A 143,801-nucleotide genomic window follows, 5' to 3' on the forward strand; every position below is an offset into this window, starting at 1 on the left:
TTAGAAACGGGCATAGATGGGTGAAATGAAGAGTTAGTTTATAACATATGCCAACTGGAAATAAGATTAATTGTTCTTCCCCACCCCCTCACTGCCTTGCCGAGTGGTCACAGGTATATACAAAAAAAGGTAATTATTTTCAGTTTACTTCTAGGGCGACCTCATTGTTGTGGGGAAATATGTTTCAAGGTATTTTCCTCTTGTTTTCAAATTACCGTGTCTGATTTTGCCAAAAGGAAAAATAAATTCAGTAAAACCAAATATTTCCCATTCTGTTGCACTGGGGGTGGGGGTGGGGTTGCTGGGGGTATAATGATATCCTGCCCTCCTGAGAGTGAGTAAATAGTAAACACGTCAACAGGAGGTTCCAGAACCAAGTAACAGGGTGCAGGCGAGGGGGACAGTCAGAGCAGGCTTCCTGGTGGAAGTGAGGTTGCAGTTTACTGAGACCTGAAATATGAACAAACATTTGCTCAGATGAAGAGGGCTGGGGTAAGAAAGACTGTCCCAGGCAGAGAGAGCAGCAAACCAATCCCTGCGGGAATGAACTGTAACTGGGCTGATGCAACCACAGGGCTTCGAGCTGTTACGGAAATGACAGGCCAGCCAAGAAACAAGCACCACTCAGAGGGCTGAAGCACTCAGATGTATTACGCCAGCGGGCTCAGAGGGGCTTCTGCTCCGGAGCTCTGAGCACCTCCAAGACGTGTGCATGGGGTTTTATAGGGTTTTATACTGCATGGGGCTATTAGCCAATAAGGCTCGAACAACAAAAAGCAAGGAATCAGTACACTGGAGCTTACCTATTAGGAACAGATCACGTTACTGACACGTGTTGAGCTTGGATTTATGAGTTAGCTTGTTAGCCCAGTAAACCGACACTAAACTTGAGATTTATGAGTTAGCCCAGCAGAACTTAGATCAGTAAACCGACACTTGTTACACTTAGATTTATGAGTTATCTTGTTAGCCCAGCCCGGCTTTTCCTTCTCAGAGCTAGTGACACGTTACATCACCTCTGTGCCCGTCGTGGGTTCTTAGGCACCTCCTGCTTCTTTCTCTTCCTAGGGTTTTCCCAGGTGAATGTCTTCTCTCTCTTAAAGTTCCTTTTGCCCTGTTGGTCTCCTTCCCCTTCATCCTTGCCCTTCTCTTTTTGGGCTCTGAGGAGTGCCCCAGGGCCCCTCCTGCTCCCAGCCTGTCACAACTCTGCAGGGTCGCAAAGTCGCTCGTCCGCAAGTTGGAGGTGAGTCCACTTGCCCTGCCCTGCCCCTTCCTGGACCTACCACAGGGCAGCTGCCTGCATCATGTGTCAGGAAGCGAGCTGAGTGTTGCTGCCCTCGATAATTGACCCACGTGTACTTAGCTGCCTGTTTTCCTTCAGTTGGCCAGCAGATGGCAGGCTTGTCCTTACAATGCAGGGACAGCCCCGCTGATTTCAGATCCAGATCCACAAAGAATCCACCAAGGAAATTGTTGACCCCTGAGTCAGAGGGAAAGAACTAGAGCCCATTTCCACTGGGTCTTCAGGGCCCCATCGCACCTTCCTTCACAGCAGCCTCTCTTCCTGGCTTGGTTCTCAGCCGCCGTGGCTGCACATGGGAGTCATCCAAAGTGTTTAAAAAATACTGATTGATGTCCATTCCTCAGTGTTTTGATTTGCGGTGGAGACTGAGCAACTGGAATTTTTAAAGCTGTAAATGCACAGCAAAACTTGAGAACCATTGTCTCCAAGCAGCAATAAAGCAGAACTGTTTGAAAAATTGTGTGTGTGTGTGTATGTATGTGTGTGTGTATATATATATATATATGTGTATATGTGTGTATATGTGTATATATATATATATATATACACACACACAGTATTGGTAATAGTTTATTCCTTAAGCTGACAGATGAGTATATGAGTTTGTTTTCTTTAAATAATTCTTTATATATTTGGGGGCATCTGAAATAGTTTGTGACAAAATTCAAAAGATTGATATTTGATATTTCAAAAATAATTCAAAAATAATTGTAATGAGACGACATAGAATGTTGCTCCGCCTCCTCATGCTTACTTAATGGTTTGCTACTGTTCGTATTTTCAGTTACATCCCTGTGGGGATGGGGAAGCATCTTCAGCGTCCAGGGGTTCTGAGGGCCCTCCTCTGTCCTCAGGACCTAGCCTCCCTCCTGTCAAGTGGAGAGGACAAGCTTCCACACAAGCTATGTGATGCGGTGCACAGTGACAGCAGGTGAGTGTACACATCAAAGGAGGAGGTAGTCCCACTGGACCTGGCCCTTTCTGGCCCTCAGTCTCCAGCTCTGGTCACTCCATTTTAAGAGAAACACTGCTAAATAGAGGCTCTTCAAAGGACAACCACTAAGGGGCCTGAGCCCTGTTGTAAGAAGGACCAGGAAGGAAGAGGGAAGGGCTCAGAGTCTGTCTTCACTTTCCTAAAGGGCTTCTTCTAGAAGTAGCTCCAGAGGGCAGCCCCAGGCCCAAGGGCATGGATGTTCTGTCATTGGAAATGGCCCCTAGGGAGTGGCAGGGAGCTCCCCCTGGCTGGAAGCCTTTTCTGATATTGACAGCTCTCCCTTGTGTAGGGCGAGGGGCACTGCTGATGCCCCCAGGCACAGAGAGTGTTCCCACAAGACTCAGTGCTGGCAGGGATTCTGTGTGCGAGGGGAAATCAGGTTGGATAACTTCTAGGGGGTTTCTGACTATGGGACGCAGCTGTGAACATCATAATGCCTATGGGAGGGGGTTCTTAAACTTGAATGAGCATCAGAATGGACTGGAGGGCTAAAACACAGCTTGCTTTCTGTCCCTGCCCCCATGCTTTCTCATTCAGAAGGTCTGGGGTGTGGCTTACAAATTTGTCTATTTTTGGTAGGGGAGGGTATAGCTCAGTGGTAGAGTGCATGCATACCCCAGTACCTCCATTAAAAAGATAAATAAATTTAAAAAATTAATTACCACCCCCTCCCAAAAATAGAATTTGCCTATCTATTAAGTTCCCAGATAGTACTGATGTTGCTGATTCTGGGGCCACACCAATCCAGGGATCAGCAAGAATACTCTGTTCTGAATGCTCTAGACTGGAAAGGTTCACACCCTCATTCTAATCGGTTCCCCAGAGCTTCTGTGCATCTATGACTTCTTCCTGTCCAGACCTCTGGTGCACCTCACCGGGCCATGCAGACTCTCTTTTCTCCATCACATTGATTCAGAACTCAGCACTTCCCCTTATTCCCTTTGTGCACATAGACGACATCAATGACCATGAAGTTTGGGCCAAAAGGGGGGAGCGTCTATCCCAGACTCCTGCACGCCACGTGCCAGTCCCCTCTGAGTTCTCTCTGTCTCCAGGTCCCAGTCCCCAACGTGGGCTACACAGTTCTTGCTGTTAATGCCTTTTCCTGCCAAGTAAGTCATCAGGGTCTCCTAGTTTACCTCAAGAGACAGGTCAAGGCAGTTCTTGAAACAAAACCCAGCTTCTTCCCTATGACAGGTGCCAACTGTTAAGATAGTAACATTTTACCCCACTATCCTCAGTGTCCTAATCTGTCCAACTCTATGGAATCCAACTATGTCAGAGTCAGAAGCAACTTCAGAGATGGCCAGTCCAGATGTTCTTAGCCTGTGGTCCTTGGACTCCTTGGCTAGATTCAGGGGAGCCGTGAATTTGGATAGGAAAAAATGATGTTTTTATGTTCACTAACTGAAATTCAGCACTTCCATTGGTCATGAATGAGGCAACAAACTTTAATAGTACCAGTGTCACCTGTGACTTCGTCCTCACCAGAAATCACTGATATTCTCAAATTTCGTTTCAATTGTTTCAGATGTCTCAAAATAGCATTGATGTGCGTCACTGCTTTGAAATCATGGTGGTTATTCGACCTGCTGCTAGATCAGGTTATTTAATGCATCCATATAGAAGCATGTATATGACAATATCCAATTTTGAATTTTTCCATGTAGTTGATAACCAGGTTTCAGTATAATTGGCTTTCTTTGCGCTCTTATACACTTTATGTGTTAGAAACACTGTTCCGAGACACTAGATTGCCAAAGAGATCTATGGCACAAAAAGAGTTAGAACCCTCATCCAGTTCAGCACTTGATTTTACGGAAGGAAACTGAGTCCTAGACAGGGGAGGTTTCCTGCCCACAGCTACACCACTGGCTTTTAACAGGCTGGCTTGGGACTCGAATCTAAAACAAGGAGGAAAAGGAGTGAGCAAGAGGGACAGGAGAGAGCAGCCAGGGCTGGGGAGAGAGGCTTCTCCCAGTACCATGGTTGGGCATCGTCTGCTCAGAGCAGGGGTGACCCCCTGACGCAGGCTTTACCCTTCCCCAGTTCCTGCCACCATCGCAGCAACTCTGAGCAGGATCAGGGCAGAGCCATTTCTCATTACAGCAAAGAGGGGGAGAATTTTCTGACTTCATAATGATTTTCCCCGGACAATCCTTGGTTCCCGAATGCTTTGTTGTCTGTGCTGTCCTCTGCAACAATTAACAGAGCCGGAAGTTTCTGTTGCAGTGTGGGGGTCTCAGTCCCACTCGGCACCCACCCCTCCCCACCCCTTCTCCCCACACCCAACAACATATGTCAGGATTCTGGGTTTGCATCTGATTCATGACTCAGAGCTCACAGATCACTTCCACAAAGGTCATGTCACATGGGACACATGCCGTAAGATTGTGTACCATTGCTAGAGATGGCTAAGAAGAAGGAAGGAGGAAGATGTCTTCCACAATCTTCATGACCCAACCTTTTGAAGAAAAAATGTAGTTGTTCACAAAAAGCATAGTTTCCCTGTCCTGAGAAGTGAGGGTCACCTTTTCCACTGGAGGGGTGACTTTGTACACGCGGGCTCAGTTCTCTAAAGATGCGCCCAGGTCTGTAAGGCGTGGAGCTGAGCTAGAACACGTGTTTTCTGCCCAAGAGCACGTTCTGTGCCTTCCTAGAGGCTTGCTGGCTAATCGCTGTATGCATAATTTCTGGTTCACTAATTTATGTATCTTCCCCTTCCTGTTTTAAGAGCCCATTCAAATTCCAAATTACTCTCCCAAATCATCTGACATCAACTTTTTGTATGTTCTTCCCCCAAATGTCTCTCCTTAGTTCACAGGCAAACCAACAAAAATGAAAAACCCAAACCCTTCCTTTAGCAGGTACTTTGTGTCTTCCACCGGACAGAGTCCACCAGCAGCCCAGAAGGTGCAGTTCTTATTTCCTGTGAGATCTGGCTAATTAAAAAATGATCATTCACAAATAATGGCTACCATTTATTGAGTGTTTACTATGTTTAAGACACTAGGTTAAGCACTTCCCTTATCTTATCCCCAACTGATTTACAATGTTTTGAAGTGAGTGTTCTCATTTTGTAGCTGGAGAAGTTGAAATTTAGAGACTCTGAGTTCACATGTGATTCCAGAGTTCCTATTCTTAACCACCATATGCCATTTAATTCTGTGCAACTTCACATCCTAAGTTCTGTGTTCTTCCTGGGATATTGGCGCCATGTCTCTCTGTTTGTCTGTCTCTGTGTCTCTGTGTCTCTCTCTGTCTCTGTCTCTTTCTCCCTCTGTTTTTTCTCCCCCAACTTCTTCCTTTCTTCCTCTCTTTTCCTTCCTTCCTTCCTCTCTTTTCCTTTCTTTCTTTCTTTTCTTTTCTTTCTTTCTTTCTTTCTTTCTTTCTTTCTTTCTTTCTTTCTTTCTTTCTTTCTTTCTTTCTTTCTCTCTTTCTTTCTCTCTTTCTCTCTTTCTCTCTTTCTCTCTTTCTCTCTTTCTCTCTCTTTCTTTCTTTCTTTCTTTCTTTCTTTCTTTCTTTCTTTCTTTCTTTCTTTCTTTCTTTCTTTCTTTCTTTCCTTCCTTCCTTCCTTCCTTCCTTCCTTCCTTCCTTCCTTCCTTCCTTCCTCTCTGAAATACACACATATTTTTAAAAAATTTTTTAAACTATTTTTTTGAGATTGATTGAACTCATGTCTTTTATGCTTTATTGGTGAAGGGCAGGAAGAGGGAGGATTTCAGGCAGAAACTGACTTTGCAATAAAAGCCCCGCAGAATCTCAGAGCTGGGAAATCGTCTAAGAGGAGTGGTCCTTGTTGGGGGACACTTGGCAGGGCTGGTGACACTGGCTGGTAAGAAGAATTTACCAAAGGCATGGGAAATTTTAACAACAAATGAAAGTTTAATAGTTACGCTGCTTACAGGCAACAGCGGGCCACACCGAAAAGAGGTGCCTGGGTGTCCTGGGATCAACGTACAGGTTTTTTCTTTGGGGAAGGAGCTGTGAACACAAAGGATGGGGGACAGCCTTCCGACTGGCTACAAGTGAGGTTATATATGGGAGGATAGTGGATCTACAACTCCAGTAAGCTGGAGACATGGACTGACACAAGCAAGGCCGTGGAATTTGTGACTCTGATAAGAAGGAGACAGGGGCTGAGACAAGCTGGCCTGAGCTGCGGTGAGGCAGGTCATTTCCCAGGGCTGTAGCTGTACTGAGGCAAACGCACATTGGGACTTTGTCTTCCGAAGAGCAGACGGACGCCTAAGGGCTGGAAGTCTGGGGCCGCAGGGCCTCGGCAGGCGCCAGTTGGCACCGCAGTCCCGAGACCCAGCACTGAGCACAGCGTCACAGACCCCTGATAGCGGCTTGTACATCTCTTTACAATGACGTGTAGCTTGTGCATGTTTATAGCTGTACTTACCTATCTAGACACACGAAAAAGAGAATTTTTATAAAGATGAGGACAAGTTTAGAAAGGATTTCTAATATTTTTATTCTCCTCCTGTAATCCAATGGACTTCCCCCTCCTCCATCCCTGGGGGTGTGACCGCCCTGCGCTGGCTTGGCTCAGCGGTGCCCTGACCTTCCGTGAGTGTGTGCTGCCCGGATGGGAGCTTGTCTGTTGTTCCCTTGAAGACTGCCTCGGGCAGAGGCTGCACAGCCCTTCCCCATCAGTCCACACCACACTCTGTTGCCCGATAGGCCCAACGGTCTTCCTGATGCAGGACCCACACCGTGCCTTGGTGGAAATCCACCTCTGTCAGAACTTCCACGAACATGGAGGAAAACTGCCCAGCATTCTCCTTCCATAAACCCGTCACCATTTGAATCTGTTTGGAAATTGTGAAAGTCAGCCTGTGCTGGGTTTTTCCGAGATGTCCTGGGGTGGTTGGGAAGATCAAGTGATAAAAGGAGGAAGAATTTTGTGATACACAAAGGATCCTACAAATGTCAAGGATATTATTAGCTGTGATTTGCATTTATGAAGGAAGGAATGGAGGCAAATAAAACGGCCCCTTAGACTCGCAGAAAGAAAGACTCTGCTGGCCCAGCCCACCCCCGAGGACAGGGAAGCTTCCTCGAAGGAAGGTATTCCTACACGGCAGCTGTCTACAGACCGCCCCCACCCCCTTCCCCACCTCCCTTTTGGGCTGGAAGAGTGAGGGCAGCCTCCTCTGTGAATTACATCCAGGAGGAGCCAGGAACAGCCAGCAGGGGGAGGAATTGACCAGCAGAAGAGGAGGAAGTCTTGGCAAGCTTGAAATACTACAGTGAAATTTGTCATAAAATCCATGTAAATCAGGAGGAGAAGGTGTTCTAAAGTGTGTAAGGAGTTCATAAAAATGAATCCGGATTTGCTATTTCTGAGTTCAGCGATGCTCCTCCCTCCCAGCCATTCACTGGCCGCTGTGGAATCCTTCAGCTGCCTCTGAGCTTGGCCCACGCTCTGAGCAAGACACGGAGGCCAGGCGCCTACAGGGACTCAAGACAACGGAAAAGACCCATGTTCCAGTGTTTGAAGTGAAATAAACAGGAAACTTTGATATGTAAAAGTTAGCTGTTTGCGTCGGTTTCATTTAATTCAAGGGGGGAAGAAAAGCTCAAATTGACTTTTACTTTTGATTCAGTGAATGGGGAATAAATGGATAAGATTTTCTCTGTTTTGAAAATTGGATGTTCCTCCATCCCCTGACCTCAGAGTTGCCTCACCTTTGCAGGAATGTAGAGGGGGACATGCGAGCTGTCTGGGAGGCAGGTCCCTGGGCTGGTCTGAGCCTTGCCTGGAGCCAGTCGTGGAAAGCCCTCTGACCCTCAGCCTTGTCTGTAAAATGGGGGTTAGGGGGGAGTTTCCCCTCTTACATGAGGCAGTGATGTGACAGGTTGGGGAGGGGGTGGCTGTGCAAAGCACATGATGTGAGCTGTCACTGATGGAGGGGGACCATGCCCAGGCCCAACTGGGAGGGGGCAGTGCCCTTTAATGGGGGCAGAGGGAATGTTGGTCCGCCAGGGTTCCCTCTGCAGGCACGGTGGGAGCGGCAGTTGAATGGGGCAGTTGGAGAGGCGGGCTCCAGGCAGGAGGGACAGGGCAGTGAATCTGGGTCCCTGGAGAGAAGGAGACCCAAGCAACCACAGGCAACCCTCTCTGAGCCCCATGACTTCTGGCCCCTCCTCCTCTCCCTCCTGCCCTAAGGACGAGAGCATTTCCTGCGCAGGTAAACTCCTCTCTGTAGCGATCATTCCCTGGTTTGTCCCAGGACAGGCTGTGATGGGCAACACCACATCAAGTGTGGCTGCCCGTGAGGGAGGAAGCAGAGACCTGGGGCCCCAGAGCCCAGGGGAGGCTGGGCATGGCCATTTTGGGAGCCCCCTGCTCCATGTTGTTAAAAACTGTAATGTCAAGACAGGATTTCCAAATCTGATATACAAAAGCCTACGTAAATGAATGAATGCCCTGTCAGACACACACACACACAGAGTACTGTTCACGATTTAATCACACAATTAATTTTTTTAAAGAGCTTGAATTCATGGTGCACTCCTGTGTGGTACACACAGGTGTAAAATGGGAGTTCTCATCTTTCTTCAATCTCGTCGGAGAATCCCTGTAACTGAGCAGGCGCCCTCTCTTGGAGACTCCATCACAGATCACTGTTTGGGGCCCCCTCCCCTTTCTGCACCCCAGGTCACGTGTGCTCTCACCTGCACCTGCTTACTTCTGCCCTCTCTCCCCTCCCTTCTCCCTCTCCCACACCAGCTCTATATCACTCATGGGACCATCGCCCTGGTCTGGCTGCCCACCGGGGTGTGGGGACAGCTGGACTGGACAGACAGGAGAGGTGAGGGGCAGGGGCTGAGAAATGCTTCCCATAGCTTCTCCTCCAAGCAGAGGCCAGACAGAGCCTGGAGGAAGGGGCCGTGGGAGGGCGGGGGAGGGCATGAGTCCTGCAGATATTGGGTGGCCTTAAATTAAGAATGGGTTTGTTAAGAGAGGAACAGTGGCCATAATCTCTTATCCTAGAAGGATTTCATGCTTAGGAGTGCAACTGCATTTGGTTGATGCAGGGGAGTCCTAGGGACGGATTTCCATTGTGGGCACCAAGGGAAATGGAGAATCTGATTCTCAAACAAGATATGGTTAATAGGTACTTTTCTGGGTTAGAGAAGCAGGCATGGATCAGAGTTGAGTGAAGTGGGTAGATATGGAAAATGTTTCTTCTTGAAATGCCCTCAAGGTAGCTTTCGTCCTCCCTTTTTGGAGACAGAAAAGATAGAGAAAAATGAAACTACCGTAAGGAAAACAGCAGTGCAGGTGTGATGATAAACACTAAGTCACCCAGAGCCCAGAGTCAGGGAGACAGTAAGGAGTGGTGGGGATTGTGGCAAACGAAACCACGCTGTGCCCTGCCAAAGAAGCCTTGACGCACTCTGTGTGAGCTGATTGTAGCTCGTGGGCCTACAGAGCTCCTGATTTTTGACAAAAGCCAGAGGATTTTTTTTCTTTTAACGTGATTATCTTCTAATTTTTAAATGTTTTCCACAAATTCAAAAAATTAAAAAAAAAAACAAACTGAGCAGGCCAAATACAATGGACCTGCAAGGTATGTATAGTCCATGATCTATCAGTTCGTATCCTCTGCTCTAAAATGAGAGCTTCCCGCTTCTGCCTTTTCTGGTCTATTGAGGTCAGGTGAGGACCACCCTGCCCGCCAGCAGAGGGATGAGTCAGAGGCTTGCTTCCACCTCCTGCCAACCCTCAGCTGCTCTCAGTGGAACCAGGCAGGCCAGGAGCAGAGTCAGGACTCTGACCTGTCAGGTCCTCACATTTTTCCAGCTCTCATCAGCGGTCCCCCACCTCCAGCCCGTGACTGCCAGCAACCAGATTTCTCGCTCCAGGCAGCTCCTCACTCCTGGCAGAGGATGGCATGACAGACGGGATAGAGATGTTAGCCAAAGCAGACTTCCTGATTTAAAAATTCTCGTTCTCCCCCTCGGGGGCTGCCAAATTTAGCAAAGTACCATTCCAGCTGCAGCGTTTCCAAGTGGTCTTAGGTAATCAAAATTCTGCGTTCCCTGTGGCGTGCCCCAGGAAATCACCCTTCTGCACTCTGATTACCCGAACCTGGCCAGGGAGGCCTGGTGTCCTGTGCTTGGCATTTTGGAGTCCATACCCCTTAAGACAAGCTGATGACAGCTCGCCACCAGGACTCTTTGCCATTAGAGGAGTGAGGAAAATTCTAGAAGTCATAGGAGGATTCTCTAGGGACGGGAGGCCTGTCCTCTCAGAAGGAGGCAGCACTGGGGACGTTTAGCCTGAACAAGAGAGGCATCGCAAACAGGTGGCTGGGGATGAGCAGAGGGACATGGCAGTTGTCTGCACGTGAAGAGAGCATGCATGCTGTCTGCCTGGCCCCGGATACCAGAGCGACTGTGGCCAGCACATGGCTCTCAGTTTCACAGTAGAACAATTCATCCCCTTTAGGGCTGTTTCTTTTTAAAAAAAAGTTTTAACTTTTTATTTTGAAATGATTTCAAGCCTCTGGAAAAGGAACCAGAATGACACTCAGAAATCCTAACTACCCTTCATTCTGATTTATAAATTGGCATTTTTTGCCACGCTTGCTTTAACATTCTCTCTCTAAGCAAACTTATTTTTCTGGCAAATCTGGGAGTGAATGGCAGACATTTTCCTCCATTACCTCTAAATACTGCAGTGTGTATCTCCTAAAGATAAGTATGTTCTCTTATATAATCATAATAATCAAAATTATAAAGGCTCAAATTGTACAAGGATCAAAATCAGGAAATTTTACTTTGATACAATGCTCTTCCATAACCTACAGTCCACATTCAGATTTCCTCACTCATCCCAGTAACACCCTTATTTTACCCCTCGCCCAGGATTCAATGCAGGCTGTATATTGCTTTCAGCTGTCAGTCTCTTTAGTTGCCTTTAACCTAGAATGTCTCTTTGCCTTTCTGTGTCTTTCATGATGCTAACATTTTTGAAAAGCACAGCTAGTGGTTTTGTAGGATGTTCCTCTGGCTTTGTCTGATATTTCCTCGTGACACGGTTCAGGTTGTCCATTGGCTGCAGAAATACTGCATGAGGGCTGTCTTGACGAGAAGGACTGGGGTCTGTGGCCAAACTTGTTGAACCACAGTCTGTTTGGCCAGAAGGAAATTCTCACCCAAGACACTGAGTTTGCCACTTCTGGTGTCTTCTTGGATTCTCTGGTTCTGTCTCCCCAAAATAGTTTCGGTTGAGTTTCAGAATCGTAGTGAGCTCTTTCATAATAGTCTTTCCAATAATCTGCCCTCCCCGCTCTGCTTTACTCAGACTAATCTCCTGTGCAGCCCTCAGGGCACTGCAGGCAGGGAAGTGGCCCCGAGGCTGCGGAAGCCGAGGGCAGCTGTATGGGGATCAGAGCGTGGCTGTCGGCCCATGCTGTGGCAGTACCAGGGAGGATGGGGACAGGCTCTGCGTCCAAGGCTGTGCTTGCGTCTAGGTTTCCCTCCTCCTGCCTCTCTGGCCAGAGCTGGATTGCATATATTCAGGGAGCTAACGACCCATCCAAGGGTGAGAGGCCAATTTCTTTAATTTTCTCGGTCCAAGCATCCCTGCAGCGGCTATCGGCCCACCACTGCCCTCTTGCAGCAAATCCCAAGAAGTCAGGAGGGCATGGTGCTTTGGGGAGAGGAAGCCGCGAAGGGCATTCTGGTAAACGGACATTGGAGGTCTTGTGGGGAAGGCTCTCTGGGGCTCTTTTGCCCAGGGTTGGGCCTGTGTGGGGGCCAGCAGGCTGCTGTCTACATCAGCAGGAGCAGATCTAAAGCCCTTCACCACCTTTCCCATGCTTGTGGCTCTTGACTCTCCTGCCCAAGCCTCATGCGCATGGTTCCCTTAAGAGCCTCACTATGCAGGTATCACCACACCCAGCCTCAGCTGAGCATCCCCCCTGGGCTTTCAAATTCTCCTCCTCTCCTCTTCCAACCATATAGCTCTGACCTCACTTCTCATAACAAGTCCTCCCTAACCCCATCCTCTTCCCAGACCGCCCTGATCTGTCCCTCCTTAGAACTTGGGTAGCCCAGGAGATCTGCAGTACGCTGACACGCTGAGCACACACAGCCCGGGCCCAGGGTTTACATTCTCAAATACATGATTCCATGTCATAATGGCCGGGGGCGATCCCCGGGTAACTTCCAGATTCCATTCCTCCACCCGCCAGAGGTAACCATCATCTTGAAATTGGCCTATATCTTTCCAATTCATTTTTTAAAAATAAACTTTACTTTTAAAAAGTTTTAGATTTACAGGAAAGGTGTGGAAAGAGTACAGAGGGGTTCCTCTGTTATTAACATATCAGTGTGGTGTAGGTGTCACAATTAATGAGTAAATTATGATACGTCATTATTACCTAACATCCGTATTTTATCCAGCTTTCCTTAGTTTTCACCTAATGTCCCTTTTTCTGTTGCAGGTTCCCATCCGAGATACCACATTACATTTAGTCGTCAAAGTCTCCTAGGGCTTCTCTTGGCTGTGACACTTTCTCAGACTTTCCTTGTTTTTGTTTGTATTGTTTGTTTGCTGAGGGGGAGGTAATTAGGTTTCTTCATTGATTTCCGCTTGGAGCAGTTACCGGGGATTGAACCCGGGACCTCTCGGATGCTGAGCATGCACTCTGCCACTTGAGCTATACACTTCCCCCTTGACTTTCCTTGTTTTTGATGACCTTGACAGTTTTGGGGAGGACTGGTCAAGTGGTTTGTAGAATGTAGCTCCGCTGGGATTTGTCTGATGTTTTTCTCATGATCAGACTGGGGTTAATGAGTTTTGGGGAGGGAGGACCACAGAGGTGAAGTGCCCATCTCATCCCATCACCTCAAGGGTACATCCTATCAACAAGACTCACTGCTGATGCTGACCTTGGTCCCCTGGCCGAGGTAACGTCCGTCAGGCCTCTCCACTGTAGTTGTTCCTTTCCCCGCTTCCATCTTGTGCTGTGCTCCTGGAAGCACTGTGTTCTGGCTGATGGTGTTATTTCCCACAGGGCTACGTGTCAGTTTGATGCTGTGATGTACATATATTGGGATCAAATTAAGTAACTGGCTGGTGGATGCTGAAAACTAGGTTTCTCACTTTCGGGGTGGGAGTTTACAGATAAGCAAGGGGAGGAGGCCAGAATTATGATAATCACAGCAGTGGATTACAGTTGGAGAATCAGTGGGAACTCATGCTTAGTTCAAAATAGATTCAGATGCCTCCATAAAGAAAAACATGTAGGTATGTCTCTGTATACTAGCTGCTCTGTCAGCTGAGAGGGCTGGAAGCCACAACATCCCCATAACAGAACACACCCAGTGTCCAGAGCTTGGTTTCTAATATCATTCCCCAATCAAAAGAATCAGGGCTACTTGGAGAAATGAGACGTTACTACAAATATATTGATCGACAAATGAATATATTACTGTTTTGCAAGATGTGAACTTTATACATATGGTTATCAGAGTGAATACAATTTCCTACAACTTTTTTTTGTCTCAATTTACAATGTTCACATAGGTTGATGTGTGGATTTAATTCGTTCTTTTTAACTGTTGAATAGTAATATGCTGTATTCAGATTATACAATTGGTCCATTTTCCTATTGATGGATGTTTAAGATGTTGCAAACAGAGCTGCTACACATATTCCTGTGGAGGGGGCTGAATGATATTTTGTGCATGAGAGTCTATCCTCTGTGGATTGGTTGCTTGAGTTTTTCTATATGGTATTTTTATTGAAGTATAGTCAGTTTACAATGTGTCAATTTCTGGTTACAGTGTAATTTTTCAGTTATACATGTACATACATGTGTATATTTCTTTTCATATTCTTCTTCATTATAGGTTACCACAAGATACTGAATACAGTTCTCTGTGCTACACAGAAGAAACTTGTACTATAACTCAATAAACAAATGTTAAAAAGAAAATGAGATGATAAAAAGCATGACCCATGAATGAAATGTTAGTAAGTAGGAATTAACGTTAAAGTTTTGTGCTGTCAAGAGGATGGAGATAAAGCCATAGTTTGAACTAAAAAAAAAAAAAGAAGAAGAAGAAACTTGTTGTTTATCTATTTTATATACAGTGTTAGTATCTGCAAATCTCGAACTCCCAATTTATCCCTTCCGACCTCGTTTCCCCAACTCTGGTAAAGATAAGTTTGTTTTCCATGTCTGTGAGTCTGTTTCTGTTTTGTAAATAAGTCTTTTTTTTTTTAGATTCCACATAGGAGTGATATTATATGGTATTTTTTCTTTCTCTTTCTGGCTTACTTCACTTAGTATGACAATCTCCAGGTCCATCCATGTTGCTGCAAATGGCATTATTTTATTCTGAGTAGTATTCCATTGTATAAATAAACCACAACTTCTTTATCCTGTCATCTGTTGATGGACATTTAGGTTGTTTCCATGTCTTGGCTGTTGTAAATAGTGCTGCTATGAACATTGGGGTTTGTGTATCTTTTCGAATAGAGTTCCCTCCCAACATACACCCAGGAGTGGGATTGCTGGATTGTATGGTAAGTCTATTTTCAGTCTTTTGAGGAATCTCCTTACTGTGCTTGAGTTTTTCTAGATCTAGATCTAGAACTTCAGCGTTGCCATGAGTGAGTATGAGAGAGGAGAGGCTAGGAGATGTAGGGGAGAGTTTGTGAGGACAATGAGAGGAAGCATGCAAAATTAGGGGGTGTGTGTGACTCTGTGTGTGACTCCTTGAACAGGTGGAATTTGTTCAGAGCGTGTATATACCTTAGGGAGAGAATGACTGACCATGGCAGTAAGATAATCTTCAACTTAATCACAGAACAGCAAATTGTTTATAAAGTAGTTGTCTAAATTACACTTCTGGCAACAGGGTTTAAATCTACTGTGCTCCATGTATATGCCAAGACTTACAATTTCCAGGCTTTTTAATATTGCCAATCTGAAGAATGAGAAATAGCTCTTTTTGTGATCGTGGTTTTAATTCACACGTCCTTGATACTCAAAGGTTGAGCATGTTTGTGAGTTCATTTGGCTCATCTGTGAATTATATCTTTTGTCCACTTTTCTAATTGATTGTCTATACTTTTGTTATTGGTGTATTGAACATTCTTTGTAAATTTTGTATACTAATTCTTTATAGTTAAATGACTCACATTTATACCAGCATGTTGCTTCTCTTCTTAATGTAAAAAATTTTTTTTTGAGTTTCCACAACTTATTGATAAGTGAGAAAAGTAAGATGCATGTGATATCATCCAATTTTATAAGAAGTGATAAGTCAAAATACGCATGAAAAAAAATTCAAAACAAGATAAGCAAAGAAATTAAAGTATCCGATATCTAACAGCTTCTAACCACCTCCAGTCCCTCCACTGTGGCATGGAGCTCTCCATGTCTTCCCTTGGTTCTTTTTCAGGGGAAGGTAATTAGGTTTATTTCTTTACTTATTTATTGGAGGTACTGGGGCTTGAACCCAGGACCTCTTGCATGCTAAGTACACGCTCTGCCACTAAGCTATACCCTCCCCCTTCCCTTGGTTTCGATAATGGCCTCCTGACTGATGTCACATTCCTTCCCTCCTCTCCCGGGCCCTCACCTTACTCCAAGTCTGATCTTTTATTTTTTCTTTATTTTTAATGACATTTATCGTTTTCTTTCTAACTTTACATGCACTACATATTCATTGACGACGACTAGAAATGCACCAAAATGAAGTAAAAAATATCAATCACCCATAATCCCCACCAGTCTGATGCATTTCCTCCCAGTGTTTACATTTTTTTTTAATTGAAGCACAATTGACCTTCAGAGATAAAGAGGAATATTGCCAAGGACAGTGTCAGAGGGCATGCTCTGCCTTTGTGCATATGCAGTTGACCCTTGAACAAAGCAGGGGTTAGTGGCACTGACCTCCCCCCACAGTCTAAATTCACATCCAGTTGTCCCTTGGTGTCTAAGGGGGATTTGTTCCATGACTTGTGAGATGGTTCTGCATCAGTGGATTCAACCAACCCTGGATCATGTAGAATTTTAGTATTGAAAAAAATCTCTGTATAAGTGGACCCACACAGTTCAAACTGGTGTTGTTCAAGGGCAAACTGTATATACACCATATCTTCTTTCTCCATTCATCCATAGACAGACACTTCGGTTGTTTCCATATTTTGGTTATTGTAAATAAAGCTGCCTCGAACATGAGGGTGCAGATATTTCTTTGAAATTCTGATTTCACTTCCCTTGGATATATACCCAGAAGCAGGATTGCTGAATTATATCGTAGTTCTATTTTTAATTTATTGAGGAAACTCCATATTGTTTCTATAGTAGCTGTACCAATTTACATTCCACTAACAGTGTACAAGGGTTCTCTTTTCTCAATATCCTTGCCAACACTTGTTATGTCTTGTCTTTTTGATGATAGCCATTCTCACAGGTGTGAGGTGATATGAATTCCCCTGATGATTAGCAATATTAGCACCTTTTCATGTACCTTTTAGCCGTTTGTGTATCTTCTTTGGAAAAATATCTATTCAGGTCCTCTGCTCATTTTTTAATTGGATTGTTTTTTATTTCTATTGAGTTGTATGAGTTCCTTATATATTTTGCCTATTAACCACTTATCAAATACACGATTTTCAAATATTTTCTCCTATTCCTCAGGTTACCTTTTAATTTTATTGATTGTTTATTTTGCTGTGCAGAAGATTTTTAGTTTGATGTAGTTCCACTTAATTATTTTCACTTCTTATTTGCTTTTTGATGTCATGTTTAAAAAATAGGTGCTAAGATCAATGTTGAGGAGTTTTTCCTTATGTTTTCTTCTAGGAGTTTTACGGTTTCCGTTCTTAGGATTTAAGTCTTTAATCCATTTTGAGTTAATTTTGTGAGTGGTATAAGATAGGAGTCCAATTTTATTCTTCTGCATGTGATTATCCAGTTCTTCCAACACCATTTTTGAAGAGACTATCCTTTCCCCATTGAGTATTCTTGACTCCTTTGTCAAATATTAGTTGACTGTGTAAGTGAGGATTTATATCTTGGTTCTCAATTATGTTTTTGGTCTATGTTTTAATTACTATAGCTTTGTAGTATACTTTGAAATCAGGAAGTGCCTCCAGTTTTGTTCCTCTTTCTCAGAATTGCTCTGTCTATTCAGGGTCTTTTGTGGTTTCATATAAATTTTAGGATTTTTTTCTATTTCTGTGAAAAATTCCACTGGAATTCTGAAAGGGATTGCACTGAATCTATAGACGGCTTTGGGTAGTAAGGACATTTTTAACAATATTAATTTTTCTGATTAATGAACACAGGATATCTTTTCATTTGTTTGCATCTTCTTAAGTTTCTTTCCTCCAAGACTTATAGTTTTCAGTGTACAGAACTTTTACCTCCTTTGTTAAATTTTTCATAAGTATTTTTATTGTTTTTGATGCTATCGTGAATGGATTGTTTTCTTTCTTTTTCAAATATCTTGTTTTAGTGTATAGAAACACAGCTGATTTCTATATGTTGATTTTTTATTTTACAGCATTACTAAATTCATTGATTAGTGCTAATAGTTCTTTTGGCAGAGCCTTCAGGATTTTCTATATATAAGGTCATATCATCTACAGAGACAATTTTACTTATTCCTTTCTAATTTGGGTGCCTTTATTTCCTTTTCTTGCCTAATTGCTATGGCTAAGACTTCCAGTACCATGTTGAACAAAAGTGGTGAGAGTGAGCATCCTTGTCTTCCTGATGTTAGATGAGACTCTTTCAATCTTTCATCACTGAGTGTGAATTTTACGTGTGGGTTTGTCATGTATGGCCTTTATTATGTTGAGGTATATTCCTTCTATACTTAATTTGTTGAGCTTATTTATTTTTTTAACATGAATGGGTGTTGTATTTGGTTAAATTTTTTTGCTACATCTATCAAGATGATCGTATGACTTTATTTTTCATTCTGTTAATGTGATGTATTAATTTATTGATTTGTGTATGTCAAACCATCCTTGCATCCCAGGGATAAATCCTTCTTGATCATGGCATATGATCCTTTTAATGTGCTGTTGAATTCAGCTTGCTAGTATTTTCTTGATATTATTTGCACCTATATTTATTAAGGATCCTGATCTGTAGTTTTCTTTTCTTGAAGCATCTTTGTCTGGCTTTGATATCAGGGTAATGCTGGCCTCATAAAATGAGTTTGGGAGGTGTTCCTCCTCTTTAATTTTTTGGAAGGGTCTGAGAAAAACTGTCACTAACTCTCCTTTAAATATTTGGTAGAATTCACTAAGGAAACCATCTGGTTTGGGGATTTTCTTTCTTGAGAAACTTTTGATTACTGATTTAATCTCCTTACTCATAATTGGTTTCTTCAGATTTCCTATTTCTTTATGATTCAGTCCTAGTAAGTTGTATGTTTCTCTGAATTTATCCATTTCTTCTTTGTTATCCAATTTTTTGGTGTACAGTTGTTCCCAGTAGACTGTTATGATCCTTTGTATTTCTGCAGTGTCAGTTGTAATGCCTACCCTTTCTTTTCTCATTTTATTTATTGGAGTATTCTTTCTTGTTTTCTTAGATTAAATAAAGATTTGTCAACTTTGTTTATCTTTTAAAAAAACAGCTCTTACTTTCATTGTCCCTTTCTATCATTTTTCAATATTGTATTTCATTTATTTCTGGTCTGATATTTGTTAGTCCTTTCCTTCTGCTAACTTTATTAGGCTTAGTTTGTTTTTCTTTCTTTCTTTCTTTCTTTCTTTCTTTTTTTTTTTTTTTTTTTTAGTTATTTGATGTGTGAAGTTAGGTTGTTTATTTGAGCTCTTTTTTTTCCCCTAATATAGGCACTTATCACTATAAACTTTTATCTTGGAACTATTTTTGCTGCATCCCATAGGTTTTGGTATGTTTTGTTTCCATTTTTATTTCTTTAAAGATTTTTTAAAATTTCTCTTTAGATTTCTTCCTTGACCCATTGGTTGTTCAGAAGTGTGTTGTTTAATTTCCACATATTTGTGATTTTTTCATCTTTCCTCTTGCTATTTATTTCCAGTTTCATTCCATTGTGGTCAGAGATACTTGAGATGATGTTAATCTTAAATTTGTTAAGACTTGTTTTGTGGCCTATCATGATACATCCTGGGGAATGTTCCATGTGCATTTGAGGAGAATGTGTATTCTACTGCTGTTAGATGCAATGTTCTGTATATGTTTGTTAGGTCCATTTGGCCTAAAGTAGGACAAATATTTCCTTATTGATGTTTTTGTCTGTATGATCTATCTCATGTTGAAAGTAGGGTAATGAAGTCCTCTACTAGTGTATTATCTTTTTCTTCATATCTGTTAGTATTTGCTTAATATATTTTGGTGCTCCAATATTGGGAATATAATCATTATATCTTCTTGAAAAATTGACACCTTTATTGTTATGTAATAACCTTTATCTCCTCTTATAGTTTTGACTTAAGTCTGTTTTCTCTGATATAACAACCCATGCTCTTTTGGTTTCCATTTGCATGGAATATCTTTACATTCCTGCACTTTGAGCCTATATATGTTCACAAGGGTGAAATGAATCTCTTGTAAGTGGCATATAATTGAGTCTTATTTTCAAATCCATCCAGCCACTCTATGCTTTTTGATTGGAGAATTTAATCCATTTACATCTAGGCTAGTTATTGATACAAAAGGACTTACTAATGCCATCTTACTGTCTTCTGACTGTTTTGTAGTTCCTTTATTCCTTTCTTCCTCTCTCGCTGCCTTCTTTCGTGAATTGATTTTCTGTAGTTGTATGCTTTGATTTCCTTCTCTTTATCTTTTGTGAATCTACTGTAGTTTTTGCTCTGTGGTTACCATAAGTTTACATAAAACATCTTATAATAGTCTGCTTTATGCTGATAACAACCTAACTTTTTACATACAAAACCATACCATTTTACTCCTTCCTTTTGTATTTTGATATAATAATTTACCTCCTTTATATTGTGTATTCATTAACAAATTATTTTAGCTATAGTTATTTTTAGTAATCTTGTCCTTTGCCTTTATACTAGAATTGAATGGTTAACATACTATCATATTATAGAATTAGCATATTCTGAATTTGACTATATACTTACCTTTAACAGTACTTTGTGTATTTTCATATGTTTTCAGATTACTAATTAGTATCTTTTACTTTCAGCCTGAAGAACTGCTTTTAGCATTTGTAAGGCAGGTCTAGTGGTGATAAAGTTCCTCAGCTTTTGTCAGGAAACTCTTTATCTCTCCTGCATTTCTGATTAGTATCTTTGCCAGATAGTGTATTCTTGGTTGGCAGTTTTTCCTTAATACTTTGAATATATCATCCCACTCTCCCCTGGCCTGTAAGATTTCTGCTGATAAATCTGCTCTTAGTCTAACAGGGATGCCCTCATAAATATCTAGCTTCTTTTCTCTTGTTGTTTTTAAGATTCTCTCTTTATTTGATTTTTGACAGTTTTATTCAAATATATTTTGGAGAGGCTCTCTTTAAGTTCCATTTGTTTGGTGACCTATGAACTTCATAAATTGGGATATCCAAATCTCTACTCAGATTTGGGAATTCCTCAGTCATTATTTCTTTAAATAAGTTTTCTACCCCATTCTCTCTCTCTTCTCCTTCTGGAACTCCAGTAATTTCAAAATTGTTTCTTTTGATGGTATTCCATAGATTACATAAGCTTTCTTCACTCCTTTTCATTCTTTTTCCTTTGTTCTCCTCTGTCTGGATAATTTCAAAGTTTTTGTTTTCCAACTCACAAATTCTTTCTCCTGTTGATACTCTCTATTACATCTTTCATTTCATTTGTTGTGTTCTTTAGATCCAGCATGTTTGTTTGGGCCTATTTAATGATTTCTGTCTCTTTGTTGAACTTCTCATTTTGTTTATGTATTGTTTTTCCTGATTTAATTGACTCTTCTTCCTGTTTTTTCTTGTAGCTCATTGAGTTTCCTCAAAACAGCTATTTTGAATTCTTTATCTTTTATCTTTACCTTTTGCAGATCTCTATGTCTTTGGAAATGGTTACTGGAAAATTACTGTTGTCTTCAGTGGTTTCATGGTGTCATGTTTCCTTGATTTCTCATATTCTTTGAAGTTTTGTGTTGCTATCTTCACATTTGAAGTAGGAGTCACCTCCTCCAGTCTTTACTAACTGCCATTGGGAGAGAAATATCTTCTGTCAGCCTTGCTAGGGGTTCTGAGGTTTTCTCAGATCTTCTATGGATTCACCTGCAAAATTGTTATTGTTGGACAGGAGGTAGGTAGGCAAAAATGAGGGATGCATTAGCCATGAAGTTGATGTCACTACTACATATATTCTTGAGTAAGTCTCTTCCCTTCTCTGGGCCTCTCTTCTGTACAATGAGGAGTTTGTAAAAGGTTACATCTGAGGATACTTCCAACCCTGCCATGCCATAGGTTTATTGGCCATTAAAACCTCAATGGGAATTGGTTTATTTTTTGTTTCTAGCTGTAAAAAAATCCAGAGAGAAACCATAGGATGGGAACTCATGTAATTATAATAGTGAGACTTCTCATTGCAAGTGACAGAAACCAACCCAGGATAGTTTAGTTTAAAAAGGAGAATTTATTTACAGGATATAGCAAGCAGAATGTCTTGGAACCCTAGGGCATAAAGCTATGTCTCAGGGAAGAACTGGAACTAGAATAGAAAATCTTTAGGAATTGTTCTCTATTTTTTGGGTTTAGTTTGAATGTAATGGTTGGTTTGTGGACTAGACAGGCACTTCAAAGAGTGTCCTCTCCACCTGGATTATTGGTTTCCCTTTGGGGCAGTGGTCACAGAAGTGGGTGTGGGTTTGTTCAGATGTGTATGGTCCTGAGAGGTGGCCTCATTGAAGTCCTCTGATCCTTGGGTGTGAAGATAGGGGAATGTGGATACACAAACTCCTGGGTATCTGAAAGGATCAAGGAGGAAAAGGGGATATATATGTGTGACAAACTTCATGCTGGGTCACACTAAGACAGATAATTGACCTTCTTGAGGTTCTTTTGCTAGGGCTAGGACTCGGATGTGGCCACGGGCTAGCTCCTGATAGAAAACCTGCAATAGGCTTTTCTGCTCCCAGTAAACCCAAAATGGGAAAGAAAAGGAACAGAATGTCCTTGCTAGTAAGAAAGGCTCATGGTGGAGTTGACAGATGCATAGGGCTTCTGGCCATACTCCCCTATAAATGTGGAAGGTAATTGGTGAAACCAGGTCTGAGTGGTTGGAGAAAGGGAGCTGGGTGAAGTAGGGGCTGCTTGATCCCATTCCAGAGTATCCTCATCTTTCTGCTGCAGAGTGAAGGTCCTTAAGCCAAGAGCCCAGGGTTCTAAACTGCCATCAAGATGGTGGGCGATGTCCCCTACCTTATCTCAGATCTGGATCGGCGAGGCCAGCGGAGATCCTTTGTAGAGAGATATGACCCCAGCCTGAAGACCATGATCCCAGTGAGACCCTATGCAAGGTAAACCATGAAAAGGATTGGAGGGAAGGAGGTAAATTCTTCTATCATGGCTGACTTCAAACTACCAGTGTGATGTCACTGAATGCAAAGTCAGGAAGAGATGCACAATAACAGAGTCTTACTCTATGTGGTATTTCTACCACATAGACTTACAGAATCTACAGATCATAGAAATTAGTAAAATCTAACAAAATAATCTAGCAAGCTATGAGTTTTGAGTGTTTAATGCTTTTATGTTTAACATAATTTATTTACATGTAATTTAATTTTTAATATTGGCTGTGTTCAAGAACTGACCTACAGAATTCCTAAAAATCTAACAGTCAGTTTTCTCAAGCTGGTAGGAGCTGGCCCAGCACACCACTGCTCATGGGACTGATGGATGTGAGTCACGGTCTGGAGGTGGCTGTGGTTGTTGCTGTATTCAAGAATTCCAGTCAGAGACTCGAGGCCATGACCCCAGCATCCTAGGACACTGAGCATCTCATTTGTCTCAGGTTGGCAACCAACCCCGTGGATGATGCAGGGCTGCTCTCCTTTGCCACATTCTCCTGGCTCACGCCAGTGATGGTGAGAGGCTACAAGCACACGCTGACTGTGGACAGCCTGCCCCCATTGTCACCGTATGACTCATCTGACGTCAACGCCAAAAGGTACCAGTGTTTGTATGGGTCATGTCTAGAGAGGAGCCTGCCTTGGGAAGGGTCCTGCGATCCCTTTCGTGTGCTTCCATTTCCCTGTGCGAAAATGGATGCCCCCGGGTCCTGGTGGCTCTTCTCAGTGGTTTATATCTCAGATGTGGGCTGGGCTGAACTTCCTGGCCCAATGTCTGTGGAGGTGAGGATTGGGGAGAGTTGGTGGGGAGAAAGAGCTGCTTGAGGGCTATGACTGGCGGCTTCAGGACCATTCTGGGCAGGGCTTTGTTTGTAGGAGCACTCCATCAGGACAGGAGTGGCCAGGATCTTACTCTGCTCTGTGCTGGTTGGACCCCACGGGGGCTGCTGCATGCAGTTCCAAGCATTGTGTTTTGTGTCACTTTAAACATCGTCCTTGGGCTTTCATATTAACAAGATGTTTAGGTTGAACTGAATGACAACTGCCGATATTTGACAATTTTGACTTGCAAAAACATAAATTTCATTGGTTCAACCTAATTCATATTCATGATAAAAAGGGAAAAGTGACAGAAGTGGAAGCAGTGGAAATATCCCTACCCTACTGCATCTCGACGCCCCAGAGATCAGCACTGTGACATGTCGGTGTGCATCCGGCCAGAATTTCCTCTTCTCTGATTAAACCCTCTGCTACCATCTTCTGCACATCAATGCTTCTTCCTCCTCCTCCCTACTGACAGGTCATGTTTTTTTCTCTGAAGAAAAAAATAAAGCATACTATTGATTACCATTTTGCTATTTTCAGCTAAGAGTTTACAAAGATTTTTCCCACAGCACAAACCCAGCAACTTCATTCTTTCTAACAGCTGCATTGAACTTTGAGGTTCTTGTCCTCAACAACAGGGAAGTGCTCCAAGCCCCTCTCTGTTTGTTCCTTCTGGAGCTCTCCTTCTCTTTGGCCTCATAAGCTTTAAGGGCTGGAAGTGCTAATCATGGCCTTGCAATTGCTTCTGCAATTGTGCGTCCCTTCATCTATGCCCTGCAGAAATCTCAGGCAGTGGGGTTTTCCAAAATCTACAGTCTGGAGACAGTTTCCAGGGAGCACAGGGAGCTCAGGGCTGGACCAGTTCTTGTGGAGCGCTGAGTTTTCCTTCTACCTCTGTCTGTTTTTAATGTTTCCTCCATCTACCCCACATCATCTTAGATCCCTGTTCCTTTCACACTACGTTCTTCTCCCAGGTGATCGTATCCACTCCGAAGGCTTACACACCAAACACACACTGACAACCTTAATAACAGGCTACCTTCAGCCCATGCCTCTGAGTTCATACACCAAACATCCAACTGGACAGCTGAACTGGGATGAGTCACAAGCATCTTATATCTAAAGCTGCACTTGATCCTCAGCCCACAGGGTGACGTTTCCTCTTCCTCTTCTCCCATCTCTGCAAACTCCATTCCCACAGTTGGCCAAGCCAGAAAACTCGGATCCCTAATCCCCCTTCTCCTTTTCTCCCACAGCTAATTCATTAGTAAGCCCTGTGGTCTCCCCCTGTCCACCTTTCCTTAAACCCAGTGTCAAGTCACTGACACTTCCCACCTGGATGGTGACCATCTCCTGCTGTGTCCTCCTTGCTTTGTCTTGCTCCCCACCCCCAGAATCCACTGCTCTCATAGCAGCCAGATGTCCTTTTAGATGTATACAATGATCTTGCTACATCGGCTGAAAAACCTGCAGTGGCTTCCTTTGCACTCGGAATGAAATCTCAACTCCTTCCCAAGGACTGTGAGGTCCCATGGGGTCTGACCCTGCCTCGCCTTCTGGTGTCAGGCCAGCCCCTCTCTTGGGTTACCACATTCTTGTCGCACTGGCCTCCTTTCAGACCTCTGAAATTGACAAACTCCTCCCTGCCTTGGGGAAGATTTTTCTCTTGGTTCTTCTGTTGCCTCCATCTTTTTATCACAACTGGTATTCTGGGCAGGAGGAGGAGGAAATGAGGGCCTGGAACGTGCCTGGTGCCAGATACCAGCTGGTGCTGTGTCCAGGCTTTGCCTGCTGCTTCTCCCATGTCCCATCCACCCTGCAGAAGAAGAAGCGAGAACCCATGCTGTTCATCTGAAGCCACCACTCCTAGGCATGGGGGCTGTGCTAAGCATTCTTGCAAAGGTTTGTCCATCAGAGTAGATTCAAATAGCACGTAGAAATGTTAAGTCCCTTTCCTTCTTCCTGTTCTTCCATCACAGACTTCAAATCCTTTGGGATGAAGAGGTAGAAAAGGTGGGTCCTGAGAAAGCCTCTCTGGGCCGTGTGGTCTGGAAATTCCAGAGGACGCGTGTTTTGATGGATATCGTGGCCAACATCCTCTGCATTATCATGGCGGCCATAGGGCCGGTGAGTGGGGCGGCCCTTCCTCTGCCTTGTCTCCTGGGTCCCCAGACTGGCAAAGAATGTCATTAGTTACTTTCTCTACGAGCTGGTGGGTTTAGTACATTGTCATTATCCTTGAGTTCCTTCGGGGCGAATTTTCATAAAGCTAATCTTTGCCAAGCACAGCGGCAGCCCCTGAAATTAATTAAAAAGTTTGCCTCATAAAGTCAGCTTGCTGACATTATCCGAGACCACCTACACCAACCTCAGCCCCCAGTGGCCCTCTCCTCTCTCTCCATGACGCTGTTTTACAGACGGTTCTCATTCACCAAATCCTCCAGCAGACTGAGAGCATCTCCAGGAAGGTCTGGGTTGGCGTCGGCCTGTGCATGGCCCTTTTCACCACTGAGTTTACCAAAGTCCTCTTTTGGGCCCTTGCCTGGGCCATCAATTATCGCACGGCGATCCGGTTGAAGGTGGCTGTCTCCACCCTGGTTTTCGAAAACCTGGTGTCCTTCAAGACGCTGACGCACGTGTCTGTTGGTGAGGTAAGCTGGGCCAGAAGGAGCCCAATTTTAGAAAACTAAGCCCCAGGTTTCCTGAATATGCATGAGATGTGCTTCCTGAATGGAGCACCTGCCTCCCTTTTGTCTGTCAATGTCCTGCCCATCACGCCCCACCTCACTGCTAAAGGAGGTGGCGGGAGACTCAAAGCACCAGCAGAATTCAGAGAAAGGAGGGCTCCACTTAAGCTGGAGCAGTACGGAGCACACGCGGGCATTTAAGATTGATTGACTAATGGGTCTGATCACTCCAATTGTGTAGTGTTTGGGATGCCAAGGTCATAATAAAGACCACGCCATTTGGACTTCAGAGCTGACATTTTCTTAAGCCCTTAACCTTTAGCAGTAAATTCTTCACCCTTTACATGAGAACACTTCCCTGGCCAAGGGAACCCTAGGTGGTGTGAGATAAGGAAGAAGGCTTGCTTCTTTCTCACAGCTGGTCCTCCAGTTTGTTCAAAGCATCTGTATCAATTACGGTTAGGTTCAGTTGCACGCAGCAGAAAACCCCAAATAACAGTGGGTTAAACCAGATGCAGTTATTTCACTCTATAAAAAGAGTCTGGAAGAGGGAGATCCAGGGCTGAAGTGCGTGTTGCCGAAAGATCGGCCCCGTCCCTGATGAGCCATATAACTCAGAGACCGGGTCTTGGAGCTTAGAAGAAAAGAGGCAGCTTTATTACTTTGCCAGGCAAAGGGGACTCATAGCAGGCTAGTGCCTTCAAAACTGGGAACTCACCTTGGGATTGGGGTGGGGTGGTTATGCAGCCATAGCCCAAACAATAAAGCTTCAGTAACAATCAACAGGATCATTTTCTCATCAGAAGACTTAGAATGGCATCACGATCCCTCCAGGCCACCAATTGTGTAGAGGCTAGCGGTTAGATCTCTTTATCTTGTAAGCACTCAAGGCGTGGTCTTGTCAGTAATTCAGACTATTTTGTAAGGTTACAGTCCTGTGACCTCCTTGGAGAACTGACTCAGAGACCGAGCATGATTATTACTTTCAATTACTGGAATAAAGTAGAAACAGTTAGATCAATAGCTTTAGTTTTAGCATTAGGCTTGGAGCTGTAAGTAGCAACTGGTGGGTCAGGTTTGTTGACCGTTCTAAAGGCAAGCATAAGAATAAGCAATCTGTTAGCCTAAATGTGGCCATTTTATTATTCCTCCTACATGAGGACTTCCAGAACTTTCTCTCTTTCTTCATCACTACCCTAGCACACGCTCCCATAATGGTTCAGGATGGAGGCTGGGGGTCTAGTGTTCCCACCCATGTTTCAGATAGCTGGGAGGAGGAAGGAGAGAAGAACAAAAAAAAGGGCTATGTCTTCCTCATTGAGTGGGTTCCCTTTAAGAATTCATCCCCAAAGTTCCAGTCAACACCTTGGCTTCTATCTCATTGCCCTTCACGTAGTCACGTGGCCACAGTCCTTCCACAAAGGAGGCTGGGAAATGTGGTCTTTTTTAGCTGGGCACACAGCTGCCCTGATTAAGCAGAGTTGAGCTAATAAGGAGAAAGGAGAGAGAGATACAGGGTGAGCTGCTGTCAACCTCGCCAGCATGGTCCTAAGGTGGTAATATTGCTCTTTAAGCCTTCCCTCATCTGGATTCTCAGTTCTAAAAGACCGGCCTCTCCAAAGTCATCCCAGAATGAGGCCCCGCAAAACTCACCATGTTGGTTCTTAGATGACCCCTGTGAATGAAAAATACCGCTAGCCACGTCAGTAGACAAAAAATGCTGAAGGCATCAAGTCATCAGCTGCTGCCGCCAGCCCCCAGTGAGGACAAGCCTGCAGCCCAGCCCAGCTTCTGCAGCCACTCACAATGGTGCCCTCTGACGGGACTCAGAACAAGAAAGGACAGGATACTGGCCCTAGATAGTAGGTGCTTGTCAAAGGAATGAATTCAATGAGCCCAATTATTTGCTCCCTCCTACACACAGAAGAGTGCTAAATTCTTTAACTAGAGATGTCTGGTTATCTTCAGTTAACAAGTAATCTTTTAATGTTCCAACTACTTGGTCTTTGTTGTAAAGCTCCTATATATCCCAGCTCCTCCCCTACCTCTTGGGAGCAGTTTCTCAGAGTGATCTGAGAGGCTGTCATCCCGGCTCGAGTCCTCCCACCAAATAAGACATAACTCTCAACTTTCAGGCTGTGCATTTATTTCACTTGACACCCCCGTCCCCCTTGAAGGCAGTTTTTCTCTTCCTTCCTCAGACCCCTCAGCCACTCTGAAAGCCTTCAGTTGAGGAAATGCTTGGGTGGCCCTTCCAAAGCCTGAACCCATGTGCTTTCTTTCCAGGTGCTCAATGTGCTATCAAGTGACAGTTATTCCTTGTTTGAAGCTGCCTTGTTCTGTCCCCTGCCAGCCACCATCCCTATCCTAATGGCAGTCTGCGCCGTCTATGCCTTCTTCATCCTGGGGCCCACAGCTCTCATCGGGATAGCCGTGTATGTGATATTCATCCCCATCCAGGTAATGGCCTGCCTTTGCAATTGACGCCTGTGTGTCACACACGCTCTCACCAAAGCGGACAGAAGGCTTCGTTCCCGGGGCTAGCCCGGAAGCCTTTGTGCTCACAGACTTGCTTTCTTTGTTGGCCCAGCATAGATTCTTTTTAAAAAACTTGAATTGGAATGCCCTGGGGGAGGGGGGCCATGCTTCTTCAATTTGTCAAAGTCCCCAGCACTTCCTTGCCTCCTGGTGATACATGCATTTGTATCACCTGCCCAGTCCCCAGGGGGTGTCCCCCAGAGCACCCTGGCCATGACTCAGGGGAAAGATTTGGCTGAGAATCTCGGGCCAACTCCCTTTAGAACTTTTCCTGGCACTTGTACACCAATCCCTGGATTTTTAGGCCAAATGCAACTCAGCAGTTCTCTCTGAACAGTGTTTGTACCTTGATTTCAGATGTTTATGGCTAAGCTCAATTCAGCTTTCCGAAGATCAGCAATTTTGGTGACAGACAAGCGAGTTCAGACAATGAATGAGTTTCTGACCTGCATCAAACTGATTAAAATGTACGCCTGGGAGAAATCTTTTACCAACACCATTCGAGGTAGGCTGAGCAGGTGCTTAAAGAACCACTTACCTCGTAGAATGTGCTTTCTAAGCGGTTCTTAAGGTTCCTGGGACCAGGCATTCTAGAAGTGGGCTGAAGGGACCCCAGAACTGGTCTGCAGGATTTTCAAAGGATTACAGAGATTTTATAATAGACCCAGACATCTCCTCTGGTGAACCCAGCAGGTGAGTGACATATGATTTCGCCTTACTGAAGCTGATGAATGCTTGTACTGTCCAGTTACCATCACAAAAATAACCCACTGAAGCATTATGAGCAGGAAAAGAGCCGTCTCAAGCTATTTCCTTGACTAGGCAGATGTCTGTGTGGACACGCGCATACGCTCACACTCACACATAAATCCCCTTCTGGCCTGCAGCAGCCTCGTCATGATGGGATGTCCCACTGACTTGACATGCTTTGGGCAGATACGAGAATGCGTATATAGCTGTTTTTTTCTTTTTTTAAAGATGATATTAAAGCTATTTCAATCAAATAAAATGCAAATCTAATTGCAGGAGCATTTACATAATTGCTGACATAGACTCAGGTGGTTGGCCGGTTAATGATCTGAACCACTGTTACAACTCACTCTCTGGATCTACAATTACACTTTCAGACCAGCATGTAATTGGGTCCGAAGCTGTGCACCCACGTTGGAGGAAATGGCTTTAGAGCTTCTCCTTCTGAGCTTGCCAAAGGAAGTGGCCTAGGTTGGGACACTGGCAGCCCTCTTCGGAGACCCAGAAATACTTCCTCACGGAGTGAAGTCACCTCAGTACAATTGATTTGATGGGATTACATTTGATTCTATTTGACTTAATTCAATTTAACTCAACTCAGTTGAATTCAAGCCAGTTTAATTCAATAAGTGTGTACCGAGTTCCTACTATGCGCAAGAGATGCAGGAAAAACAGATGTGGGGCGTGAGGAGGGCCGTGTCTCAGGCTTCGTTTGAGCCCCTGGGACAGGTCCCACCAAGTGTGGGTCCTTGGCTTCGCACAGGAAAGAATTCAAGAGTGAGCCACAGTTGAGTAAAGGTAGATTTATTTAGAGAGATACATCAAAAGGCAAGAGAAAGGGCATGAAGTGAGGGGGCTGGGTGCTCAGATTAGAGTAAAAGTAGGTACACACTCCACAGACAAAGTGTGGGACTTCTCTGAAGAAGTGGGAGAGAGAGAGGTGTTGCCAGTTTTTATGGGCTTGGGGGCTTCATATGCTAATAAGTGGAAGGACCAGTCTAACTAGCCTGGGGAAGGGGCTGGGATTCCCAGGAAGTTGGCCATTTCCCACTTTGACCTCTTGTGGCTAGCCTTGGGACTGCCATGGGCATGTTATTTACCATGTTAATATATTACAATGGGCATATAAGGAAGCTCAAGCTCTGCTAAAGTCAAATCTTGAGACTCAAGGTCTACTGGGGGTTGAATCTTCCACCATTTTGATGTTGATTGCTTTATCATTCCTTGAATGGCTGTGCCCTGCCCACTTCCTTTCTCACAAGGAAATGGGAACCACACAAAATAATGAGTAAAAGGGTCCCAATTTTTAAAAGTAAGGGACGCTGAGTTAACTAAGCTCAAAAATAGCTATAAGTTTGTTGGCACTCCTTCTAAAATACATCTGAAATCTGTCTGCTTCCCTTCATTCCACCGCCACCCAGTCCAAACCAGTATTGTCTCCCTGCTGGACCATGGCGAGAACTTCTGCATGCAACCCATGCTTTCCCACTTCCCCCTAAAATCCACCATGCACTCAGCAGCCAGAATGACTTTTTAAAAACGTCCATCAGATCCTTTCCCTCCCCCTGGCTTCTTGTCACACTTACATTATTCAAATTTAGGACTTGTGAATGAAATCCAGATTCCTCCCTATGGCCTCTTAGATCTACGCAGTGTGACCCCTGCTGTCCTTGCCGACCCCGTCACCTCCTGTCCTCACCCCTGAGCCCTACAGACCTGCTTTTTGAACAGCATCCATGCTCATTCACGCCCTGGGATCTGTGCACTGGCTGGTCCCTCTGGCCGGAATGTCTTCTGCTAGATGCTCATGGTGACTTTGTCTTCACTTCAGGTCTCCTAAAGCCAATGTCACTGACTCAGGAGGCCTTCTTGACCACAGTCCCAGGCAGGTCCACGCCCCACTCCTAATCACTTCACCCTATTCATTTCTGTCCTATCACCCAGCACAACTTGTAATGATCTTATTTACTGGTTTGTCCATTTCTTTATTGTCTAGCTCCCCTACTGGACGAGCTGAGGCCCTGTTTATACTTGTATTCCCCGGCCCCAAGCAGAGCACCTGAAGTACACTAGGCATCAGATTAAGATGGAGTGAGTGAGTGAACACATGAACTAATTATAGGATAAAGTGGAGAAACTGCCACAGGAGAAACTGAGAGGCACTCCTCAGGGGTGAGAAATCAGGAACAGCCTCCTGGCAGAGGTGGCATTTTAGACAGGCCCTGGAGGATAGCAGGGACGTGGACCCAGAGCTGGGGAAGCCCCCAAGGGGCAGGAGCCAAGGCCTAGAGGTGAAGATGCGGGCTGTGCTGGGGGAGTAGGGGGTGACCAATGTTCTCGAGGGGAAGGGCATCTGGAGAGCAAGCTCTGGATCCCAGTAGAACCGGGTTCTAATTCTGCCTCAACCACCTAAGAGGCAAGTCACTTAACCCGGTAAGACCTTCCTCCGCTGTCAAAAGGGCATAGTGATAGCTTCTCCCTTGTCATGCAGTGGTGAGAGCAGTCTGATGAGAGAGTGCAGTTCTCAGCGGGACACCTGGGCGAAGTCAGCACTCAGTGAGAATGGCTATGGTGCTGTTTTGCTAATGTGGCAGGGTTTTTGTGGAGGAGGTTGGAATTGCCATTGAGCACTTTAAACACCAGGGGAGGGAAGCCTGAATTTTATTTGTGAACGGTGCAGAGTCAGGGGCCTCATATGGACTTACGGGTTTTTGTCTCTGTTCCTGAGATGCAGGACAGGGGCCTCAATCTGGCAGCATTCAGGCTGCCATATGTGTTTTGTTTGACCCCTACAGTACTTTAACTTTTCCAATTAGTTCCCAATGTTTAAAAGTAGGGAGATGGCTCACAAAATTCCAGATCTCAGACTTGAGAACCGTTGAGGCCCTAGGACATCCTCACTCTGGTCTTGCTCTCTGCCCCGTCCCTTCATTTACATGACTTGTTTGACCCCTGTGGGCATCTGAGAGTATGACTCTGGACACAGAGAATCAGATCAGAAGGCACCTTGGAAACCACCCAGCCACGGCAGTTGATGTGCCCTGAGCCCCCAGTACATGCTGACATACTGCTTGGGGCTGTCTGTGCGTCCTCTCATTTAAACTTCACAACAGGGGCCCTTAGCACTCATTTGAAGGAGGATCTGGCAGGAGTAATATGTTTCTTGTGTTTTTAATTGAAGTTCAGTTGATTTACAATATTGTGTTAGTTTCAGATGTATAGCAAAGTGATTCATATATATATTCTTTTCAGATTCTTTTCCATTATAGTTTATTATGAGATATTGAACATAGTTCCCTGTGTTATATAGTAAATCTTTGTTGCTTATCTACTTTTCTAATCAATATTTTTTTTAATTGAAGTGTAGTTGATATACAATGGTAGTTTCAGGTACAGCAAAGTGATTCAGTTATACATATATATACTTTTTTTCCAAATTCTTTTCCATTAAATGTTATTATAAGAAATTGAATATAGTTCCCTGTGCTATACAGTAAGTCCTTGTTGTTTATCTATTTTATTACTATATATAATATAATAGTGTGTATTTGTAATCCCAAACTCCTAATTTGTCCTTCCCTCGCCTTCCCCTTTGTTAAGCATAAGTTTGTTTTCTATGTTCATGGGTCTGTTTCTGTTTTGTGTATAGATTAATTTGTACTATTTTTTAGATTCCATATATAAGTGATATAATATTTGTCTTTCTCTGTCTGACTTACTTCACTTAGTAATCTCTAGGTCCAGCCATGTTGCTGCAAATATTTCATTCTTTTTTATGGCTGAGTAATATTCCATTGAAAATACTTTTTTTTTTTTTTTAATGTTGGTACTTGCCATGCAAAATAAGACCAATGTGGGCTGTTTCTATTTCATAGGTATAAGGAAGAGGGAAAGGAAATTACTGGAAAAAGCTGGATTTGTCCAAAGTGGAAACTCAGCGCTGGCCCCCATTGCATCCACCATAGCCATTGTGCTGACATTCACCTGCCACATCCTCCTAAGACGCAAGCTAACCGCTCCAGTGGTAAGCACCTCTCCAGCACTCGCCTGCCCTGCACCCAGCTCTGGCCGTACCAGGTGGGAAGCTCCTCCCCTCCTCTGCCCAGCACTGGCCTCAGAACACCTGTGCACAGTAGGCCGGGCAATGCCTGAGTTCCACCCCAACTTTTAGAACCAGTACTTGGGATTACAGGGAGCCAAGGAGAGCTTGGCACCACTTCCTATCCCATCTACAGCAGGGCCGGGGTGGTAGTGAACGTTGGAACACAATTTAAATTTGGAAAACCAAACTGATATCAAAGGAGCTCTTGGCTATTTTATTCATGTTTATTCATATAGAGGAGAGCCTGTGGACATTCTCTGGGTGGGAGGAGTTGTCAGCACTGGAAGGCAGTGTGGTGCCTGGATCAGAGTCCCCCTTGTTTAAGTCCTGACTCCACTACTGGCTAGTGATGACTTATGGCAAATTCAGTGAACCTCTCTTGCCTAGGTTTTATTATCTGTAAATGGGGTGATGACAGTCCCTGTGGTTGTGGGGACTGAAGGTCTTTTACACAAAGTACATGGGACAGTGCCTGGTACACAGTAAGTGCTGCGTAAGTGTTTGCTGTTTTCATTAGCCTGATGCTCACCCAGGCCAGGCATATTGGGGCTGAAAGACTCAGAGGGAGACTTGGGAGGAACATGAGGTGCTCAGGTTTTTTACAGAAACCTGAGTTAGAGGGGGAATGGCCCCTGACTGAAATAAAGCAAACAGCTCGGATATTAAGCCAGTGTCTGAGGGTAAGTGGTTGGAGGAAAGACAACAAAGGCAAGAAAAAAATGAGACAGAGAGAGGATGAAACAAACAAGGGGAGAAGTATGCTCACAGGAGAGGAATTACACCAAATATCAGGGACCTGGAGGGGAGTGGGGAGAAGTTTGAGAAGGCAGGATGTTCTTCTGGGGCATCCTTTGTGGGGCTGTCAATCCTGTTACTGCCCCGTGTTTCTTTGCGAGGTACTATTATTTTCTTAGTTTCTTCATACACAGTTTACTCTCTCACACTCTAGGGGCTTCAACCAAGCCACAAACCCAAAGCCAGAATGGATGGTAATGATCGAGGCACTGAAACCTGAACAGATGCTCCCCAATTTCCATGACTGCCGTCCATGATCCCAAACCCAAAACAAAAATTTTTCCCCAGAACACACCAAGCAAGTTAATTTGAAACCAAACTGAATGCACATGGTTAATATTTTCTAAAATGATGATTTAGAAGAAATCTAGACCAAGAACAAATTCCCTGACTGCAAGGCTTGTGTTTCATTAGCCTCAGCATCACTTGCGGTCTCCTCTTCTGCCAGAGCCACGTCAGTAGGAGGTCAGCCCTGAGGCACTGTCCCTTCAGGCAGCCCCAGGTGTTCTGCCAACCAAGGCCTGGGTTTCCTGAGCCAGGATAGTGCTTTGGGGGCTGGAGGAGCTGAGGTCTCTTTGGGAATCTGTTTAGGACCAGAGTGATGAAAGGAGCATCCTTCATCACCCTCTTAATGAACTAACTTGGATTAGTTGAAGCCTGGGGCCCTGTCCATGGGGCCCATTCAACAGCAGGAAGGGTCACTCTGGATTTGTCGATGGAAATTGTGTTATTAATTTCTTACATAGGTAATTAGGGAGAGGCCGCTAATTAAAAGTTGGACAGATAAGAAGATAAAATTTGAGAGACGAGATCATCCCCCCCGGGGTATCCACAGAATGAGGAAACTTGTCTTCATTGAGGCTACATGATATTAGCCACCCATCAGGCCTGGCTCAGTGGGGCAGGCCCTAGGGAACGTGTGGGGGTGGGGTGTGATTTTTTGGAAATGGCAGTGGGACAAAGGCTCTCAAATCAGTCCCTTGTGTGTGTGTGGAGGCAGGGCATGGAGGCCAGACCCTGGGGGCAGGAGAACCAGCAGCCAGCCTGGGCCAGGCATGTCCTTCCTGGGAGCTTCCATCTGTAACCCTGGGCTGTGTGTGTTGTGGAGAAGGATACTCTGTCTCTGAAGGATCAGATGCCTCTGAAACAATGGAGGGAAAAGGATGATTTAGGGTAATCTACACAGGGTTTTGAGCAAATGATCTCAACCAAATAAGGATGTGGTATGGATGGAGATTTCCAAATGCACTCAATTTGAGGCCTTCTTCGGACCTTATCCCCTCTTGATTGACAGAACAGGGGGCTAAATTTCCTACCATTTTGGTGAAAGTCCAAAGGCAAAATAGATTAAGATGTTGATATCTTTAATTTGCCAACCCATGATTTCTGAGCCATGAAATGAGAAAATTGTTCCTCAGAGAATCCCAACTGTGCTACTGTTTCTCATCTCAGCAAGTTTAATCCCCATGGATTTAATGGTTCAAAGTTAAGACAACATCCCATCCTAAACTCTATACCTTTCTTTTGTTCTTCAGGCATTTAGTGTGATTGCCATGTTTAATGTAATGAAGTTTTCGATTGCAATCCTGCCTTTCTCGGTCAAAGCAGCGGCCGAAGCCAATGTTTCTCTAATGAGGATGAAGGTATAACTAACACTGGGTGAGTAGGGAAGAGAGATCTCCTTTTGGGGTGGGAAAATTCTCAGATAAGGGGAGGCTGTGCCAACCTATTGGAGGTCTGGGTCACTGGTTTGGTGAATGTTGGGAGCAGGCCCTCTGTTCAGTGTTGCTTACATAAAGCAGGATACAGGCAGAGTGTTATTAGGTGGTCTGCTCTATTAGTAAAAATGAGATGGAGTCTCCACTTGGGAAGAGGATGTTCCTGATTCTCAACTGTTTCTCCAATCTTAAGTTGGTCCAGGAGTGGGGTTTGGTTTGGTCTGCACGGAGCCATCCCCCCTTTGCTTACCTAGTTTATCCCAGGATGGGTGTGGTGATAGAAGGGATGGGTGTGGTGATAGAAGTGATGAGGAATATGGTGGGGGCGCCACGTTTATACACTCATTTAGTCACTTTATTCATTTATTCATTCATCAAAGATTTATTGTATGAGTCCCAAACAGGATCATCTGGAGGACTGCACCAAGGCACAATGTAATTAAAATGGCAAAAATTAAAGACAAAGAGAGAATATCAAAAACAACAAGTTACATACGAGGGAACTCCCATAAGGCTATCAGCTGACTTTTCAGCAGAAACTCCTCAGGCTAAAGGGAGTGGCACAATATATTTAGAGTGATGAAAGGGAAAAATCTATAAGCAGGAATACTCTATACAGCAAGTCTCTAATTCAGACTTGATGGAGAGATAAAAAGTTTTACAAGGGGAGAGGGTATAGCTCAAGTGGTAGAGCACATGCTTAGCATGCATGAAGTCCTGGGTTCATGCATTACCTAATTACCTCCCCTGCTTAAAAAATTTTTTTAAAAAGTTTTATAGACAAACAAAAGCTAAAACCATCAAACCAGCTTAACAAAAAAGGTTAAAGGTACTTCTCTAAGTGAAAAAGAAAAGGCCACAACTAGAAACATGAAAATTACAAAAGGAAAAAAACTCATTGGCAAGGGCAAATATACAGTAAAGGGTAAAGGTAGTAAATCAACCATGTACAAAGTTAGTAGGAAGATTAAAAAAGACAAAAGTGGTAAAATCATCTATATCCACAATAAACAGTTAAAGGATACACAGAACAAATAGATGCAAGATGTATTTTCAAGAATCATGAAGGGAGGAGAGTAAAACTGCAGGGTTGTTAAGATGCATTTGAAATTAAGACATCAGCAACTTAAAATAATCACATATAAATATATAGATTGCTATATATAAACCTCATGGTAACCACAAACCAAACATCTGTAATAGATACATACACAAAGTGAAAGGAGTCCATACATAACACTAAAGAGAGTCATCAAATCACAAAGGAAGAGAGTAAAAGAAGAAAGGAACAAAAAAGAATTGCAAAACCAATCCCCAAACAATTTACAAAATGGCAATAAGTACATAACTACTCATAGTTACTTTAAATGTAAATGGACTAAATGCTCCAACCAAAAGACATTGGAGCAAATAAATGAATACAAAAACAAGACCCACATATATGCAGCCTACAAGAGACTCACTTCAGATCTAAAGACACACACAGACTAAAAGTGAGGTCATGGAAAAAGCCATCCTATGCAAATGAAAATCAAAAAAAGGGTGGGGTAGCAATACTTATATCAGACAAAATAGACTTTAAAACAAAACTGTTATAAGAGACAAAGGGCATTACAGAGTGATCAAGGTATCAATCGAAGAAGATATAACAACCATAAATACATATACACCCAACATAGAAGCATTTAAATACATAAAGCAAATATTAACAGGTTTAAAGGGAGAAATTGTCAGTAACACAATAACAGTAGGGGATGTTAACATCCCACTTACATCAATGGACCGACCACCCAGACAGAAAGTGAATAAGGAAACACAGGCCTTAAATGTCACATTAAACCAGATGATTTTATGTATGTATGTGTGTGTGTGTGTGTGTGTATAAACATATAATGTTCCATCCAAAAGCAGCAGAATATACCTTCTTTCCAAGTGTGTGTGGAACAATCTCCATGATAGATCACATAGTGGGCTACAAAACAAACCTCAATAAATTTTTAAAAATTGAAATCATATCATCTTTTTTGACCACAAGGGTATGAGATTAGAAATCAACTACAAGATAAAAACTGTAAAAAACTCAAACACATGGAGGCTGAACAGTATGCTACTGAGTAACAATGGATCACTGAAGAAATCAAAGAAGAAATTTAAAAATACCTGGAGATAAGTGAGAATGAAAACACAGTGATCCAAAATGTATGGCGCACAGCAAAAGTAAAAGCAGTTTGAAGAGGGAAGTTTATAGTGATACAAGCTTGCCCCAGGAAACAAACAAACAAACAAACAAATTGCAAACAAACAACCTAACTTGACACCTGAAAGAACTAGAAAAAGAAGAACAGACAAAACCCAAAGTTAATAGGAGGAAAAAAATCATAAAGATCAGAGCAGAAGTAAATGAAATAGAGACTAAGAAAGAAAACAATAGAAAAGGTCAATGAAACTAAGAGCCGATGTTTGGAAAGGTAAACAAAATTAATAAGCCTTTAGCCAGATTCCTCAAGAAAAAAAAAGAGAGAATCAATAATCAGAAATGAAAAAGGAGAAGTTACAACTGACACCACAGCACATGAGGGTAAAATGTAGCCGGGACCTGCATTCTCCGATGCGGGTGACCCAGATGGATCCTGTGGTTAAGGAGGCACCTGCCCTAGACAGTATAAGCAAGTACACTATTTTTGCTACAGCTTCTCCTGGGGGAGTATCTTCGGGATATCTTTCCTAGACGTCTCGGTAAATTTGCCGAGAGTTTGATTTGGGGTCACTGGAGGATTCTTGCAAATGGACGATGTCTGCCCAATTAATTTTGTTTCTTTAATCTTAGAAAATTCTCATTGCTAAAAGCCCCCCATCTTACCTCACCCAACCAGAAGACCCAGATACTGTCTTGCTTTTAGCAAATGCCACCTTGACATGGGAGCAAGAAGTCAGCAGGAAAAGTGATCTAAACAAAGTGCAGAATCAGAAAAAGAATTTTCTCCAGAAACAAAGGCCAGAAGCATACAGTTTGAGTCCATCAGCCCAGGGAGTCACTGACCCAGAGGAGCAACATGGCAGCCCCAGATCGGTTCTGCACAATATAAGCTTTGTGGTGAGAAAGGTGGGTACGTGTCCTGAAGGTGTGGCCTCCATCCTTCCTCCTTGTGTCCCCTGGCCACAGCTTTCTCAAGGCTGAATGTTACTCAGTTTGAGCAGGAGGTGGTGGTGGGTTGTCTCTCACCAGGCTGCTTTTCTCTCCAAATCGTAAAACCCTGTGCATGAGCAATGGAGACCTGTCTTCAAGCTGAGAGAATGTGGTTGTCTCAGGGGTTGTACTCGTGCTGATCTTCAAATTCCAGGGGAGCTGAGAGCCAGGTGTGGTGCTGCACGGACAATCCGTTTCAGGTGGCTAAACCCAAACTGGGTAGCATTCATACATCTTCTCAGATTGGTTCTTAGTTTCACATCAGAGTCCTGTGATGGATTATAATAGCTGACAACGATGAACACTTTCCATTTTCCAGGCCCCTAATTAATTCATCTAACCACCCCGATAACTGTATGGGGGCATACTATAGTTATCCCACCTTATGCTTGAGGAAACTGGAGGTTAAATAACTCACCCAAGTCGCACAGCTCGCAAGTGGCAGAAGAGGGTTTCACACCCAGGGCGCCCGGCCCCAGACTCTGTGCTCCTAACTGCCATGCGACATTGCTCTTATAAACAGCAAAATAGGAGCAACAAGCAGCCCAGCAAAGGAAGCCAGCCGAGTCTGCTGGATGCTCCCCTCCCCTCGGGATCGGGGATCAGAGGACAGAGTCTTAGAGAAGCCCTGCCTTTGGGGAACGTTTGACCCTCTCTTGCACGTGGTTTTCTTGCCCTGGGAACTCGGCAGCAGCTTTCCGGGGGTGGCGGTGTTGATTTTGTTGCAGAGGGTTCAGCATTCATCTTGTGCCTAATATTTTAATCTCCCATCTTGTTGACTCACCCTTTCCCCATGCGAGTGAGCACTACAGGAGGAGAGGTGCTTGTGTGTTAATGTGATGCTAAGCTCAAGAGCTGGTGTAGAGCGATGCCTCTTGTAGCTAACAAGGCTGTCTGCACATATTCACTGGAAATGACATTCAGTCGGCTGAGTGCAGTTGAGCTCGGCTCTCGGTTCAGCCCCACTGCATGCAGCCAGCTTGCTTTCTCAACACTTTCCCCTGCCTGTGAGAAACAGCACCCGGGTTACTGCAACCATGCCTTCAGAGATGCTTCAGAGGGGCCTCAGTGAATGACTCTTGTGTTGTAAAGAAGCTGCCTGTTAGCCCTGCAATTGCCTTCCGCCTTTTCAGTACATTGGTGACTCCTGATTTATCATTAAGGACATGATCAATGTTCTGTAAAATAAGGTGAAGACATTGGGGACAGCATAGTGTCATGGGGATTAAGGCTCTGCCTCTGGAGCCTGGGGGACCTGGGTTCTGGTCCCAGCCACCCACTAGCTGCGTGACCTTGACAGTATTGTTTAACTTCTTGAATCTTGTTTCTTCACCTGCTCCATGGATACTTTAATAATAGTGCCCATTTCACAAGGTGGGTGTGAGGACTGAAAGAGACATCACACACAAATGCTAAGCCGTCGATAAGTCCCCGTGGAGGTGAGCTATTGTTGTGGCCTTTCCCTCTAACAGTCATGTCCAGCTTAAGTGCTGCCCTTAAATGTCCTGAATTCAAGGCATCCATGTTTTTCCAAATTGAGTACATGATTCCATTAGACTACAGCTTCCTTGAAGTCAGGGCACATATCCCTCTGGTTCACAGTTGTGGCTTTACATTAAGCCCAGAACCAGGCACAGAGTAGGTTCCCAGTAATGTTTTTGGAATGAGCAAATGAACAATGAGAAACTCAGAGGGGCAGGCCTTGTGGATTTCCGGCTGAAGACAAGGATGAATCTGGAAGGCTCAGATCCGGCCACAAGTAGTAGACAGGACGCAACAAAGTCCAAAGCCTTTCCCTGTATGGAGATAGGCTTGTTCTCCAAACACAAAAACTGTGTGTTCCCAACAAGTCGGATGAAGGAAATCTTCCACACACATTCAGACCCCAGAATGGAACATGTGCAGGAGGTTTCACTCAGCGAGGCTCAAGCTGAAGGGACTCTCTAACAACAATTTCCCCACATTTCACGGCATGTTTCCGAGAGCCAGTTTTAAGTTAAAGGCAGTTTGCGTTGTAAAACCAAGTTTGGGCTGTGGCCTTTCCCTATATGGAGACGGGCTTGTTCCCGAACACAGAAACTCTATGCTCCCAGCAAGGCAGATGAGGCTGAGTCCATCCCTGTGGGTTCTTTGTCCCAAAGTCTCCATAATGCCCCTTTCCTTGTGGTCCTTTAGGTGGAGTTAAAATGGGTCAGCTTCACTTTCCCGCAGCTCCAGTGACAGTAAGGCAGGGACTGTGTCTGCCTTGATCACTGCTTTATCCCCAGGGCCCAGTGTGGCACCTGGTGTTCAGTAATGACTTATCCCAGGGACAGGCTGCAACCCTCATATGCTGGTGGTGGCAGGCAGGTGATGGGCCCTTCCGGCCTAGCTCATGGTGGGAAAGGAGCCATATTTGGCCCCATGCTGGGCATCTTTGCTCTAAGGGATCACTGGGAGCAGATCTTAATGAGAATGTTCTTAGATGTTCCAACAGCAGCATTGCAATATCTGCTTGAACACAAGAGTGGGCAGGTGGCCACCTCACAGTCAGCATGGACTGCTGGTCTGCTTGCAGTGGCTCCCCTACACGGCTCACTCCCTTGCCTCCTCCAGGGCTTACTTGAACATAACCTGTAGCAGATCTTGTTGGTGACCCATCCGTGTGTCCTGACCATCTTCCAACTGCCACATGAGCATCTATGTGCCCAAGGGTCCTTCCCCACTGTCCTCAAAGGGCTAAGATGTCAACAGCTGAGGGAACCACTCTCCAACACTGACTGTTGGCTATTTACCCCAACTCCTTTAGCCACTGGGAGGATAAAGGCACACTCAGTTTCCCAGATCCCTTGAATTTCCCAGGAGGGTCGAGCTTGCTTTGCCTCCTGCGGGAGCTGAGCTAACAGCACACCCGTGACGGGCTGCCTTCCCTGCCCTGTACCATCCCCCTCTCCCCATCCAGCATCTCCTGCACCTCCCAAACAGCTCTTCTCACTCAGTTCCTTGCTTCGGAGCCTCTTGCGGGAGAACTCAAGCTAAGGCATCCACTCTTCCAGTGAGACTCTTCATCCCCATCTCCTCTCTGCTTTATTTCCTGGCGTGCATCTGACATACTTTGTATTTTACTCACTTATCTTGTTTACTGTCTCCCCAAGTGAAACATAAGCCCCATGAGGACAGATCCAGTCTTGTGTCTGCCGTGCTCCTTGCTGGGTCGTGCTGTGGTTGGTGTTGAGAACAGCACCTGGCACAGAGCAGGCTCTAACGATGATTCGTTAGAATGTTAGAATGTCATTCACTCGTTAGAATGAACGAATACACCTGCCGCTGTAGAATAATCCGTGAACCCAACGTGGCGGAGCAGCATAGCTACTCAGTCATTTCAGACCGAGCTGCTATGGCGGAAGGATGCTTTTAAAGTGACTTTTAAAAAGCACCCTGCCTCTGTTCTTCGAGGCTGTCATTATCCTCATTGTCCCTCTGGGTCGTGTGGCCTTTAACTTCCATTAGATTTGCTTTCCTGGAGTCCGGGCACAGACAGGACAAGCCTCATGTTCAGGGCCTGTGTGTCCCAGACCAGCTCAAGGCAGCTTCACGCCAGTGCTCAGACATGATTCCTAGAAGCCCTCCAGATGCTCCGCTGTGCTGCACAGGGGAAGGCACTTAATTAAGACTTGGGCTCCTGCATCCACCCGGGCTGTGTTTCGGGGCTGGGATCCGGTCCCTGCCTGGCTGGGCCAGCACAGTGTGGGGGCGACCCTCTAAGAACCGGGAGAACGACAGTGTCTTTTTTCTGTTTCCCTGGTAGGGGAAGGTCTTGGGAATCTGCGGGAATGTTGGCAGTGGGAAGAGCTCCCTCATTGCCGCTCTCCTAGGACAGGTAAGCTGTGAAGATGGAACCCGAACATGACAATGGAGTGGCTCCCTGCCTGCCGTGTCTGGGGCCCTGGGCTCAGCCGCACTGGACGCTGTGCACACAGTTCACAGTGATTTCCAGGTCAGTACGCTTGGCAGCTCCAGGCCCCTGGGCAGGCGGGGCTGGGCCTTTCACGCACCTCGGGTTTGCCTGCTGATGATGTGAGTTAAGTGGCGACAGCTCCCTTGCCCGGAGCTCCATCCTGGTCAAAGGAAAAGACGGGTCATTAAGTCCATGGCTTTCCCATGACATGCTTGGGCTGTGCTGATTAGAAGAGCCAGCCAGGCACCTTGATGGAGAAGGACCCAGGAGCCTGCAACTCGCAGTGACTTTAGATCCATCTCCTCATCCCCAGCGTCTGCCCACAGCAGCTGCTCAGGCAAGGCTTCCTCGAAGGAGGAGGGGCTGACTGAATGCATGAACCACAGCACACCTTGCAGTAGGAAGAGGGGAGACCTTGGGGTTCTCGTCCCTTGTCTGCTGCTTCTAGCCGCGTGCCCCCAGGAAAGTGGCCAAGCCGTTCACTGCATCCTCAGTAAATGAATTGTTCCCAGTTCACACGTCTTCTCATCCCAAATGAGTGAGAAATATTCTGGGAAAAAAACATTAAGTCCTCCTTCTCCCCACTCTATGTTCCCAAAGAGAGGGTTGGGCACCTGGGATCGCCTTTGCCTGCAGTAGAGAGAGGGGGATGCCAGGCTGAGAAGAGCCCCACCAGACCCAGGTGACTTCTGGCCTCAGTTGACTCATTTGTAGAAGGGGTGACAACTCCTTCTTTGTTTGAAGGCGGAGGTGGGGGCTGAGTCAGGTGAGCTGCTGGGATCCCTCATGCTCTAGGGGTGCCTCTGTGACAACCCTAGAGGCAGCAGGTGTGTTACAGGTGACCCAGCCCAATTCTCCACTCAATAACGTGAATCTGCTCCACCGCATCCTGTAAGAGATGAGCCAACGTCTGCTCAGATACCTCCAGTGATGGGAACTCATTATCTCATACCGGTTCCCTCTTTGGAGAGTTTTGACGTATATGGGAGCAAAATTTGTCTCTGTTTAACTTCTCCCCTTTGGCCTGCTCCTTTGGAACGTGCCCCAGCGAAAATAGAATTCATTTCCTATGTCAGGTGGTGGGATCGGGCCCCTCACGTGGTCACTGGGGAGGCAGGGTGGCAGGATGGGTAGGTGAGTGGGCTGTGGACTGCCTGGGCTCACCACCCGTCTCTGCCTCCTGCTCACTGTTTAACCTTGGACAAGTAACTTAACCTCTCTGAGCCCTGGCTTGCTCATCTGTAAAGTGGGGCTAAGGATGCTCGTGCTGAGGAATAAATGAGATAACGTATATAATGGTGGTTATAGGACAATTCCCAGCACCGGCCACAGTGACCAACATTTTATGTGCGCTTAACCCAGTGCCTGACGCAGACCCGTTCATTTTAGCCGTCATCATTAGTATTACCGTTATTGTTAGGACTGTTCTCCCTTCTCCGAGTCTAATGCTCTCTGTCCCTTGGACCATTCCTGAAAAGAAATGGAGTCACATCTCTTGGCCACCGTGGCTATCCTCCTTCCCTGTCCCCAGCACACTGCCACTGCCTGATGAGCAGTCTCCCTGAGAACCACGGCCAGCCTCACACCGCCCCCTCCCATTAGCTACACACACAGCATCACTGCTAGTGTCTCCTGTTATCTGTTGAGGCTCACCGCGAAGGCCATCTGAAATGAACCTGTGTACTCCCGGTCACAGACTGGCGCCCGTGCATGTCTCCTAATCATATTCCTTGATGTTCTGAAAGTTCAGAAGTTCTGCAAGAAAGGAAATTTTCCACTCCTCTTGAAAAGTTAGAAACTCTGGCTGCATCAGGCCTGCATCCCTGCCTGGCACCAACTGTGCAATGAAGTCAAGGTTGCTTCTTTAGGATGGGGCACGCTGGGGCCACCATCCCTGGGAAGGTGGAGGTGCCCCCTCCCGGGGGCCCAGCTGCAGAAGGCGGGGTCCAGCCACTGCACCTGGAGGCCTGGAGGGAAGGGAAGCTTTGTGACAGGTCCCCTCAGTGGACATCTTGTTCTAGCTGCACAAAGGCGTGTGGGCCAGTAGCAGCCCTGCAGACTGGGCCCTCTGGCAAGCAGGGCTCACCGTGGCCCCTTCTGTAATGTTCCTGCCCCACCTCTCACAGATATCTGACTTTGAGACCCCCAGGCTGCACAGCTGGTCTTTGCAGTAGGTGGACAAGACATCTCATCACCCTCTCACACCTTCACAATTAGTGCTCTTGGAATAAGTGGGTGGCAAGTGTGCAGTGGGCCCTCAAGGAGAAGCTGGTGGCGGTCTGGCTCCTGAAAGTTCTCTGGTGTCATTGCTTCAGATGCAGTTACAACAAGGGATTGTGGCCGTCAGCGGGACTCTGGCCTATGTTTCCCAGCAAGCTTGGATCTTTCATGGAAATGTGCGAGAAAACATATTATTTGGAGAAAAGTATGATCACCAAAGGTAATATTAACTTTGAAAGCGTGAGGCACTTTAGTATTTGGTACACTCTGCTACAGAGGCTGATGCCATTGGTCATGATAGCTCAGTGGGTTTCGTTAATGAGTCCTGAGGAAACATTCATCAGATCCAAACGGGTGTTGGTTTTCCCTGATCCAAGAGTTCAGGAGAGGTGCCTCCTGCAGACCTGCAATCACACTTGAAGAAATGAGTGGAATCGGCATTCAACCCGAGTGCAGAGCTGCGTATGTTGTGAGCTTCTCTGTTATGGGGCATATGTTGTCTGAAAAGATGAATCAGGCAATTTTACTTTAGACCAAGTAACCAGAACTTTTGCTTGAAATCGTGAGCAGCAGGTATGCAATTAATCAGCCCTGAAAATTATTCATTGACGTCAGAGCTATCAGGATGTATCACTGCTGATGTCCCCAACATTATCTCATGGAATATAAACAAAGTTTGTTCTAATTTTTAAATACATTTGGATTGGTATCTCTATGTCTAGGCTGTAACAGCTTCCCATGGTTCTTTGCTGAGTTTGGTGTGCTGCCATGTAGGTTTTCTCATTAGAATCTTGTAACCACCCATTTAGGGAGATCTTGGCCTCATGTTCCCATTTTACAGATGAAGAGGCTGAGGCCTAGAGGAGAGTCGACCTGCCCAAGGTCAAAGCTATTAAATGACTCCAGGTCAGCATCACTTGTTCCCTCAGGAACTACCTGACAGCTGAGTAACCCTGAAGACCCCCACCAAGTGCCACGATGCTAAAGCAAAGACCAATGAGTTGGTTTTACAAATCTGGCTGTCAGCTCTGGGCTTTCACATCTTATTGTCTGAGCCCACAGACTCTGTCCTTACTGGCTGGCATCAGACAGTGCATGGATTCCCAGCAGGCCTTTTACTCCCCCTCCTCGTCCCCGGCCACGACATCCTGTCCTCAGGAGGCTCAGGCAGGGAGTCCCTGGCACCAGCTGAACTACTCTGTTCAGCATCTCCTGGCTTGCCTTTGCCTGGGCCTCCTCCCAGCCCTGCCTGGAACGGCTTCTCTTTCTGCAGAAGCAGACTAGAGGGAGGACATCAGAGAGCAAATATTTACCAAATAGCTGCAATACACAGGACTCTGCAGGACCACGGGGGACCCCAGGGTGGCTCGGATAGATCTTTGCCTTTGAGATGCTCAAGTCTGGAAGGGGTTGTAAGAGATGCACAGAAATGACCATGGGCCAAGGAGGAATGTGCCCAGGGTAAGAGGCTGTGCTAGAATGTCAGAGGCAGCAGAGATCACGAGAGGGAGTCGGGGTGGTGCTTGAACTGGGTCTTGAAGTATGGACTCATCACCCTTCATATGTGGCATCTTGAGCAGAGGTGCCACTCCTAGGGTGGACACTGTGGCTCTTAAGGACACAGGAGGGTGGGAAGGAAGTTTAAGATGGGGTGGAGGGCAAAGGGATGAAGACGTGCTGAGCATAGTGAAAGACTGGCAAAGGTAATAACATTAATTGTAACTACCGCTGATGGAGAATTCGCATGCACCCAACCTTGTGCTCATGGCTTTGTGTATGTGTTCCCACTTCCTTCTCACAACCCAATGAGAGCGATCAGCTTCATTGTATAGAGTGGAGAGTGAGGATCAGGGAGGTACAGTTCCTTGTCCAAGGTTACCCAGCTGGATTCAAACCCAGGTTGTTCTGATTCCAAAGCTGTTGGCCTTCACCACCAGGCACACCGACCCTAAAGCCCATACAGGGGCACGATGCTCAGGGCATCTGCTGCCAGGACCTGGAGTGCCACCTGCAGGGCAGCTCCCCGTGATCCATCTGCTCACCCTCTTGCTGGTGCCCTCTTGGGAAGGTGTGTCTTGCAAAGCCTGAGGGGTGAGCCCGGCCCATTGTCATGCATCAAGGAGACAGGATCCCAGTGATGGCAATGATGGTGACCAGATCAGTTACTCTATCAGTCAGTCAACTATCAACCTGGTGAAGGCAGGCAGCCCGTCAAGGAAGATGGAAACCTGGGCCCCCAAGGCTGCTTGGCTGTGGCACAAGTTCAAACTGCTACCAGGTGCCCCAGGGAGTACAGAGCAGAAGCCAGTTCCCGAGGCGGCGGTGTGGGGAACCGCGATGACCTGTTTGTAGCGGAGGCTGTCTGAGTGGGATCGAGGTGCAGGGAAAACCAAGGAGGAGGGTGTGGGAGCCTCTCCTGTTCATCTCCCAGTTCCTACCCACTATTTATTGACTTCCTGGCTCCCTTGGTGTCAGAAGTCCCCAAGGAGTGGCACTGGGGTCATGGCCAGTGCATCAGGGGACCCCCAGCTCTGCTGTCCTTTGCAGGACCCAGCAGCATAGCTGCTGAGAGTTGGTTGGGGCTTTGTCCGTCAGACTCCCCACAAACTGGCCTCCAGAGCTACACAGTGGGTGACGCTGAGGGGCAATACCGGGAGGCCGGGAGGTCCAAGGAGCTGAGATCCTGTTCCCGCTTGGTGTCTCCGCCCCTTAGGCGGCATGCACAGTGCCTTAGTGTCCTCAGCTGTCCCAGGGGAGAGAACCCTGTCCTCTCCAGCCTGATGGGAGGGACCAGAGGACAGAGGAGCACCCTGGAGCACATGCCAGAGTCACCATTCACAAGCACCAGCCCTCACCTGGTCCCTCCACCCACACACGTCTTCTCGTCTATTCATGGTGTGGCGTCTTCCAGGAAGCCTCCCCCAGTGACCCCGGCCCTCAGTGGTGACTTCCTGCTCTGACCCCTATGAGCAGTGGTAGCAGTTGGTGCCCCAGTTTTCCCTTCAGGGCTTTCATCTTTCTTGAATGGTGGGCAGCCTGTGAAGGGAGGGGCTGTCCGAGTCAACTCTGCATTAGGTGGGCAGAGGTCAAGGGGAAGCTGCCCTTGGACATCAAAGACGAAGCAATCAGCCACCTCCCTGCCTGCCCATGACACCAGAGAGCCTTTTGGACCACCCAGGGCCGCATGGTTGTGGGGTCTTTCTTGCCGTGCTGACTTCTAGCTTTGTGCCCACAGGTATCAGCACACAGTTCGTGTCTGTGCCCTCCAGGAGGACCTGAGGAGCCTCCCTTATGGAGACCTGACTGAGGTGAGCGGAGCCAGGAGCTCAGCCCCACTGCCTTGGATGGCAGCCCCACCGCCAGGTCCAACAGGCTGAAGCTCGGCAGGTCCCCGCTCCATCCACATCCAGGTGCCCCGGAGGACAGAAATTTCCCAGGAAATGTGGGAGAAGTCAGGCTCTACCACTCTGAATTCTCTACGTGGGTCCTTTCTTGGGTGGACATCACAATGGATGGGGCACTAATTCTACTTGTGTTGGGTTCAGCCTGGTGACTCCTGGGGTCACTCCCAATTTGCCTGTCATCTCGGAGAAGGTTTCTGGTGAGACCTGCTTCCTCACCTCGCTGGCCGGCTCTGTCTTCCCAAGACAGAGGTCAGGGGTGCAGCACTGTGGCTGGAGGCTCAGGAGCCCCTCTTGCCTCACTGGCTCTGCCTGCCCAGCAGTGTATGAGTCATCTGCAAACATTGCCCCTGGAGTGTTCTTTTAAAGAGCTGGCTGGGTCCTGGGCTGAGCTGGCCAGCTCAGGTGGCCCAGGGGAGTCACCAGGCCACCTTCTGTAGCTGCAGTCCAGGGCACCCTCTACAGTCTTCCCACCCTGCCCAGGACCCAGAGGAGCCCAGACAGCACAGGCCAGTTCAGAGCACTGTTGTTCTTTGCTGGTGCCTCAATGTGTCTGTGTCAAGGGAATGGCCACCACAGCCACGGCAGCCCTGGTCACCCTGCCAGGGTTTGCTTTCCCCACCCCTACCCACCTGCCGAGGTGTGCACTCACCCTCCAGGCTCTAGACCTCTGCTCTTGCCAGTTACCACACTTCAGGTTCCAACTGTAAATCCACCCCCTTGAGGAAGACCTTCCTGAGTCCCACAGTCCTCAGTAATGTGCCCCAAAGTACTTGGTTTATGCTTCTCCATTGGCACTTGTTAAATTCTGCCTTGTGCCATTACTAGCTGTATATCTAACCACACACGCTCTGCTCAAACGTGAGCTCCCAGTAGTCAGGGATCTTTCTTGTCCAGCTTCGTGTGTCCTGCCCAGCGCTCAGCCCAACACCTGGCAGAACACAACGGAGGCTCACTCTGGGCTCAGCTGGATAGACTCACTTGAAGGAGGCAACCTAGGCTTTTCATCCTGTCAATAAATGCTTACTGAGCACCTGCTCTGGGCCAGGTGTGGTGACATGGCTTAGGGATGTGACGATGAACAAGGTAGATATGTCTCTCATCTTCATGGAGCTTAGAGTTGCCTAGTGGGGGTGGGGAGTGGGTCCACAGGTCAATAAATAGAGAGCTCCCATGCCCATCTGCTCCCAGCCACCTCTCCCTCCTGTTCCCTGTCCTCTCGCCCAGTGCTTTCTGCTCAACAATGCCCTTTGGTGTTACTGGTCAAGACGGAGCCCCTCCCTATGGGACTGCACTGGGATGGGGCTGTTGTGAGCCAGGTACCCCTCACTCAGCATTGGAAGGAGCTTTTCCCTAGTTGCCACCGCCCACCAAGCTTCCTGCAGAGGTGGAATCTTCCACTTTCCAGGGTACCTGGTGCGGCCAGGGGCGTCCAGCAAGGGGTGGAGGAGCTGGGATGTGGTAAAGAGCGGTCTTCAGAAGAATCTTGAGAAGCTTCAGGAAGTCCCTGTTCCCCAAGGGCTGCGGGGTGGGGGATGGGGCCTGGTGATGGACAGTAGCCCTGCCCCTTTCTGCAGATTGGGGAGCGGGGCCTCAACCTGTCTGGGGGGCAGAGGCAGAGGATCAGCCTGGCCCGCGCCGTCTACTCGAACCATGAGATCTACCTGCTGGATGACCCCTTGTCGGCCGTGGACGCCCACGTGGGGAAGCACGTCTTTGAGGAGTGCATTAAGAAGGCGCTCAGGGGGAAGACCATCGTCCTGGTGACCCACCAGCTGCAGGTGACTGGGACCAGCAGGACCCATGAGGTCGTTGGTGTGGCAACTGATGCTCACAGAGTCTTCTGTCTAAACCTGCTGTCCTCACCTGGACCAGGTCAGAGAAGGAGGAGGGTGTGCAGGAGACACAGTGATTGTCCCCCGCCACCCTGGCTTGCACGTAGCCCTGACTGCTCCTCTGTGTGCACAGCCCCCACTGTCCTACCTTTGGGCTCAGTGGGGCCAAGATGTTTCCTCCATCAGAGTGTAAATTCTCCAGAAGCAACTGACCCCTACTTGTAGGGTGGACACGGGGCACATCCTCCAGCTCTGGACCACTGATGGCCATGAGATGGGAAATCAGGTAGAAACATTCAACCCTTCCAACAGCAAGTGCTGGGCAGGTCTGAGACCAGGGGTGCCTGAGTGGGGGATGGCTGGGGATGACAGACCCTTTGATGAGGGGCCCAGATGCCCCTGGCATCACTCCCCAGGGAGAAGGGGCTGGAGGCCAGGACTTTGGGGCTAAGGCAAGAAGCTTCTCCCTGCTGAGAGCCAATCTCTCGGGCTTCGGAACACGAATCCTGCCCTGGAAAGGGACTGACTGAGCTTGCCCTGAATGAGCTTGAGAATTTGGCAGGGTGAGGACAGTTCTCACTGCATCAGTCTCACATAAAGGGTGCTGAATGCCTGGTCGGAATCCAAGTCTCTGATCCATCTTGAGATAAGCCAGGGTACCCCCATCCTATACAGTGAGTCCCAGAGGTGTGCATGTGTGTGTGAACATGCATGTGCACCTCCCGCCGGAGGAGACAGCCCACAGGGCTCACCTGTAATGAGAAGTCAGATAGAGCAGAGAGAGCAGAAGTCCTGTCTTCCCGCCTCTCCTGCCACCTGTGGGGAAAATGTTAAACAAGGGGTAAGAAGCAGGTCTCATGGTCTTGCAAAGGGTAAGTCAGTCTCGGGGAGGCAGGGAAGCCGGCAGCAAATGAAGTTGCCATGGCTACAGGATGCTCTAGCTAGCATTGTTAGGATCCTCTGTCAGTGCCAGAAGGACCAGCTTAAAGAGGGAAAAGTTTCATCATGACTCAGGAAAATCAGGCTTTCCCATCGCTGTGGCTCTGTCCTTAGCCTCTGTCCCTCTTAGCTGAGGGCTTGAGTTCTCAGAATAAGCTCCAAGCATCTGGATTTCACATGCGGGGATTGCTTGGGTTTCCTCTGAGTGGGCACCATCACCTTGAGAAAGCATCAGATGGGCTGGTGCAGACAAGGGCTCCTGGTTCCTCAGCCGGTCAGGGGCCAGGGTGGAGGAGGAGGTTGGATTTCTTCTGGGCCCCCACGAGGTGACAGGGAACGGGCTCTCACCCAGCCAGGCCGCTAAATGTGATGGCCACAGCTCTGCATCACCTGGGGTCCAGTCCCTGGAGACCACGTGCAGGGGGGAGGCCTGTCCTCCTGGAGTCCTGTAGATGCAGAGGGAGACTCCTGGCACCTGACGGATGTGGGTCAGAGCTGTTCCATGCAGGAGTCCTCAAGGGGGAAAATGTGGTCTTGGCCCTGGTCCAACCTTTGAACCCTGCTCACCAGCAGTGTGACCTCAGGCAAGAACCCAGGAGGCCTCAGTCTCCTCAAAGACTACTTTTCACCAAGGTCATTTTATCTTACTTTTAGCATGTTGAAAAATGCAGGCAGCCACCAGATGGCGCTAGAATCTTAGTCCGGTTGTCCACTGTTGAGGAGGAGGGGCTCAGAGCCCCAGACCTGGAGCCCCTGGGCTTTTCCAGAGCATTTTTCTGGCTGCTTGTACTCCAGGGCCCACAGGCCATCTGAATGCTTCCCAGCGCTTGGGCTGGACGGCTGCTCTTCTATTACTGGAGGAAACAAATGCAATGAGGCTGGTAGCCGGCTGCTGAAATCCAATCCAGGGTCAGATTTTGTGAGTTTGCAGAACGAAGCTTCTCAGATCACACCTAGTCTCACTGGAGAGAACCGGGGCCTCCTCGGGAGCTTCTGGGGCTGGAATGCGAGCCCCCACACCCATGCCTCAGTTTCCCCAACTGGGAAATGGGCCGATGATAATGCTGCCTCCTTTCTTGACTGGCTTGTGGGAGATTGAGAAATAGGAGATGAGATCAGGCTTTAAAAGTTAGAAGATGCTGGGCAGAGGTGAGAGACGATTTTCAGGAAAAAGGCTCTCAGAAAGTGTCTCAACTGCACATAAAAGCCAGGCTGCTCCTGCATCGGCTGTTCAGGAAAGTGGACAGGAAACTGGGCAGCTTGGTCCAAAGGAGGCAGAAAGGCTGGAGCTGTCCAAAGCCAAGCAAGACTGCTAACATTTGGCTTTTGGGGCACCACCCTCTCCCTACCCAACACCCTACCAGATGCACAATGACCAAATGTAGCTACTTCTTTCCGGCTTTTAATCAAGAGCGTCAAAGGTAGATTTGACCTTGGGTGGACCCCAAAGCACAGGGGAAGACCTCTCAACTGTATTGCAAGGGTCAAGGCTGTCTAGGCTGAACTGTCTTAAATCTCAGAACAGCTTGTCCACCTCTAGGAAGGGCTTCCTGCCCTTAGATGGGCTGATCCTGTGGGGAGAGCTCAGTCTCATTCCAAAATGAAAGGAGATTCTTCTTAACAGCTCTTTGATCACAGGCGTGATATGGAAATGAAGGGAATTCAAATCAGAAAAACAGAAGTGCTTTGGGCAGAACGCAGGGTGCTATGGTTAAATGCAGCGATATTTTTATCATACAGACAAAGCTGGTGTGAACTCTTCAGGCCAGGTGGGGTGGCCCGGTGGCCGGGGAGCGTACCACGGGCTGGGTCTCCTGGGCTAGATGAGGATGACGAGGTGGGCTGGTAACGTCGTAACAGAGGGAGGCCGTCCCTGAGATCATACATCCCCTCTCTGCCAAATCTCAGCTGCGGCGACTTGGTCAATTTCATCCTCCAAACCTCTGTGACCCGATTTCTCCGCGAGGCAGCGCGTGCAGGGAGCAATAGCAGAGGAAGAGTCAGTGTGGTTCATAGTGGCAACCAAAGACCCCTTTGGTACTCATGAGACCTGTGGGCACTTCTCAGCTGGGGGCCGTGTGGCCTCCTGGCGGGCACTGGGCAATGTCTGGGGACACTTTTGCTTGTCACAACCTGGTGGGTGGAAGTGAGGGAGGCTGCTAAATATCCCACAGTGCACAGGTCAGCCCCCCACCGCCTCCCAACAAAGAATCATCTGGCCCTCAATGTCAACTGAAAACCCCTGGTCTAGATGAGCCTGGGACGCCACTGGATGGGAGGCTGGCATGGTGCTTCTCCCTCTTACCAGGGCAGAAGTTCATGGTGGATGGTTTTACTCTCTCTGCAGTTTTTGGAGTCTTGTGATGAAGTCATCTTGTTGGAAGACGGAGGGATTTGTGAAAAGGGAACCCACAAAGAGTTAATGGAGGAGAGAGGACGCTATGCAAAACTGATTCACAGCCTGCGAGGGTTGCAATTCAGGGTAACTCTTCCTACCTGGGTGCAGGACACTGGGAGACTTCCCCCATGATTTCTGGCCTGAAGTTCAGTCACCTGGCTTTCAGAAGAAATTTCATTTTGTCTCCAGGATCCTGAGCACATTTACAATGCAGCCATGGTGGAAGCCCTCAAGGAGAGCCCTGCCGAGAGAGAGGAAGATGCTGGTACAATCAGAGTTCGAATCACACCTCTCTTATTACCCATGGCTCACGTGTGGACACAGATCTCTCTTTATTTCTCACTCTAGTTGTGGCGCCAGGAGATGAGGAAAAGGAAGGAAAAGAACCTGAAACGGAATCAGAATTCGTAGACACAGAAGGTATTTACCGTTCATGCCTTCAATTACATACTTTTAAATATGTATTGAGCACCTACTTTTAGGGATAAAGAAGGGTAGGCATAGTTGTGTGTCCTTTCGGGCAGCTAGCATTATCTGGTTTCCTGTAATGTGAGCTTTGGGGTTCAACTCCCTGAGTCCAAATTCTGTTTCAACCACCAGTTTTATGACTTCAAAGCAAGATATTTGGCCACTCTGAACCTTATATTCTTAATCCATAAAATGGGGAAATAATAGTACCAATCTCATAGGTTCTTGCAATGATTTCGTGAGAAACTGTACATACAATGAATAGCACAATGCTTGACATACAGCAACCCTCGGTAGTCATCACTGTCATCATTAGTTGCAAAGATCAAGGCAATGCACAGAGATTAATCAGAGGCAAAAGCACACAGAAGAGATGTTCCCCACTCTTTCTGGGGGAGCACTGAGAAAGAATTGAGCAGTCGTGGGATAAGGTGGGATAAGGTCATTCATTCCTTCCACAAGTAAGGACTCAGCATTCTACTATGTGCCAGGCACGAAGCTGGGCTGGGGAGACTGGGGAGAGAAAGAAAATATGCCCCGTCCTCAGGATTTTTTCATCTGGTGGGGTCCATAGGCAAGTGGCTAATCATGGGAAACTAATAAGGCTAATGGGGAGCTGGGGTGGGAGTAACAAGGCAGGGAGGGCTTCACTGAGGAGGTGACCTTTGGACTGATCCTTTAAGTATATGTAAGGGTTTGCCAGAGACACTGTGGTGGAAAGATGGGGAAAGGAGAGGATATTGGGCCTGGAGCAAAGAGGATAGATGTGAGAGATGAGCCTAGCAAGGGTCAGACTAGTCAAGCTGCCTCTTCTCTGTATACACTGTTGCCTTCTGTCCCTTCATTCATTCAACATTTGTCGAGAGCCTACTGGGTGCACTGCCCCGCACTGGGCACTGAGAGGGCAGGGCTCAAAATGCACCTTCCTCCAAGTCCCCATAGCAAGGTCCCTCAGTCATGTGTAGCTGCAAAAACACCTTAGTATATTTCAACAACTTTAAGATGCCATCCATTTTAAGATCAGCATTATTTCATGTACTGCTTAGAAAGAATAGCCTCTGCCAATCAGACAATATGGCGTACTACCGAATGGGGCGCATCCTGATTTCAGAGATGTTAAAATGTGGAAAAAAAAAAAGTGAGTCTTCCCATAGATGAAAGTTGGCACCATTAACGGTGCTTGTGACAAACGCATTTGGAAAGACAACATATTTTTATTGCTCTGGAGGTAGCCAAGGCTGGAGTGGGGAACCCAGCCGTCTCTTCCATGCTTTCTCAGGAAAGCTCCAGGCTGCCCAGAATTTGGGGTCCTGTGGAGAGAGTAAATCCTACTTGTCTGGAGAGAAGAGGGAACCTGGGAAATTAAATGCTTTGAGAGCTGTAGGAAAGGGAGGGTTGAAGGTGGCACTGCCCACAGGCCTGGCACCAGGGCACTTTCTAAAGTGGCTCAAGGGTGAACAGAGCATCAGCAGCACAACTGGCTGGGCTGGGCCCCAAGGTGGCCTGACAGTTCCTGTTGTGCCCCAGGGTGCCACTCTGCCCGCCTGAGGAGTCCTGTCGTGCTGCAGCCTGAGGGAGACACAATGAGTGACAGTCAGGCTGAACGTTTGCAAAGAAGCGCGTAGGTTCCCAGGCAGAGGGGCTAATGGCAGCTCTCTTCACCGAGGCACCTTTAAGATCTGACAGCTTTCTCTGCCGGGGCAGGGTGCAGAGAGCCCGTGCACAGGGGTGCCTCTTTGTCTGGCTCTATTTATCTCTGTTTACAAGAGCCAGATATAACCACAGCATGCTTCTCCAGGGAGGGGAGGGAAGAGATGTGCATTTGATCCTGGCTGCTGGGAGCTCCTAGCCAACATCGCAGCACCTCCGAATGTGTTTCAATGAGAACTTGATGGCCATTGCCCCTTCCCCTTTGGAAAGTGGAGAGGACGGGGGACAGCCTTGTGGAGGGAATCAGGAGTCCACGCAGCAGCTGACTTGGGAGGATGCCCTGGGTTTCTTCTCACGGTGTGAGATCCCTAGTAGACACCTTCTGGCTGGCCCCAGACTAGATGCTGTGGGTGCCCTTAGCACGTCTGCCCACATAGCCCAACTCCCAGCTTCCACACCTGTGTCTCTGGTAGCTGCCAGCCCTGGGTCAAGCTGGAAGTGGTGGGGAATTAACCACCCCGCCGCCCCGGGTGGAGCCCTCACCCAGTGGCCAATGGGAGTTGGTGCAGAAATGTCCCAGATCCCACTGCGTGTGAGAAAAACCTCTGATGTGTAGTCCTGCCCTGGCTGGAGATTTCTCTGTGCTGGGTTAGTCTCCTGTCGCCCAGTAGGGGGCGCTGCCTTGGTGAGCCACCTTTACTGTTAGTTCTGGCATAAACTTCATGTGTTCACACCCACCTCTTAGGATCTGCTTTTGGAGAACTAGACCAAGACAACTCCTGTCTCCCCAGGGATGAACACCTAGTAGGGCTTAATAAATATTTCTCAAAAGACTGAATGCCACCTGCCCCACAGGGCTGTAATGAGGACCAAAATAAATAAATAAATAAAATGAGCAAAAGTGTGTTGGGAATTTGAAAACATAGGGCGAGTGCAAGGAAGGATGGTAACTGCCCTGAGTGGGGGCAGGGGGTGTGCTGGAGGGGCTCCCGCCCCACCAGAGCTGCCTCAGGACTTCTGTTTGTCTCCACAGCTCCTCTGCACCAGCTCATCCAGACGGAGTCCCCCCGGGAAGGGACTGTGACCTGGAAAACGTATCACACGTACATTAAGGCTTCTGGAGGTTCGGTATAAAACAACGAGTTTCTTGATTTAATTTATGTTAAAAAATTCTTTTTTAAACAGTTGGGTTCACGTTTTATGGTTTCTGTAACAATTTCTCTGCGAGGGTCCTTTCTTACAGCTTTTATTTTTTTTCCCCCTAAAAATCGAAAGTCTGATAATACAGCCTTTTAAATGGAATCATCCTTTATCTCCATTAAAGCTGCCAGACTCTTATTTATTGAAACTGAGCGAGCAGCAGCACGACCCAGCTCTGGTTCTGGTGAGACCTCGCACTCTAACCTCTGAGCACACAGCCGTCAGCTCGTTCCCCACCTTCAACGCAAGAGTCCCGTCTCCCCGTGTGAAGCATACCTTGTAGTTTCATTTCCTGTCTCTCCCCAGCAAGGCTGGGTTTTTAGTTGCTTTTAAAGAACACCGAGTCACTTCTATTAAGTGCGTAACAGTGGTTCTTCTAATAGGTTGACAATTTGGACCCATTTCCCAAGCATGTGGAACAGACGTCCCTGTTAGGGGTTCAGGGATCCAACACCCAGATTTGTCGTGTCAGCCTCGAAGGTGGTTCCCAGGGGTGGGGGTCCTTTTCCTGCAGGCTTTGAGTTTCCCATCAGGGTTAGAGCCTGAGGAAGGAGAGCCCACTGCAGCCCCCTCGCCTCTGTAACCCCTGGACCTCTCCATCCTCTGCAGGGTACCTCCTCTCTCTCTTCGTGGTGTCCCTTTTCCTCCTGATGATTGGCAGCTCCGCTTTCAGCAACTGGTGGCTGGGGCTCTGGCTGGACCAGGGCTCACAGGTGAGTTCCCCTTTGGCACTGGGAAATGTTGAGTCAGTCGCTGACGGAGAGTCTGAACACGCCCGACACCCCATGATGAGCCTCCCACAGCCCCCTTCCACAAGGCTGAGGTCAGCTGCTTACACTACACAGCTCAACTCCTGAAATCTCCTTTGATTTTGCAAGACAAGCAGGGCATGGGAATTTTTATGTGCCACCTTCAGATTTTAAAGAGTTGGCTAAACAGATTGTGCCAGGCAATCCGAGCGTGTCTGGAGTCACGCAAGTGCAGGATAGGGTCAGTTTTGCAGCCTCTCTCTCTGAGGAGGAGCTGGGGAGGGAGAGGGCCAGGGAAGCCCAACACAGATTTCTGTCTTCTTGCCTCTGAAACTGGTATCTTGTCACAGACACTGTGTGGTGTCAGGGGGTTCCACCCATCTCTGCTCCCCAGAGTCCCTCTGCAGGAACAGGATATGCAAAAGTCAGACTCAGTCCCTGGATGTGCTGCAGGGCCCTTCGGGGTCTTCTCTGCCTCCTAAGCTCTCATCTAGGCCAGGGCCGTCCTGAGAAGGACTGATAAGTCTTCTCTTGCACAAGCTTGCTGGAAGCTCTCCCAGCTTTTGGCCCATGGTTTCAAAGCTTTCCTGGAGCCCCGGGAAATGCTGTGGGGTTGCCTGCCCGTCCTCCAGGATTACATTTTGGCACAGTTCTGTTGCTATGACAACCAAAGCAAGGAGGCCCTGGGAAGACACAGGCGGGGGAGAGGCAGCTATAGCCCTCCTGGAGTTTGGCACACTTTCCCGAGGCCAGTCCCAAGGGGGGAGTCCAATAGGTGGTCTGCTCTGTGCAGAGAGAGAGCCATCTCTGGAAGGTCCCCCCCCCCCAGACCTGTGTTTGCTCATGAAGAGCCCTTTCCTTGGAGAGGCCAAGGTTTGAGCCAGAGGGGGGCCTCCCCCTACATATGGTGCTTCCCCAGAAGGCCCGTGCCTGGGGCGGCAGCAATGACAGCTGACCCATGCGCTTGCCCCACCCCCAGACACTGGGGGCGCAGCCCACAGCACAGCGATACTTCCTCTTCAAGCTGGTCCTTTGGTCGATTAGCTCCCCAGGGATGCTTTTGCTTTTAGGAATGTTCATCCATCAGCCGCTGCCTCTGGTTTACATTTCCGCTATTGCTGTAATCAGCAAAATGGCATTTAGACAGAAGATGCTTGTTTGCTCCCCAAAGGCAATCTTGACTTTTAGCACACAGCTCAGGGAAACATGAAACTGCCAATGAAAACTCCCAGAGCCCTTGGTTCCCCAGGCTCCCTCCTCCCTGCAGGGGCTCCAGGCCTCTGCAAGGGGGCCCTGGGGCTGAGCCATTGTGCAGAAGAGCCCCCAAGTCTCCCCAAAGGCCCGGTGGCTTCTGCCAGCAGGTCCCTGATTCCCTGGCCTGTCTGGGCCGCCTGAGGGCTGCTCAGCCCACCTTTGGAATCCAGACTTTGTCGCTTCTGTGATGTTCCTGGCCCAGCATCACCTCTGGGCTCCCCAGCGGCTGCTCCACACAGGCCTGGCTTGTCTGCTTTGCTTCCCCCACTGACTGTGCAGAGCCTTGTGAGCTAGGGGCCCCTCGGGGCCACAGCTGCCCAGCAGGAGGACCCAGGCACAGCTCAGAAGCCCTCACAGAGACGTGATTTGGTTTTACCACCCAACTCACTCTTAACAATTATGCACCTGTTTTTAGTTTCTTCTCCCCGGAAAGACTCTCTGGAAAGTTTCCATTCTTTGGACAGTTGATCAATTCTTGGTTCTTCTTGTTTTCCTCCCAAAATGAAGTGTGGGCCTCAGGGCAACACAGGAACGTGCGAGGTCGGCGCGGTGCCGGTGGACACCGGGCCGCGGGGGCACCAGTGGGTGTACATGGGGAGCATGGTGTCCGTGCTGCTGTTTGGTGTCACCAAAGGCTTCGCCTTCACCAAGACCACGCTGACGGCATCCTCCTCACTGCAAGACCGAGTGTTTGACAAGGTACAGTCTCCCCCACCCCTACCCGCACTCTGGGGGCTGCCGCACTCTGGGGGCTGCCTGTTCATCAGTCAGTGGGGGTTACTGAGCACCTGAGATGCCTCAGACCCTGAGCTGGGCTAGCGGACAGACAGTGCTCATGGAGCTCACAGTCGAGTCTGGGAAAAGTCTTTCAGTAGCTAATTATCAACTATGAAGGCAAACTTCTGGGAGCTGTGGGGGTGTCACGGGCCCAGGCAGAGCTGGGAGTGAAGGTGAGGGTGGACAGGAAGGTCTCCCCGAGGACACTGCCCTGGAGCAGGCGTGTGCAGCCCCAGAGGGCTTCTCCTGCTCCAGAGAGCCCTGAGCACCTCAGGCCCCCTCTTCATTCTGCTGCTGCGTGCACACAGGTGCAGCCCACAAAGACACAGTGGAACTTGGCTTTTTATTGCCCTGGGGCACAAAATCTCTCCATCCTCCACGGAGGCTGAATCCCTCCCGCAGTCACTGGCATTCACAGAGGCCATGAGAGACGAGAGCATCCTCACTTCCCAGGGTCGCCCGGCACAAGTTGTTGGGCTCAGGATCCCAGCCCCACAGAGCGCTGCCTGCGGTCACTCAACACGCACTCAACCCTGATTCTCTGCTGTCGCCCGCAGGTCCTGGAGAGCCCGATGAGCTTCTTTGACAGGACTCCCACCGGCAGGCTAATGAACCGCTTTTCCAAGGACATGGACGAGCTAGACGTGAGGCTGCCGTTTCACGCCGAGAACTTTCTGCAGCAGTTTTTCATGGTGCTGTTTATTCTCGTGATATTGGCTGCTGTGTTTCCTGCTGTCCTTTTAGTCCTGGCCGGCCTTGCTGTAGGCTTCTTCATTCTTTTACGGTAGGTCCATGCACTATTTAAAAAGGAGCCCATGAAACCTATGCATATTTGGTTTTCCCTGCACAGTGACCGGGTCGTATCAGGTGGTACTGAGTGCTATGCTAAGTGGCAGACATCTGGCATTTCAGTCTCAACACAATGCTGAGTGGTGGCTAGGATTGGGAGATCCACTGGTCCCAGGCTGGGACACTTGCAACCACAGTTGCTGTCTGGCTGCTGTCACGTTCTTAACCATGGGGCTCCATCATTCCCGCTGCAGGAGGAGAGAGGAGGCCAGTGTCAGTCTCTCTGACCTTTGGGAAATAGCCCCATCTGACCACTGATGCACTGAAAAGCCTCGGGCTGCATGGCACCAGGCAGTCCCCATGCCTGCTCCTCATGGGGAGAAGCAGAAGGGCAGCGTCGGTTCCAGGTTTCCAGGGAACCCGGCTCCTCCCTGTGCCTGGGTGGGCTGGGGTTCTCAGCAGGCAGCTGGGTGGACGACCTGGGTGATGTCAGAGAAATGCTGCAAGCTACAGTTTACTCGTCTCTAAAATGGAGATCATAGAAATATAGACTTCACATGTACCGGGGGAGTTCTTGTTAGGACCAGTGAGGCTAGGCGACTGTAAGTGTCTTGTAAATGAACAATGGGACACAGTGTTATACAAGCTTTGAGCTTCCATAAAGCTCAGCAAAATGTTTATCATGCTCCCAGATGTTTCCAGCCCTGGTCTGGACACTGAGAGTCTTGAAGGAGGACCCCCATATTGCAAGGATTCAGCCAACAAATCCTGGACCCACCTCCACCTGTAAACCGGGTTGTTTTCACCCACTCAGAGCCGAGTTTTAGAAATATTGCTTTGGCCATAGTGTGGAGGGTGGATAGAGCCACAGAAAGATCAGGATGGAACTACAGGACAGGAGAATCTTAAAATGTAGAGTCTGAGTGAGAGATGAGAAATAGGCATAGCAGTCAGGGCAGCAAAGAGAGGTGGCTTTGGGAGCCATTTCCGAGATGGTCCACTGGGGCTGGGGGGTGGGAGAGGCCAAGGATGAGTCCAAGACTGGGAGTGATGCGAAGACAGATGCGAGTGATCCAGGAGGAGGTGCAGTTGGGGTAATCAAGATGACAGGTTTGGTTTTGGTTGTTTCCAGTTTGTGGATCAAGTCTGTGGCTGATGCCAGCAGACAGTGGGACTGGTGGGCATAGGGACCCATGGGCAGAGAGGCAGACTCCACATCCTTGGCTGAGGTTGGAGTCACCTTGGGAACACGCATGTGTGCCCTGGGAGCTGGGGGGCTGGGCTGTCACTCCAGGCTCCCATTTTCCCTTCGGTTGGACGCGTAAACATGGTTGGCTTATATTTAGGGCCAGCACTGTGGAGAGTCACTTCTCACGTGGCGAGGCACTCATGCCATGAGAAGCACTCAGAACTGAGACCACAGGGAGGAATGGCTCATACGAGACCCCATATCCAGAGGAGAGTGGTGCGCCAACCCCTCCTCCCTAGTGAGATGAGTTAGATGGCACCGTCCACCTTAGATTTTGTCTTGAGTGTGTCATTGGATCTGCATGTGCCGAGGGGAGCCCTGGGAGACCCCCCTTTGGGGCCCTCCTGGTCGCTCTTGGTTTCCCTGCAGCATTTTCCACCGAGGAGTCCAAGAGCTCAAGAAGGTGGAGAACATCAGCCGGTCGCCCTGGTTCTCCCACGTCACCTCCACCATGCAGGGCCTGGGAACCATCCATGCCTATGACAAGAGGGAAGACTGCGTCGACAAGTGAGTCCTGGGTGGGGCCTGCCCCGGGGCTTCCACTCCCTGCTGGCCCCCAGCGGGAGGTGCCGACTGAGGAGGGGAGTCTGGGCCTCCGATGGACTGTGGAAGGAGAGCTGGCAGAACCGAGGTGGAGCCCCCTTAGACACGAGGCCTTTCTCCTCAGTGTCTGCGGCTCCCAAAGGTTCCAGCTCATCCAATGACAACCTCACAATGGGGTTTTATTCATTTTGTTTTTTCGCTCTAAAAGTAAAATGTATTCAATTCAGGAAAATAGGAAAAAAAAAAAGTCACCCACAGGACCCCAACCCAAATCCTGTTAAGGTTTTCATATGTTTGCCTTCCAGTCATTTCTTTTTTTTTTCTATTTCTGAAATACTTATAATCATTTTTGTCTTGTTTTATTTTTAAATAGCATTTTCACATTATTATATATTCCTTGTAAGGATAATTTTTAAAGGCCACATTACATCTCACTTCGTGGGTGGACCAGTTTTCTTCTCTTTAAAATGTGGGGACTAGATAAATACATTTCTCTGGCATCTTCCAGCTCCAAACTTCTGAAATACCACATAATCACATACAATCACTGTGTATCAATCACAGGAGGCTCACAGTGGTAACAAACAGCTCCAGATTTTAGGGACTTAACACAATACACGTTTATTCTTCCTCAAGTCCCAACTGAATGAGGACCCACGGGGCAGGGGTAGAGGGTTCTGTGCCACACTCAGGTACACGGCCTTTCTCCATCTGGAGCTTCTCCATCCTGGCTTCTCCAGGATCCACTGGTCTAATTGGGAGATAAATGGAACGATGTGGGTGGAGGACCTCAACCCTAGTGAAGTGACTCATCATTTCTGCACACTCATTGGCCAGATTTTGGTCATGTGGGCTCACCTAACTGCAAAGGAGCCTGGGAAATGTAGTCCAGCTGTGTCCAGAGGAGGAAAGGAAAATGGATTGTGGTGAATCTAAAGCAGTCTCTGCCACATTGATGTTCTTTTTCCACCCCCATTCTTTCCTTCCTTAAAAACCTAATACACACTTCAAAGTGCATCTCTCTCTCTCTCTCTCTCCCCGGCCCCTGCCACCCAGTCTCAGTGTGGACCAGGCATCCCAGCCTGTCTTCAGCTAGTCCTGCTACTGGTTTAACCCGAACGGCATCTGTCAAGAGTCCTGCATCGCACGTGACCCCCCAGGGTCCTGGTCAGGAGTCATTCATCGACTCACAACAGGCAGAACTGAGTCAAGCCTTGTCTTCCCGCAGATTCTCCCCCAAGGTTTCCATGAGGATCTTATAGGAGAGCTGAGCCTTACATGACTGATGAGCTCTACCCTCTTTTAACACTTTTTTTTCCTGTCATGAACTTTCTGGAGGGCTTGGGCTTCTGACATATATTGCTTTTGCAACCAAAAATACTACAGGACTCAAAAAAAAAAAAGGTTGGAGGTCAAATTCCAATGTGATCCCAGCCAGTGACTCTGTTTCTGCACAACCTCACCAACCGCACAGATAAGACCGCAGATGACTTCTAAGTCGCTTAAGCTGTCAGTTGAATTTGTAGGCTTTAGAGGTACATGATAGTGACACCACGGTATCTGGAAGAGTATTTTAACTAAGCTCTGGGGAAACTAAGTTAGAGTGGAAACAGAAAGGAAGAGGGTGCTGCAGGGCCCACCAGGGTGTCCAGAGGTGCTTCCAGACAGAATCTTTTGAGTTTTAGAAGAGTTGGAGCAGCAGTGGCCGAGGGCGAGCCAGGGGAGGAATCTCAACTCCTTAAGGGTTTAAACATCAAAAGGTTTTCATTATTTTCTAATAATTTCTACCAGTTGATCTGAGGAAGCCCCTTTCCCAGCAGGTTAGAGGAACCTTCTGTGGCAACTGTGTTTGATATCTCTTCTGGTCAATGGTTAGCTGAGTTCAGTTAAAATTTCAATCTTGAATGTATCTAAGCCATAGCCTCGCCGCCCCCATCCCCTCAAGACTTGGAGAGCTCATGCTAGGCTGTGTGTATGTATTGTAGGGGCAGGATCACTGTTGGGAAGCCCCTGGTCTGTTCTCTTAAACACCCTCTCCCTTTTCTCTGAGCTTGGGAGCCTGGTTCTCAGAGGCTGGTGCAGGGGGATGGAGGTGGGAAAGGACACACCCTCAGTGACCAGTCTGTCTGGGGTCACTCTCCTCTCTGCTGTTCATTTCTGCCAATCCAGCTCTTCGTGTGTGGCAGGGGAGAGCCCCCAACAGGATCCAAATCCCTAGCAGCTCTGCCAGGCCCTCCCAAAGGACAAGCTGTGCCTGGGTCGTGCAGTGAGCTCTGTCTGGCAGCCTCATACTGCGTTGCCGTGATGTGGAGCCTCTTACCTCACACCGATCAGTGTCACATCAAGACCGCAGCCCCACACGCCAAATTCCATGTGCGCCCCCAACTCTAGGAACTGTAGTAATGGGCAGGACCCACCTTCCATCCATCTGGGGAATGAGGGACTCCAGGGATGGGTCTTGCCCTCATCCCTTGGTGGTGTCATCTCTGTCACTCTGCCCTGTGCTCCGTCTCCTCTTTGGCTTGGTGGACACGTAGCAGGGATACAAGATGCCAGCTTCCTCTTCTTGAAGAGACCTACAGCTTTAAAAGCAATTGCCTTGATTCTTCTTTCTCTGAATTGGGGAGGAGAACCAATCCAGCACCCTCCCTTCCTTCCTCTATCAGCACAAACATTGATTCTCCTTAAAGGCAATCTCCTCCACCCCCTACTCTCTTTATAGATCAAAGGAGCCAACGGTCATTTCCACAGGACCTTTGGGGGGTGGCTGACTCCAAGGCAAGGATCCTTTGAAGGTAGAGTGTGAGGTACTTAGCCTTGTTTGTCCTCAGCTGTGGGTTCCAGTTGCCAGTTTCTGGGAAAGACAGAAAGAGCCCACTCAGCACCATACTCGACTGCCATGTGGGATTTTGCAAAATACATGCAAATCGGAGATGCCTATGGTGGCCGATGTTGAAGATTATGGATACATGCTCATCTTTGTAAGGCAATCCTATGTAGGAGTGCACTGGCCCTTGATTAAAAGCTCCCCTTGCCCTATTTCTCCAGTAGTCCTGAGTCTATGGAAGCTGATCTCCTATTTTGTTGATTTATTCATTTTAGGTTTAAGATGCTAAATGACAAAAACTGCAGCCACCTCCTGTACTTCAACTGTGCTCTCAGGTGGTTTGCTCTAAGAATGGATGTCCTCATGAACATCGTCACTTTCATTGTGGCCTTGTTGGTGACCCTGAGTTTTTCCTCAATCAGTGCTTCATCCAAAGGCTTGTCATTGTCTTACATCATCCAGGTAACACCTAGTGCAAGGTTGGGCTGGGCCTGGAGGCTCTGGCATAGAGTGTATCCAGGAGGGTGGACAGAACAAAAAACCCAACTCAAATGGGTTTACACAAGAAAGAGAGCTTAGTGGCTCATATCACTAAAAGGTCTGGGGGCTGTGTGGGCTTCAGGCACAATTGGATCATGGCCCCTCTTTGTCCTCCTCCTGTGATGACTTCCTTCATAATTGTACAGTGGTAACTGGCAGCCTCTGGGGGCTATAGCAGGAAGAAAGCATTTCCTGCCCCAGCCACTGAACAAAAGCCCTGTGCTTTACTCTTGCTGGATTAATTTAGGCATCCCAGAACTAACTGGTGGCTTGATGTGATTGGGATGATTGGCTTAAGCTGAAAGATGGAGCCACACCCATCGCACCCCAAAGTCACACAGAGAGAGCAAAAGGAATGCTGGAGAGGCAGCCACAGTGTCCATGGTGAATAATTACTGACTTTTCTTCTTTGTGGCTTGGGTGTTTTTCTTTCAAAAAATAACAAAAATAGGGAAATAATAATAGGGAAATACATGACATTTTAGTCACAGTTATAAATCCGTTACATACATTAACTCATTTATCCGCCACAACAACCCTATGAGGTAGGGATACCATAATCTCCATTCTACAGGTGAGGAGACTGAGGCCCAGAAAGACATGCCAGGACCACACACCTGCATGTGTGAGCATCAGGATTTGAACCACGTCATCTGGGTCTGATACCCACCTAAGACTGCCTCTGCTTCTTGATACAGGCGTCACGTTTCTCTTTGGAAGCTTTTCCAATGCAGTCTTTATCCTCAGGGCTCTGACACCCCAGGACAGTGTTTCTGAGTGTGGGTCTGTTTCCATTAGTTCTGTTCAAGGCTGGGAACAGAATAATCTCTCTTCAAGTTGGAAACATTTTTCCTTTCCCTCCACGGTTCCTTTTTCTCGTCTTGATAATTTCCTAGTCTCCTTTCCCTTTGTTTTCTTTTTCTGTGACTCCTATGGGTTGAATATTGGACTTCCTGCATCAATCTTCTATGTTTCCTTCCTTTCATCTCAAGGTTTCTATATTTTATCTTTATTCTGGGAGTTTTCCTTCACTTGGTCGTTCAGCCGCTATTTTGAATTTAAAGTTTGTCAGTCACATATTCTTACACTTAATTTCCACAAATTATTCCTTAGTCTCTGAGTTTTTAAAAGGCTCATTTTTAGATAGATGCAACATATTTTAAAATGTCTCTGAGAACATTAATTAGAGGTTCATGCCCCGCCACTTTCTTAAACTCTCCTCTCTTCTTTGACTGATATCTGTTTTTTTCCAGGCTCTTTGTTTGCTTATTTATCTGTTTGTTTATCTGGTTCTTGCTCTTTTCACACCATTGGTTTTGTTCATATGTCTCTTGGTCCATTTGTATTTAAGGCTGAGGATCTAGATTGGGTTTTCAGGGTTTCCTCTGCCTTTGTCTATGTCCTGCCAGGTGTCTCCTGATGGGGGAGGTCTTATAACTATGAGTTGGGGAGGGGATTGGACTTTTCCACAAGCTGGCTTCACTTCAGGAGAGAGCCAGGGAGCTGGCCTTCAGGCACCCAAGTGCTAGGTTTAAAGGGATTTTATCTAGGATACTATCCTGGGAGCCCTATTTGTGTGTGTGTGTGTGTGTGTGTGTGTGTGTGTGTGTGTGTGTGTGTGTGTGTGTTGGCTAGGGAGAGTGTCCAGCTACCTCTGGTTGGGAGAAAGGAGGGGAGCAGAGGATATGGGTCCAACAGGAGGAGACGGCTAAAGATGGCCTATCAGTTGATCTCTCTGTGGCCCCTTCTCACCCCGGAACCTCTCTGAGTCCTGTGTGGCAGAAGGCTCTGGAAGCCCCCACAGCACACTCTCCCTCCATTCTACTGAAAGAGACTTCCATCCTCTTTCCATCTTCCAGAATGTGTAACCCTCTCATTCAATGCTATCTCTCCCCCAGCCCCTTGCTGTCTCTTCCCAAGGCTATTCCTTTTTGAAATCTCTCTACTGGCATTTTAATGGTATTTTGGAAAGGAGGAGGAAAAAAAATATATGACTAGGACCATATCTTAACTGAGAGAAATGAGTTTTCCTTGGATAGGCAGTTTCCCTCATTGATGGATGGTTTTATTTGCTGTCGCCTAGTCACATATATGATGTTAAATAGATCCCCTTGGGCCCCTATACTTAGTCCCAGTGAAACAGCTTTCCTCAACTGAGGTCATGCCCTTGGGGGATGTCACCAGCCTTCTGTGAGACTGTTTTCGAACATTCCTGTAAGGCTGGGAAGCTGGCACACACTGAGGTCTAGGGGATGCTTCTCCTCCAGCTGGTTTTGGGGCTTTCTTGAGCGTTAACCCCCTTTGGAGAACACAGAATCCAAGTGACAGAGCTTCCCTTGAGAACAGAGGTGACCCCCTAGGTCGAGGAGAAATTTGTCTGAAGTCCCACAGAGCAGAAAGTGAGCACAAAGTAACATCACATAACATCACGGAGGAGAATGAGCACTTCTGGGGTCAGCAGTGTGCTGACGAGGGAATTCTAAGCCGCTGGAGCTGATACCCTTGAACTTAATAAAACACGCACATGCCCTTCTCAAGGGCAGGGGTTCATTCATTCATTCACCAGATGTCCACTGAGCACCTCCCAGAGCCAGAATCTCGCTAGCTGCTGCGGGTTCAGCAGTGAACAAGACAGACAGGTCCCTGCCCTCACGGAACTTACACTCTAGTGGGATAGTGAGGGATAGACAGTGGGATGGAAGAAAGAAGTGCACAAGTAAACAAATAAGAAGACTTCAGAAATCACTGAAGTGTGATGAAGATAATGAGGCAGGGTAACTGACTGTCAGCGGGGAAGCCACATTAGACCTGATAGTCAGGGGAGGCCTCTGCTGGGAGGTGACTTCCAAGGTGATACCTGAATGATAAAGAACGAGCCAGGGAAGGAGGGGCCAAGGGAGGCTGGGGCAGGCAGGAGCTTGGTACTGGCGGGGGACTCAAGCTCCTGTGGCCTGAGCAGAGTGGTGGAGAGTAAGCTCTGAGGACTTGGCAGGGCTCTGTCAGCCGTGGGCAGGGGTGTAGCCTGTATCCTAAGAAAGGCTTTCTCACCTGCAGTGCTGTGGACACTTGGGCAGGATCATCCTTTTGGGGAGGGGCTGTTCTGTGTGTTCTGGGAGGTTAGCAGCCTCCCTGATCTCTAACCAGGAGTCGCCAGTAAAACTTCCTGCCTCCAAGGTCATGACAAATTAGACATTGCCCAGTGTCCCCGGGGGGCATAATCACGCCAGCCGTGAGCCACTGCTCAAAGAGAAATGTGTGTGAAGCTGGAGGGCAGTAAGGAAGGCCTGCTGAAGGGGGCTCTCGGAGGGTCTGCACCCACACGGTTCTCCACCTTGTCCACCTGCTCTGCCCAGCCTGCCTCCTTCCTGTTAAGGCCACTTGCTGCTACCCAGAGCTTTCTGAACCTGAGTTTGCCTGGCAGACTTCTTATCATAAATGCTTTGACACACACAGTTTTCCTGAACCACTGACCCCCCTGCCCCACAAGGCAGGTAACTCCCCAGCCCAGCCACAGCCTTGCTTTCACAACATCCTGGGTAATTGACATTCTTATCATTCCTTGAAACTGTCTGTGTCTCGTCCTGCTGGCCCACTCGTAGGTAAGCCCCTTGAGTGTGGGGTCTTGGGTATCACATTTACCCTGGGAAACCAGCCCCTGAACCGTGCCAGCTCACAGTCACTGCTCAGCTAGTGAGGAAGACCTGGTCCGGCCTCTAGCCCACTAGCCCGGCTTGTGTCAAGGCAGGTGCTGTTGGTGCCCACCCTCCTCCCCCAGGGCAGGCCAGTTGGCCCCTCACAGCTGTGGGCAGATGCTCAGTTCCAGCCCGAGGTGGGCGGCAGGCGCGGGGAGTCCTCTCAGCAGGACCACCCCAGCGGTGATGCCTGCAGGGAGTTAGTGGCGATGGAGTCCAGCATCCTCGGGACAACTCAGGTGTGCTCCATGCGGATACTCAGGGCCCCCGACAGGGTCGAGCTTTGGTTGCCCGCAGTGAAGCCTCTCCGGACACCCCTTCTCTTCTGTGCCTCACTTCTCCCAGCCCCTCCTGGGACTTTTTGGGTCCTCCTGGAGTAGGTTCCCAGGGCTGCTGTAATAAATGGTCATAAACGACTGGCTTAAAACCAGAGAAATGTATTCTCTTGCAGTTCTGGGGTCCCGAAGTCTAGAATCAAGGTGTCGGTAGGGCCATGTTCCCTCTGGAGGGCCAAGGGGAGAATCTGTTCCTTGTCTCTCCAGCTTCTGGTGGCTGTGGGCTTTCTGGGGCGTTCCTGGGCTTGGAGCTGCATCCCTCGGACCTCTGTCCCCACCTTCATGTCTCCTCCTCCTCTTCTCTGTGTCTCCTCCTCCTCTGTCTCTTACAGGGGTACTTGTTGGATTTAGGGCCCACCCAGGTAATCCAGGTTGGTCTCAAGATCCTTAACTGCACCCGCAAAGATCCCTTTTCCAGTGAAGTAACATTCACAGGTCCCAGGGATTTGGCCATTCAACCTGCCCTAATACACTGCTTGCATCCCAACCTCAGAATTGGCCGCTGGGGGAGCCTGGCCTCAGGTGGGCAACCTCCACAAGCCCCAGTCTAAGCCTGGATTTTCTTATGTCCCAAGCGAGCAGATGGACTGGATGGTTTTTTCCGTCCTGACGATCTGCGGTGATGATGATTGGATTTAACTGCTTCCGGGCTGCAGGTGGGGTAAAGCGGGGAGGGCATAGAGGGGCGGGACCCCTCCAGGTGGCTGCAAAGGACGAACACCATGCAGTTCTGGGGCCCCAGGAGAATTCCTGCTCCACAGCGGCGCCCCACCTCTCCAGCCAGGAAGCCAGTGCTGTGGCGGATAACTCTCACCATCTGGAGTGCCAGGCAAAATATAATTACCATTTGTTTCCAAATACAAAGGAAGTGTTTAAAGGCAGAAACACCCCAAAAGGAGTGTCTTTACATCCGGGCGCTTGGCTGGGAATGCAGGCCTCCTTTCTGTGTGGTCCCGAGTGAGCGGGAAGGGGACTTCACAGGGGCCCCTGGAGGCGGGAAGGGCTCTAACCGCGGCGCTTGCCCCCCTGCGCAGCTGAGCGGACTGCTCCAGGTGTGCGTGCGCACCGGCGCCGAGACCCAGGCCAAGTTCACCTCCGTGGAGCTGCTCCGGCAGTACATTTCGGTAAGAAATCAGTGCCTGCGAAAGGAGGAACCAGCTAACCCTGGCAGAACTTACGCCAGCGTTTTATTTTTTTACACGTGAAAGGGATCTTTTTTTAAAAAACAAAACAAAACAAAACAAAACTGAAATTGGACCATAATCTCTTTTCTTAAAACCCGTATTTACAATACAGTCTGAAGTCCTTGATGTTGAGGGAGGGGTTCCGTTTTAGCAGAATTTCCTCAAGGGTAACTTCTGGACACAGAAAAGAGAATTCAGTGGCTTACTTTAGTTTCTCGAAAGTAATATTTGATGGACTAAAATTGCGAATTGAAAAAATAAAAAAGCCTATTTCTTTTTTAAAAGCTTTATTTTCAACCTATAGATCCTGCTGTTCTTTGAAGAGAAGTTGAGTCAATTCACTCTTAAGGGCCTTTGAATAGTATCTGGCCCCATTTACAAACTTCATTAAACACTTTAAAAGGTTTTAAACTGCATTTTAAAATTTAATGCATTCCATTTCCTTTTTAAGTACCTTGATCATCTGAGTTAACAAACTTTCCTGAGGTTATATAAATCTAATAAATTAAACTTCTATATGTGAGCATTAAGTTCTCGTAACAATACCAGTGCTGTATACAAACAGGAAGTTTTTAACTTAAAATCACATTTAAATAAGTTATCCAATTATACACTTTAAATTAGAAGCACAAGCCTGAATGTTATTAACTTTATGAATACTTAAAACACCAAATATGCAGATTCCATAAACTAAAAATATTACTGTTATAATTTTGCTTCTCTTAAATACTGTTATCATTAATTCTAAATCTTCTAGGGGTTAAAAATACTATCTAGGAATACAGTTATTTTCTCAACTAATCGTGGTTGACTATTGACCAGAGATTTGGGCTGGTCAGCCTCCCTAATGGGGAACACGGCAGCGCTATTTCCCCTTGTTAACAGGGACTTTATAATTCAGAGGAGGAGTTAGTCCCGAAATGCAGTCAAGTTGCTCTACTCCTTAATTAGACTTTGCATTTCCTGGGCTCTTTGGAAACTTAATTCCTTTTCCATGTAACTCTGAATTTGACATCCTGCACTATTGTCATCTCCCTACTTCTAACACCATAGCAACTCTTGTAGATGATGAAATTGTATCTAATTGAATTCTGCAAATCTCAAATCTTGGTCTGGATTTGTCACACAGCTTCAAGGTCACATGACTGATGCTTGTCCAGGCTCACAAGGCCCAGTATGAGGTACTCCTTATAGTTATCTGTCCCACTACTCACTATGCCAGAGCCACATGAATTTCTTTCTATTCCTCAAAGTCTCTAAGCTTATTCTGGCCTCAGGGCCTTTGCACTAGCTGTCTGTTCTGCCTGGAACAAATCTTCTTGTCGCTGGCATCTTTGCAGCATTCCAGGTCACAGCTTGAATGGCACATCCTTATAGATGCCTTCCTCAACCCTTCAGTTATTTTTACTCCCTCTGCCCCTTCCACCACACATGTTCCATATTCCATTACAATACTGTTTTTACTGTCCTCATTTCTCATTTCTTCTCCTGTTTATTATCTGACTTCCCCACTGCGATGTGAACTTCTTGAGTGCAGTGTCCTTGTTGGTCTAGTTCACTGCCAAGAATGCGAGTACCTAGAACTATGAATAAATGAATGAATGAATTACATGAATGGAACAGCAAATGGCTATTAGCCTGCCATTTGTTATTCTGTTTTTCAGACCTGTGTTCCTGAATGCACTCTCCCTCTCAAAGTGGGGACCTGTCCCCACGACTGGCCCAGCCATGGGGAGATAACGTTCAAAGACTATCAGATGCGATACAGAGACAATACCCCTCTTGTTCTCGACGGGCTGAACTTGAACATCCAAAGTGGGCAGACGGTTGGGATTGTCGGCAGAACGGGTTCTGGTGAGGACGAGCTCTGACTGTTTCTTTCAGGTTGTTTTCTTTGTATTTCCACTGGGTGTGCTAGCTAAACCACAACAGAGGGTGATGTGTAAGTGTGGCAGATTGGCTGTTTTCCCCCTGAAATCTCTTTACTGTAATTTTTTGAATTGATTAAATGAGACTCACTCTGGTGAAACGAGGCCCAGAGGATGAGTCAGGTGCCAACAGCCCCTGCAGGGATGGGCAGGTTGACAGTGTGAGGGCAGCCGATTGCCTCTGCAGAGTGAGGGGTTTCTGTCTGCACAGTCACTGCCACAGAGCCATTTTCATTGCACTAAAAATTCCCTTGATTAGGTACTCAGATATGATGAAATACAAACTTAATTTTGATTTGCTGTTTTCACATTTATTGCCCCCAGGAAAGTCGTCATTGGGAATGGCTTTGTTTCGTCTGGTGGAGCCCGCCAGTGGCACGATCATCATTGATGGCGTGGATATCTGCACGGTCGGTTTGGAAGACCTCAGAACCAAGCTGACCGTGATACCCCAGGATCCTGTCCTGTTTGTAGGTACAGTAAGGTAGCTGTTTCTGATCGTTGTGCACTCCTATTTTTGGATAATGAAATCAAACCAACAACAGCTTTGTGAAGCTCCCACATCATGGCTGGTCCTTTATTAACTACGCTACAGATAAACAAGAAGCTATGCACAGGGGGAGCAGACATCCCAGTTGGCCCCAGAGAGCCCTGGTTTGTGCCTGTGTCCCAGCATCCTATCAGGTTTAGCAATGGCTGATCCCCAAAATACCCCAGTTTGCACATTAAAACAGATAGTTATTCCATGTATGTAGCCATCCTTTGGGAAGTATGTCAATTCATTCCCATTAAGGAGTGAACAGAAGCTGCTCAAGTCCAAGACCAGTAGGGTTGCCACTCCTACAGGGCTCAAGATCTGATGTCAAGGTGCAAGGAGAAAACCACAGTGTCTCACTTGGTGCAGTGCGGCGCCTGCCCCTCTAACAAGAGGGACATTTCCTGCATTGAGCACCGGATGAAGTTGAGGGCTGTATTTAGAGTTGTGTGAAAAGCCCACTCCGTGTCTGGGAGTGCTAGACTCACACCCTGCACATGAGGTGCTCGCCCTCTGCAAGGCCCCACAGCTGCCGATGGAGCTCTTGCCTCTGAAGGCAGAGTGAACGCACCAGCGGATGGAACTGCTCACTCCCTCTCTCTCTGCTAAGAAGTTGCACAAGGTCAGATCTGCTCTGCTGCACATGGCCCCCAGAGGACCAAATGTGTCTCCTGAGTGCGTTGTTCCATGCTATCTCTTGGTAGGATTGGTGGTCTGCCTGCCTTGGTCTCTGCTCCATCCCACTGTGGAGTGGTGGGTCCTCAGTCTCTTGGCTTGAGGTTGGTATTTCATGGACTGTCGTCCTGGGCTCAGCACTGCTCTTGTTCCCGTGGCGTCATCGCACACTTCTCCCCAACATGCTGTGGAAAATGTGCTCTGCCATCCTCTTGTCCTCAGAAATTCAGCCCCCTCTCTTTTCCTTCACTGCAGGTACAACCTGGATCCCTTTGAGAGTCACAGTGATGAGATGCTCTGGCAGGTTCTGGAGAGAACATTCATGAGAGACACAGTAGGTCTCTGGGGCTGTCCGGGATGAGTTCGTTTCCCAGCCCCAGTGCCCCAGATACCTGGCCCAGGTTTAAATTTGGCCAGCGGTTTATTGGCACCATGCATATCAGTAGAATGTAATCCTAACTTACCCTTATTTAAAGCAACAATGGAGAATATTCCTTAGGCCACTGCCATGATTCAGTTGAGAGCTCTACATGCATTCTCTCATTTGGTCCTGATTACAACCCTCTGAGGTGCGTACTCCTACCTCCACTTTTAGAGATGCAGAAATTAAGACTCAGAGATGTAACACGTGAGTAACAGAATGGAGGCTTGACCCCAAGTCCATCTGACTCTAGAGCAGATGAAGTGCCCTACTGCTCCGCCAACAGCCTCATTTACTTACTGAAACAGTCAAGCCCCGAGGAGGTGAGGGGGCGTGGCATGCTCCAGGGATGGCAGGTGTGGCTGGTTTGAGTGGACTGAACCAGCTGTGAGATGGGACCCTGTCCTATGAGAGTTGCAGCTGGGGTCAGCAAGTGAGCGTGGCCACCTCTACAACCCAGGGGGGATTTTTTTTCCCCCAGGACTTGGTACTAAGATGAGCATCTCCCAAAGCCACTTGGACTTGTCGTGCTGGACAAATCAGACCCTGACTTACCTTTCCTTGTTGACCAGAAAACTCTTTCATCTCATTTCTATTTTGTCCATGGAAATAGGAATCCTGAAAGCCACGTACACATGTTTGTGATTCTCTCCAGCCATACGCACATCATTTGTACTCTTTTGGCAAGGTGTCTGCGGGGTTCTATGAATCACTGTGATTTAAAATTATTAATGACTGCCTGCTCCTTGGTCTCTCCCTGGTGGCTGTTGGCGATATTGAAATGACTGTTGTTCTGCACTTTCTTTTCCATATTAAAATATAGCCAGCTGATAAATGCAAGAGGAGGGGGCAATCAATACAGACGACGCAGGACAACTTTATAGATCGTCAGCGCGAATACGGCATTCTCTGTTTTATAGATAATGAAGCTCCCGGAAAAATTACAGGCAGAAGTCACAGAAAATGGAGAAAACTTCTCAGTAGGGGAGCGCCAGCTGCTTTGTATGGCCCGAGCGCTTCTCCGTAATTCAAAAGTAAGGAAACAGCACGAAAAAGTGGATTGGTCGAATTTTGGATATTTCCTGCAGCACCACTCAATCTGGGAGCTAGAGCCAGGCGTTTGTCTTTCAGCAAACAGAGAGCAATTGAGCCGTTTAAAAACTGAACACTTTCTCTTAAGACAAAGTTGTGAAGGGTAAAAATTGAAAAATAACAGCCATTTACAGCAACAGCACCTGCCTCCTCTGGGCCTTTCCCCGGGAGGTCTTGTTTAGGTATTCTCTGTCCTGCTAAGTGGTCTGGGTTTGAGAAATCTGCTTCTTAACTTTTTCCCTTTGTCCTGAACAATTCTGAGGCCTGATAAACAGTACCCAGGATCTCAGAGAAGGCCTTCAGAATGCCAGGACGTGGGGACTGTAAAATTTATACTCATTTTTCTTAGTGACTTAGCCATCCTTGCTTACTGATTTCAAGGAAGAGGTTGCTGTTGCTTTAGAAATCCCATTCTATGAACCCTGATCAAAATGTAACCCATCGTATGGTGTTGCCAAAAAACTGGCCTCTATACCTCAATAGCCAAATTGAGACTTGGAGACAGAGTTTTGGGAGAATTAGGAGAGAACAGCTTTACTGCTTTGCCAAGCAGAGGGGAGTCACAGCAGGCTAATGCCTTAGAGACTACATCCAGCTTGGGGTTGGTATCCCAAGGTCTTATGGAAAAACCACATGGAACTGAAAGGCGACAATAATCAGGGCATTTTCCGGGGCACTGTGTTCTTCTTAATCTTGATGAACCCACCTGGCATCACAGAGAAACTCTAGAGGGTCTGTTCTTCTGATGCTTTCAGCCTGTGACCACCTTCCTGGAACACACCTTCTGGGTTAAAGGATAAGCTATTCTGGGTAGAGAATGTATACTGAGTGGAGAGTGTCATGGAAAGGTTGGGGGCTGTTTAGCACAGATGCAAGTAGGCAAGTGAAGCAGAGGTCGGGGTTTGTCAGAGGAAAGAGAAAAGCAAGGGGCAAGAATTTTCAGTTAGAATGACTCAGCAGACAGCTTTAGCATCAGGGAAGCCATTTTGTTAGTTTCTACTCTTGCAGCGCGTTCTCTGGATGCGCTAACGGCAGGGAAGGGAGCCAGCATGCATTTAGTGCTGACTGTGGCGCCCCACACTGCTAAGTGGTCTATGTGCTGCCCTTGCATTTCATACTCATAGTAAGATATAACCTTCTTTTACAGACGAGGAAACAGCCTTGGAGAAGTTAAGTAATTTAGCCAAGGGCAAGCAGAGTTAGAGCTGAGCTCAAGCCCTCTGACTGGCAAACCGGCACCGCAGCAGAAGGAATAATATCCCCCTCCCACCCCCATCCCGCAAAGATGCCCACGTCCTCATATCCGGAATCTCGAATGTGTTACTTTACTTGGGAAAAGGGGGCTTTGCACATGTGATTAGGTTATGGATCTTGAGATGGGGAGGTTATCCTGGATTACCTTGGTAGGTCCAGTGTAACCACAAGTCTTTATAAGAGGGAGGCAAGAGGGTCAGAAAGAGAGAAGATGTGATGATGGAAGTAGAAGTTAGAGTGATGCCAGGAAGGGGCCATGAGCCAAGGAAGGCAGGCAGCCTCTAGAAGCTGGAAAAGGCAAGAAAATCATTTCTTCTCTTGAGCCTTCAAAAGGAGTGCAGTCCTGACAATGCCATGCCTTTAGGACTACTGCCCTCCAGAACTGCAAGGTGATAAGTTTGTGTTGTTTTGAGCCTCTAAGTTGTACTAATTTGTTACAGCAGCAATAGGAAACTAACACAAGTGCTGTTATTGTACCTCATGCTGACTCATGTCAGCACATGATAGCACTAGATAAAGCCCATGAGGTGTGTCTTCCTACTAGTTTGTAGGATTAGAATAAACCACTTATAAAAAGAAGAGTAAAGAACACACAACCTTGTTTCTCCAGCAAGTCCCTCTGCAGAAGATGAAGACGGTGTGATGTGACTTTCATTCTGTTGTTCTTTTTCTAACTTTTTGAGGTGGATACTTAGCTCATTACTTTTCAGCCCTTCTTCTTTAATGAATAGAGCTAAGACTATAAGTTTCCCTCTAGGTACAGCTTTGGTTTAGTGTGGCTTTCACAGTGTTCTTTCCTTCACAGATCATTCTCCTTGATGAAGCCACTGCCTCCATGGACTCTAAGACTGACACCCTTGTTCAGAGCACCATCAAAGACGCCTTCAAAGACTGCACAGTGTTGACCATCGCCCACCGCCTCAACACAGTCCTCAACTGTGACCTCGTCCTGGTCATGGAAAACGGGAAGGTGCAGGACGTTGGTGTCACCTCTCCAGAGGCTTCAGGGGTTTTGGGCTCTATGGTGGGTGCATATTGTCTGGCAATTTCAGTTCTTCTTCTCTGACTTTCAGGTGGTCGAGTTTGACAAGCCTGAAGTCCTTGCTGAGAAGCCAGATTCTGCATTTGCTATGTTACTGGCAGCAGAAAATAAACTCCGACTGTAAACATCCCTGCTGGGGCCACGTCACATGCTTTTAGAAGAGGAGGAGGCTATGTGAGATGGGTCAGTGCGCCTGCAGTGGGGAGGCCGTCATCTGCGCAGGGTGGAGGGCAGCCCTGGTCCACCATCCCTCCCATGCCAGGAGCACGGGCTGAGCCTGGGCGGAGCTGCTTCCCTGCCTTGCCCAGCGCACGCCTCCTGACCTCACTTGGAGGGCTTGGCTTTGTTCTGGGTGATAAACAGAGGCAGGTGAAGCTAGTAGATTAAAAAACTGCCCCCACGTCCTAAAACCCCAAAGGTCCCTCATACGTTCTCAAGAATACCACTTTAGTGCATGGGAGTGAAAACATTATAACTTTCAGTTAAAAACTGGTTAAACAGAATGGGAAAATTCCTAAGGTTGGCCTTTATAAAGGTTCCCTGCCTTGTTATCAAAAGGGAAGAGAACAGAGTTTTCTTCCCTCTTAACTCCTGTTCTTGTGTATTTGGAGTGTGTGACAAGCCCTAACTACAGAGATCTGTAGCATGAAAGATTGATTACAGTGTCTGGTGAAAATTTTTTTTAAAAAATCATATTGTATGTCCCATTTGATCTATTAGAATAACCAGGAAAACAAAATGTTGGAGTTTCTCTATAAATGACATTTTTATATCTTCTATATTGGTCATTAAAATGCAGTAGGAAATTAAACTACCCTGAAATGTTGCCTTGCAATTATTTTGCTGAAGATACTCTAATTTCTGTACTGTTTTCTGTCACAGAGCCTTGTTGCTTTCGCCATTGACTCAGTAATAAAAACCCCTACAGCGTTTCCCAAATATAAGTCTTTCTTTCCCACCTCAAGGTTTACTATGACGGAGGCAGTAAACACACAGTCCCAGCAGCTGAGGGGTGAGTGCTGCTGATTCATGGTGACATTTGGAAAAAAAAAAAAAAAAAAAAGAAAATTCAAAGGGCTTTTGTGCAGTGGTTGCCACAATCTGGCTGTTTCTCATTCCTTGGGATTGGAAGCACTACTGATGTTTCAATGAGGTGTCCTAGACCCGCCTCCAGGCTGAGCTCTGGACGTGGCTCAGGGCAGTGATGGCCAGTGAACCTTCCCCCCCTTCCCCTCCTTAGTCTTGGTCCCATGCCATCCTTCCAACCTTCCAAACATGGAGGAAGGCAAGCCTGGCACACAGCACTCAAGAATGAGCGACATGAGTGCAATGAGTGCATGACACCCTGACACCCTGATGAACTCATCTGGCAGGTCCCCCTCCATCCTCCTACCCCCAAGATAGATTTGCATGTTAAGGGTTTAATCTGGAAAGGCTGAAATTGAGGGCAGACATGCCATTGGCTAGCATCTCAAAGACTGGGCTCGTGGACTTTGCCTCCAACAAATCATTCTCCAGCCCTCCTCTGGCCAGGCCCTGGCAGGTGTGTCCTGGACCAGAGGGGAAGCAGGAACAGCTGGCTGCAGGTAGGTCTCCCATCTGATGAGCGTTAAGGCCCTGGCTAAGGCAATTCGACCATCAGCAGAGCACAGCAAGAAGGATGTGGTTGAAATGCCACGAGTGAGAGGGCTCCTTTCACGGGTGGCTCCCTGCCATGTTCAGATCTCTCCATGAAGGGACGCAGTGCGTCTTTGAACCGTACACTGTCCTGACCTCCCGACTTGAGCCTTCTCCTATCACAGGGTATGACCCTGATCTGAAGTCACTGGGCTCCAGAACAGCTGCCCAGGCTGAGTGTGGCCTTCACCTTGATGGATATCCAGTGACTCACCCATGGGGCAAGCAGACCAGGCACTCTGTGCTGGCCGTGGGAATCCACACGAGCTGTGTGTTCGGCTGCCAGCTCAGCACCAGCCAGCCAATCAGTCTATGATTTCAGGAAGGTGTTTCCATGAAGGCAGTGGGGAGCCAAGGCTACACAGATCCCTGTGGCTCATTCACATGCACTGAAAGATGACTCACCTTCTGATAATTGTTTCTGCCCGTGCTGCCATTGGCCTGTCCTGTCCAGAAAAGAAGACCGACCCTGACACCTGGTGAGCCCCTGCACTGTGCCTGGCACCGTGATGAGCACTTTTACATGAATAAGTTCATTGAATCTTCACCTCACCCCATGAAATGGACACTTTTATTATTCCCATCTTCCAGAGGTGGAAACTGAGGCTCAAAGTGGTTAGTAACTTAGCTATAGATGTATAAGAAGGAAGGAACAGAGGTGGGATTTGAATCCTAAGCAGTCTGACTCTTACGCCTCTCATGCCCCTCCCCCTCAGCCTGTAGCAAGGACAGGGACAGTGATGGTTGTCAGCATGGCTCACTGCAGAGTGGCTTTTGGAGGGACGTTGATTGTTTGCATGTGCTAGGACATGGAATAGTCTCCCTAACCCTACCCCTAACTGTAACCCTAACCCTCAGTGAGCCCTCACCTCCCTCCTCTTACTGTCGCTGAAATGTCAGCCAGGGAGAGAGTATGTTGAATATAATAACCAGTGTTGAGCTGCTATAGGCAGACCTCGGAGATATCGCAGGTTTGGTTCCAGACCACAGCAATAAAGAAACAATGCAATAAAGTGAGTCACGCAATATTTTTTGATTTCCCAGTGCACATTAAAGTTGTATTTGCACGATACTGTAGTCCACGAAGTGTGCAATAGCATTCTGTCTAAAAAAAAAATGTACATGTCTTAATAAAAAAATACTTTATTGCTAAAAAATGCTAATCATCCTCTGAGCCTCTTCAGTGAATCTTAGTAGTAACATCAAAGTCCACTGATCACCATAACAAATACAATAATAAAGAAAAATTTGAAATATTGTAAGAATTGCCAAAATGTGACAAAGAGACACAAAATGAGCATATGCAGTTGGACAAATGGTGCCAATAGGCGTGCTCGGTGCAGGGTTGCTACAAACCTCCGATTTGTAATTGCTTGTGAAATCCAAACCCAGGCAGGCTGACACTACAATGCGTGCTCCTCAGTCCCATGCAGCCCTGCTGAGACTATCTAGGTGAGAAAGATCCCGGTGCTCAGAGTTATAAAGCCTATGCATTGGTCAGGATCAGGCTCAGTTATGCTGTGGTAACAAACAGCCTCGCATCTCAGTGGTTTATTTCCTGCTAACATGACACGTCCATCATGGGTCAGCTGTGCCATTGCTGCTTCTCTCCTTCACTCTGCAGCCCGGGGTTGGCAAAACAATCAGAAGTGCCACATGCCACTTCACCACATTTCCTGGGTAACAAATCACCTGGCTACCCCCAAGTTCAACAGGGAGGTAGGGTATGTACTCCAGCTGCAGAGACAGGCACTGTGAGGCCCACGGTTCCTGCGGGGAGTTGTATAATCCACTTCTTGGGAGGGGCAGCAGATACTTTGAACCACATTACAACCTACCACAGCCTGGGTTTGGGTCTTAATTTTGGCACTGAGTGGCTATGTGATCTGGGGAAAGTAGTTTGCCCTCTCTGAGCCTCCATTCACTCATCTGTAAAATTTAGGGGTTTGGACTGAGTGCTAAGGTTCTTTTTAGTCTTGACTTTCAAGAGAGGAGAAATAAAAAGGAGATATGAAAATAGTTTCAAAAGAGTGGGATTTGGAGCTTCAAGGGGATTATAGTGAACTCTAACTAAACATTTTTGTAACGTTCAGTTTGTAAAGTAAGTCGAACAAGATTTAACCAAGTTCTGTGTCTTCCCTTAGTGTCTACTCTGATGCTCATTAGGACATAAAAACTTCTTTGCAATTTTCTACTCATTTTATTTGGTGTCCCAGTTTTGCTGTGTTCTGTCAATCTGCCTGTCTCTTGGGTGATCATATGTTCAATGCTGCGAGTCAGAAACCTTCGAAGATCCTTGTTAGATGCCAGCAGAGAGTAGAATATGCCACTCACAAGCACTGTTATTATAAATTACAAATTATCGGTGGCGTGTTTCAGGACAGCTGATCTAGAGCAGGGATGGGCCAAATCCAGCCTGCCTGTTGTTTTTTTTTTTTTTAAATAAAGTTTTACTGGAATGTGGCCACTCTCGTTTGTTAGTACATTACCTCTGGCTGCTTCTTGGCAAAAGCTGAGTAGTTGCAATGAAACGTATGTCCTCAAAGCCAAAACGATTTACTGTCCTGGCCCTTTACAGAAAAAGCTTGCTGACTCCTGGTTTGGGCATTGGTATGCAAAGCAATTCAGGTCAATGAGATGGGAGAGGGAACTTGGCTGAGGGTTGAGGGGTGGGTTCTGAAAAGCATTCTCTCCCATGGCCTGTGTGTGGCCTTTTGACCGTGCGCAGGAAGTGGAGAGATGGATGGAGCACAAGGCCTTGCTTATGACATTGAACTGCCGACCCTGCAGTCACCCCACCTCTTGTCATGTGAGAGGATGCATTTTCCTTATTGTTCAGACCAGCTGGAGGTGATCTGCTGTTATTTGCAGCCAAACACATCACAAATGATGCAGAAGACAATGACGTCCTCCCTCCTGGGAAGATGCCGACCCTGACCTGAGGAAAAGTGGTCCCTGCTCTGGACTTACACCCATCTTCCTCTACCTTAGAAGTGATAAGAATTGGAAATTCTTATCTCCTGACAAAGATTGGTGCCACTTATGAATATTTCCTTCACCTTCCCTCCCTGCTGCCTGAGATCAGAAGGACCCAAAAAGAACTCACAGACTTTATTCTTGCTATTCAAGTGAACAGATCTGAAATTGGCCCAGAATTGTTGGTAGAAATGTGAAATATTCTCTGCTAGGAGTTAGAATCACTTTGGCCAGAACAGCATGATTTAAAATGAATTGAAAAGCACAAGAGGTCAGTTTGGGGTCAGATGGACGATCAAAGATTTCACTTTTCTTTTGGCCCTGTGAAGAAGGTCACCTCTGGGTGAAGCTAAATCGGGCACTAAAACCTTCAAATAAATGCTGATTTCCACAGAGAGGGTCTGCCTGACTCCACGATGTGCACGTTCACCGCTCCCGCCCAAGCACGTTCCCTCTGGTGGGACTGGCATTAAAGGGCCAGAGCCGGGCTGTTTCTACAGTTTCAGCACAAAGCAGGGCAACACCCAGGTTGATGTTTATCTGCAGCTCTAGGAGCCTCTGGCAAAAACCACACCCAAAGAAACCTAAATTTAAATTGGTCTATGGCAATTGTTTTACATTTCTTAAAAAACATTTTATTATGTTAAAATATGCATAACATAAAATTTTACCATTTTAACCATTTTCAAGTGTACAGCTCAGTGCCATTAAGTACATTCATGTTGTTGAGCACCCATCACCATCACCCATGGCCAAAAGCTTTTCATTACCCCAAACTGACTACTCTGAGTCCCTCATATAAGTGGAATTATACACTGTTTGTCTTTTAGTGACTGCGTCATTTCTCTTACCTTAATGTCTTCAAGGTATGTGTCAGAAATTCCTCCTTTTTCACAACTATCCTAATAAGTGTGAAGCCATATCTCATTGTAGTTTTGATTTGTCCCTGTTGTTTAGTGACATAGAGCATCTTTTCATGTGCTGATTGGCCTTGCATTTCTTTTAAAGAGAAATTTGCACAGCATGTAAGAATCTTAACAGAAGAAACAGTGTTCCACTGCCTTGCAAATTCCTTCTCTGATACAGTGCCTTGAACATTCTCACTGTGTCAGAATGCAGACAGGAATTTAGAGACTACAATTATTAGCTATGGACTAAGCACCTGACGTGACCTACGGCGTGTTATGAAGTCTTTAAAACAACCCATGAATTAGAAATGGTCCTTCCTGTTTGTCCAAGGAGGTGATGGAATCTGCCCAAGTTTACCCAGATGGTAGGTAGAGGAAACTGGATTTGTACCCCAAAGCCCACCCTCTCAGTCCAATCACTTCACTTTAAAGATGAGGGAGCTGAAGCTGGAAAGTCTAAAACTGGTCCAGGTTTATCCAAAGAGTGATGGGGGAAGACTAGGTCCTGAATTCCAACTTGGTGCTACATCCGAGATGCCACACTGACTGATGCACAGACTGTTCTAGAAAAGATGGACAGTGGCCCAGTTCTGTGACCCGATCCATAAAACAAATAAAAAAAATAATAGTTCTTTCTTTCAGGAAGCTTATGATATTGCTGGGGAAATTGACTTAAAAGTGCCAAAGAACATACATTAAAATGCAGGAGGATGGAGTGGAAAGTTAGATGTGAGCTCATTCATTCATTCTTTCATTCATTGATACATTCACTCATTCAGTATTTTACCTGATCATTCACTCTTTTAATCCTTCCTCCCATTTGAAAAAAAAGAAGAGGTGAATGAATTTTGGAAGAGGTGAGAATGATTCTGGAAACAACCAACAGTCCCCGTTGGAGAAGTGGGGGCCACAAAGGCGGGGGCCTGGGAAGGGGAATCATCAGAAGACCTGAGGTGAGGAGGACCTGGTGGAGAGAGGCAGCAGGTCACAGCCTAACTCGGGCTGAGCTCTGTTTGGAAGATTGTCAGCTACTTCACTGTCTGCGTCTCCAAGCACAGTTGGAGACCACCAACAGCTTGGACAGAATTGGTGACAGAACAGTTTGTTGTGGAAAAATTAGGGCAGGTGCTGGGAAGAGCCCACGAGCAATCAAGGGAGTCTGGCCAAGGAGAGCAGGGCCTCCGACAGTCCCACTGCCAACAAGCTCCAGGGGACAGAAACGGGTTGGTTCTGCCACATCATACCCCCCTCATCCCCAGCGCAGGCAGAATGGTGTCCTGAGGACAAACTGCCAGAGACATGCAAGGGTCACGCTCGCCAGCCTGTAAGGTGCACACTGCCCACCAGCAGGAAGCTCTCTCCTGGGCACGCAGATGAAGGGAAGCCTGGTTCCCTCTGGGGCATCTGTTTCAACGGTGCGCCTCTTTGCTTCTGCAACGGGTAAGACTGAGATTATCTGCGCAGCAATCACCCCTGGCTCATTTAAGATCATTTAGGAAATGACAAGGCCACTCTGTGCAGAGAGCACATTTGGCTTGACAACCCGAGGGCTTCTTTGCTAAGTGGTCATAATGGTGCTGCAACACTAATCAGATTCTTCCGGCTTCTCCGACGTGGGGATTTCTGAGCCAAGTGTTCTCACTCTAAGCAACGGCAACCTGTTAATATCCACACTGACAAACTAGAGGACAGAGACATGTGTTGTGGAGGAACTAGCCTGGCCCTGGGGTACTGGGAAACGCTGTGGCGCTCTGTCCAGATCCCTGTGGTCATGGGATGTTTCCGCTTCCTCCTGTTCCCAGAGATCTCTCTCTACCTGGACCCCTTCTTCCCAGGACCACCTTGGGCTACAGGAGCTGCTCAGTGCACACACGAAAAGACAGAAGAGCCTAGAAGTTTACATTCCTCCAGGGCAGCTCTGAGCTGAGAGGCCCAGCTCCCTGGTCTCAGGGTGGGACTGTTTGGAAGTGTAACTCGCACTTGCAGGTTCTCGTGTGGGATCAGGCTGGAGGGAGCCCATTAAGGATTTCCCCAAAATGTGGACCTCTCCCCTTCCTCGTCTTGCTCTCCCCTGGTCCTTGTAGATTTCCTTGATAAATTACTAGCATATAAATCCCTGTGTCTGGGTCTATTTCTAGGAAAGCCTACTTAAGGCAGAAGTTCAAAGAAATCTCAGCTCAAACCCAAACCCATCATTTCCAAGATCTCAGTGCCTCTTGGGGGACCAGTACCCACTCTCTTCTTAGCCCAGGACCCAAGCATTTCAGATGATGTTGACCCACCAACTGTCCCTGGGGGTGGGCCTGGGAAAGAGACGGGGCCCATCAGAGAGTCACACCTCTGTGGTGTTGTGAGAGGTTTGGGATGGGCATGTACCCAAGTCAGAGCCAAACTCAGAGCTTTAGCTGGAACTAAGGGGGAAACAGGGAATTCTCCTCCTTGGATGGGGAGGGGGGAACCACAGACCTCTTTAGCTTCACGCTTTCAGGTGCCGTTTTTGATACTCTGAGGAGAGCGTCTGCCTGAGAAGGGAGACAGCACAGAAGAACGCAGATCCGAGAGATGGGCAAGATGTTACCGTGTGTCCTGGGCATTCCTCATCTGTGAGATAGCGTGGTCCCTGCTGGTGGATTTGCTGCTGACTCCTGGTGACCTCAGAGCTTCCTAATCCTCAGAGTACCCACGTGTCCCCACCATGCCAGAGCCACAAGGTGCTGTGCCCTGGATGGGAAGGAGGACCCTCACCAGAAGCCCACGCAGCCACCGGGCCAGACTGGGAACCGGGCGCTCTCTCAGGCCCAGGCCTCCCCGCGCAGAATCTCCTGCTACAGATCAGCCCCGGGGGGCCCCGTGCTGTTACACTGTCCTACAAGCAACTTGAAGCCCAGAAAGAATAACCCATTTATTCAGTGCGTGCCCCGTGCCACACACTGTTTTACGAGCTTTGCAGGATGACCTCATTCGCTTCTTGCAAGAGCGTGGTTGGGATCCGCGTCTCACTTGCTCAAGGACCTGAATTTTAAAAGTACCGTTAAGCTTTTTCAGTGATTTTACATCTTTAATCTCCTTTTATCATCACAACAGTTTCCTGAACACGGATTATTAGCCCTCGTTCAGAATTTAAAAAAAAAAAGCCCAAAGCATAAAAAGTTGAAATAAATTACCTATGGTCAGGCAAGGGCTCTCAAGTCAGCATTCATTCACAAAAGCACGGAAGCTCAGAGTTGGAGGGAACATTGGAAACCATGCAGTTCCAATTGCTTATCGAACTAGGGGGAGGTGGAAGCGCAAAGGAGAGAAGGGTCTGCCTAAAAGCAAGTTGGGGTCTGGAGTCTTAATCTTCTTAGATCTTTTATTCTACCGTGTTCCTCGGAGAGATGTGACTGTCTCTCTCTGCCTTTGTCTCTCTGCATCTCTCTCTCTCACAAACAGACACACACTCACACCACAGCTGCCCACTGTCTCAGAAACTGCTCATCTCCACCCTCACCCTCCAACCCCCACCCCAGGATGGTCTTCCTCTAAGTTCAGAAGGAGCAGAGGGTCTGTGCTAGCCATGGTCCCTTTGATGAGCTAGGTAATGTTTCAGCTCAAACCTAGATGACTTTATTTCCCCCCAGGAAGTGTCCTCAGTGTCCAAGGGAGTTTAAATTTTTTCTCTGAACTGTTTCTGAGCTGAGGGGAAGGCAAGCTCATGATGAAGGGATCAGCATCCCAGGGGACGGTCAGAGCTCCCCTGTGGGACAGGGCTGCTGTGAGGACTCTGCCTTCCTCCACCCCATAGAGTGTGAGCGTCTGGGAAAGCAAACGGGAGGAAGATGGGCGTGGACTGCTGGACCACCCGGACACTAGCGCAGAGACGACACGCAAGGTGGCTGCAGCCAAGGGAGTCCCTAATCAGAAAGAGAGACTCACACAAATGAAAACTGTCACCTGCACATGGGAGGTAATAAAGAAAGCAAATCAGCAGAGGTAATGCAGACTCCAACCAAGCATTTCCCCTCTCTCTTCTGAAAAGCTATCCTGTGCGGATTGCTGTCTGTCTCCTCTGAGTCGAAGTCGGCAGCGCGGGTAGAATTAATGAGGGCAATTGCATGGAAATGTATTGTATTAATAGACCCAAGCAGAAAACAAATTAAAATGACTTTCATAAATAAGTCCAAGCTAGGAACAGAAAGAAGATGCAGAGGCCAATAGGATATGGTGTTGGGAGAAAGGGGTGTGGGGAACCAGTGGGAAGACATTAAAAATGATTGCCAAAAGTTATTTGTTGAAAGTCCTTGGTGACAGCAGCCCAAGAGATGAGCTATCTGATTAAACTGAAGCAGGAAAACATGGCAGTAGTCAAGGGATTGGCACCAGAGGGGAGAATGAGGATGAGAACAGAGGAAAAGCTGAACATTGAGACAGTAAAGAACATGATGCTACAAAATTGCATTTTGCAACTGTGTGCAAAGTGGGGTCCCTGGGGGCAGAGATCCACTGGAAGAAGATGTGGGACACTGATGGATGCAGCGACAGAAGCACTGCTCAGTGGGCTCCTGGCACCTGCCTGAAGATGGAGCTCTCCTGGTGGTAAGTGCAACGGGGAAGGAGCCTGGGGACCAGTGAGATCTGGGCAATGGGTAGCATTTCCAAGGAAAGATGGACATAACAAGAATATTTCCTAAGGCTTCCGGCTTCACAACTTCCCATGCATTAATTGGAGCCAGGGCAAGGGGATCTCAGGCTGGGCAGTGTGAGTTGGTGACTTTTCCCCAGTGGCGCCTATTTCCTCATCTGGTGATGAAACGGCAGTGGGAATTTTAGCTTCTACCTGCAGCAGAGTCTCACCAAACATTCCATCTTCTCCTCCCGCATCCCCACCATTCCCAGTCCCCTCGCTGTGAGGGGAGGGATTTTTGCAATTCTCTTGTAATTTTGGTTAATAGGCTTGGAAGGAAGGGACACATATCAACACAGACTCATGCATGGAAAAACCAGTGCACCTGCCATTGTCTCTTCCACTGTTTTGGCCCCATCCTGGATGCCATTCCAAATGGTGGAGCCGCCATCATCGCGGGTTCCTGAATGAGTACGTGAAGAAGAATCCCCCTTCCCTGCCCTACTCTTATCACCAGCTGACCTGAACAGAACACATGGTATGAGTGAGAAATAGACTTCTGGCACGTTAAGCAAAAGATAAATCTTTGTTCGGTTGAGATTTTGTTACGGTCACATGGCCTAGAATCCTCTGACTAATACGCTACTTACTAAGCCACCATCCAAACTGACACTTGCAAAATCACTTTGACATCGATAAGCTGTCTAAGTTTCCATCATATAAATTCAACAAGCATTTAATCAGGTACCTATTAAGTTCCAGGCATTGTGCTAAGCCCCGTGGCTGCTGAGATGAACAAGACCCAGGGTCTTTCCATCTATCTGAGGGTTCATGGGTACATACGAATGATGCAATGGAAGACGTTTTTATTATATTGGGTTCAAAAGAACCATGGGGAAACCAAAGAGCTGAGTCCCAGAAGCTCAGGTGGGATGGGGAAAGTCAGGAAGACCCTACAGAGATGGTGTCGTTTGTACTAGGCTTTACCAGATGTACCGGGTAAAGAAGGTTTCAAGGGCAGGTAAGTCTAAGAATTGAGGGAGATTGGAACACCTGCCTTTGGTTTCTCTATTGGACTAACTTACCTGATACATATCCTCTAAAATCTCAGACATTGCCCCCTCCTGAAAGCCTTTCTCACCTCTACCATCCTCCATCCTCACCCTCCACCCCACACAGAACTCCAGCCCCAGGGTGGCCTTCCTCTCTGCCTCTGCAACACACCAGCCCCGTCACAACAGCATTTTGCAATTCTCCACTGTCTTGCCTGTCTTCCCCATTGTGTTGGAACCCCTTAATGTCAGGACTGTCACTGTGTTCCCAGAGCCCAGCAGAGGGCTTGATCCATAGTAGATACTCAAACAATTTTGCAAGAAGTAAGTAAAAACAGGAAAACATTCAGAACATCGAGATTTCATCACAGACCTATAGAAATCTGGGTTCTATCTGGTTCCAGACTCTAGGTGTAATGAGGATGCGAAGGAGGGAGGGGAGAGTTATATAGGGCAGGAGTCTAGGGGCCTAGAGAAAGTGCTGTGCAGCTGGGAAAATCAGCTGAGCCAGGAAAGGACCGACCTTTAAAAGCAGATAGACCTAACCCTGGGTAATGAACTCAAGTGTACCCATTCTTGAAATAATGCCATTTGCAGCAACATGGATGAACCTAGAGATGATCATACTAAGTGAAGTAACGCAGACAGAGAAAGATAAATATATGATATCACTTAGACATGGATCAAAAACAATGATACAAACATACTTATTTACAAAAACAGACACAGACTCACAGACATAGAAAATAAACTTATGGTTACCAAAAGGGGAGGCAGAAGGAGGGATAAATAAGGAATTTGGGATAGACAGATACACACTACTGTATCTAGAATAGATAAACAACAAGGACCTACTGTTTAGCACAGGAAAGTATATTCAATATTTTATAATAACTTATAATGGAAAAGAATCTGAAAGAGTATATATATATATATGTATGTATAAGTGTACACTTTGTACAACCTGAAACACTGTAAATCAACTATACTTCAATAAAATAAAATTAATTTAAAATTAAAAAACAAAAATGTAAATCTCACTGTTTTAACAGTGTCAGTTCTCTCTTTAAGTAATAGATAATTTCAATGAAATCTTAATGGATTTTTTTTTCAATGGATTATTTTGATATTTAAAAAAAAAAGCAAATGGAGGTCAATTCAATGTGGGGAGGTCATGAAGGGGCCATGAGCTACTGATTTTGTTAAATCAGTAATGGTTGGCTATTGGCCAGAAAATAGTATCTCTCTTTCCTAATGATTTCTAATTTATCCAGGAGCCTCTCTGGCATTCTGGAATTTCTGTTAACTCATATAAGTCTCTTCACAGTAAATTCCAAGTGTCGCTGTTCTTGTTGACATTTCTCCCAGGCTGAGACCTACAGGCGATCCTGTGTCTGGGAATCAGCAAACACTTGCTGAGCCCTTGCTTTGGACGAGATGCAGGGCTGGCAGTGGGGAGGACACCACAGTAGACAGGATATCACTGGGTTCAGGGTGGGTGGGGGACAGACATTCTACACCATCCAATGACCCCTCAAGGTGGTGGTAGGGTGCAGAGCCAGCCCAGCTAACACCAGGCATCGGGGTGGTCCAGGGACTGGAGGCAGCCTGGGCTGGTGCTCATGCTGGAGGTTTACGATAGGAGAGAGCCAGAAGGAGGAAAAAGCTGTTTTCTAAGGACAGCAAGGATCAATATCAGGGCTGTCAATGTCTGTGCTCAAGTTCAAGGAGCAAGCACAGGGCCAAAAAATGGGAGAGCTATCGAGAAGTCAGAAGTCAAGAAAAGACTGGAGTGAACAGTAAGGAACAGGGTGGAAGGAAAGAGACGATCCCAGATACTTGGCTGTGGGCTGGAGGTCCCAATGCCCATTTATATTGATTATTAGCCATATCTTTGGTGGGTGGGTGGATTTGTTTAAAGGCTCAGGGTCTGGATGTGCATTTGTGTCGTGCTGTAAGCCATGACCCACAGACCCCAGTCCCAAGGTGAGTTTGAGGTCAAGAGGATCAGCAATCAAGAGTCATTTCAAGGAAGGCACTCCTGTCCTTGGTTTATATTTTTCAGACACCCAGGAGGGCACATGTCGACCTCAGTCATTCTTCACACATTCCTGTTTTCTCTCTCATCCACTTTGCTCATGTGCTGCAGTCGCTCTGAATTTACTTTTCCCAAACCTCCCTGAAGAACTTCACCATCTAAGCCCTGCCTCCCCAGACCTCTTGTTTCCCTTTCCCTCTTCCTTTCTCCAGATTCTCTGCTACCAAGTCTAAGGAGCTGCTCTGCTGAGCAGTGCCCGTCTCACCGGGTGGAGAGCAGTGCCAGCCAGAGTGTCCACTAGTGTGTAGAGGATCAAGAAAGATGGGGAACACTCATCTTCTAAACACCATATCCTATCACATATACAACAGACCACCAATGAATGTGGGGTAAACGCCAAGTGAAGACCTGAGGATCTGTGTGCAGGCTCAGATAGAATTTCGTCTGCTGCGGAACATTACAGAGATTTCCTGGGACAGTGCTGTGGGGTGTCCCAGGGAGAACATTCCATGTCCTTCTGGGGCAAGATAAAATTTCCCAGTCTATAATGAAATTTGGAGGATGTCTTCCTGTGTCTCTGTGATGGTCTGGACTCCGAACATAGGTTTGACCCAGCATTTCATGGTTGGTCTCCCTCCTCACTGCTTCCACATCCTTGACCAACATTATTAAATGCCTGTGTTTTGATGGTAGGGCACACCTTAGATTTTCCAACTATAAAATGATCCTATTTTATAACACTGCAGGCGCTGCATCGCTTGAATGCTTCTCAGTCCCAGAATCAATCCTGCTCAAGCCAAGTTGTTGAGGGAAAAAAACCTCCCCAGCCATTTTCCATTCATCTTAAATGTTGAGTTTCCTGACATAATTGCCCAGTCCTGGGGTGCCTCTGCCTCTTCGTCTCACAGCTGGAGGAGATTGGTACCATTTCCTTACAGCTAGAAGCAGAGCACGATAGTTATTTCCCTCACAGGCAGCAAAAATATTCTTTTTTTGTGAAGTGTGAATCCTTTAGGAATTAGCCTAATCCACACACTGCACTTGAAATGTGCGAACGGGAAATGAAAGCAGGTCCTGTACCAGCAGACGGACCAGTTTAACACGCAGGTCAGCCCTTCCCGGCAGCCGGCGCCTTTGAAAAGGCTCTGTCCCTGACGAGTCCTAACCCCAGGTATTTCTAGGTGGCTGAATATTCCCTAGCCAGCATCCTTCCTGCCTCACATCCTGATCATCCCTCCCAACCCTGACTTCTTCCTTCGCCACATCTCTGAGACAGGTGTGCATCTGACCTGGGAGTTAGCATAGTGCTTCCCAAAGAGGGTTCCTAGTCCTTCAATAGGAACTGCGAGAGAAGGGCTCCCCCACCAGATACACCTGGGGAAGGCTTCAGACTATGGCCCTTACTTGGAGATTTACAGTGCAAGTTGGCTGTGTCTTAGTTTCCCGAGAGCATTTACTGAGATAGTTTCCTGATTGCTGATGGTGGGGTATGAGTGGGGCAGTGAGACAGGGAAGGATGAATTATAGGGCCAGTTCCCCCCTGTGAACTGAGGCATGATCCCCCGGGGAACTCTGCAAGGACACCAGCCTGCCGTCCCACCAGAGGGCAGTGTTGGGGAGCTGGGTAGTCACACACCACCTCACCTTGGCCACTCTTTGGTTGAGGACTGCTCTCCAGGAATGTTCATGCCTTGGCCCTTCTTGCTTGTCTTGGGTGGGCGGAATGGGCTCCAAGGGTCAAAGAAAGCCCCCAGAAACAGAAATGCATGAGCTGACCGTGGAAGCAGAGCCGCGTGTGCTGAAGAGGGAGGAGCCAGGGTGTGGGGGGACGCTGACAGCGACTGCCCAACTTTATTCGCCAGCATTTTCAAAACATACTTGACCACAGAACATTTCTTTCTTTTTTTTTTTTTTTTCTGTTTTCTCCAAGGAATATCAATTCATACGCTGTGACACATTCTGGATAAACCCGGCTCAGATTGTTAGGCGGCAGACATATAAAATCCAAAGCTGAATGTGGCGCTTCTGTTATGAGAATAATGGGCTTTCTGTTGGGGTGGATATAGCTGAGTGGTACAGTGCGTGCCTAGCATGCACAAGGTCCCAGGTTCAATCCCCAGTACCTCCAGCAAAATAAATAAATGAATCTAATTACCTCCCCCAAAACAAAACAATGGGCTTTTTAGCCAAGAGAGAAGATATCTGAGAGATAGGAGGAGGGCTGAGGGGTCAGCTGGGGGCAGACTGAGCCTTTCCCCCGCTGGGAGCCAGTGGCAGGAAGAAGTGTAGCCCTTGGGCCAGCGGCTAAGGGGACGGAAGAACAGTGAGCTCCCCGGCACTGGGTCCTGTGTGTGTGTGTGTGTGTGTGTGTGTGTGTGTGTGTGTGTTGTGGATGGGTATTTAGGGAGGGGACATTTGTTAGAAGGCAGACGTTCTGACTCTGAGACTGTCATTTCAATGTCTTCATTTGGATGCTTGCTCCAGGATCAGAGGGCAGGAAGAGGGGAAAAGCCAGGGTGTTCCTCTTCAATCTCTCTGCTTAACTGGGATCTCTTAGCACTAGCTGGGTCTCTCAGCACCCCCTGGGCAGCCTCTGCCATGATTTAGTTTCTGCCAGAAGCCCCAGCTTGTGAACTTTGGACAAAGGATGGAAGACTTCTGCTCACAGCAGAAGCCTCTCCCAATTACACATTTACCCACGGGCTGAGGGGAAATCTGCCCTTTTCACACAACTGGCGTGGGAGGAAGGTAAGGGAGAGCGATGCCCAAGGTCCTAAAGTCCTCACCCAGTGTAGCAAAAGCAGTCCTCTTTCTTCCTTCCTTTTCTTCTGGGTTAACAATCTACTAAGAAACTCAGCCTGTGCTTAGATCCCCAGACAAGCCTCAAGCCTCCAGATTGCCAGGGAGGCAGGGAACTTCTCAGGCTTTTACCTCAAACAGCTGTGCTTTTCTGTAGATAAGAAATAATAGTTCTCCTTTGTTCAAAGAGTCAGAAAAATGGATTAGCCCCTTGGGAACCTACAGATTTGGTTTAAATTAATCTTCCAAAGATGTATGGAGAACATGAAAGAAAAATTCCAGATTAATAATAAAAAGAACTGAGGCACTTGCCAGAAAATAAATTAGAGAAAACAAGCAAGTGTAACTGCCCCCAACCCCGGCAGCATTTCCCTCTCTGCTCTCTTCAGTATTCCGCGTCCCAGCAGGGCAGCCCCGGGTGTGCAGTGTGGTTTCAGGACCCTTCTAACGTGTACCCAGTGCCTTCTGATACTTCCCAGATGACAAATGCCCCTTTGCATTTTGATTCACTCAAGACACAAAATTCTGTGCTGGACCCAAGGGAGACAATGCATTAGAACTGGGAAAGGAGGCTATGCCTGTCGACTAACCGGTATCTCTTAGATCCATCGCCTGCATTCTCCATCCCACTTGGTATCATAGGAAACTACATTTCCCAGACGCCCTTGCTCACTGGATGGGATGGGAGGAGGAGAAAAGCCAGGGTATTTCTTCCAGTCTCCCTCTGCTTACTATGGTGTCTCTGGCAGTGGCTGTCCCCTCCATGGCTTCAGCTTCCATCAGATAGTCCCTCCCTCCATTGTCCCAGGTACTTCTCAGCAGCCCCTTATGGTTTTAGCTCCTACCCAGAAGCCTGGCTTCTGTACCCAAGACCCACATTTTCCCATTGTCTTTCCAGCCTTCAGATGATAGTGATTTCTTGCCATTGCTCATTTTGGGCTCACCTAACTGTCCTTTGCTTGGCTTCTTGGCTCTTGGCATTACCTGTGTTACCAGTTCCCCATATTAAACGGCTTCTGTTTGGAAGACTTGGAGTGATTTCTGCTTTTCTGGCTGGGTCCTGGTTAAAATCTGGTCCATCCTAGGGGTTGGGGATCAAAAAGACTTCCATTGGCCATTGAGATGAGAAGCTGATTCCCCAGATTGAGGAGTGAGAAGCCAGGCTGCACGGAGCAGGGATTTGGGTCAACCTCATTATCACACAATAGCCACGGAGGCCCCTCAGTGCTTTACTTCCCACGATTTCCTTCTGCCCTGACCCAGAACATTCCAGGGTTGTTACCATTACTTACTATAATTATCCTGTTTTATGAATAGAGAAACCGAAGCCTAGAGAGGTAAAGTCAATTACCAAAGGTCAGTGTGGGGTTTGAACCCAGGTAGGCTGATTCCGGGGCTTGCTTCTGACCACGATACTTCTCTGATCCCCTGACCAGCTCTCCACATGTGCCCCAAATAAGCAGTGCCCTCTGTTTCAGACATGCTCAAGCTGTCTTAGTTTCTTTGGCTTTAAATGGAAGCTGGACTAAGGAAGAAGAAAATGTATGCCTAATTTTTGCATCTTAGATCTCATTTGACTTCTAAACAAGGTAAGTCCTTAATCAGTTAAGCTATGAAATGGCATGAATGGCCCCCAGGTCCTGAATGCTTAGCTATATCTGTAGGGGCTGCCTCATGGATAAAGATGTTGTCTCCAACCCAGCAGTAATGAGCCATCCTCCACACCCACTTCCCACCGATTTGAATGCTCTGAGGACATTTGTAAGATGCTGGGTGAAGTTAAGGGTGGGCTCCACTCACAGGACAAGCAAAGCTCATTACGCCATGTGGGGATGGAGCCCTGACCCTAGCCTCGTTAGCAAAGGTCTCTAATCAACTGGCGACAACCATTGACACAAACTCCTTTTCTGCCAAGAACATTTTAGTCCACAGGCTAAAAGGCTGTGTCCCTGCCCATTCCCTGGGAACCAGGCCTTATTAAGAAAAGAACTTAGTTGTGTCCAAAAGTTCCTCAGAATGACAAATTAACTAAGCTTTTTCTAAACTGTGGCCTTGGGGACGAGGATGAACTAGGTTAGTCCCAGTGAGTCTGCTCCGCTGAAGCAGGAAGCCTGTCGTCTTGCAACGAGTCCAGTATGGAGTGGCCGGGGAAGGCACAGAAGAAAAGAATTTGCAGAGATCAAACTGGGGCTGACCTGATTTCTTACTGGGGAACCGTTGTCTGGTGCTGAGACTAGAAACACAAGAGTGAATATGTTTCGGGTTTTTATCACCACCACCATTATCATTGTCATCATCAACATTACCATTCTCAACCCCAGACAATATTTATTAAGGGTGCTGGGCTAGGCACCTTGCGATGATAGCCAAACAAAGCTGGAGTAACTAATTATGAAATCTGGGTCCCCGTCTGGACTCAAGTCAATCGGGCAAATATCCATTGATCGTTTTCTGGGTATCTGTGATGTGCTGAACAACCACTTCTCAAGCCTGGCGGTGGAGTAGAATCACCTGGAAAGCTTTACAGTGAAACCTGGGCTTGGGCTCACATATTAGTTAAATCCAAATCTCTGATCATGGGATGCAGCATTTGTATTTTTTACAAAGCTCCACTGGAGACTCTGAAGTAAAGCCAACATTGAGAAGAGCTGTAATTAGAAATGTGCTAGGAACTGTGGAGAGGTTAAAAGAAAACAAGAACTCTGACTTCTAGATATTTACTGCCTAGTTAGAGAAATAAGACTCAGTTTAAAAATGATCTATGTGTTAACTTGTAAAATAAGACAAGACTCAAAAGATGTTTCAAAGTAGCATGTAACCGAGAGAGAAAGAAAGAACTTTCCAGATGAGTGGAAGGAAAAAAACAGTTCAGGAGATGTGGAGATGATAGTAAGTTCAAGTATTCAGGAGTGCTTCATGGAAGAATTGGAGATTGAAAAGGGACTTAGGGAGAGTCAGATAGCAGTTGGATCATGCCAAGCTGAAGTGGTCTCAATAGTTCAAGAAAAGCAGATTAAACTTGTTATTTTCTGGAAGAAGTCACTAAACCAAGACTGTATTAAATTATGGGTCAGTAAGAGAGAGAAGATGAAAAAAGGAGGTCATGGGCTGGATTAAAGATGGCCTTAGAAAATAAATTTATGGTTACCAAAGGGGAAGGGGGCGTAGGGATAAATTGAGAGTGTGAGATTAACAGATGCACACTACCATAAAAAAAAAAAAAAAGGTGGCCTTGACTAAGTTGCACAGCACATTTCTAGAGCTTGTTCATCTTGTATAACTGAAACTTTATACCCATTGGATGGAGTGGCTATAGTTAACAGCACTGTGTTGTGCACTTAAATTTTTAAAATTTGTTCAGAGGGTACCTCTAATGTTAAATATTTTTACCCCACACATACCAAAGGACACAAGGAAACTTTTGGAGGTGATGGATATGTCTGTTACCTTGATTGGGGTGATGCTTTCTTGTGTGTATGCATTAAACGAGTATGGGTTTTTGTTTTTGTTTTTTTGTATACCAATTATATCTCAATAAAGCTGTTAAAAAAAAGAATGAAAAGAAAATGGCCTTGACTGCAAGCTAAGGCGTTTGACTTTCATCCTATAGGTAATGGAGGAATTGTTGTTTTCTGGACAGAGAAGTGTCAAGATGCAGTTTTAAAAATTTTTATTCTCTGGAGTTTTGGCTTTATAAAATGAAATGTAGTATGGACTGGAGTGGAAGGGAAGGACCTGGGGAAAGAGGGCATTCAGAAGGCTGACTTTGACCAAGGCAAATGCTGAGTGTAGAGAGGAAGATGGCAGAGATGCTCTGGAAGAAGAGTCAGTGGGCCCTAGGGACCAATAGGCTATTGGAGTTGCTCGCTTAGGTGACTGATTGGATGGGGATGCTCTTAACCGAACAGGAAGGCATCCAGCGTGGCATAGCAGAGTCAAAGGCAGCCAGCAAGGATTGGGGACAGCTGGCCTGAAGTTAAACTGTGGCTCAGTCACTTACTAATCAAATGAGCGCAGACGCTTTGAGATTCAGTTTCTTCAGCCGTATGGTGAGGCTTATAGTGTCTGCCTTGCATGTTAGTCGGGAAGATTGCAAATAACATGTGTATATTGTCTACTATAGTGCTTTGCACAGAGTAATCGCTCCTTTGGTGTTATTACTTGTAGTAGTATTAAGAAACAGGAGATGTTTGGAGGGATAAGTTTCCATAACAAGCTGAGTTTTAGACACAGGATATCGCAAGTAGAAGCATAGGTAATATGCATCCAGTGTTAAAGGTAAGGCCTGAAATAAAGATGTCACCTGTGTAGAGGTGACAGCAGAAACTCATGGAGGTAGATGAGATGCCAGGGAAAGTATGCAGAGTAAAGAGAAAGAGGGTTCAAGAATGGGTTTGAGTTTTGTATCAGTCAGTCAGGACTCTGGTTACAAGTGACAGAACCCCAACTCAATTGGATTAAGGAAAAAAATGGTGAAGGCAGGAATGTTTATCGGCTCCAGTAACCAAAGGTACAAGGGGAGGTATATATGGCTTCCCACATGGTTGCATGGTTGAATCTAAGTGCTCAAAGATGCCGTTGGTGTCGTGAGGATCCTTCCTTCTGCCCTCCTTCAGGATAGCTTCATTCTCAGGCATGATCTCTCTGTGTTATGGCAAAGATGACCCTGAGGCTTTCCTCTGTTTGCTTAGAAATCCCAATAGTAAGGGAATATGTATTTTCCAGCATTTACAGAGAAAGAACCAAGGCTGCATCTCATCAGCCCATTGGTCTTGGGCCCATCCCTGAGCTCTCTATGACTCTGTCCGAGCCTGCATCACATGACCACCCTTAGGCCTGAGGAGTGGGCTCAGACCCAGTCAAACATGAGCTGAAAGTCAAGAAGGGTGTCTGCCCAGAGAACAACTGGAGGTGCTGTCACTCCACTAAAACTGGGGTCCACGGACCAAATCCCTCCCTTCTACAACCCACTTTGTAAATAAATTTTACTGGAACATAGCCACGTGTGTTGGTTGAGGCATTGCCTTGCAGCTGCTTTTGAACTATAGTAACAGAGCTGAGGAGTGATTCCAGAGATTATCTGTCCTGCAAAACCTGAAATATTTACTCTCTGGTCCTTTATAGAAAAAGTGTGCCAGCCCCTGTACGAGAATCCAAGTCCCAGGGACTTTGTCTCTTGCAGTCACTGTTGTACCCCCATTGTTGGAAGAGTGCCTGACAGATGGTCGGCACTGAGTGAATATGGTGGGATGAATGGATGAAGGGGAAGCGGGGTCTGGGTTGGTGTAAAGACTGGATGTCCACTATCAAATCACAGGGAGCATTACCAAGGTCGGCCGGAGGGGCGCGAGGAAGGACAGGGCAGGAGAGGAGACCCCCATGGGAGCCTGTCTTGGGGGCCCCATGAGGTGAACAGCCCAGAGAGGCAGGCCAGCTGCAGGAAGGCTGGGAGGAGGCCCGTGGATGTGGACGGGAAGCGGGCACTCGACATGGTGGGCTTCCCCAAAGCCCTTTCAGTGACGCAGCCTGCTGAAGGCTGGGTGGCCAGGTAGGAACAGTTCGTGTGTGCCACATCTGGGGCTTGGGAGAGGCAAACAGATGGTCAGCCACCACATGTCACCTGCAGGTGGGGTGAGGACAGGTTCCTTTGATGAGGAGGAGGCTCAGGTTCTTAAAATGCCTGGGTCCCTTGGGAAGGTCTCCTTCTCTCCTGGTCTTGGCTTAGAAGTCAGCCCCTGCATGCCCAGTAAGCCTGCTCTGACATCCATCCTTCCATCAGTCAAGAAGCAGGCCACACCAAGTCCAAGATTACACACGGCTGAAAGGATCTTCTGTCCCCTGACTCTCATTTCTCTCCAAGATCCAGAGCTCTGGGCTTTGCTCGTGGGTTTAACATCTTCTGAGACTTTGAAATAAGCCCTGGGGATATTGCCCTGTATGCACTATTTTCATTTCAAGCAGGAAGTATAAGGGCTGGTTTTTTTTTTCTTTTTTCTTCTTCTGTTTTTTTTTTTTTTCTTGAGCTTAATTCAAAGACCCCCTCTGCCAGCTTTATATTATATTAATTGATGTCAAACTCACCAACTCAGTTTCAGTTGTATTTTAATCCATTTAAACACGTGCAGGGTCCATGAAAGGCAGCATCACGGGGTACAGTTCTGTTGCTCCGAGTGTCATTTCCCTCCCGGAGGAATTCTTCACATGCTGATTTCTCTGCGCAGTCTGAGGTGAGCTAAGGTCGTGAAGGAAGCATCCAGCAGAGTCTCAGCGCTCAGCAGGCGTCCACAAACCCATCTCCTCCCTTCCTGGCCCCTCCAAAATGGGCCTGGGAGGAGCCTGGTGCTTCCCGGTAATCTCTGATTCCAGGAAGGGGGGGATTGTGGAGGGACTTTAGTATTTAGACTCTCTTAAGGGGAAGCAGTCTTTGCATCAATTCATCTCCTGGGCTAAGTATCCAAGGACTCCCTTGGGACGCTGTTTCAAATAAACTTTTTCATGTAGGTTTTCTTTAAGAAAAGTTGTTTAGGCTGTCATCCAAGGTAGAAGTTGGAGGTTTTATTAAGTCATTCCCCGGGAAGAGAGAAGACATTCTGCTGCTTAATGAAGAGCTCCTTCTCTAGGGTTCCATTCTGCTTTTCTCACCTTGCCTGGCGGGAGCTGCTTGTCAGGGTGTGAGGACAAGTGAAGGATAGTGAGCCCCTGCGGGAAGCTTGGACTGCCCACCCCCAACTCTTTGACAGCTGATTCTTCTGAACAAACGTCAAGTCAGAGCCAGGCCCCAGTTTCCTGGGACACGCTGGACGGGTGAACACGGGAGTTGGTTGAGACGCCCTCCCTCTCCTCACCAGTCTCCAGCTGGGCACCCACTCCCGACTCCCAAGGCTCCTTGACCCTGGTGCCTCCAGCCCCGACAGAATCAGTGCGAGTGAACACTTTGTGTGCCTTTGTCTGTATGGAAAACCCAAAAGGCTAACCTCAGCCCCTAAAATATAAAAAATAGATCAATGAAGGTGAGGAGGTGGGGTGGGGTCTGGAGACAAACTTGGAAGTTTGGGGTCCTTCGGCAGTGCCGCTTGCTGCCACTAGGGGCTGCTGTGGTCAGGGAGCAGAACGAGAACAGAGCGCTGTTTACGAAGAGGGCCGAAGAGGAAAAAGACAAAGCCGTGATTATTTCAGCTCGTGAATATCCTTGCGATATCCGAGGATTTGGGTAGAGTGCGTCCCCGCTGCCCCCAGTTTGCAAGTATGTGACTCCTTTCTGACAGAGCGGTCCCCTGCCGCTGTTTCTTGGACCTGTGTTGGCAGGTGCAGGCTTCGGTGGCTGACACGACATGGGCTGGGCTCCGGCCTTGATGTCCAACACACTCCTGGGGGAGTAAGAGCTCCTCCCAGGGTGCAGAGCGGAGTTGGACTCTCAGTGTCTAACGGCGAGTAAAGAAAACGGAAGAGAGCAAACTAGACTGGGGAGGCAAGGTGCCTTTCCCCTGGATTCTGTAATTCTCCATCTGGTTGAGAGCCTGATAAGGAACTATCAGGGCTTTAGTTTAATCCAGCGCAGCATCTATTGAGCACCTACTATGTGCAAAATACATTACTCTTATTTAACAGTATTTATATAATATGCTCTTTTTGGAGAAGCTGAGTTAGAAATTTGAAGGGAGAGGTAGGGAAGAGTTGAGAAGCTTTTGAAAACAGAGCTCACAGGAACAAGGAAATAAGAAAAGCCTGTAAATTGCCTCTATTTAATTTACCAGGAACTAGAAACTGGACAGGGGAAACAGTGAATTAAAGGGTAGGGTGCGGTGCTTTCTTTATCTCCTGTGGCTAAAAAAACCAAAACCCATGAAAGCTGGAAAAGTGATTCCCTGCTGAAGAATGATTTCCTTCATGTGCTCAAAGGTCAAGGTGGCTTTGTTATTATTGTTGTCATTCTTATAGGACATTTTTTTTTGCCAGTGTGAGCAATTGTCCATAAAGGACACCCATCGTTGCTTATCAGTTTAGCCCTTTTCAATCTGGAAAAAACAAAAACAAAAAACAAAAACAAAAGGCAAACTCATTCTTCCCCTATTAGAAATAGACCTGAAAGCAGCAGCCTTGAAAATGAGGTGTTCTCGCCACAGCATTTTGGTCTGGGATCTCTGCACACTCTAGTTTGGCACTTTAGGCTCCAGGAAAGGATCTGGAATTTTTGTGAGGGCAGAATCTGGGCAAGACTTCTGCATTTGCTATCTGCAGCCTCCCCTGGGAGCAGACAACATGGTGTGGAAATAACAACAGCTTGGAGCCATCATCACCGGATGCTTCTTGTGCAGCCAGGCAGCCTTGATCTGGGCATGATTTGGTAGCTGTCCTGGCCCCCTAGAGACAGTGGGAGATTTCTGGACGTAGTCAAATTTGGGAGCTGTGTGTGGAGGGACAGGAGAGCAGTCTTGGAGATGTTGACTCATTGGTGATGCCCATGCATAATTGGGAAATTTCTTCTCTCTGTCCCTCCATTGCCCTCTAATGATGGTGCCGTGAGCATTCAGGAAAATGTGTGGAGTGAGGTGATCCCTCCTGCACAACAGTGTGATTCTCCCCTCCTTTTCTGCCTTCCCTATTGACTTGCCACCCCTCTCCAAGCAGAAGCTGTCAACCCAGTGATCTCTGGTGAGGAAGGAGTGGTCAGTGGTTCAGGATTGGCCAGTGTGGTCAGCTAAGGGGGAAATTTCCTTGTGTTCTCCAAGCTCAAGTGGAGAAGCAGCATCAGAGTGAAAATCTGGATAAAAAGCTGATAACTCACAGAAACAGTCTCAGTGGAGACACTGTGGGAGTATGAGAGACCTCATTTTGCTGAGAGTAACAGCAAGGGGCTTTAACTGTTCTATGGGTTCTGTATGAGTTATGTATTTTCTGCTTCTAAAGCATTTGACAGGTTTTAAATGCATCAAACCAAGCAGATTTGTTGTGAAGTGCGGCACACATATGCTGAGTATTTTAGTAGAATCATTGCCACCAGGAATGCTTTTCTTCTGATGTGAAAATATAAAGACAAATACCTCTTCCTTCCTTTCATCACAGTCCCCAGCACAGAGATATCTGGATTCACATAAATAAAAAGATGAATTTGTGCATCTGGCAATCGCACCATACCAGATTTCTCAACTTGGTCTTTTGTGTGTGTGTGTGTGGCAGGCTCAGAACTCAGGGACTCTTAGAGATGAAGTGACCTAAAATGATGATTCCCACTAACCACTCTGAGGAGTTTCATCTATATCCTTCCTGCCCAAATGGTGGTCCATGAACGGCAGCATCACATGGAAGCTTGTTGACAATGCAGGATCTCAGCTCCACCCCACATCCAACCAATCAGTATCTGCATTTTAATAAGACCGCCAGGTGAGTCAGGAGCACACTGACGTTTGAGAAGCTATTCTTCAGCTCTGTCAGATGCCACCCACTTCCCCCAAAGGCAGACAGCTCCTCGAAACTTTTCAATTCACTAGCTGTCTTTGAGCTTTCTGAAGCAACATGTAGTAAGTCAGCCTCTTCAAAAGCTATTTACTGAATCGCTCTTAAAATTTGGCACTTATACAAGATCATATATTTCTTTTTTTCTTTTCTTCTTATTCTTAAACCAGATGATCCAGCAATACCAATTCTGGGTCTTTACCCAAAGGAATTGAAATCATGATCTTGAAGAGATACTAACCCTCTAATGTTCATTGCAGCACTATTCACAACAGCCAAGACGTGGAAACAACCTAAATATCCATTAGCAGATGAACGGATAAAGAAAACGTTGTATATACATACATAGAACACATAGAATATTATTCAGCCTTAAAAAAGGAGGGAAGTTCTACAACATGCAAAGACATGGATGAACCTTGAGCACATTATGCTACGTGAAATAAGCCAGTCTCAGCAGGACAAATGCTATGTGACTCAACTTACATAAAGTATCTAAAACAGTCAAATTCATAGAATCAAAGAGTAGAATGGTGTTTTCCAGGGGCTGGGGTGGGGGGAAGGGAAATGGGGAGTTACTGATCAACAGGCATAAAGTTTCAGTTATGCAAGATGAGTAAGTTCTAGAGATCTGCTGTACAACATAGTGCCTGTTGCTAACAGTACTGCGTTGTACATTTACCAGTTTGTTAAGAGGAGAGATATCATGTTCAATGTTCTTATCACAATACAACTAAATTTTAAAAATCACATATTTCTAATGTAGCCTGAAAAAATAGTAATTTAGGGGGACATCTAGTTCTGTGGTATGGACAGAACTGCCTGGAGGTCTCTGGTTTGAGTTTGGCCCCTGCCACTAACTAGCTGTGTGACTCTGTGGGTGGGGAGAGGGGCAAATTCTTTTACTTCTTTGGGCATCTTCATCTAAAATGAGGCCATTGGAGTACATCGCTAAGGTCCCTGCATGTTCTGCATTTTATTTCAGATGCTATGGAAGGAAGGAAAAGGATGCCCCACCACACAGCACCACTGGTGTCCCCCCACTTCCTTTCCACCAGGCCCCTGGGTGTCAGGCTCATTCGAAGCCTCAGTGTAGGCCCTGGATTGCAGCAGAGACTAGAGAGCAAAGAGCCTCTGCCTTCATGGAGCTTCCACTCTAGGAAGGAAAGACTGGAAACGGAGGGGTCCTGACATGAGGTCTAGCAGGTCTCTGGTCCACCTTCTGCAGCTCAGACGGGGGAGTCAGGAGAGAGGGATTTGCTGCTTCAGTCTATCAGTCGTTTTGCATCTAGGTTTTGCAAGCAGCTTCTTAAGAATGAGGGGATGAATAAAATGAAAGAAAAGCTTTTGTTTGGAGCCAAGCCCACTCGTTCATTTAACACCAACCCCCCAAATGAGCAACTATGTTGCTTTTCCTGGGCAGCAAGAGGAGGAAAGAGGAGAGAAGCTGAGGACCTGCAGCACCAGGGAAGCAGCGGCTTCCACCCTGCGGACAGCAGGAAGGAGCCTGAGGGAAGTGCGATTTACAGAGGTTCTGGCACCTTTTCACTCCATGAACACCCTGGAAACCAAGCTCTGCTCTAAATGGAAAATGTATGTTTAAGGGCAACTGGGGGAGTGGACGCTGCCCTGGTGCAGGGTCAGGGTGAGGGCTCCAGGCGTGACTCACTGACGTTTCCTGAGCAGGCTCTTTCAAGCATCTCTGCCACAACCAGCAGCCAGAATCAGAGGATATCTTTTCCGTAGGATGCCTGCCGTTCTGCTGGCGCAGGAAGCCAGCTGCAGGAGGAAATGACACTTTGTGCAAGCTCTGTGATGGAGAGGCACCCCTGGAATATTTCTGTGGAAAGCCTGTGTCCTTTCTTTCAGGCAACCCCAGCTTAATGCAGCCTTTAGTCCCAGGGTCCCCCTTGGAACAAAAACTCCTCTGTTTGGCCAGGAATCCAACCATCCTGGAGGTTCCAGGAGCTTCTCACTGTGACTCAACGATGCTGCTGACTGTCCGCCAAGCTCAGGACCTCCTCACTTGTAGCTGCCTGGCCCAAGGAGGGTTTAGTCCTCTATGCTCCCTTCCCAGTGTCTTGGCTGTCCACCTAGGTCCTCAGTGACCAAGGAGGAGGCTGGAGCTTTGGAAAGATTTTAAGCCCTGCCAACCCTTTGCATCAGCTAGGGTTCTGGGCTGCCTGCAATAGCAAGCAACTTTGGTCTCTTTGTACAGAAGGAGATTTATGGGAAAGATACAAGATGGCAGGAGCTGTTCTGTCTGAAGCATGGATGCCATCGCCTCCACCATGGCCACAATGAATGACCTCCAACCATTTGTACTTTTTTCAACACTTCTCAAGATTCAAGATCTAGGGAGAGAGCGTGCCCTCACTATCCCAGGGTGGGATTTGGCTCCCTTAGTTTTTGCGATGAAAAGTGATCACCTGGAATTATTTTTCACTAGGACTGTCTCCAGTTGGGAGGGGCAGAAGGTGGTTGCCCTTTATGAAAGTGGTGGACCTTAAGGAAAAGGGATGGATGGCAGGTAGCCAAAACTGATGGATGTCCTCCTAGCCTCCATCTTGCAAAAGACTATCCAAAAAATTACGATGAGAGGGGTCTAACGCTGCCAGTTTATTCCTCTTTGTCTTTTTTGTCTTGTTGCCTTTATATATCAGATAGAGGAACTCCACAACCTGGATTAGCACGTAGGGACCATTCCCAGCCCTGCCATCTCCCAGCTCAGTGTCCTTGCTGTCAAGTGGGCCTACTCCTGTCAACCTTGCAGGGTTGCTGTGAGCACTGGGTGAGGAAATGAGTGTGAACATCCTTGAAGAGCAGAGCTCACCCGGTAATTGAGATATTCAGCTTGCTCTGAATGGGCCAGCTGTGCCTGATCAGCAGCTTTTCATCCCCTCCTGTCCTCCCTCCCCTTTCACTTGCTTTTGCTCTGATGTAGTTAGTTTCACTCCGCTTTATTCCTCTGAGGGAGGGTTGGGCTTTCAGGTGGCAGAATTTCCTCCTTCGTTCCCTGGCAGGCTCACATCTGGTCCTCTGTGTTTTCCTGGGGGCTTCTGCCTTCTTCATTTGGATTCCATGTGCAGCTGTGGGGGAAAACAGGATGAGGGTGGGGGGTCACCCTCTGATGGTGGTCTTCTCTTGGCACCTGCAGAGGACCAGGGTATCTTCCCCTCATCCAGCTTGAGCAGAATCAATTCAACCCGCTGTCACCCCAGCAAATTTCCCTCTTCCCCCTCCTTTTCCTCCTTCTTCTAAGCGTGACTGTGTTGGAACCACTGAGACCCAAGGGATGGAGTGCAATGTTGCCTGCATCTCTGTCCAAGGCTTTGGATGTGACACACCTTTCTAGTCTATTCATCCTACTCTCACAAGATGTCCAAGATGTCATTCAGCTGTAATGGTAGCAGACTGAGATTTTCATTGGAAAGAACCATGTGAAAATCATACCCTAAGTCCTCAAAAAGAACACCCAACAACAAAATATTATTAAAAATTGATATAGATAGCTACAAATGACTTAAGCATTTTCCAGTTTTAATTATTGCTATGATTTTAATCTAAGAAGGTTCTTTTAGGAATAATAGCTCTAGTGGTATAGTAGTTTTTACTTGAAATTCATAAATTCTTTGAGTTTAATTCATTTTTTCCTACTAAATTCAAGTAAAATTAAAATTAAAAAAATAGCATGTGTTCATTTACTTCACAGAAATGTAGTGCAATTGATTAATCTGTATATATGCAAAAGAGAAGGAGGCATTTGGAATGACATTCTTGTAATTTTAAACATATTCACATTAGTTTGATGATATCTTTGGGGGTTAGATTTGGGATAATTCTTTTACTTTCTTCTCTGTAGATTTGTCATTGCTTACATTCTTTACAATAAACACAAACTGTTTAAAACAGGCCAATATAATCGTTGCTCTCAAAAACAGTGTCTTGAGGAAAAGGACTCTGGGTTAATTGGAGAATCCACTGTAGAGATGAATAATTTAATGTGGACTCTTTGGATAACATACATGATTATTGATGTTTACCTTGACTATTTGAGTATGTCTATAAATCCTACTGGTTTATAACTCAGATACATATTTTTTAAGCTTAGAGCCTTCCAATTTGGAAATTTCTCTGTATGTTAACATATGGCTATGTTGTCATTGAAGTATGACACCGTGATTTCTTTATCCATGTTGGGGCGCAGAGCTGGTGATAAGGTTGGGGCAGAGGGTGAGCTATGGTGTTAAAGGCAAATGAATTTATTATGCTCAGTCCTACCAGAGTGAAGCAAAAAGTGAATATACAGTAAAGCAGTGATGTGTAGGAGAAGCTGAAAGTCTCCAATCTGTGGCACCAAGCTTAACCCTGGGACTTAAGGCTCTGTTTCTATGCCTCGACCACCTCCAGTTTTGGGCTTGATATCATGACAGCCCCATACTTTCAGATTCTCTCTTCTTCAAGTTATTTGGGGGGAAGGCATGGTGGCAGTTTTTTCACTCTCAATCGGGGAGTGTGGGCTAAGAGCAAGTGGGTTGTTGGGAGAGGCAAGCCTGGAAAAACAGCAGGGTAATAGGCTGCTTTTCCTAATCCCAGCCCCTGCGACCGAAATGCCCTGAGCAACATTGAGAAAGTAGTGCCCTCTATAAAAGTGGGTGGTTTTAAAATTTAATTGATTTGGGCAAATTACATTTCTCCAAATTTATGACTGCATTCTGACCCAAACCCAGACATTTCTGCCACCCAAAGCACCAATGTTTAACCAGAGCTTTCTAAACTTATGCCAAAAAACAAAGAATAAATGACTCAAGTCCATTTCTACTGAAACTATGGGAAATCTTTGAAATTGCTTGCCATAAAGAAATCAAGGAATGCATGTCTTTTTTCTTTATTTTTTTAAGTTGAAGTATAGTTGATTTACAATGTTGTGTTAGTTTCTAGTGTGCAGCATGGTCTTTGTCATTATATGTTATTACAAGGTATTGAATATAGTTTCTTGTGCTATACAGTAGGACCTTGTTGTTAATCTATTTTATGCATAGTAATTAGTATCTGCAAATCCCAAACTCCCAATTTGTCCCTCCACACCCTTTCCCTCCCTGGTAAGTTTGTTTTCTGTATTTGTGAGTCTGTTTCTGTTTTATAAATAAGTTCATTTGTGTCATTTTTTAAAGATTCCACATATGAGTTATATCATATGGTATTTTTCTTTCTCTTTCTGGCTTACTTCACTTAGTATGACAATCTTCAGGTTCATCCATGTAGCTACAGATGGCATTATTTCATTCTTTTTTATGGCTGAGTAGTATTCCATTGTATATATACACCACATCTTCTTATCCAGTCATCTGCAGATGGACATTTAGGCTGCTTCCATGACTTGACTATTGTAAATAGTGCTGCTATGAACATTGGGGTGCATGTATCTTTTTGAACTAGAGTTTCCTCCAGATATATGCCCAGGAGTGGGATTCCTGGATCATAGAGTAAGTCTATTTTAAGTTTTTTATGGAATCTCCATACTGTTTTCCATAATGGCTGCACCAAACTACAGGAATGCATTTATTTTTATTTATACATATGTGTACATTTATGAGAATATTATGTATACATATATGTATTTATTTCTCTTATTCATATGAGAAATATGTGGCATTTTTTGTGCATTTTAATATAAATTGTATACTACTGTATAGTTACAGAAATGCATCTAAAAAGGTCTGCAAATCTCATCTTATAACAATGGTGGCCTTCAGGGAGAAGGGAGGGGACCAAGGTTGAGCGTGGGGAGCAAAGGGACATCTGTGATGTTCTCTTCTCTCTTCCTCTCCCTCCTTTCTTTCCCTTTGTTTTTCCTTTTAAGAAGTAGGGTCATACTTTACTTCCAAAACTAAAAATTACTTCTAAAGATTTGGGAATAATACTCTCCTGAAAGACCAGTTATATACTTAATGATTACTTAGTCAGATTGCTTCTTTGGTTGTTTGAAAAACTGATATATGCAAAGTACCTATGCTTTTTGATGCAGCTGATTCCATAAGGTCACTAGGAGGAATTAAAATGTAAAAAGATGGTTTGTTGATCTGGTGCTTTTATCTGAATAAATATTATTTGCAGCTAGGAAGAACAATGAACCTGATCATGAGTGGCACACAGTATTCACTCAACAAAATGCTCTTTAAGTGGCAGGCTGGCTAGATGAGCTGAAGGATGAGTGGATGGATGGCTGACTAATTCGGTGTGAGAGATAATTGCTTGTTAGATTAAGGATAGCCTTGAGCAAAAGTTATAAATTATAAATTAAAAAATGAAGTTAAAACACATTCTCATTTACTTTTGGTCAAGAGCTGAATTTGATAAAGGCAGTATTTCTTGACTTAAAAAAATCAGCAAAATGAGAGGCTGGACAAGACAATCTAGGTCTAATAGCAGCTGAGGCTGAGACTTACTGGTATGCAACCAGGGAGAAATAAACTGTTTCTTCTCTCTCAGTGAAATGAGAGGAAAATGTACAAAGGAACACCAAAATCATTTAGGAACGTAGCAGAGTGATTACACAAGTTGCAGGGAGGACAGTAGTGCCCAGAGGTGCTGCAAAGCCGTCAGGAAAACCAAATTCACTGCACAAATATGGATTTTATTCCAAAAGGGACAACAGAAGGAGACAGTCACTGGCAGCTGAGTTTGCTGTCTACTCCATATATGATAATGGAACCAGTAATCCCAAAGGAAGCAAGAGTTGCATCTTCTCATGGACACTCAGTGAGAGGGGACTAGGAAGAGCCATTTTTGCCTGGCCAGTGTGATGTGATGCCTTTTCCTTAATGATCACCTCCTACTCCCTCACGTTCCACTCTCTAGCTCAGGGCTACTGCCCTCTCCTCCTCATATTTTTAGGGGAAAATGAAAACTGAGTATAAGGTATAAAACTTTCATCCTATGTTCCCACTATTAGCCATTTCTGCCCCAGCCCATCAGGGAAAACAAAATCTTTTCTCTCAACTCTAGAAGGCTTTCAGCAGGCATCTTGCCAGAAAATACCTCTTGGTTTATGCAGCAAAGAATCTCCGGTACCATAGTTTGAAAAGCGTGGTGCTGTACGATGCCTTAAGCTCTGTAGATTTCTAGGAGCTGCTAGCATCATCAAAAAGGGAGTGCTAAGCCAGAGCATGCCTTGGAAATTAGTGGAAACAAGAGGGAAATGGGTTTGCCTATTTCACACAACCATCTAAAGAGGGCACACTGAGGCTCTGAGTGAAGGAAAGAAAGGAGAGAGAAATGAAGTCCCCCTCCCTCCTGCCTCCCACCCCACACACAGGCTGGCAGTGATTGACTTTGGAAGTGCCACATACACATCTCTGCTTAAAGCACATGCTGTCAAACTTGTTTTTCTGTGCCTTGAAAAATTCCGTCAAATGCCATAAGCCATTCTGTCAAGAAAACTCTTGTTTTAAACTGCCAGATCCTTTGCCTTGCCTCTTTCTTCTTCAAAGCGTTAACCTTCTGCATGGGCTGTTGGCCAAAGATGTTGGAGGAAATGGATGCTCTAGTCAGTTAGCACTGTGAATGAATGTGCTATTTGGTGATACACTAAGTCACCTGTCTCAAATTCCAGTGCCTGCAGGGGGCCAGGCAGGCCACATAAATGAGCAAAGCAGGCTTGATGGCAGCTTTGGTGAAGTGAACTGTCCTCATCCCACCTGAGAGCCTGGTCCTCAGTTCCAGATGACTGTTGACCTGCAAGTCTGCTGTTGCCAGACCGGCTGATCAGTTCCATCCAATTCAGGAACAACAGCAAAACTCAGAGAAACATAAAGGTTAAGATGCCTGTTCCTGAAGCTGTTCAACTTGCAGTAATTATTCCAGTAGCCAAGCTGTGCTTTCTCCATCTTTTAGGGAATCGTTTTGTTTTTCCTTCCTATTCTGTGACTCTAAAATGTGATTTACCAGAAGGTGCTTTATCTTCCCTTACACAATAACTTCTCCAAGGACGGGCACCTAACCCAGCCTGAATGATCCTGGTGGATGAATGACCCACCCTACTGGCCACAGTGATTGGTCCAGGGCATGGGCATGTGACCCAAGTTGGCCAATCAGTATCCTTTCCTGTTTCTTCTCTCTTTATTTATTTATTTATTTATTTACTTATTACAGTTGGAGCTTAGGGGCAAGAAACTTCTTTTCATCGTGAATCTAGAAGGATGTCAGCTAAGAAATAATTGGTGGCCCTGACTCCACCTTTGGGGAAGAAGCCAGCCTGAAGGAATGGAGTCCTGAGGGCAGTCAAATTGCCAGTCCCAGTTGTATCAGAGAGCAGCTCCATTCCTGTTCAAAGATTGGTTTTATGAAGAAACAAAACCTCTTTTGCCTAGCTACTTTGAGTTGAGCTTCTGCCATTTGTAACTTGCAAGAAACCTGACAGATATGTGACCTCTGGGGCTAGACTACTTGGGTTCAGTCTGCATCTGACACTTGTTAGCTGTGTGATCTTGAGAAAGTTTATAAAGCTCTTTGCCTCAGTTTCCCCATCTGTAAAATAGGAGCACAGGGTTGTGGGAAGGATTAAAATGGTCAATAGATAGAAAGCATTCAGAACATGTGTTGTCATCAAGATGTGATTAAGTGGCAAAAAATGGTTGAAAACCCCAGAGGGAGGGACCCAATCTGTCTGCAGTCAGACCCAAGCTGTCTCTATGTCTTCTTTAAGAAAAATCTGAAAGCAGAAAAGTGACTCTTCTTTTATCAGGTTCTCACTCTTTGGAGAATAATAACAACACAAGAAAAATGTTTCTCTTTCCTTTTCACAAAGAGAAGGAAAAAACAACTTTATAAAATCAAATTCATGTTGCATCAAGAAATGAGAAGACACACTAGACAGGAACTCTAGAACAAGGTGGAATTCATTAACATTCTGAGAGGGGTGGAAAGTTGAAGAGATAGTACAGTCATTAGAAGACATTTAAACACCCACCACAGAGAGAAGTTACTAATGGGTGAGTGTAAGTATAATTTAATGCTTGCATTTATGAGAAAATCCAGGAAATGACAGGCCTGTAATTTTGACTTCAGTAGAGGAGGTAATGGAAGTGCCGTTCAGGCTTAGAGCAGCAGAGTGCTATGAAAGTTATTATTTGATTAGGAACTGTAAGTGCAGATTCAAACAAGGAATGCACTCTCGTTTTGCAGGCAGTGGGTTCACTGGCATCCTGAAGGAATGAAGAGACAGCAGAGAAGGGAGCTATCAACTTCTCCAAGAGGGCTTATCTGAAATGCAGCCCAGAGTCAGAATCAAGGGCCATGGGTCCGAGAAACCTTTCCTGTGAGCTGCCTTTACCTTTGACAGCCCTTGGCGCCGGTCTCAGCAGAAACTCATCTGGAAGCATATGAAGGAGAAGAACAAAGTTGAGCAGTAATTTTCATGTTTTAGGCATCAAGAAAGGAATTGATTAAACATTTTTGGTGAGGGGAGAGGGAGGAAATTAGGTTTATTTATTTATTTAAAAAATTTTTATTCATTCCTTTTTTTTTTTTCTTTCTTCTTCTTCTTCTTCTTCTTTTTTTTTTTTTTTTTTTTTTTTGGAAGGGAGGAGATTGATATTTATTTATTTATTTATTTATTTTTGGAGGAGGTACTGGGGTTTGAACCAAGGACCTCGCACATGCTAAGCACGCACTTTACCACTGAGCTATCCCGTCCCCCATGAAAGGGCTGCAGTTTTGATCAGGGAATCAGCTTTGTGAAAGTCTAATGATAAAACATCAGGTTGAGGCTACAGGGTCAGGGCATGGGGCTGTCTTTTCTTGGAGACTTTCAGGAAGGCGTGTGGCTGCTATCTGAAGACAATGCCAGAAGAGTGAGTGAGGCGGGTCCATATAGGGTGATTTTATGGCTGTTATGCTCACCTCCAGTGCCTCCACAACACAACATATCACCGTGAGTTATACTGACATTGACAGACTGTCATGGAAAGTTCCAGCATTAAATCTCCTTTAAAGACAAATGAAGATATCATGCAGTGTTCATAACGCCTGGGGAGCCCTCTCTGTTAAAATGATGGGAGAAGGCAGGTTAGAAGACGAGGGAAGCTAATGGCTCTGCTTGACATCACTATTCTTCCAAGGGTAGATAGCGGCCTTAAAACTATGGAAGATCAGAAAAAGAATGGCTGGTCAGTCCCAACATTTATGTCATTCTCTCTTATTTGAAAAGATTGGAAAAAGAAAGTAAATCAGACACTGGCTTGAAGACTCCGTGGAGAGTGCACTCCAAGGTCAGTCTAATAATTGGCTCCAAGACAACTCGATCTGGTCACAAACCCCGGGGACCCATGACCAAAATCTATTTCTAGATTGTCTCAGGGGACACAGTCTCAATTCAGGGAGCATTGGGTCTCTTCTTAGTATCTGAAAGCTCATACTTTGTCAGTGTGATCTCCAGGTTACACCCTCAGGGGTAGCCAAGTGCAGAGAAGTAGACTTATTTGAGCCAGGTGACCACAGATTCTTGTCCCAACTCCAGCTCTCATTCAGGTGACCTTAATATTGACCAAGTTGGTGGCCAAGTCACCTTTTCCTGCCTAATCCAGTTTCCTTTACTATAAACTTGAGAGAATGAAGAGTGGTTGGCTTCTAACATCCCCTTCAGCATTAACATTCTATAAAATAAGTTCTTTCTATGATAGAAAGAGAAGCTGCAGTATGAATTATTTACAAATGTGTTTTGGGAAAGGCAAATTTAATAATGAACGAGATGCTGACTGAGAAGGCCAGCCAGAGCAGGGCCAGCCTCAGAGTTGCTAGAAACCAGAAAGGAGAGCTAGAACATGTTTTAGGGGACATGGTGGCAGAGAGAAGTGAGGATCCTTGAAAAGCAACGTGACAAAGAGGAATTAAGGAAAGCTGGGAGCAGAGTCAGTGTGGAGAGCATGTAGCTTCTACACCAAGCTCTGCTCTGAGGTTCAGTCTTCAAAGTCAGCTTTTAGATTCACCTCCTTGGAGCTTTCCCAGGCTGGTAAGTCCTCTGGACAGGTCATGCCTCTCTCATAAACCATCAGTGGTTCTTCACAGCCTAGAAAGTAGAGCTTAAAATTCACATCCCATCTCCAAAGTTTTTTTCCCACCTAACTTTCCAGACCACCATCTAACTTGTCTCTAGCTAAATGCTTTCCAGAATATTCCTGAACATTCTTTCACTGTTTCCCTGAAGGGAAAGCCCTTCAGCCCCCTCTCTGCTGGTAGAAATATCCTCTTCTTTCAAGATCTATGACATCATTCCTGACCCCGGGAGTATTTTATCCATCAGGCCCTAAAGGATTTTCATGAGTCTGTGACAATATTTGAGATCCGCAGTGGGGGTTCATGTCAGAAAGAAATAACAATGTTCAAGATATGAAAGCTGAAGAATCAAAATAATATTTAAAAACAAATTTTGACAGCAAAATATTATATTTAATATGGGAACTGAGTGCATTTTAATATGATTGCCATGTCTTGGTTGGGGTCTTCAAAGGAAAGAGTGCTTGGATCTCCTAGATGTCTCACGGGGAAGACTCCTGAAACCCACACTCGGAGTGTGTTTCTCCTCCTCCTCCTCTTCTCACCCAGCACAGGGTCCTGCATAGTGCTGGGGTTTAATATGTATTTGCTGAGCAAATAAGTGATCACAAGGCTTGGGACTCGATGTCATTGTTAAAATCAGACTTTGGGTTGCACAAAATAAACTTTATCCATTTGCTAATAATGTGACACTATTTCCCCTCTTCCAGCTGGTCGAGGGAGGGAATCTAATAATCAGCTATGCAGAGAATAATGGGATCATTTTACTGAAAGTGATCACAGCAGTAGCAAATTATATCTGCGTGGTAGATCTCTGGCATTACTGAATTTTTTTTTTTGTCAAATTTGCCAGCAAATTATTGTCTTAACTCCAAAATGATGTATCCAACTATTTGTTAATGCAAGAGTGTCAGATGCAATGGAAATTCGTCATGAAACATCAACTGAAAGCAAGATGAATGCCTACTATCTCGTGCTTTTATTTTTCCTTTATCAAATAAAGTTAGTGTTCTCCCATAAATTGATTAAAAAAATACCCTTTACAAGATGAGAAATTCAGCCAAAAGGGATGCCAGAGAACCCTAAGCATTGCTGATCAGAGATTTAAAACCATCATTACAGAAAAAGGAAATTTTTTTTTTGAAAATTTCAAATTTGCTTCAGAGATCCAAGCTACAAAGGTCAGGTTTGAGAAATGTGTTCAAAAGCATGCTATCCCATGGGCTCAGCTGTGGAATTTAAGGTGATATTGTCAGTGACATTTTGACCTGACCCACACGTACACTGCAGTACTGGCATGGCTGGCCTGTGTCAATACAGAGAGCATGTCATCTTTACAAGCAGACCCTAAGCTTCTTGAGGGTAGGGACTGTCTCTTTCCACTCAGTCTGTCTTTACTCCCTCGCACAACTGGTGCCTACATATTTATGACTACTTGGCTAATAAACACACACGACCCATCTGCCATTAAAAAAACACCAAACCTGCATGCAGTGCTCTTAGAAAAGTAGCAAGCTATAAAATCTGGGAAGGCCGTGGAAAAGTGAGTAGATTTATAAAGTAGCCTTTGTCTTTAGTAATTCATGCAGGCAGAAAACTACAGTTGGAGGGTAGTGCTCACTCCCAGTGCTCTGGGTAAGTTTCTCTATTATTGCAGTGGAAATGTTATCACCTTGGTAATGGAAAGTGGGATTTATGTATTGGCCGATTACATCAAATCAGATATAGCTGTTCAGTTTCAGAGATGGGATTTGACCTGTGGAATATTCACATCAAAGAAATGATGAGCCAGCATGTAATAGAAATCTGTTACATTATTTCACAAATCAAGAATGTATCCAGCATTATCCTTGAAGCACAATGCATTTCTATTCCCTGACCAAATAGTCATTGAAATCAATAGTCACTGAAGCCCAGATTGATGAAGGGACACAGTAGATTAGACTATTCTTAAAAAATATTTTCACCCACCCACCTCAACAGAGCTCCATGGGAGGAGTGAATAGCCCTGTCCCTCGGCTTTGAGCTGGGCCATGTGACTTGCCTTGGCCCATGAGACATTACCAGATGGGATGACTTAGCAGAGGCTTGAAGTCTGTTTGCATGATTGGTATTACCCACTCATCTTCTGCTGTTGACATGAGAAGAACTTGCCCTGGGTGGTCAATGGCCCTTCGGTCTGGGCCCTGACCTGAGATCTGAGAAGCAGAAGGGCCCCGGAAATCTGCACACGTCTCGGTGAGTGCCCATTTAGAGGAATTCTGTGACGCAGCAATAACTGACTGTGTAGGTGTTCCACGTGTCCAAGGTCAAACAGCCTGTGGCTGGTGGTTTATGTGTGTGCACCAGGAAGTGTGAAGATTCACAGCATCTCAGCTTTCCATCTCACAGAGGGAGGAGGGGCACGGGGAAGTGGGCAGTATTGCCCTCGAGGACTCAGAACGCCAGTGGTTGGATAGAGAAAGGAGTAGCTATGGTTGTTGATTCTAGAATTCTAGAGCTGGGCTCCTGTCCCGTAGCCGTGCTCTGAAGGAGAGGCCACCTATACTGTTTTGAATTCTATTATCAAAGAGCTACAGGAACTAACCAATGAATTACAGACTCTGTCTCCTTCCCCATCTCTTTTTCCCTCTTTCCCTCTCTTTCAATTTAGGGGTGGAGGCAGTGGGATGCAGTTGACAGTACACCAGAAAAAGAGTCAAGAAAGCTACACTCCAGAGCTGGATCTGCCACTGGCTCTCTGAGGGTCTGGCTAAGTGATTTCACCTCTTGCAGCTTTTCCTCATCAGTAAAGCAGAGCTGGTAACACTACCTGCCTCACAGAGGCACTGTGAAGGGATTTATGAAATAACAATTCTAAAGTGCTCCCAACAGCATGTGGCTCAAGCTCTGGCTCCGGGGAGAGGCAGATATCTCTTCCTTTTACAACCTCCTGCGGCAGAAAAGGTTACACATTTCCCACTTCGGCCAGATGAAAATGTGCAGAGCCAGCACACACGAGCTTCTTCCTGTCAAGAAAATTGACACTTAACAACCTCCCTGTGGTTGAGCAGAGCAGGTCATCAGGTCCTGCACTCCTCCTGTAAGCGTCCCACACTCTCTGGAACCCTTCAGGGAGTGATTCTTAGTGGAGAGGTAACACCACATGTTCTCCATCAGATCTTCTGACTTTGCTTCCTGTTTCACACGTCAGGCTCCACTGGGTTTTGCCCTTGGAGCTTAAGTCAGGTTTGAGCCTCCTTAATCACCTTTGCTGTAGGAAACACTCGGTCTATATGAGATATGCCCATCCTCACTACCTGCAAGGCAGACAGAAGGGCCCCCGCCTCACCCTCCAGAAGCTTGTGATCTTTTTGGGGAACAGACCTCTAGTGGGAAGTGTGCCTGTATCCAACAAGCATTTATTGAGCCCCTACTATGTGCCTCACTCTGTGCAAGCCCTGGAAATGCTGCGGCAAATGAAATACAGCTCTGTCCAAAGAAATATAATGTGAGCCATGCAGGTAACTTCAAACTTCCTGGTAGCTAGATTTAAAAAATAACAACGGACTGGTGAAATTAATTTTAGTAATGTATTTATTTTATTTAACCCAATATACCCCAAATCTTATCATTTCAACCTGTCATTGAGATTTTTACATTCTTTTATTCACACTAACTCTTGCAAATCCGGTGTGTACTCTACACTTAGCACATCTCAGTTTGGATGTTCACAGTTCAAATGCTATACCTATACCCATGTGGGGCTAGTGGCTCCTACCAAGGACGGCACAAGTCTAGAGAAATCAGAGAGCAGTGGGAGGTGATGGGCACATGTCTTTGAAGAGGAATGATGAGGACAGGAAGGCCACGGACATCAGCGATCCCCCAGGAGGAGGCAGGTAGAGCTGGGCCTCAGGGACGGGAGGATGAGAGAGATGGCAGAGGCACCAGCAGCAGAAGTCAGCTCAGCCGTGTGGATGGGGGAATATGGGAGGAGAGGGTAGATCAGAGGTGCTGGAGGAATTGTGACTCTGGAGCCACACAAATCATGCCAGCCACAGAAGCATTCTGAAGGGAGTAAACACAGTTGGGAATACCATAGGCCCAAATATATGGTTTGGCCTTTGACTGTGGATTCACTTTTTGTTCATGGACAAATATTTATTGAACACCTACTATGTGCCAGGGACTGTGAATACAGTGGTGAATAAGATGGTCCTTTCTGCATGGAAATCACATTATATTGGTGTGGAGGTAAACAAACAAACAAACAAACGAGTGAATAAATAAATAAAATTATAAATTAAAAAATTAATAAAATAGACAATAAACAGGTAAATGAAGAAGACAGTTTCAGACAATGATAAATGCATGATGGGATGGGGAAGTAATGAGGTGAAATGATGGGCAGAGTTCAGGTGGGTGGTGCGCAGGACATTCTCCATTGGCCTGTGCAGACCCATTCTCCACCCTGCCCCGTGTGCCAAGAGGCTGACCTCTGTGAAGTGCAGCAGTGGGCACATCCTCTGGCTCCCTGTTGTTTCTGGACAATGGAGAACACCAACAGGACACTGAAGAGTGGGAGGAGAGGTTAATACACCCAGGGCCCACCCCTGTCCCAGCTGGGACCATGGCTTGGGCATTGGTTGAGTTCCTGTATCCCTGGCCCCAGCTCTTGCCAAGCACTGTTAACACCATTTCCTCCTCTTGGCCCTCTGAGTTGGGAATTGGTAATGGCTAGTCCCCAGGGCTTCCTCTTCCTGCTTGGTTCCCACAAGCCCATATGCACCTCTGTAAAATGCTTCTTCATCAAATTCTCTTCAGCCGCCCCTCCAAGTGGTCCCACCACTTCATATGTGGTCAGGGAGTGCTCTTTGAGCTTCAGCTTGAAGGACAAGGAGTCAGCCAAGGTGACATCTGGGCAAGGATGCTCCAGGCAGAGGGGACCCAGGAGCAAAGGGCTTACAGAGAATAAACTGGGTGTGTCACAGGAACAAGAATAAAGCCAGAGGGAGCCGACATCAGCAAGAGACAAGAGAGTGGGAAAAAGGTCAGATCACACAGGGGATCCTGTGCTGGCAGAGAATACTGATTTATTCTAAGTCCAGTGGGAACCATTGGAGGGTCTAGAGCTGAAGACTAACAAGTCTAATTGATACTTTTAAAGTACATGGCCTGTGCCAAAAAGAAGAAACCAAACAGCAAAGCCAAACCAAAACCAAACCCCAAAAGGATGGGGACATATTAAGTCACAGAAGCCCACTTGAAAGAGCTCCCAATCGATGAACTAAAACATTTTCAGGGACATAATAAATAATAATGGTGTTAGATTTTAACCCAAAGAGGAAAATACATATTCATGAGTCCATACTGATGTAAATAAATGATGGCATAAATAAATAAATGGAGGGGAAAAGCTAACTCTTCCTTACAAAAGAATCCCAAATAATAAATGGAGAAGGAATGCAGGAAATAGAAAATTACCATTAGAGCACCACAATAATCACTGCTACAGGCAAAATCCACTGGTGAATGCTAAAATTAGTGGGGAAAATTTTAGGTGAAATGAGATATTTGCACAGCCCCGAAGTATCTCCCTTCAAATATTAATTACTGTGGTGGACTTCCTCCAAGAGGACAAGCTTATCTCCCATCCTCTTGAGTGTAGCCTGTATTCTGTGACTCACTTTTTTTTTTTCAATTGAAGTATAGTCAGTTACAATGTGTCAATTTCTGGTGTACAGCATCATGTCCCAGTCATGCATATACATACATATATTCATTTTCATATTCTTTTTTATTAAAGGCTATTATAAGATATTGAATATAGTTCCCTGCACTGTTACAGCAGAGTGTTACAGCAACCAGGATCCTGGTGAGAGACCAAGGGGCACTTGGAGGGTTGGAGTACTCAGGTTTATTATGCCGGTAGGATCAGAGGAGTTAATACTCCAAGCTCTGGACCCCGTTTGTAGATTTACACAGGTTTTTATAGGTTACTAGTCAAGATTTTGCAAGATGAGGTGTTAGAATTGGACCAATCAGGAGTGAGCTTTATGCAAATGAGGTATTAGAAATGGACCAATCAGGAGTGAGTTTTGGGAACCAATAGACTCTTAGGAGTAAGTTCTGTTCTCCTAGAAGGAAGCCGTTTTACAAAAGCACAAAAGCAAAATAATGTCACCAGGCCAGGGAACTGGATGACACCAGGGGGAAGGCAGTGGCCCTGCCTGGAGGTCCTGCCAGTCTTTTCATGGGGCTTCCCACCTCAGCACTATACAGAAGAAATTTATCTGTTTTCATATATAGTGGTTAACATCTGCAAATTTCAAACACCCAAATTTATCCCTTCCCATCCTCTTTCTCCCGGTAACCATAAGATTGTTTACTATATTCTGTGAGTCTATTTCTGTTTTGTAGATGAGTTCATTAGTGTCCTCTTTTTTCTTTTTCTTTTTTTTAAGATTCCACATATGAATGGTATCAGATGGTATTTTTCTTTCTCTTTCTGATTTACTTCACTTAGAATGACAATCTCCAGGCCCATTCATCTTGCTGCAAATGGCGTTATTTTTTTATTGCTGAGTAGTATTCCATTGTATAAATATACCACAACTCACACCAGTCAGGATGGCCATCATTAAAACGTCCACAAATGATAAATCCTGGAGAGGGTGTGGAGAAAAGGGAACCCTCCTACACTGTTCGTAGGAATGCAGTTTGGTGCAGCCATTATGGAAAACAGTATGGAGATTCCTTAAAAAACTAGAAATAGACTTACCATATAATCCAGCAATCCCACTCCTGGGCGTATATCTGGAGGAAACTCTAATTCAAAAAGATACATGTACCCAATGTTCATAGCAGCACTATTTACAATAGCCAAGACATGGAAAGAACCTAAATGTCCATCAACATATGACTGAATAAAGAAGTTGTGACTTACTTCTAATACATAGAATATGGAAAGGGATAAACAGTAACTTTAGGGTGGAGAAACACAACTGACATGACGTTAACCAAGTGATGAAAGTTAGCATCACCAGCAAGGCTGGTCTCACGTACCCCCCTGAGATGATGAGGTTAGAAGGGCTCCTTGTCTTTGTGGTGCACTCCCTCAAATCTGTGACCTCAATACAGCACAAGAAATCATCAGCCAAATTCAAACAGCCTGCAAAATAACTGGCCCGTACTCTTCAAAAATGACACGGTCATGCAGGACAAGAAAAGGCTGAGGAACTGTCACAGATTACAGAGAAGCTGGAGGAGACATGGTGAGTATACGCCATGGGATGGTCCTGGACTGGACTCTGGAACAGAGAAAGGAAGTCTGTAGTTTAGTTAATAGTATTACATCCATGTTAATTGATTAGTTTTTGTTTATTTGTTTGTTTTTGTTTTGTTTGTTGCAAAAAGCTTTATTGTTTCCATTTGGTCCAAAGCTTGGGAGAGGGTTCCAGGACGGTTAAAAATCTGTCTAGTGACAGCAGGGAGAGGCTTCAAGCAAAAGTCCTAACACCAGGGGGGCTCCACAAAGTCCGCTGGGTTGCAGAGGCTCCTAGTTGTGCTTGAGGGTGGGCCTTTCCAAGAGGTACTCGCCCAGCCCAGCCTGGGGACCATCCAGCCTGCGGAGGTGAGTCAGGTGATTGCCCATCTTTATGATGAGTTTCACCTCCTCATCCAGAGAGTGGTTCTCCAGGAAGTCACAGAGATGTGAGTCTGCGTGGGCAGAGCCCAGGGTATGCAGATCCAAAAGGGCCTGGTTTAGGTTCTTCTCCATGACAGTGGCAGCTTCCATAGCATCCTGGTTTTTACCCGACTCATCTCGAGATGGCACCTGCATGTCCTGGAAGAGAGCACAGCCGCTGCGCTGGTTTCACATTTTCAAGAGACGCTAGGTGTCCTCAAGCTTCTCCAAGCGCTCCAGAGCCACATTGTCGCGGTGGAAATAGAAGCCCAGAGACAGGTAGGTGTCAGAATCCTGCAGAAGTATGTTGACATGCAGTTGACGGTGGTGGAATAATTCTGACAAATCTGGGAGCTCACGGCAGGTGGGTAATAAGGAGTTAAGCTCAAAAAATCGTGTTGGCTGGTCCCAGAGGCTGAGGATAGCAGAGTGGCTGGTTCTGAAGGTTGCAATTAGAAAAAAGTTGAGGGTGGTCAGAGGCTGGAGCAAGGGGCGTCCCTGGGTCTGTTCCAGCCAAACAGTGTTGAAGCAACAGACAGATCCACGGGATCGCCGAACACACTGCCAGTTTCTTAGTTTTGATTACTGTACTGTGGTTATGTAAGACATTAATATTAGTTGAGGCTGGATGAAAGGTATATGAAAACTTTGTGCTATCTTTGAATTCTTCTCTAAATCTAAAATTATTTAAAATTAAAAAAATTAAATGCATGGTTGTGTATATACACATGGTTATACATATGTGTGTATATACATACATCATTTATACCACAAGTTATAGTAGAAATCAAGTTAGCACATCCTCAGTGCTTTCCTTTCTACCCACACTTCAGCACAGGAGCAGAGGAATGACTGTCTACACGCACCTTCCTCACTCTCTATATTCTCAGGTTTGGCCTCTCTGGGCCTCAGTGACTCCATCTGTAAAGTGGGAGGTTAGGTTGTGGATCTGTAAGTCCTTCTCAGATTGAGATATCAAACTCTGAGGATGCTGTCCTCATTTGTTGGATGATAATCGTATCTCAAGCCACTGAGGCCAACTAAACACTTGTTCTGCTTCCTGCATGGTAGGATTGCAGAGTAGGAGACAGTCCTAACAACTATAAAAACAGCTAACTCTTTGCTGTGTGCTGGGCACTATTCTGAGCCCTGACTAAACCCTCAGCAGAACTATCGGTATCAGCATCCCCTCTTTACAGATGAGAAAGCTGAGGCCCTGAGAGGTGAAGTGTGCTGCTCGGGGGTATGCTGCTCAGGAGGGGCACAGCACTTGAGCTCTGTGTGATCCTATAAGTGGTCCCATGCTGGAAGGAGCAGGATGGAGGCCCTGGAGATGTTGATGAAGCCCGGATAAAGGCAGGGACAGAGCCTGCCTCCTCTCCCCAATTGGGAACAGTGCTGCTGGCTGGTGCCTGCCCCTCTGTACCCAGGCCCCCCAGGGGCCACGTTCTCAGCCCCAGGCCCAGGTCCTGGCACAGGAAATTGGGGGAGGGAACACTTTAGTGACTTGCTGACTCCAGAATCGATTTCCTTTCAGCTGCCTCCCCGGGAACAAGGGGACTATCTCTCTCTCTACCTCCTTTCTAACTCCTCCCAGCCCAGCTCTTTATGGATGGTGTGGGCTCACAGGTGCCTGTATTTCACTTATTTTGTTTCCTCTATTGGTTTTACAAAATTTACCAAGTGGTAAATACTCATCATAAAAATATTCAAAGAGCACAGACATATAATGGAAGAAGTGAAGCACCCACTTCCTCCTTCCCCCAGGCCTCCGTGGCCTTCCCCTAATCCCACTCCCTAGGGGCAGTTGCCATGAGCTGGCATTTTCTGAAGATGTGGCACTAAACTTTGTTTACACTAAAAATAGGCCCCATGAGAACCAGGACTGTGTCTGTCTTGCTCCTTGTTGTTCTGTGGACTTAAAGCCGACTGTCTGATACTTCTCCAGCGAAGATGGGTTTTACTCGGGATCAGCAAAGCATTGCAATTCGGGGTCTGCAACCATGGTGAGTCATGCACAGGTCCTCGAGTGGAAAGAGAACGTGCACACTTTTATAGAGAGGAAAGGAAGCTGGGAGGGCTAAACAAAGAGTCCATGGCTTTTCATTGGTGGAGTCCTTGCCAAGAAAGAAAAAGAGTCTTCCTTCTTCCTACTGGACTCTGCTATGGCTGCAAGGCATCAGAGCTCCCCTCTTTGGTTTCCCAACTCTATTTAAATGGAGTTTCTGTCTATTAATTTTTTTACAGTTCCCAGAAGAGGGCTTGGGTAGGTGGCCAGTCATATTTGTTGAATGCTAGATGAATAAATGATTGGTTTCATAACTTTTTCCCCCTAAGAAACAGAGCTATTGACCTACTTCATTCTTCTTTAGGGATCACTGGGCAGTCCATGATCCATAAGTACCATAAGGTATTTAACCATCTCCTTATTAATAAACACTTGCGTATTTTTGTAGCGTTCCTCTTACAAACATGATGCAGTGAGCCCTCTTTGACAGGTATCTTATTAGGCACGAGTGGCTACTTCATAAGGGAGATTCTCTGGTGTGGAAGTGCTGCATCAAAGGGTATGTTTAAAATCTGCCCTAGAGATATGAAAGGGTCTGTGGGAGCTGGACAGAGGGTGTGGGGCTGTTGCTGGGGGAGAGTAGCCACAGGTTCTGTGAGGCCACGAGTGCTTTCTGATGGGATTAAATTGGCATCTCCTGCTCAGGCTTTGGTTGGGCTTATAAAGAGAGCAATTTCCTTTTTTAGGGTCTTGGCCAATGAAACTCACTCTGGCGACCTGCAGGTGGCTTGAGGTGGCAGACAAGGGTGTCTCTACCCGGGCATTTAGGACTCTTTATTGGAACTCTTACTTTAAGTGCTTGGTTTTCAAAATACCTTTACTAGATCGGCTTCTCTGGACCTTCCAATTCCCATGATGCAGTCTGGAAAGCTAACTCTACCCTCATTTCACAGAAGAGGTAAATGACAGCCTGAGTCACATGCTCCCCAGCAGGAGTAAAGGCAACTGTGTTTACCGACTACTGAGAGGAGAATCGGAAATTATTGTTTTCCTGGGGTGATTTTTTAAAGGGGGAGGATGTCCTTAAGTATTTAGTAGGTGCCTTGTCTTGGGAGGAAAATAGAGTGAAACCAATCTGGTGTCAAATCTGTAATGAGGTCTGTTGGCCCCCAAATGAGAATCTCCAAATAGCTCCTCTGAAGAGAGCACACAGATGGAGAAGAGATTTCAGAAAATAGAAACCAGGCTGCAGAGACACCAGTAAGAAATGAATGTCCTCTGAGTCTTTTCAGCTTGGATCTTAGGGCAGTTAAAGTATTGTCTCATGTAAAGAGATGGCTGATGATTTTTAAAGTATTTAATTTTGTCAGGGTTGGTTCACAGTTCAGTTAACTGTCCTCATCAGAGGGTTTGATAACAAGGTCAACATCAATGGCAACAAAACGGCCTGAAATGGACACCATTTTTGACTGAAGTCCCTGGGGAGCCCCTCCCACTCCTTTCATTCAAGAGGAACTCCTCAGAGTTGACCAGGGCTTTTACAGGAGTGATCAGCAAAGATCACCGCTCGCTGAGCTGGTAGCTGCTTAGTCTGGAGCTGCTGACAGCCTTCTAGCCACTGTACAGGGACAGGCTCCTTGAGGATGAAGTCAGTGTGCTAAGAAACTGGCTGAGAGATGAAGGAACATAGCCCCTGGATCCAGCTGTTCCTGAAGCAAATCAGTCTTGGACTTTCCAACTAACAGAATGAATAAATCCCCTTTTTGTTTTATCTAGTTTGGTCTCCATCACTGAAGGACTTATTAAGATTTATCTTAGGACACAAACTGTTAAGCACAAGTATTATAATAATTACTAATTATTATTTTACCAATAATTTTTAAATGAGGGTGTAATTTATACACAGTAAAATTCAAGTCCTAAGTTCCTGGGTCATTGAGTGTTGACAAATGCGTGCACACCCCTATTAAGACATAGAACAATTTCATCACCCCTGGAAGATCCCTTGCGTCCCTTCCTGGTCCATCCGTCTTCATCTCCCACCTCAGGGACAACAGCTATTTGGAAGTCTTTCACTGTAGATTCATCCTGCCCGTTTTAGACCTTCCTCTCAATGAAATCAGCAGTATGTGCTCGTTCGTGTCTGGCTTCTCACTCAACGTGAAGCTTTCAGATTCATCTACAATCTTGCAAATAACACCCAAAGTATTTGCACCCTCCTGCTATGCCAAGCTCTGTGTTCAGCGCTTTCTGTTCTTTATCATAATATCTTTGCATAATCTCACAGTGTGTGTTTATCATCCCCATTTTGCAGCTGAGGAAACTGAGGCTTAGGTTCAGTTACGTGCTCGGATCTTAATGCGGGTCAGCAGATCAGTCACAATTTGATCTCTGGTGCCTGGCTGCAGAGCAGGAGGCGCAGAGATCCTGGCGCTGTGTCTCCTGCCCAAGGCCGGTCACATGCCGCTGGAAACAGGTCATTAACCATCTCGCCCACGTCCCTCTTTGGCCTCCCAGCTGCTCCTTCCCATTCTGTGCTTGCTCTCCTTGGCCTTGGGCTGAGACCTCATCTTCTGCTCCACTCGCGGGGGAGGGGTCACCTTCACCCACCCTGATGTGAGTGAGCTTTGGGGAGGGAGAGCCCAGGGTGCGGAGGGCTCTGCTGTCCCGGTGAATTACTGCGCCGTCTGCGTCCTCTGAGTGATGAGTGTGTGCGAAGCCTGACCCATAAATACGGTTACATTTCTGGGCCTGTCCACGGAAAGATTATCTACGGCTATAAAAAGGGGAAGGTGAAGTTGGAAAGAAACAACTGCCACCCAGATAACCCAAATTAAATAAAAGCCTTTCCATCTAAGGTGACACCCGATTCAGAATGGAATTTTTTGGAAGTGTGCAGAGCTGTTAGTCATGACTCACAGATACGCCCCAGAGCTGTGAGGGCTACTTCCGGGGCCCCGCGCACCAGCCGAGCATCCCTCCGAGCCACCAAGGGTTTGCTGGGAGGCCGGGTGTTACTCAGCCCGCACAACTGCCACAAAACCGCGGCTCCTGGTGCTGCCCGCTTCCTGCCACCCTCTCCAGACCCTTCAGCCTAGACTCCTTGAGATCAGGGACCTGAAAGGATCATTCGGGTTCTCTGGGAAGGGGGTGGGTTAGAGAAGAGAGCAGGCAGCTGTGGGCAGGTTGACCACCTGGCTCTGAGGGCACGTGGATTGGCTATCCTGTGGGGCGAGGGCAGAGGCAAGGAACTGGCATGCAGCTTCCGGTCTGCACATAACGATTTGCAGGACCAACTGGGCTATTTCTGCAGGTTCACCGGCAATTTCGGTTGCTCAGTAAACACAGCCTGTGAGTCAGGAGTCAGTGAACCATGGGCTCAGACCCGTATTAAGATCATGCTTGGACAGTAGCTGGCAGTCAGGAAACCAACTGTATCACTTTTGATTAGCACACCACAAAGCTTCCAAGTTTGCCGGGGCCACTGCATTCTTTTCCAGAATTCATGCTGCAACTGATTGTGGTCTAAAAACAAATAAGCCCTGGGCTTTTGCAAAGAAAGAAAAATATTCTGTATTTGAGGATATCCCCCACCCCAACACACACACCCAGCCCAGCCTTGGATCCCCCTTCCAATCCATATGAAGATCTCCCCACCTTGCTCCCTGCCCTCTGCCCTCCCCTTTTCTTGCTTCACTAGGGCTCATCCTCCTCTTTCTGAGCCTGGCTTCATTTCCACAGCCGCTTTCTCCAGGCTTGAACTCCCAAGTGCCGACACCGGTGCACACGCTTCCTTCTACATTCTTTAAAAGCAGCAACAACCATGATAGTAGCAACAATAATAACGATACTTACCATTCAGCAGCCACTTGCTACACCATGTTAAGCACTGTGTTAAGTACCTTATAAGCACGATTTCACGTAATTCCAAACCAGTTCTTGGGGTCTGGTGCTACAAACATTACTCCCACCTTGCTAGTAAGGAAATGAGGATTTGAGAAGCACACTCACTTGGCTGAATTCTCCACGGCAGTGACTGGTAATCTTGAGCTTGGACCGAGGGTGTCTGGCTCCAGAACCCAGGTTCTTTACATCTGTGCATTACTGTTTTAAAGAGTAACATGTGATCTTCAACAGCATTCTTCAAATCTTGGCTTGTGACCCAGAAAGTCATTTTAGTGAGTCATACACTCTTAAAAACAGTCAACACTAGGCTCCAGTTGGGAACCTCAAAGTGCATCATCCATATTAAGGACAAGTATGACTTCTTGACACTTTATTTCAATTCCACACGAACATGTATGCACATACCTGTTTACAGTGTAAATTGTACTTAAGTTTGGTCACAACTGAAAACAGTCTGGGCTATGAGGTCCCTCTGGGAACACGCTGGTTGGGTTTTGTCCTCTCTTTTTCCTATTTTTCCTAATTATGATCATTTTTAACGGTAGTGATTTCTCCTGACTCTGATGGATGCGAAATTGCTTAGCAAATTCTAAAATGTGACACATCAGCAACATCCAGGTTAATTTTTACTCTTGCTGAGTGGTTTTGTTCACGTATCCAGGGGCAGGGGGAGGGGGAGGGGTCATGGGACCGTCATCACAGGCTCCGAGGGAGTTTCTCATCTCACTGCCTGTGGCTGCTGCCACCTGTCAGCCCTCAGGGCACCATTTCCTCCAATGAGAAGCTCCATGCCCAGAGGTTAGTGCTTAGGTGACAGGGATAGAAAAGCTCCTGGTCCTTTGGGAAGCGTTTCCAGGAGGATTTGGCCCTGTCAGCCTTTTTCCAGACATCCGAGGGCTAGCCAGGGCTGGAGCAAAGGTGCCCATCCCAGCAGCTGGCTCTCAGCTCCCTGGGGAGACTGGGGCAGAGTCCGCTGGCTCACCACCCCTCCAAGTTCCCTTTCCACTGCCCCTCAGGCCAGGCCTTTGCTCAGCTGTCCTTTCACAGGTCAGAGAAGAGATTTGGGACTTGATTCCCCACAGCAATCTCTACCATCAGTGCAAGAGTCACAACAATCCTATAGGTTTACGTGGGGTCTTGCTTCTAACAAGCTCAAAGCAATTTCTTGAATGTTGGGCTCATTTCTTCCAAGGTCTTTGTGGAAGGTGTGGTTTCCCTGCCAGCTTTTGACACCTGGGTAACATGAAAGGACGATGATTTGGAAGTTCCGGCCTTGATAACCAGTTGGAGAGTGTGGGCTGGGGTTGGATTTGGCTCAGTTTAGTTTCCCAAACCTTCCCATCTCTGATTTCTGATTCTGATTTCTCAACCGTGTTCCATTATCACCTTCCTAAAAGTCCCTTTTAGACATTTTTCCCTCTTTGCCTTCAACCCACCTGTGAAATGTCAGTACCACAGATACACACACTGCATGTCTGTTTATGTACTGTATGTAACTCTGCTTACACATAAAAAGAGTAAGTTTTTTTCACCCCCCACTCACCCAGGAGCCAATTTTTACCCCCTTGGGTATGCTTCTGCTCCATAGAGAATGCAGGCTCTAGAGAGATGGAGAGGACAGGCTTGGCCTCGCAAGGCCTGGGCTCCGGGTCTGTGCACTAGTGCAGGGTAGCAACATCACCCTCTCAGGGGTTACTGTAAGGACTAAAGGCCATTCTGCAAGTAAAGCACTTAGCACATGCTTTGCACCAGTGAAACCCTCATAGGTACTATGGCATCATTACTAGTGATGATCATGAGTGAATGTGTCCTGGGGAATTATTGTCTGATGGCATTTAGAGCTCTTCATAAACTCAGTGACTTAGCTCTCATGGCAACCCTGTGAGGCAGGGACTGCCATTATCATCTTACAGAGAAGAAAACTGAGGTGCAGACATGTTGATTTATCCAAGGTCACATAGCTGGTGAGTGACAGAGCCAGCATTTGATTCCAGAGCATCTGGCCCCTGAGCCTACTCTTAACTGTGAGACCATGTACATTAGTCGTGTAAGTACAATGCTAGTGGAAACGTTAGGATGAATACTTTAACTTCTTCAACAATGGCAAGTGGCCTCACCGGTGCGTTGGCTTCAAATGGTTCTGGCCCCTATGGTCCTCTCAGGACTTGAAATGAACTTTCCTGATTCTTTCTTTGCAAGCAGAGCTGCCTAAATTTGCTGATAAGGATTAGTTATTTGAGTTCCCACTTGGCAGCCAACTCAGGGGAACCACTCAGGCATCCCCTCTGACCACTCTTCCCACTTTGGAATGAAGATGGCACCGAGTGTGGGCCGCTGCTGTGGAGATGTGTGTTGCTATGGCAGCAGCTCCTGCCTCCTTCCTACCCTCTCAGAGGTGCTCTGACACAGGCAGCAGTTTCCATGGTAACAAGCTGAGTGGAGGGTCCATGAAGAAAGGACTGTGTGTTCTGACATGAGGTGATGGAAAATGAATCCTGGGCATTTGGAAGGCTACCCTGCCACATGGCCAAGGCAAATGGCATCATCACTGCAGGAATGGTCCCAGCAAGTGGAGTATTAGAGACATCAGAGTTTCTTAGCTTATTCTCCCCCAAAAGTTCACCTTTTGTCTTTTGTCTTTTGTCTTTTTTTTTGTAAGGACAATTTAAGACTTCAGAAAATAAAATGAAGAGGAGGCAACTTTAGTTAGAGTGTATAATTCAGGGGTGTATAATTCAATTACTATGCATGCAATAGATTCAGAAATAAACTTTTAAACATGGTTCCAAGCCCCTGGGAGAAGTTTCAGAGGATGAAAGGACCGATGCTCTGTCCTATTTGAAACTGTTCAATGTCCAGTTGAAAACCCTTCCTGCAGACTGCCAGCCCACAGCTGTTATGCCCCTTCAGAGCCCACGCTTTTTCTGCTGCCAGGAAGGCTGGGCTGCTCTGCTCTCCTCCCCAGGGCCATGGCTGGCTGCACCCTGGGATCTGGTCCCACACATCAACACTCTGCCCTTTGCAGGCTTTCAAGGTAACAGGAGGTGTGGGAGGAAAGTCCAGTATTGTAAGCAGAGGCTCAGCAAGGAGAGACCACGTGACAGTGGCAAAGGATTTGCATCTCTTGCTGTGTCAGCCTATGGGATAAGGGAGGGGACGAGCTGGCTACTGCTGATTGAGAGCTTACTACATGCTAGGCTTCATTCTAAACAATTGACACCTATTGATGCATTTAATTTTGTCAGCAACCTGATGAGATAAATACTATTATCCCCATTTTACAGATGAGGAAGTAAGCACTGAGAGCTTGAGAAGATTACTCAGGGTCTCACACATAGTAAATAGTAGAGCTGGCATTCAGATCACACATCAGGATGCTAGATTTGGGCTGTAGCTGTCTAAAGAAGCCAAATGAGTGTAATCAGAGAAGGCTGGGGAGAAGGTGAGCTTGCTGCCAGAAGAGGTTTGTTAGTGTGGTTGTCCAGTTTGGGTCCGATGTCAACACCCAAACTGATTATTGAATCATAATGTTTTATTCACATTGGCCAAACCTGGCTCATGTGCCCAAATTTGGCACCATGTAATGGTGGGAAGAAGCTAAGCGTTGGTAAGGAAAGTCCCCAAATGAAACCCAGGGGCCATGAGCAGAAGAGGGGGTGGGTGCTGGAGAGGAAAAACGCCGCTATTCTTAACCCTCCCCTCTGGGATATGCAGAGAAACAGCGACCAGCCACTCAGCCAAATCCTGCACCACTTCGAGAGCCCAGCTTTATAAGGCATGGATGTGACTCAGTCTCTCCTCTCCCCAAGGGGGAAGCAGCCAGCCAGTGGCAGCTGTGCCAAACTGGTCGCAGCCGGGTCCCCGTCTGCACCACTGGGTGGGACACATGGCTGTTTTGATACCTGCTTTCCTCCTGAACCGCCCTCGCACTGCCGCATTCCCTCCGCTCTCCGTGTCTCTTGTCCACTTCTCCTCACAGTCGCCTTACTCAGGCTCTTTCATCAGAAGGGCTTCAAATCTTTCATCTTCCCGGTCTGCCCACCCTTCTCCCGGCATTTTCCCACCGTCACTAAAAACCAAAGCCCCGCATCTCCACCACTTTCTGTGCTCTCCTTACGGCCCCAGCCCAGGTACATAAGAGCCCAGAGGCTTTTCTGGGCAGATCTTTGAGCATCTTGAAGCATGTGATTCAGGGAACTGAGAGTCAGGAAGGCAAAGCATATCTCATTCAGTTTTTTTGTCGCAGAGGGATGGCAGCTTCAGAGAGGTCTCTGATGCCAGACCTCTTTCCTCTCACACCTCTGACTCTAAGCCTAGAGGAAGAGCTCAGTGCTTCCCTCCATAGGTATTTACTTCATCCCTCATGGACCCACCCTTTTCTGAATTTCCATGTAATCTCATGGGTACTTTGGCTTCTAGGACCTATCTCCCTCTGTGGCTCCTAGAGTCCTAAGAAAATAGAAATTCAGGCACATTTGCTTGGCTGCAGAATTTTTAGAGATTTCATTGCCTACAGTATCCTACATTTCAGGGGAATTAGAGAGCGTTCAGATAGAAAGATGGCTCTGAAAAGCCACATGACAGGCAGGGACTATGACGGACTCATGTCTCCCCTTCAGATTCTCATGTTGAAGCCCTGACCCTCAATGGGATGGTATTTGGAGGCTGTGCCTTTAAGAGGCCATTAGGTTTAGATGAGTGCGTGAGGGTGGTGCTGTCACGATGTGATTATCTCCTCTTACAAGAAGACTAGGAGACAGAGCTCCTTCTCTCTCCATGAGCACTTACCGAGGAAAGGCCATGTGAGCACACAGCCAGAATGCGGCCGTCTACAAACCAGGACCTTGAACTTCCCGGCCTCCAGGACCGGAAGAAATAAGTTTCTGGTGTTTACACCTCCCAGTGTGTGGTAGTCTGTGACAGCAGCCTGAGCAGGCTGAGACAGGGATGCTAATAGCAGAAGCCAGCTTTGCTCCTTTGTTCAGAGAGCTCGAGGACACCCTGCCAAACTTCCTGGCGCTCACTGACCAACTTCCAAAGCTTAAATTCTTGATTTCATGTATCAGGTAAGGGAGAAATGTAAATTCACTACTTTTCCACATGAGGTGGTCATTAGTACTGTTCAGAAAACATTTCTGTTCTCCTGACACAATGCAGGATTGCATGGCACTGCCCCCTTAGAGTTAGGTGTGCACCTGAGACACTCTTTGGGCAACAAAATGTGTCTGGCCTCTTCAGGGGAAGGCTGTGAGGGCCAGTGTGTGATTGATCATGTTCCCTCCTCCTCCCTTGTCCTCTGCCATGAGAACCAGCATTAAGAAGCAGGCTACTCCATCAGCCTCAGTCCTGGGGTCAGGAAACATGATGAGACCACCTCCCCTCCTATCTGCTATGGATGTGTGCCAGGAGTACCGTGTAAGTCTCTGCTCTGACGGAGCAGCCCGCTCCAGTCCATCCTGACTGATGGTCAAGTCCTTTTATGGAGGGGCTGTAAGTGGATCAAGGCCTGAAGGCACATTTGTTTAATGGATATTTCCCACTCCATTAGCCTAAAAGATTCTCTCCTCCACCCACCAACCCTTCCTATGGCTCCATCCTTACCTTCCAGGTCTCAGCTCAAACATCACCAGGGGACTTCCTTGTCACCAAGCTCCTCCCAGTCACGTCACGCCTTCATCCTTCATCCATCATATCACTTGTCAAAGGCTGATATAATCCTGGTTATTTGCTTCCCCACCAGAATAAAAGCTCCCAGAAGGCAAGGACTTTTTCTTGTGTACCACTGTATCCTCGGTCCTTAGAACCCTGCCTGGCACCTCCCACTTCAATATAGCTCTTTGAATGAAAGAGTAATTGGATGGGAAAGGAAGCAACAAAGAAAAACCTTCATGTATACACATGTCCTTCAGAGTCATTTCAGCTTACGATGCATCTTAGAAGCGAATGGGGGCTTGGCAAAGTTTGAAGCTCTTCTCCATCCTTCAGACTCACTCTTAGTACTAACATGTGTGCTAATTAGAACACCTCATGAGAATATCTCAGTAGCAGCTCATTGCCCCAGCTCTTCCCTGGGGAACTCACGCCTCCCACATCATCCTCTCTGAACCACTGCCTCATCCTCCAGTTGCCTTGTCATTTGCTTCACTTGGGCAACCACGACTCTCCACTGCTTCAGCTTACCTGTCATGTGGAGAAGCCCTCAGACCAGGAGCCCCCAAGGACAGGGGCTGAAACTTTATACCCGTGTTTCCCGGGGCTCCAGCATCTCCAGTCATACGGGAGGAGTTTAGGAGATGCTGACAGAGAGGATGAACTGTCTTCAGTTGTCTGTGATTATATCCCACATGTTAGTCTGGTCACTCCGGGAAGACAAGAGCAAGGAGGCTGGAGGTCACGACTTTGTTTCTCCTTGTGTCTTTTTTGTGTCAAGCATGTAGTAAATGTTCAATAAATATTGACTGATTTTTTTTTCCTTTCTCAGGACCCACTGTGTTTTGTCTTTCTCCCTCTACATGGAGACAGATGTTCACAGAAATAGCTGGTAAGCTTGCTGTAAACTCCATCATCAGGGTCTCTGGGCTTCTAGAGGAAGACTAAGTTGGGGAGGGAGGCCACTGCCACAGGTGAATAAATACAGTGGCTTTATTTCCAAAACGTCTAAACCCCACCTTACAACACTCTGTCTGCGTGAAGAGTTTTGTGTCGCGTTCAGGCACATGAGGTAATTTTGGAGTTGCAGTCCAGGCGCCCAATAAACATTAGCCAGATGAGTAAAGGAATGAATGGCAAAAACTAAGATGAGCTGCAAAATTAAAAGCTTCTGTCTCAGATGTAAATAACATAAGAAAATCAATTCTACCTGGAAAGAAATCTCATTTTCTAAAACTCTTCTGTAACATCAAAACTATTTTTTTTTAATGACTCTTCAAAAGCAGTCTAGTTTTATTTTTTGGGGGGTGGGGGGGAAGTGGTAAGTAATTAGGCTTATTTATTTATTTATCTATCTATCTATCTATCTATCTATTTAATGGTGGTACTAGGGATTGAACCCAGGACCTTACGCATACTAGGCATGTGCTCTACCACTGAGCTCTACCCTAAAAATTATTCTTCAAAGGAACTCTGAAACAATCCGAGATTGATCTGAGATCTTGCTGGGAAGCCCTTAGAAGTTTCCATAAGATGCCAGAAAGGTCCCGGCCACTTCTATCATGATAGTACAGTCATGCCCTCAACGGTGACCCACAGATGGGTGCCTGGGGTCAGTAGCCACCCTGCATCAGAGCTTTCCTCACAGGTGAGTGCCTCCATGCTCTGCACAGTGTGGACCCGGGGCCACAGGAGCATCTCTTGTCCGGTATAATTCCTGCTCTAATTGAGTTGGGAAGAGAAACCTGTAAATAAATAGCAGTTGTGAAGTTTGACATTCTATCATAGGGGAAAGCAAAGTAGAGTGGACACCATGGGGGAAATGGCTAACTGCCTGTTTACAGTCAAGGAAGGCTTTGTAAGGGATGCTTAACCTTGAGTGACGACTAGAAGAGGACAGTCCAGCTCATGGAGACATGGCTGCAAAAATGGAGGTGTGTGGAACAGCGTGGTGCCTTGGAGCCTTTCTGGGAACAGCAGGTGTTCAGCACTGCTGGGAAATGGGGTAATTCCATGCTGCCTTCAATCTGCTTTTCATCAAGTTTTTATAGTCTCTCCAGCACACACATACACACAGAAATGAGCACAAAAGCACACACATGCACAGATGTGAGTGCACAAGCACACTTGTTGGCATTGATGTATAACACACTTTGTGTGCTTCTCATTGCCCACCAACGTCTGTTCTGAAGGCTTAGACTCACCTACAAATGTGGGCACACACAAGGCTGGCGTGTGTTCCTCCAGTAACTGTGTAACCAAAGGAAACAGAGTTGGATCTTGGTCCGGAGAAATATTGGGGAATATCTCAACAAATAGAGCAGACATATAATTCCTTGAATAATTTGGGGGGTTTTGTTGTTGTTGTGTTAAATTTAACAATCTGCTCTCCTCCGCATCTTTGTGTTGTATCAAGTATTGTAGCAACGTCAGCTGCCAATCTCAGACCTTCCCAGCTACCTAGAAGACAGACAGGAGCCAACTCCATCATCCCCTTCTTGGATCTAGTGATTATAAGAACTGTCATAGCACCCACTTTACCTGACCAATAATCAGGGGTCATTTTGAATGACAGCTTTACAATTTTTCATATAAACTCACACCCTTGAAAATGGTATCGATTGTCAATATAACAGAATCTATTTGTATGTCACCTCAGTATCAAAATGCATAGTCAGAACTTCTTTTCCTCAGCCTCATTCTGGTAGGCTAGCTCCACGCTGGCAAAATCTAGACATGGTAAGTGGGGAGATGGCAGGGGGACCCCACCAGCTGGGAGCCCTCTCGGTTGATAGGCCCTTTGTTCCTGCTCTCTGCTATCATTTTAGAGGTAATAATGCTTGCCTTGTTTAAATACCAGGCAATTACTTTTGTTTTCAGCAAACTCATGAGCAGAAAAGAGAATCACCATGGCCTGGAGAGAAGGCAGCAAGTCAAACATCAGGACTTAAGCCTAGTGGCAGGCCACAAACAGAGACAGTGCCACACCACCAGCGGCCTCCCAACTGCCCCCGGTCACTGGACACCTGCTGTGTTCTCCATCCCCTCTAAGATGCCCAACTGGACTGCAAGGACCTACTGAAAATTTATGTTCTAACTAAATTACAGACTTCTTCCCTTGAAAGTTAACTGAGTAGGGTTTGTTATCTGGTGACTAAACCATTATCACCTGTTACTCCCTAGAAATGAGAGGCCTCTGAGGGATGGAGAGAAGGTCCAGGGGTCAGAGAGTGCCTGGATGGGCTGCAGGGAAGTAAACTAGGATGGTCATAGGAGGGCAATGCCAACGGAGTTATGGGCTGAAGTGCCTGAGACATTCCTTGTCCATTTCATAACTTTGCTCATTTCCAGGATTTTATTAAAAAGCAGAAGATGGATTTCTGTCAATTTTTCTGAGCCTTCAGAAACTTCTTCCAGAGCAATTGGCTCGTCTGAAAAGGTGAATCACATTCTCCCAGAAGTAGTTACAGATGAACTCCAATGTATGTAGGTGTCCTTGAAATAGAAAAAAAAAAGAAAAAGAAAAAGAAGAAGAGGAGCAAGGCTGGGGTAGGGGCTGGTCACAGCACCGAGAGGAGTGCCAAGCAAACTTGACACCAGCGGGACAGTTGGTTCCGGCAGAGAGAGCCGGTGGTTCTACCACAGCATCCCAGCCCGGATGCTCAAAGGGAACTGCTGGCATTTTTTTTCACGCCGCACGCTCAAGATTCTCGCCTTCCCTCGAAGTCCAGCAGCCAGCGTTTGCAGGATGGTGATTTATTTCAATGCTGCTTTTTTTAATAGCATCTCATATTTGGTCAAATCAAATCATCTTGCTGCTGCCCAGAATGTTAAGAAACAGCACAGGCAGTGAGCTACCTCATCAGGACATTCATACACACACATGTGCGTAGATTTAAAGCCAACGGACTTTAAAAATTTTACTTTGCACTTTAAAACTCCTTCTGCATTTCACTCAGAAATGTGTTTCAGTAGGCAGGTCTATTACCCCCACCCCCATTGCTTCTTCTATGTTTCTTAAGACTCAAAGTCACCTTCTCCACAATATATTTTATAAAAATCGTTTTCACCTCTTGGTGGGGGCAGGGTAGGCGTGGTTTTTCATCTCTACAAGTCAATTCCCTTTCAATGTTTTGAAGATTTTTATATCTTTAATAGCATATTTTGAAGAAGAAAGGGATCTCTCAGTTTGTGGATAAGAACATTATACACACAAATACACACCAAATATTTTGGTGTCTGGAAGACAAAGCTATGTATTTGTGATTGACAGGTCTTTTCAACACAGCAAAGGGAAATCAGCTCGAGTTTTCTGTATTGAAATCCTGTCTTTGTGGATTGCTTCGCCTCCGGCTAAGCCCTTGGAGAGAAGCTCCCCAAAGTGAGACGATGCACTGGCCTATCTCCCTTACCACCCTCGCTCAGCTGACTTGTTCAGGAGACTGTGGCTGGACAGGGGACTAGAGTGTGTCCGTTAGAAGTCACTCCCCGCATCCACACAAAAGGATTTTAAAATTGAGCTGTGATCAAAGCCTCCTTTTCTTGCTCTTTGTGAGACCCAGGTCCAGACTGAAGCGCCCCCCCCCGCCACATGTGTGCACCTTATTAGGTGACTGTTGGTTATCTGTGCTCGTGGACGGTGGCAGCAAGGCTGCGGGAGGACCCCCTGTGGTTTCTACACGGCTTTGGAAGAAATAGAATGAACGTGGTTCTGAGCGAGCCAAGGTATTTTCCAAATTACTTGTTCGAGCTTGGCCTAATAAGACCTCATGTTGTTAAAATGAGGTCACACAAAGCAGGGGTGACCAGCGATGGGACCTAGAGTCAGACTGGGGTGAAGAGTTTCAAGCTCAACCACAAAGCTGATATCAAGAAAAGAACTGATTTTGAGGAGATGTGTTCTGTTCTTCTCAAGGCCATAAAAAAATGGTGGTAAGAGACACACAGCAAAATGTACCTTTCCAGCCATTTTTAAGTGCAGACTTCAGTAGTAATAAGTACATTCACATGGTCGTGCAACCAATCTCCAGAACTCTTTTCATCTTGTAAAGCTGAAACTCTGTACCATTAGCCTTTTAGCCATAAGAAACAGGAGCCACTGGCACCTGCCAAAGCAATGAAGGAAATTTATAGGCTCGAAGGAATCCAAGGAAAGGTGGGGCAGTCAGCCACAGAAAGTCAGGGATGGACCTCGGGACCAGATGGAGGCCAGGCCTCAAATGCAACCAAACTCCTGCATCCCTGCTCCCTTCTACACCTCAGCTTCACTCCCGCTCTTTGCAAAGGGGAGACAGGTAAATGGCTGAGAAAGAGGCTACCAGCAGCTCCACATCAAGTTCACCCACCAGAGAGACACTGGACTTCTGTGGTTCTAATGTACATTCCTAGGGAAGAGGCTTATTGAATCAGGGACCAAAGACTCATTCCTGGACCAATCAGCCGTGGCCAGGAAGGTAGGGACACTATCATTGGCCCAGCTTAGTTCAGTTGCCCTCCTCTGACCAATCAGCTCTGGCTAGAGGAGGGGCATGTAAGATCAAGACAGAGCCCATGGGTAAAGAGCTCAAGGAGTCCCCTGCAGAAAGGGCCAGTGATGCTGGGCAGGTAGAGCAGAGGTATTTACCAGCATGCCGTTTGCTTCCTCTTCCTCCACCAGATGTCCACGTAGCCAGTGAGGCACTGTTTTGCTCCCACCCACTCACTGCGACGAGTCTTTCCAGGAAGCACTCCCTTCTCTAGAGCTTCCTTTTTCACTAGTGACAAGAGATAATGACATAACCATCTGCACGGTATCAGGCACACGTATCCTCTCTCCGTCTCACTCTCTCTCTCACTTTCCAACAAAAGATTATTCAAGTGTGATTCTTCCCAATGGTGTTTTTATATTAAAAAAAAAAAAAAAAAGCTAAAGACCAAAATCTTTTAAAGGCCCGCCACCCCAGATTCACCCCTGATGGAGGAATCCAAGGCACCTGGTCACCTTCTCCCCTGCCCTGAGCAGGCCAGCTCAGCTGACTGCCTATCTGGAACAGCCTTGGAGCTGCTGGCAAGGAGACGGAGGTTTTCTCCTCATTCTTGTTCTTATCCTAATTCCCCAGTTTCGTGACATTTAACCAGGCGGGCTCCATCTGTGTTATTATATTGATCAGATTATCTTGCCTTTAAAGAATTGTCTCGGCATTTGGGCTGAGCAGATTTACAGGCAGGCAAACACTTCTTTTCCACAGCATATTATCTGAAGAGCAAAACTCAACTATGTCCTGAAAGGTTTACACCCCAGGTTGGCCAGGGCCATAAATCCACTGCAGCAGTGTCCTCACAGGGGTCCCCAGAGAAATTTACATGGTGTCCACATAAAGCTCTATTTAAACTAACAGCACTGGGCCAGTTCTGTCTCCCATGTATTTAAAAGCTCTATCTGGATTTCCAAAGACATCTTGGGGTCTGCTGCTCAAAGTCTGAGTCTAAGGCTACTGAACACCATTCACAACTTTGAATAAAGTCAGAGAAAGGTTTTTAAGTGCTTCTGCTATATTTCTGATCATAAGATATTTCTGCCTTGAATCATAACATTGAGAATCAGAGTTTTCTTTATTAATCAGGCTTGCTAATAGCCAGGATAAAGGGAAAGTTACTTATTGAGCACCTTCTGTGTGCTCACAGTGCATAAGATTGTGCTTAGAAATGCATGATCTGTGATCTCCAACCTCAGGAGACTCACAGTCCACCACAGGGGAGCTGTGTCCATTTTCCTTTATGCTACTCAAGGAAACTTGATTTCCTTTGAAGAACAACCCTTCCTCCACTCTCAGATTGTGTTGATTCTTAGCACTGCCCCTTCTTAAAGGTCATAGATGGTCACCTGACTCAAGGCCAAACATTCAGACTGTTTCATTCCTCTGACTGATTCATAAAAGGGCATATGACTCCAGAATGGCCCATCACACTCATTTCTGAGACTTTTATTCAAATTATGGGGGAAAAGCCTTTCTGTTTGTTCTTTAGCTGGTAAGATGGTGGTCTAGAGCATCTGGTGGTTATAGGCATCCCCATTTTACAGATGAGGGAACCAGACCACAGAGAAGGTAAGAAAATTGTGTAAGGTTATAGAGTCAGTTTGAGGACAAGCTGGAATCCAAATTCAGACAGCCTGCTTCTAGAATCCATGCTCTGCAAGGGTGCCTCGCATACAGTCCAGATGGCTCTCATTCCCTGCCAACAAGGAACTCCTTACACTCCCCATGTTTCCTTCTTCCAGGAGCAGGCCCCTTCCAGAACATTCTTCCATAAGCAATGATCCCTGGCTTTGTTTCATACTGTGGGTTTGTAGGGCTGATCTCTGGGTGAAGAACCCAAGGACCAAAAAGACAGGAGCAAGATACGGCAAATAGCCCACCAGAGTCTAGAAAAGGGATCCTTAACCTGCCTTGGGCCTCTGGCCCTTTGAGAAATGTGATTCCCCAAAATAGTTTGTATACATTTGAAGGGTTGTACGTGACAATGTTCTGATTGCAAGTGACAGAATCATCCTGGTTCAAAAGAGGGGAGTACTGGTTCATGCTGCTCTGTTAAGAGCAAGGGAGTGGCCAGGTTAAGGGACAACTGGAACCAAGGATAAGACTTTTGTTTTTTGTTTTTTATCTTTTTTCTTGGCCTCCTTCTCTGTGTTAGTTTCATTCTTTCTGATCTGTGGTAAACAACATGGTTGAAATTGAGTCCCCTTTCATATTGAAAAGCCACATTTTTACTTCAGCTCCAGTTCAAAATTATCCCAGGGAAGAACTCCAAATGGCCCTGGGGTGTGGACCCACCCCTATAGCCATGGAAGCAGAGAACTGGGGTCAGCCTTGGTTATTAATGCAGGATAAAGGGCAATATACTCAGAAAGAGGATGTGGGGCAGACAGAACGAAGAAGACCTCAATAAAGAACCCAGTGGAGCACTGGGTCTAAAGCTATGTCTGAAAAATAGAGAACTGAGGATCTTATATGAGTAATTCAGAGAAACACTTACCCCAGGTCCAGTTATCTAAATCATTCAAGGGAAATTCTTTGACCAAGATTACCCAGAATGTGGCCTCCAAATTTTTCCTTCTTTGCCAAAGAACTTATAGCACAGTGAAAATTACTTTAGAAAACAAAAAGAAGATATAGATTTCCTACTGGAAAACATAGTGTTCTGTGAGCTTGAAGCTTCTTGTTTCTGCATCTTAAAAGAGAAATAAGATACATTAGATCAGATTGGTCTTGTCTAGGATGTCTGTATCCAATATTAATTGTGCAAAATCCTTAGGAAATACTCAAGTGGGCTTTTAATTTTTTTAATTTAATTTTATTTTATTATATTATTTGCAGGTGTACAGCACAGTCATTCAATGTTTTTTATAGATTATACTTCATTTAAAGTTATTATAAAATATTGGCTACATTCCCTGTGCTGTATAATATATCCTTGTTCCTTATTTATTTTATATGTAGTAGTTTGTAACTCTTAATCCCCTGTCCCTATCTTACTCCTCCCCACTTCTGTCTCCCCAGTGGTAACCAGTAGTTTGTTCTCTATATCTGAAAGTCTGCTTCTTTTTAGTTATATTAGTTTGTTTCTTTTATTTTTAGATTTCACATGTAAGTGATAATATATAGTATCTGGCTTTCTCTGTCTGACTTATTTCACTAAGCATAATACCCTCAAGGTCTATCCATGTTGTTGCCAATGGCAAAATTTCATTCTTTTTTATGGCTGAGTAATATTCTGTCATGTATATATACTACATCTTCTTTATCCATTAATCTGCTGCCCAACTTCTATCTTGACTATGGTAAATAATGCTGCTATGAACATTGGGGTGCATGTATCTTTTTCAATTGATGTTTTTGTTTTCTTCAGATATATATCCAGGAGTCGAAATGCTGGATCATATGGTGGTTCTATTTTTAGTTTTTTGAGGAACCTTCATACTGTTTTCCATTGTTGGTTGTTCTCACAAATGGTGTACTAGGGTTCCCTTTCTCCACATTCTTGTCAAAATTAGCCATTTGTGGTCTTTTTGATGATAGCCATTCTGACAGGTGTGAAGTGATGTCCCACTGTGGTTTTGAATTGCATTTCTCTGATGATTAGTGATGTTGAGCATCTTTTCATGTGACTGTTGGCTATCTGTGTATCTCCTTTGGAAAAATGTCTATTCAGGTCCTCTGCTCATTTTTGTCAGGTTGTTTGTTTTTTTGTTATTGAGTTGTATGAGCTGTTTACATATTTTGGATATTAACCACTTATTGGTCATATCATTTGCAAATATTTTCTCTCATTCTGTACGCTACCTTTTAATTTTGTCAGTGGTTTCCTTTGCTGTGCAAAAGCTTTTAAGTTTAATTGGGTCCCATTTGTTTATTTTTGCTTTAGTTATTTTGCCTTAGGAGAGAGATCCATGCTATGATTTATGCCAAAGAATGTTCTGCTTATATTCTTTTCTAGGAGTTTTATTTTTTCAGGTCTTATATTTAGGTCTTTAACCATTTTTGAGGTTTTTTTTGTATATGGTGTGAAGAAATGTTCTAATCTCATTGTTTTACATGTTACTGTCCAGTTTTCTTAGCACTGTTTTTTGAAGA

At 46.5% G+C, this 143,801-nt stretch overlaps 1 protein-coding gene and 1 pseudogene across 1 annotated transcript; one reads left to right on the plus strand and one right to left on the minus strand.

Annotated features, from left to right (window-relative positions):
- Positions 1 to 22,677: 22,677 nt before the first annotated feature.
- Positions 22,678 to 78,554, plus strand: ABCC12 (ATP binding cassette subfamily C member 12). The gene is made up of 28 exons (XM_064489996.1): positions 22,678 to 22,807; positions 23,305 to 23,460; positions 25,666 to 25,813; positions 26,104 to 26,337; positions 28,660 to 28,833; positions 29,269 to 29,416; positions 33,537 to 33,685; positions 36,094 to 36,201; positions 39,104 to 39,379; positions 43,251 to 43,322; positions 45,716 to 45,840; positions 48,856 to 48,928; positions 50,599 to 50,802; positions 54,143 to 54,277; positions 54,383 to 54,458; positions 54,542 to 54,613; positions 57,345 to 57,434; positions 58,121 to 58,224; positions 60,022 to 60,213; positions 60,849 to 61,075; positions 62,699 to 62,836; positions 65,975 to 66,161; positions 71,301 to 71,390; positions 73,115 to 73,304; positions 73,703 to 73,848; positions 75,930 to 76,043; positions 78,161 to 78,325; positions 78,429 to 78,554. The coding sequence occupies exons 1-28, from the start codon at positions 22,689 to 22,691 to the stop codon at positions 78,519 to 78,521; spliced, it is 4,005 nt and encodes a 1,334-aa protein (XP_064346066.1). The 5' UTR covers positions 22,678 to 22,688; the 3' UTR covers positions 78,522 to 78,554.
- Positions 78,555 to 122,458: 43,904 nt separating this feature from the next.
- LOC116152033 (ferritin light chain-like) lies at positions 122,459 to 123,548 on the minus strand (annotated as a pseudogene).
- Between the last annotated feature and the right edge of the window lie 20,253 nt (positions 123,549 to 143,801).

This window comes from Camelus dromedarius, chromosome 9 (genome assembly GCF_036321535.1).
Source record: "Camelus dromedarius isolate mCamDro1 chromosome 9, mCamDro1.pat, whole genome shotgun sequence".
Taxonomy (NCBI): Eukaryota; Metazoa; Chordata; class Mammalia; order Artiodactyla; family Camelidae; genus Camelus; species Camelus dromedarius.

What these genes read in the sequence shown, in the direction of transcription:
- ABCC12 (XM_064489996.1), top strand. Translation starts at nt 22,689, where the DNA reads ATGGTGGGCGATGTCCCCTACCTTATCTCAGATCTGGATCGGCGAGGC. An exon ending in TCATGGCGGCCATAGGGCCG is followed by an intron (nt 25,814 to 26,103) that starts GTGAGTGGGGCG and finishes GCTGTTTTACAG; the next exon opens with ACGGTTCTCATTCACCAAAT. An exon ending in TGATATTCATCCCCATCCAG is followed by an intron (nt 28,834 to 29,268) that starts GTAATGGCCTGC and finishes CCTTGATTTCAG; the next exon opens with ATGTTTATGGCTAAGCTCAA.